The 143,755-nt window shown below is 35.9% G+C and overlaps 11 protein-coding genes across 24 annotated transcripts; 7 read left to right on the forward strand and 4 right to left on the reverse strand.

Annotated features, from left to right (window-relative positions):
* Window positions 1–1,419: 1,419 nt before the first annotated feature.
* srrt (serrate RNA effector molecule homolog (Arabidopsis)) lies at window positions 1,420–13,125 on the reverse strand. Of its 5 annotated transcripts, XM_048186859.1 has the most exons (21): window positions 12,968–13,057; window positions 12,267–12,306; window positions 11,956–12,110; window positions 11,511–11,654; window positions 11,099–11,245; window positions 10,826–11,014; window positions 8,631–8,800; window positions 7,816–8,006; window positions 7,624–7,734; window positions 7,295–7,475; window positions 7,050–7,213; window positions 6,896–6,957; window positions 6,687–6,765; window positions 6,411–6,602; window positions 5,546–5,716; window positions 5,067–5,220; window positions 4,692–4,885; window positions 4,415–4,571; window positions 2,274–2,369; window positions 1,847–1,949; window positions 1,420–1,715 (listed from the first exon to the last, which is right to left on the reverse strand). In XM_048186859.1, exons 3-21 carry the CDS (start codon window positions 12,072–12,074, stop codon window positions 1,640–1,642), a joined length of 2,700 nt encoding a protein of 899 aa, XP_048042816.1. In that variant the 5' UTR covers window positions 12,075–12,110; window positions 12,267–12,306; window positions 12,968–13,057; the 3' UTR covers window positions 1,420–1,639. The 5 variants fall into 5 exon arrangements, with proteins under 5 accessions (XP_048042816.1, XP_048042817.1, XP_048042813.1 ...); XM_048186860.1 differs by lacking the exon at window positions 12,267–12,306 and having other exon boundaries at window positions 11,511–11,639; window positions 12,968–13,125; XM_048186856.1 differs by lacking the exon at window positions 12,267–12,306 and having other exon boundaries at window positions 12,968–13,125.
* Window positions 13,126–14,322: 1,197 nt separating this feature from the next.
* prdx4 (peroxiredoxin 4) lies at window positions 14,323–18,859 on the forward strand. The gene is made up of 7 exons (XM_048186862.1): window positions 14,323–14,595; window positions 15,156–15,273; window positions 15,955–16,071; window positions 16,188–16,310; window positions 17,161–17,291; window positions 18,584–18,618; window positions 18,717–18,859. The coding sequence occupies exons 1-7, from the start codon at window positions 14,388–14,390 to the stop codon at window positions 18,765–18,767; spliced, it is 783 nt and encodes a 260-aa protein (XP_048042819.1). The 5' UTR covers window positions 14,323–14,387; the 3' UTR covers window positions 18,768–18,859.
* An 8,066-nt stretch (window positions 18,860–26,925) lies between these two features.
* sat1a.1 (spermidine/spermine N1-acetyltransferase 1a, duplicate 1) lies at window positions 26,926–32,906 on the forward strand. Its single transcript, XM_048186863.1, has 6 exons — window positions 26,926–27,177; window positions 27,413–27,464; window positions 27,903–27,986; window positions 31,789–31,890; window positions 31,982–32,022; window positions 32,371–32,906. Exons 1-6 carry the CDS (start codon window positions 27,112–27,114, stop codon window positions 32,539–32,541), a joined length of 516 nt encoding a protein of 171 aa, XP_048042820.1. The 5' UTR covers window positions 26,926–27,111; the 3' UTR covers window positions 32,542–32,906.
* A 9,909-nt stretch (window positions 32,907–42,815) lies between these two features.
* On the forward strand, window positions 42,816–44,400 carry sat1a.2 (spermidine/spermine N1-acetyltransferase 1a, duplicate 2). Of its 2 annotated transcripts, XM_048186875.1 has the most exons (6): window positions 42,818–43,063; window positions 43,190–43,241; window positions 43,355–43,438; window positions 43,635–43,736; window positions 43,818–43,858; window positions 43,967–44,400. In XM_048186875.1, exons 1-6 carry the CDS (start codon window positions 42,998–43,000, stop codon window positions 44,132–44,134), a joined length of 513 nt encoding a protein of 170 aa, XP_048042832.1. In that variant the 5' UTR covers window positions 42,818–42,997; the 3' UTR covers window positions 44,135–44,400. The 2 variants fall into 2 exon arrangements, with proteins under 2 accessions (XP_048042831.1, XP_048042832.1); XM_048186874.1 differs by having other exon boundaries at window positions 42,816–43,063; window positions 43,635–43,858.
* A 517-nt stretch (window positions 44,401–44,917) lies between these two features.
* Window positions 44,918–62,169, reverse strand: apooa (apolipoprotein O, a). The gene is given in 10 exon segments (XM_048186873.1): window positions 44,918–45,116; window positions 45,545–45,586; window positions 45,770–45,832; window positions 45,834–45,869; window positions 48,750–48,841; window positions 50,600–50,695; window positions 50,776–50,830; window positions 57,506–57,625; window positions 59,954–60,064; window positions 62,040–62,169. Coding segments are annotated over 9 exon segments (624 nt in total). The 5' UTR covers window positions 62,049–62,169; the 3' UTR covers window positions 44,918–45,116.
* On the forward strand, window positions 58,459–67,355 carry lg4hxorf58 (linkage group 4 CXorf58 homolog). Of its 4 annotated transcripts, none has more exons than XM_048186869.1 (7): window positions 58,459–58,514; window positions 64,257–64,351; window positions 64,745–64,850; window positions 65,870–65,992; window positions 66,081–66,292; window positions 66,433–66,523; window positions 67,076–67,355. In XM_048186869.1, the coding sequence occupies exons 1-7, from the start codon at window positions 58,500–58,502 to the stop codon at window positions 67,292–67,294; spliced, it is 861 nt and encodes a 286-aa protein (XP_048042826.1). In that variant the 5' UTR covers window positions 58,459–58,499; the 3' UTR covers window positions 67,295–67,355. The 4 variants fall into 4 exon arrangements, with proteins under 4 accessions (XP_048042826.1, XP_048042828.1, XP_048042825.1 ...); XM_048186868.1 differs by lacking the exon at window positions 58,459–58,514 and adding an exon at window positions 63,040–63,355; XM_048186870.1 differs by lacking the exon at window positions 58,459–58,514 and adding an exon at window positions 63,390–63,443.
* A 982-nt stretch (window positions 67,356–68,337) lies between these two features.
* Window positions 68,338–84,721, forward strand: LOC125266323 (zinc finger Y-chromosomal protein 1). Of its 4 annotated transcripts, none has more exons than XM_048186864.1 (8): window positions 68,338–68,753; window positions 69,764–69,860; window positions 71,480–71,824; window positions 72,451–72,600; window positions 76,816–76,935; window positions 78,541–78,675; window positions 80,795–80,932; window positions 82,003–84,721. In XM_048186864.1, the coding sequence occupies exons 2-8, from the start codon at window positions 69,794–69,796 to the stop codon at window positions 83,307–83,309; spliced, it is 2,262 nt and encodes a 753-aa protein (XP_048042821.1). In that variant the 5' UTR covers window positions 68,338–68,753; window positions 69,764–69,793; the 3' UTR covers window positions 83,310–84,721. The 4 variants fall into 4 exon arrangements, with proteins under 4 accessions (XP_048042821.1, XP_048042822.1, XP_048042823.1 ...); XM_048186865.1 differs by lacking the exon at window positions 68,338–68,753 and adding an exon at window positions 68,791–68,952; XM_048186866.1 differs by lacking the exon at window positions 68,338–68,753 and adding an exon at window positions 68,996–69,175.
* Window positions 84,722–90,501: 5,780 nt separating this feature from the next.
* zgc:153704 (Lipocalin-like) lies at window positions 90,502–95,791 on the reverse strand. 2 transcript variants are annotated; one of them, XM_048186877.1, is made up of 6 exons: window positions 95,626–95,790; window positions 95,366–95,505; window positions 95,189–95,268; window positions 95,000–95,113; window positions 90,785–90,886; window positions 90,502–90,705 (listed from the first exon to the last, which is right to left on the reverse strand). In XM_048186877.1, exons 1-6 carry the CDS (start codon window positions 95,719–95,721, stop codon window positions 90,692–90,694), a joined length of 546 nt encoding a protein of 181 aa, XP_048042834.1. In that variant the 5' UTR covers window positions 95,722–95,790; the 3' UTR covers window positions 90,502–90,691. The 2 variants fall into 2 exon arrangements, with proteins under 2 accessions (XP_048042834.1, XP_048042833.1); XM_048186876.1 differs by lacking the exon at window positions 90,502–90,705 and having other exon boundaries at window positions 90,765–90,886; window positions 95,626–95,791.
* Window positions 95,792–103,319: 7,528 nt separating this feature from the next.
* Window positions 103,320–106,409, reverse strand: cst14b.1 (cystatin 14b, tandem duplicate 1). Its single transcript, XM_048186880.1, has 3 exons — window positions 106,250–106,409; window positions 103,889–103,990; window positions 103,320–103,783 (listed from the first exon to the last, which is right to left on the reverse strand). Exons 1-3 carry the CDS (start codon window positions 106,319–106,321, stop codon window positions 103,658–103,660), a joined length of 300 nt encoding a protein of 99 aa, XP_048042837.1. The 5' UTR covers window positions 106,322–106,409; the 3' UTR covers window positions 103,320–103,657.
* Window positions 106,410–107,120: 711 nt separating this feature from the next.
* On the forward strand, window positions 107,121–127,831 carry LOC125266329 (thiosulfate:glutathione sulfurtransferase). Of its 2 annotated transcripts, none has more exons than XM_048186879.1 (4): window positions 107,121–107,450; window positions 124,392–124,514; window positions 124,599–124,761; window positions 127,578–127,831. In XM_048186879.1, the coding sequence occupies exons 1-4, from the start codon at window positions 107,297–107,299 to the stop codon at window positions 127,630–127,632; spliced, it is 495 nt and encodes a 164-aa protein (XP_048042836.1). In that variant the 5' UTR covers window positions 107,121–107,296; the 3' UTR covers window positions 127,633–127,831. The 2 variants fall into 2 exon arrangements, with proteins under 2 accessions (XP_048042836.1, XP_048042835.1); XM_048186878.1 differs by lacking the exons at window positions 124,392–124,514; window positions 124,599–124,761; window positions 127,578–127,831 and adding exons at window positions 114,876–114,998; window positions 115,083–115,245; window positions 118,025–118,278 and having other exon boundaries at window positions 107,123–107,450.
* A 6,893-nt stretch (window positions 127,832–134,724) lies between these two features.
* Window positions 134,725–136,293, forward strand: LOC125266052 (cystatin-B-like). Its single transcript, XM_048186533.1, has 3 exons — window positions 134,725–135,337; window positions 135,599–135,700; window positions 136,035–136,293. Exons 1-3 carry the CDS (start codon window positions 135,260–135,262, stop codon window positions 136,167–136,169), a joined length of 315 nt encoding a protein of 104 aa, XP_048042490.1. The 5' UTR covers window positions 134,725–135,259; the 3' UTR covers window positions 136,170–136,293.
* The last annotated feature ends 7,462 nt before the right edge of the window (window positions 136,294–143,755 follow it).

A 143,755-nucleotide genomic window follows, 5' to 3' on the forward strand; every position in this document is an offset into this window, starting at 1 on the left:
TCTTTCTACATGTGTCTTTTCTGAAGGCGTTAAAAAGAATTTCCCTTTTACCTTTTAAAACAGCACTTCTAGTGAAAGTCTGTATTTAGCTGAGTGAACAAAATACTGCATTTGTGCTGAGCTTGGACTTACAAACGTAAAAATATACTGAACCAGGGAAGCGAAAATAATTTACATGTAAAACTGGATCTGAAACTGTTTTAAGGATAACTGAATATGGAGTTACGGGGCAAATGAGGCAAAATGTAGAATGAACAGAACCACCCTTCAATAAGATGCTATTAGGAGTATAAAGTTTGAGTCTGCCATGAATAATCTTGCGTTCAATACTAAACAGAGCTCTTTTTAAACACTGATGAGTGGCTATCAACTTAATGCATCTAATATTTGGAGCTGTATGATTTCTTTCAAAGTTCAAGGAATATTGTAAGAAGTTAAAAGGATTAGTTCACTTTAAAATGAAAATTACCCCAAGCTTTACTCACCCACAAGCCAGGCGTATATGAATTTCTACTTTTTGATGAACATAGAGTAATATTAAAAAAATATCCTGATGCATCCAAGCTCCACACAGGGGTTAATAAAGGCCTTCTGAAGCGAAGCGTTTGTACAAGTAAAATATCTCGCTTCCGCCAGACCGCCTTCGGTATTCAACTTAGAAGAAAGCGTAATGCCTCTTGCAGTTCAAAATGCTTGCGCCATGTCCTAAACCTATTCAACTTATGAAAAAGCTTTTTTTGTGGAGTGTGTTTATGATGGATGAACTTTCATGAGCTTCATACTCATTGGTCCTGTTCACTGCCATTATAAAGCTTGGATGCGTCAGGATATTAATATATCTCTGTTCATCAGAAAGAATAAAGTCATATACACCTAGGATGGCTTGAGGGTGAGTAAAGCTTGGGCTAATTTTCATTTTAAATTGAACTAATCCTTTAACTCAGCATTTGTGGGATGACAGTCAATTACTACAGAAAAGTATTTTACCTCATTCCTAGAGTTAGAAGAATTGGAAGTGCATAGGGCGATGACAATCATTCAAATGCACTCTAAAGTACAGCCAAAGACTTGTTATATGTGTTCTCAGGACCTTTGTTATATTATCCAGTCATTCAACTTCGATGTCACAACCATGAAACACTGGAAAAACGTTTATAACACGCGTAATACAAATGTGTGAACCAGAATGGAACTGTTCACATGGTGCAAACTCCACTCAGAAAAGGAGACATTAAAGATCAAGTAATAAACTTGCTTTTTAAATTCACAAAAATACAAGCTTCACATTTTTTCCAGCAATGTTTACAAATTGAATAGTTAATGCCATTAAATTATTTCCTTTTTTTAAAAAAAATCAAATTATACATGATTAAAATCAATTTTAATTTAATTTAAAAGACCAATACTGTACACAAAGAATCCAAATCAAAATTTTATTGGAAGAAAAAAAGGCCACAAGCACAAGCTCAATCTATAACACTGAGAACGTAAAGGACATGCGTTCACTTCAGGTGGAGCGCTACTGAAAATACATGAGTGAACAGAAAGACAGTAATGGGCAGCTTCTGGAATGAAGGACAAGAAAATGCTGAGACAACTGTAAAAAAAGGATTAAAATGGAGAGAATAAAACTGGAGCTCTAAAAGAAGTCCACATCATCTGGTGCGTCTAAATCACGATATTCAATGATATTGCGAGGATCTCCGCGCATCATTCTGGAAAAGACCGATTAAAAGGATATTTTATTAGAGCTTATCTATTAACACCCTAAAAGAGCTTATAATACATCATCACTCGTGTGTCCTGACTGCATTCAGATAAAAAACTGAAATACAAATCACCTCACCGATTGTTTCTAGGTTTTCCAGGGTAACCGCCTTGTCCGCGGAAGTTGTCGTAGTTGCCCCTGCCACCTCCACCATACTGGTTAGGTGGGTAAGGAGGTCCACCTGTTAAAGGTTGAGAAACACCTTAATATGGCATAATTTAACATTGATAAAGGTGACAGGGCTGGGCAAAATTTTGATTTACAAATGCACTGCAATGATGGTCTGTCAGTGCACAGATTCAGTTAATTAACACTGCAAAATTCATGTAAATTCTGTACAGAATTGAGTGAGTATAAATGCTTTCGCTTTTAAAAAGGAACCACTAGATCTACCATAATTGTTGCACCAGAGTTTAAAAACTGAAATGCATTAAAATTGATTTGGAATTGCATCACGAATCCCAGATGATGATCATTCGCACTCTAGCTATACTTCAACACACACCTCCATAACCCATAACTGGAGGTCTGGGCTGGCCAAAACCCATGAGACCTTGAGGAGCCTGAGGTGGGAATGGGAGACCTCCAGGTGAAAGCACTCCTAAAGAGAGAAAGAAAAATAGAAACGTTCATTTCATATCTCTGATTAGTGTTGTCACGGTTCCAAAATTCCAGTAGTCGGTACCGATACCATGAAAATTTTACGGTTCTCGGTACCAATTTCGGTACCACAGTAAAATCTATTGAAACTATTTCACTATTTTATATAGCCTATTTTAAAAACATTAAATATGATTTGGAGTGTGTGTGTTTGTGTGTGTATATATAGGCTACCTCAATGAAATAAATTTTGAAATATAAAAAAAATAAATAAATAATTAAATGCTCAAACATCCATTGTGTACTGTTGAAAAAAACAGCATATGCTGGTAAGGTAGGTTTTGAAGCTGTATGCTGGTCAAATGCTGGTCCTAAACTGGTCCTGCTGGTCCATACTAGTCCTAAGCTGGTCCTGGACCAGCATAAACCAGCTCAAACCAGCATACCAGCTTCAAAACCTACTTTACCAGCATATGCTCGTTTTTTCAACAGGGGTAACAGACGTGCGTGTTTATTTTAGCTATTCCGTCAGTGAAACAACACACTACAGCCTGTAAAACTATGAAATAAATATCGGTAAATAATTGTAACCTAAATAAAGTTAAATATTATTTCAAAAAGCATTCGTTTTTTATTTCCACACAAAGACGCGTCATATATAGCCAAAGTCCCGTTATTACTTTGATATAGCCGCTTTGCGCTTTGAGAGGGATGTGGGACACGAGCAGTAAAGAGACCATTTCTCTTTAATAATATCTTCGTTATCTCCTGATGTTACAAACAACTGACACTTGTTGTAAAATGTCTGAAGAGCGTGTTTTATCCTCCGCAGGGGCAAGACATTCAGGCTGTTTGATTTAGCGCTGCCAGAGAAAACGAAAGTAAAAATCACTGGTGTGTGAAACGCGCTTTACAAATAAAGTATATATATATACAAATAAAGACGTGCAAGCAAAAAGGTTTCTGTCCTACGGTGTTTTTCTACTTTACCACAGTAAAGAATGCGAATAGCCTATAATAGGCCTAAATGCGAACGAAAGAATCGTTATAATCCCCTGCGTGAGTGAAGATTTGGGAAAAGAAACAGATTCCATGTTCAGTGGAATAACTAATGGAATAGCTATTGTTAAATTCTCTGCTAATCAGGTGACCAGATCGCGATTCGGAAAACAGAATACGAAGCTTAAATGTATGGACTCACGCACCTCTCTTATTCTGCATTAACCAAAATGTTTCCATGGCTGCGATGTCACATTTAATTGCTAATAGGGCTGCACGATATATCGCATGAGATTGTCACACGCATTTCGTCAGTAAAGCCGGTTCCCTGATTACCGCTAAATCGCCATCACCTGCTTTCAAATAGAGCGCCATTTAATAGACAGAGCCGTAGATCACTGAAAAACCACGCAATATCGGGTTCATATCGCAGATGAATCGACTTCGATAATGAACCCGATATTGCGTGGTTTTTCAGTGATCTACGGCTCTGTCTATTAAATGCCGCTCTCTTTGAAAGCAGGTGATGGCAATTTAGCGGTAATCAGGGAACCGGCTTTACTGACGAAATGCGCGTGACAATCTCATGCGATATATCGCCCAGCCCTAATTGCTAACCTATTATTTCTTCTGTAAACAAAGCTTTGTGCTTCACTCGTGTCATATTAGAATATTACAAGTAAATACTGGCACAGCCCTATCAGTGGGTACCGAATATACCCGGATTCTCGGTACTACCGGTACTACAGAAATGCTGGTATCGTCACATTTTCAAAATTTCAGTACCGACTTGGTACCGAAGTACCGGTACTTTTGACAACACTATCTCTGATAACACAATTTCTTTCAATACCGAATCAACATGATTGACAGATGAACTGAAAACAATTGGTGTAGAAACAATTTTCAAATTGCTTATAAAATTACAAAGAAACGCCAGGTAACACTTTAAAATTTTGAAACAGAAAAACTGAAATAGTATTTTTTTTCTTGTGAAACCTACTTGAATAATCTTTATTTAATACTTTTTTTTACAGCTTGCTTTACCTTGTCCTGGACCTGGAGGGGGTGGTGGTTTCATCTCTGGGATGGAGGGTCTTTTTGCATCCATCAGAAAGTTGTTGAAAAAGACCACCTCTTTCTTTACTTCCTCAATCTTGTCACCGTGTTTGTTTAGGATGTGCTTCCTCACAAACTCTGGGCCCTAGAGAGATTAATTGATCGTTTTATTGATTTTGTATAAAACAAAACATCCTCCTTAAAGCTTAAGGCTACCAGATGAACTAGTACATGAACAAAGGAGCATGTTTTTAAAATCACCCACCTTAAACTTTTTGCCACTTAGAGGGCAAAGCCACTTGTCTTTGCCCAGTTCCTGTGTGTTGGCCAACACAAACTTTTCAACTTCCTGTTCTGGATCTTTGCGGCCCATCTTCGCTGCCTCATCTTCAGACAGGCTTTCCTTCACACTGAACAAGTGTCCCAGCTTCTCTTCAAATGTCTTTTGCCAGTCAGACACTACAAGGTGGTCAAACAAATAAAAGAAAACTGGTCAAACAGAATCAGTGATTCTCAGTTACATTTCTTTGCAATTTGTTGCATCTAGTCGTGTCCTAAACCTTTGGCTATTGGTTGAGTCAGAGACAGTACTTTAATGCTAGATAAATTACACACTTCAAGAAGTACTGTCATTTCTTACCTTCTCTGTGAGTGATGCGGTTGGGGGGAATGGGCCCTCGCACATGGATAATGCCACAGCGGTTTGGCATCTCATCCTCACTCGGGTACTCACAGGTGTTGTAATAATCAATCGAGTGTACGATACGCAGATAGAAGAGGAGACGATCCAACACCTGGGAGAAAACCAAAACATATTACACTCCTGAGGAAATACAAACTTTATTTGTTAGTGGACCGAAAAAGCAACAAACTGAGATAAGACCTGAAAGTCTGATTTAAAATTCATCTCATCCAAAATAATAAAATATTTAAAACATATATATTGGAACAAGTGGCCTAAGATGAATCATTATAAATTAAACCTATTTTATGGGTTACAGTTTTTTGCATAATTACATCCATGAAAATTTAGCACAAGAATTCCCCTTATGACAATAATGAGAATGATTATAAAAATGAAATAAATCTGTGCTGGACATGTTAAAGTCTCTTTCAGACCTTGACAAGTTTTTCATCTCTCTCCACAGTAATCTCGGTGGGATTTCCCTCTTTGGATCCATCCTCGGATTCGGCTCCTCCTGCACTTCCTAGAAGCTCTTCCTCCTCTGCACTCACTTCCTCTATGAGGTAATCAGTGATGTTTTTCAAAATGGGGTTCTGAGCAGGGATCTTCAGAAAAAGAGAAAAAAAATAATTACAGAAAAAAAATCTCAGTCAAGATGATGCACCAAAATGACTTTACCAAAACCAATTTTTTTTTTATTTAGCTGAAAACCCAAACCAAACTAAGTTTAATCAAATCAATCAATTATTTAATATGTATACAAACATTTAAACTACACATGAAGCAGTTTGTATTTAAATTCTGATAATATAACAACTCCAATACTTATTTAGTTGACAAACAGACTACGGACAGTTAATTCCTGAGGTGAATGTAACATTACTTGACATTGTTTACTAGCTATTTTATTGACATCTTTCTGCTGGTGACACACTGATTGAATTATTACATGAGACCTGATACATTTCAGTAAGTTGTTTTGTTTATTTAAACATAACTTCTGATGTTCATTCATGTTTATTTTGAGATTTAACTAGTTAACAGGAAGAGATGATCTGTCATGCCACAATATTGACAATCCAGCTAGTGTCCTAACAGCTGACATGTTTACCTATTGCACCTTATCCACATTGTGTGCATGAAATAGACACTGACAGTCAAAACGCATCAGAGAATTGCTATACAAATATCACTGTTTCAGCCCTCCAAAACCAAAAATTGACAATGACAAATTTTGGTGCATCACTAGTCAAGGCTATTTAGAATTATATCAGTCTGAGGTTGTGCAGGTGAGAATACCTCTAGAGCGGCTGTCTCTTCTCTGGGTTTGTGGCTCCAGAGCCTCTCCCTGTCATCCAGTGCATGGATCAGTTTAGCAGCCATCTTGATGTCATTACGGAGAACCTGCTTATGCTGAGTGATTCCGTTCACATTACGCACACGACGCGCCAAATCTCGATTGACTCCGGGAGCCAACTCACAGTCCCGCAGCTGGTCAAAGAGGAACAGGAGGAGAGAATGAGCGAGACGTTTGATATGCATGATGGTTCTTCGGCCGATGATTCTAGAACTCACCCGGATGTTCTGCAGGTTCCAGCAGATCTCTTTGATGTTCACACTTCTGTCGAAGGTCACCCAGCAACGCCTGAAAAACCTGAGTCACACACAGATGAGTCAATTCACACATCAATTCATATGGATTTGTTTTACGATCTCTTTATGAACTTCTTGAAGCATCAGTGTCAGTTGCGTAGCTGTCAACGGAGGAACAGAATTCAACTTACCTACGCTCTGGCTGTGGTTCTGACAAACAAACGCGCATAAATCCTGGATAACGTCGACACAGCTGCCAAAAAAGTGCCAAGTCTTTTAGTCATCAGCATTCAACAACAATGACAATAACAGGAAAATTCAGCAGTGTTTGGTGTGAAAACTCACAGCGACGATCTCCGCTTTAGATATGGTTGGAGCGATGCTCCTCATGAAGAGAGAGCAGGTCCTGTGAAGAGGTCGAGGTCGTGGAGGCTGATCATCCTTCGGCTTCTTCTCCTTTTCTTTCTCCCTTTCCTTCTGTTCATCCGTCCGCTCCTTTACATCAGCGGCTTTAAAAGACCAGAAACATGGTTGTCACAACCATGGGACTTTGACACTGACGATTCACTGTAAGAAGCCTTGACACTGACCTTCCCCCTCCTCTTCTTCCTCTTCCTCCTTATCCTCTCCCTCGTCAGGTTCTCTCTCTTTCTCGGAGGGTTTCTCAGAGCAGTGAGAGTTCGAGTCAGAGTCAGAATCGGATTCGCTCTCAGATGCACTGGCTTCATCTTCACTGTCTCCACTGTGCTTCCTCTTCCTCTTCTTACTCAGCTAGTGAAAAACAATTTTCCACAGGAGTTTACATAATTAATGGGAAGCACTGGAATGGCAATATACTGAACTGCATTGAATGCAAGTACAGTCCAGCCCAACAGATGGCGCATAAACTACCCAAAGCGGCAGAACTTGGCCAACTAACCTTCTTGGGTTCTGGGATTGGTTCGGCAGGTGCTTCTTTCTCAGTCTTCTCTCCTTCACTCGCTCCTGCAGAAGCAGCTGCATCCTTCTCTGTCCCCTCATCACCCTCTCCCTATTGACATGCAAAAATTAGGCATCATCGTTCTTCCAAATACTGCATGACCCTTTGCTCCATTAGGAAACATTCACTCACCATCTTATCTTTTTCAACAGAAGGTTTGCGCTCAACATCCACAGGCCTGGGCTCATCCCGTTTGGGAGGTTCAGAACCAGGTCCACCAGATGAGAGTCTCTCACGCTCCCTCTCCCGCTCCTCCTCTTCCTCATTGGGCAGTTCTAAGATGCGCAGGTCATTTTCCCCTCCTCCTTCCATCTTTATCACGGCTAACAAAAACAAAGGAAAAGCATGCATTGAGGAAATGTACATTAAAGGCCCTGATATAGGATGTGGCGAAGAGACATTGTGATTGGGTATGGGAGTGGAATTACTGACCACACATTTGACAAAACATTTACAAAAAGTTTGAAATACGTGAACAGCAGTTTACCGATAGTGAACATCCTGACGCCACTCACACTGCTGAGATCGATGTTTAGATGAATATGCAAATATGTTAATGAGATAATTTGGTTTACGTGCAACCAAGTCAAATAATGTTTAGTGAAGTTTTAAGTATCAACTGAAAAGAGCACAGATCTCGGGTAATTAAAATGAAGATTGTTTTTAAAAAAACTAGAAATAGATATTGTCAACCCAGATAGTGTTCAGAAAGCTGACATTTATCTGTTGTAGCTTTTACACATTGTGCACACAAAATACTGACATTTAAATCGTGCCACTGGAGAAACACTAATCAAATGTCACCGTTCCATTCAAAACGGTCCAATGAATTGAATTTTTTTGCATCACCAAATGGACAGTTTGGAATGACCTGAAGGTGAGTAAATGACAATTTTCATTTTTTTAAGATTAAAATGAGCATGCAAATGAAAAGCACTTCTCCATACCTGCATCTAAAATCTTGGTGATTTGTGGAGCACGCTCTATGTCCAAAGAGACAGGGTCAAACCAGTTATTGTCCATGAGATACATGTAGACATTCAACCGGTTCTGTAGAGCACTGTGGGATTCTGCTTTGCGCCTCCCAGCCTCATCCGGGTGGTACTTTGAACGGAACCTGACAAGCGGACAGAGGAGAAAGAGGGGAAAAAAAGGGGTGTTTGGGGAAGAAAACTTGTGCGTTAGCAACTATTTCCCAGTCATGCAAGCTCTAACCTCAAAAATTAGTAGTCCTAACCTGCCTTCTAAATATATCTGTAAGTGCTTTGATAAATCTAATGTCAGCCAACAATTCTTAAACTAAACAATTATATCTAACAACCTTATTATCCCACATAGTTGTCCCACTTTCTGTCATATGAGCTCTGTTCCAAAACTACTGAGCTGCCTACACAGGCAACAAAAGCATGCTCCCAAGACTGTTCCAAAAGTTAAGCAGCATAATTTTGTTGCCTTGTAAGATTTGTTCTTTTGACTAGATTCAAAGTCAGCATTGCATGTTTCCTTCCAAGATGAGAAGAGGACAATAAAAATATTATAAATACACATAAATATTCAGCAACATGTCATTGCCAAACTGTAGAGAATTTCAAATCATTCCACTAATGAAGTTTTGTACCAGTTAAGATGCTTAAGGTAGAAGGTAGCTGCCTCAGGCAGTAGACAGCTCACTAGGTTTTTGAATAGAGCATGACACCAATTTGTTGGCTACAGTTAAGTGCACTTGTCAGTCTTAAAACAGAATATAAAAAATAACTTGTGTGTTTAAGTGTGTGTAATACAGTAACACTCACCACCAAAGAAGAAAAAGTAAAAAATTAAAAACAATAGAAACTGAAGCATTATCAAGAAATCAAAGTCAAACAGTTGGGTGAAACATTTTCCATTGTGTGCACTAAATTTACCTGATGTACTCCCCGCATTACAACACATTTACACTGAGAGCGGTCTTCTCAGAGGAGTGTGTACATTTGGGGGGGGGGTTTGATTGATCCAAATATCAAAAACGAAAAAGAAAAGGGAAGAAAGGCATCACACACTACAGAAAAGAAAAAAAAAAATCTTTCCGTGAACGCGGCGGCGGGTTTGGATTGTGAGTGTTCGGCTGTCTAGCTAAGAGCCCTGGTACTTGGATTCTAATGGCAGCTGCATTGTGCGCAGTGCAAACCCTGACTAGCTAACAGCGACTCCTGCGATGGGTCCAAGAGCTTTTCTCATCTTCCAATGCCTTGTGGTGATGGAGGGAAGAAGGATTTGTGTTAATTTGTAAACCAAAAAACAATGCAAAAACCTGAAATGAAATGAATGTTTAAAACATCTGCATCAAGTCAATGACGAGACCAATTCAGTTGCTGTAAAGACAAACTGATGTCATTATAGACATTATCATTCGAACTTATGACAAATGATGAAAATGTTCAAATTTCTATGTAAACAAACAAGCCTCAAAACACTGTGGTAATTTATTAACTATGCATGATGCACCAAAATTTTAGCAACCGAATATATTTGGTCAAAAAATGTCCAAAACAGTAATGTTTAATTAGCACTCCTCTGATGGTGCGTTTCAACCCGAGTCAGTGTCTATTTTCACTGTATCCGCATCAGTTCAAAGCGCATATGAACTGATCATCTCGTCCTCTATACTACAAGTTATAGCAGGAAATAAACATGATCAAATGGTGTTGGGGGGAAAAAAGGCAGTATCATCTCTCAAATTACAGTAGTCAACGTTTGAAGTGGATTAAAAAAGTTCTTAGGACAACTTTGATGAAAGGTTTTGATCCACTTCAAACGTTGACTACTGTATTTTTGCTTTCATTTTTTAGCTAAAAAAAAAATTCAGTTTCGGTAAAAAAATAAATCTTTTCGGTGCATCACTTGTATATTTGACTACAAAGTCGCACTGATTAGTACAAAAAGACAAAACTCTATGGCCTTTTAACAATTAATCCATTCTAACTAGAGGCCAAATGTAGTTATAAACAGAATAGTCAAATCTTCAGAGGTGCAGGATGCAGAAATTAGCCTCTTCTTTGTTGAGATGCAGGACTTGTTTCGCCACTCTCTTGCGATCGCTAGCTTTATGCACAAACATCACCTAAACAAAACACTAGAGCAAAAACAGCAACTGTTGTCGTACCACTCTTCATCTTTATGGGCCAGGAAGAAGTCCTGCATCTGCTGACGCCTAAAATCGATCTTGTACTCATTGTAGCGTTTGACCGACTCCGTCTCATCCACAGAATCATCCAGAGACAGCAGGAACTCCTTAAAGGTCTTCATCACAGGAGGGGGAGGACCAAGATCCATATCGTGGATGTTTCCCAGCCTGGATGAAGACCAGAGATGAAGAAAGGTTTAACACGGAGGTTAAATGATAGACTTTAGAGATGCTTATTTCCTTCCTGCTCACCTGGCCTGAATGGGGATGCCATGATGGGGCTGCATGAGGTGCATATCAGGGTGACCCCACGGCTGAGGAGGGGCATAGCTGGGTCCTCCACCGCCTCCATAACCCAGATCATAGCCACCATGGTATGGGTCGCCTCCATGGTCATCCCTGAGAATACACATGAGAGAGAGGAAGAGCGATTCTAAGACAGGGGTGTCAAACATACGGCCCGCAGGCCGAATACAGCCCACAAAGGTGTCCAATCTGGATGATTTGAACATTATAAAACAGAGCGGCATGGTCCACCAGCCATACATCCAGTTTTTAGTTTTATTTTGGTCAATCTCTGTTCTGGACTTGCAAACAAACTGTGCACTGCAGCACTGTATGACAGGGCTAAACAAAGTTATTCTTTTTCTATGCAAGTTCTTACCAGTCTCTCCTCATGCGCTTCTGCTGGGGGCTCATGTCATGACGTGGAGGGGAAAATCTCTCTCGTCTGCCCCTCTCGTAGTCCCGGTACTCTCCTCGGCTGCGCCGCTCACGGCCCCTGTCCCACTCTCTAGCCGAGGGCCGCCAGTAAACGACAACGACAAGAAATATATATAAAAATCTGCAAGCCTTTTGACTATAAATAGACAACATACCCCACCTGAATTATAAATACCACTTGCCAAAGCATGTAACAAATCACGATCAGTTGTGCATACAGTAACACTTTACAATCAATTGGTTGGAAAAATAAGAATGTGTTAATTCTGAGTTTTGTTTACGGTAGAAGCTGTAAAGTGTGGTGTTGCATGGTTTCAACAAATTAATATTATAGTTTTATATACTGTTGACCGTTCTCTTGCGCAGATTAATTCCCTCTTCCTCACCTGTCATTCCAGTCATCTCTGCGGCGGTCCTCTCTCTCCCGTGAACGATCATAGTCGCTCCTCTCTCTGCGGAATTTGTCTCTGCGTCTGCGGTCGTACTCATCATCGCTGTCGGCCATGGCGTTTAAATAAGGACGAGTGTCAGAAAAGGTTTGCTGTGATACACAACAGAGTGGAAATGAATAATTATTATTGACAGATTTTATCTACACCAGACTTTACAATGCACAAATGCATCAAAATTCCAATCCCACATTTCTCTTAAAGGGATAGTTCATCCAAAAATGAAAATTTTATCATCATTTACTCACCTTAATGTTGTTCAAAACCTGTATGAATTTCTTTCATCTGCTGAACAGAAAAGATGATATTTTGAAGAATGTCAGAAACCAAGGGTCCATTGACTTCTATAGTATTTTATTGCCATAATATGCAAGATAATGGGGTCCATGAACTGTTTGGTTAAACATATTCTTCAAAATATCTTCTGTGTTCAGCAGAAGAAACAAACTAATGACAGAATTTCCATTTTTGGGTATCCCTTTAAAACAATGACTCGACACTTCCTATTTTTGTTAATAGTTTGTTTGCAGACACAGAGAGGACTGTATGAAATTAATAATACAACCATGAATACACATAAATCACATCAGTAACACAGACTATGAACACAATAGGCAGCGCCATGCGCGCGCGACGAAATCGTATAACGTTAACGTTATCCCAATAAACCAACCATCAACTTAACCAGGAAAACCAACGTAGTGTAAATTATCGACCATTTTAGATACCCAAAGAACAAGTAACGCGATTATTCATAGAATAATCACAGATTAAGAACAAATGGCGCGTATTCATACCGGCTCCGTCGAGTTACGTAAGGGAAAAGTCGCTAACCGCAACAAAGAGGGACACGTTCAGACAAATTTGGATAAATATAACTTATGACTTTCAGTAAATGTTAAAAATGAATGGTAAAACACACAATAATGGTTTTATGTCCAATACTAACCAATAACTTGGTTTAAAAGGCTTTACTGAGGCAAGCTCCCGCCAGCACACGACCGTCCTAAACTACAGCAGCGGAAGTGACGATCATATACTGAACTACAGCGCCACTGTGTGACTGGATGACCGAAATACTGCTGAACTATGGAATTGGAAATGTGTGGGGGGTTTTTTCTTTTAAAGAAAAATACAATTATACGGAGCCTCTTACATGACATGCAAGAAAAAATTAAATAGTGCTTAAGTTTTAGTAAATTGAGGGAACAAATAGTAAATTGTGCGCAGGTTTTAGCCTACTACTAAAACTGTTTCGTTCCCTCGATTTACTAAAATGTACGCACTATTTACTATTTCGTTCCCTCGATTTACTAAAACGTGTACACTATTTAATATAGTGCGAAACAGTAAATAGTGAACGAAAAAAGTAAATAGTGCGCAAGTTTTAGTAAATTGAGGGAACAAATAGTAAATAGTGCACACGTTTTAGTAAACGAGGGAACAAAATAGTAAATAGTGCGCACGTTTTAGTAAATTCAGGGAACGAAATAGTAAATTGTGCGCAGGTTTTAGCCTACTATTTTTTTCCCTTGATTTACTAAAATGTGCGCACTATTTACTGTTTCGTTCCCTCGATTTACTAAAACGTGCGCACTGTTTACAATAGTGTGAAACAGTAAATACTAGTGAACAACATTGTAAATAGTGTGCATGTTTTCGAGGGAACGAAATAGTAAATTGTGCGCACGTTGTAGCCTACTATTTTTTTTCCTGTGTGTCATGTCTGGGGCTCTGTACAATTAAACTAACCATTAACGTGAATATATTTTTTAGCTATTCTAAAATATTAACTTTTAAAACTAGTAATTTTATAAGGATTTTCAAACAGATAATTTGTTTAGACCGATAAACTTGCCTATAAATTGTGACGCACTATTGTAAAATCGGGGGTCGAGACAAGATGGCGGCCAAGACAGACGTTGAAACGGTTTTTGCTTCTATCTTCTTTGAAACGACTTGTCATGGTTTAAATCTTTAAAAAAAAAAAAAAAAAACTTGAAACCACCGTGTAAATCAAAAAAAAAAAAAAAAAATTGAGACATTCTCAAATGTCCTGATCATTTTTCAGTTTGACTAATTTTAATATTTTTATTTTTTAAAAAAGGTATTATTTATTGATAAATTATAATAAATAAAATAATTATTCAGTTGTGCATAATGGAAGAAAATAAATAATGGTCGGTAATGGCGCGCTGGAGCGGAAACTTCAGATCTCTACATCATACACATCGACGTGAGACCAGCTCAATCCAGTGCAGCTGTAGTCGATCCGTGTATCTCACAGATCGGTGACGTCTCCGTGCGCGGCGCCCGAAAGAGGAATAATAATCAACCGAAGAGAGACGTGCTTCCTGCAAGACTCAGCAATGGATGTCAGTCGCTGCATTAAAACGCCCAGAGAATGGCTCGGCGTGCTGTGCACACTACTTTTACTCTCCGAATCGGTTGTGTGTGACAATGCAAACGGGAGGAAGGAGCAGGAGTGTTATAATTACGCCGGTGGACACGTTTATCCCGGAGAGGCTTTCCGCGCCCCCGTCACTGATCATTCCTTACACCTGAGCAAAGCCAAAAGTGTGTTAATCTCAATTATGCACATGAAAATCACATGCATGCTCAATGTATGCGTTTAAATTAAAAAATTGGGCTTAAGTATTTTTTTGTAAAATCTATTAATTGTAAAGCAAAATTATTGTGCATTAATCTCTAACAGCTGTCAACATATTAGCCTGTTAGCATTTATATTATTTGGAAAATACATGGAGTGATTTCAAATGAACGTCTGTTTAATTGCTATAAAACTTATTTTGAGAGAATGAGAGTTGCATAAATTGTTCCAGCAGGATATTTTGTCAGAATTTGATGCATTGTCAGTATAATAAATTCACATCAGCGTTTGAGTTATTAATATTTGCTATTTGTTTGTGCAAATCGAGTCTTTCTAACTCAGTTTGTGTTTTTCGGTCGCAGCTTTTAAGGACACGTCATGGTTTAAGACTTGGATCCAAGACAATTTTTTTCCAGCTTACATTAAGAAGGCTATTGAATCTCTTAAAGGGACAGTGCTTCACATACATGCTGATAGATCTGCTTTAATAATGTGCTAAACATTTTGTGATTCTTTCTGTTTTTAGTCTCAAAGCCAGCGCCACACTGGGAAGGAACAGCTGTGATCAATGGAGAGTTCAAGGAGCTGAAACTGTCAGATTACAAAGGAAAATACCTGGTTTTCTTCTTCTACCCTCTGGACTTGTGAGCATACTTTGACTACATAATGTACACTACCTGTCAAAAGCTGCAAAACATTAAGATTTTTTAATGCATTTACAATAATTCTCTTCTGCTCACCAAGGCTCTAAAATACAGGAAAATGTGAAATATTATTACAATGTTTTCTATGTGAATACATAGTAAAGTGCAATTTATTCCTGTGATCAAAGCTGAATTTTCAGCATCATTACTCCAGTCTTCAGTGTCACATGATCCTTCAGAAATCATTCTAATATGGTGATTTGATGCTCAAGATTTGCTGCTTAATATTTTTGTGGAAACTGAGATACTTTTTTTTTTATTCTTTGACGAACAGAAAGTTAAAAAGAACAATATGTAATATTTTTTTGCAATATTATAAATGCATACATGTTTATTGTCACTTTTGGTCAATTTAATGCATTCTTGGTGAATAAAATTATTGATTTTATTTTATTTTTTAAATCCCAAACTTTTGAATGGTTTTCACAAAACCGTTTTCCAGCTGTTTTCAACATTGATAATAATCAGAAATGTTTCTTGAGCAGCAAATCATCATATTAGAATGATTTCTGAAGGATCATGTGACACTGAAGACTGGAGTAATGATGCTGAAAATCCAGCTTTGTCACAAACGATTTCTCTTGAATCCAATTACACAGCCTCCGTTGTCTTGATCCACAGCACGTTTGTGTGTCCCACTGAGATCATCGCCTTCAGTGATCGTGTGCACGAGTTCCAGGACATCAACGCAGAGGTGGTCGCTTGCTCCGTGGACTCTCAGTTTACTCATCTGGCCTGGTTAGACCACACACACTCTCTGGAGTGTTTTTGTAGTGTATGATATGTTATATAAGTGAGGACTAGGAATTGACTCATTGCCGTTTTTTTTGTTTTGTTTTTTGTTTTTTCATCAGGATCAATACACCCAGGAGACAAGGAGGTCTCGGACCAATGAAAATCCCTCTTCTTTCTGACCTCACTCACCAGATATCCAAAGACTATGGTGTCTTTCTTGAGGATCAGGGACACACACTCAGGTACTGAAACCAGGCCTTGTGTGACTATTTCAATTTTTTTTTATCATTTGATTATTTTTATGACTGGTCACTTATAAATGCCCTTTAGAACATCTACAATTCGGATGTTTTTGTAACCAGATTTTTGATTATTTTCATTTTTGGGCCTCATTGACCATATTGGGCCTTATTATTGTAAATGGAGTTTTACTAAATGTTTTTTCATCATCTATTTATGAGGTGTAACACTCATGTCATGTTTTGGTTTGATGCACAATACTAATGTCATAATGCCTTAAACAATGCCAAAATAGTTCAAATGTTTTACATCAGGGCTGAACTTGATTAGGATTGATTAGACTTTTTTTTTTCTCCCACATGCACAGAAATATTCACAATTCTGCTTAGCTAATAATACTGAATTATGTTAGACACTTATGCTTGCACTCTGCCACTGACTGCATACATTTAAAAGATTGTATTAAATTATGAATTTTATTTTAAATGTATTATTAATTATTATTTAATTATAATATAATTATTATTAATTATAACATGAAAGAACAATGCAACCTTCTGGTTTTACGGTATTTGATGTGTCACAGTGCTATTACTATATTTAATGCTAAATTAAATCTGTCTTTATTGTATACAATACATACAGTAGCGCTACCCATGATACATATTGTTGCATTTTTGTATTGCCATATATTGTGACATACTATTTATTGTTATACCCCTAATAAAAAACAAATAGAAAATCATAGACTTTAATTGCAGAACCTTGATTTTAAAGCTTTTTAAAGATTTTAAATCAGTGTCATGCCTGTTGAGTTGCATGGAAATGTTTTTATTCTCTGTTGTCTTTCAGAGGTCTCTTCATCATCGATGATAAAGGTGTTCTTCGGCAGATCACCATGAATGACCTGCCAGTGGGTCGCTCTGTTGACGAGACCCTCCGACTGGTGCAGGCCTTCCAGTACACTGACAAACATGGAGAAGGTACGGCATTTATTCTTGCATTGCCTTCTTTATAAATTCCTATTTTTATCTGACATGCTTTTTTTTTTAATAATCTTAAAATGTTGTTTACTAGAGCTGCCAAAGTTAACGCATTGATTGTTTAATCTATTTCAATCCTTAAAACATTTGAATGCAAACACATGTTTGGGATTAATTGTTTGAACAATTGGTCCTTCAAAATGGTAGACAATGGGTTTTCCTATTGCTTTACATTCAGGACCGAGTTATTGTTAACTAAAACTATAAAAAAAAATGTTTTCCATAGTTGAAATACAGCTGAAATGTTATAAAATACAAATATTAAATTAAATGACAAACATAATCTTAAAAATTTACATTTAATTAGAAATGTTGCCTTGGCAACTAAATTAGTTTAAAAAGAGTGAAAACAAAAATAAATTAAAGCTATATAGAAATATTTTTTTTTAAAAACTAATAAAAATGACTAAAGATAAAATTTAAAATCGAGACTGGAAAATACAAATAATAGCGAATTCAAAAAATGTAATAAATACTATAACAATATATAAGTAATACTAAAATGACACTCGTTCATGAGCGTGATCAGACGAAGTGAATTATTATTATTATTATTATTATTATATTATTAAATAACTATCTATACATTTATTTCTAGTGACTGTGCTATGAAAGACAATGTCCAAAATGTGAAATTCAGCTAAGAAATGGTTGATTGATAGGTTTGATTTAGAATTAAAGTAAACTAACCAAAGAAGTATTTTTTTATTATTAAAAAAAAAAAAAATTACATGATTAAATAAAGTGTTTAAATAAAGAATATTCTTTAAATCTGTGGCATATCAGTATTCTTGTCAGTAGATTTATATTATTTTCCATAAAGAAATTTTATATAATAATATACATTATCAGCCAAAATGTTGAAATGAAAATCCACCGCTATGTTCCTCATGCCAGAGTCCAGTATCTCTTAATCATATTTTATTAAATTAATATGGTTTAAGTTCTCTACACAAATAATATTACTCTGCAAACACTTTTTTAATAGTCAACCGTGAATTCATTTGAGAGTTTTTATCTAAAGCAAATTTTAAATTGCTCTCTTAAAGTTTTTTTTAAACTTGTTACTCGCCATGAAAATAGCCAAGGAAACTGGCATGGCGTTAAACGCCAACCAACCAGAATGTTGTAATATAAATGTCTTATATCATACTTGAATAAGAAGTATATGAGCATGCGCTGACATAAATGTAAGTGTTTTGGTGTTACTGACTCTGTGTCTGTCATGTCAGTGTGTCCAGCTGGATGGAAGCCTGGCAGTGATACGGTAAGATTTGATCTCAGATTTCAGTGTGTTTGTGTGAGCTCATATATGTGTTTCTTTGTAAATATATACAGTATCTCTCCCTCTCTCTTTCCTCACAGATTATCCCAGACCCCGCAGGCAAACTGAAGTACTTTGATAAACTCAAATAACACAACACTTGCAGTTTCACTAGAGGAGTTTGTTCTGGTTTCTGACCAATTACTGTTCCCAAAGCACAGAATAAAAGGAGAGTTTTGATAAACATGTAGTCTGTTTTGTCTCTGTGATACGTGTCTGATTTGTTTGAACGCCAGAACAGGTTTCCCATGAAATGACTGAAATCTTGGCAATAAACAATAGAAAATTCTATTGAGAGTTTTACTGCATGGGTAGTACTTCACAATAAGGTCTCATTTGTTGACATTTGTTAATGGATTAACTAACATAAAACTTTGTTAATGTTAGTTGTTCACAGTACATTAATGTTAACAGATGAAGCTTTGGATTAACATGAACTAAGATTAAAAAATGCTGTAGAAGTATTGTTAGTTAATGTTAACTAATTAAATCTTATAGTAAAGTGTTACTGAGTTTTGTGAAATAAATAGAAATTATGCCATGCTATGGAAATTAATTTGTCAAAGGTGTGGGAACCCTGAAAGAAACAAGCATGTATGGATCAGATCTGTCTGACACTAGAGGGGGATGTGGATTCAGTTTTTATAGCACACAACTCTCAATCCTGTCATCAAATTAAAGTAAATCAACTGTGTGATGCTTTGCAGCTGCTGTAATTGTAGTACATTCCAACTGAGTTAAGACTGAAGTATAAGATTAAAGGACTCTGAATAGGAAACATTTGGGAAGGGGTCATGAAGTGATTTTAATGCTTCTTGAGAGTCACTTATAATGTTAATAAAGCAAATGCTGAAAAACAATTATTTTCAACCTTTATCCTGAGCCTCTGTCTGAAATTACCCATTTTTTAAGGCCTGTGCCTTTAAAGCTTGTCAGTAAAATGTTATTGAATAGGAAACAGTACTCACTGTTGCATGAGTAAAATAATATCCAATAAAAAAAAAAAAAATTCATTTACAGACAAAGCATCATGAAATCATTTATTATGGTTTGTGATGCAGCTGCTGTCAGATCCAATACAGTTGACTGCTTCATCTGTCAATAGAAGTTTCTTAGTGAACTGTCTGTTACATCATGCCCCATTTACAAAACAAAATGCTGTGAACAAACATATAATCCTGAACACATCTGTATTTTGTATCAGCGTAGAAAGCGTCAGTCATTATAATGACTTCAGAAACCGAACGCACATCTGTATACTGTATCGGCGTAGACGGCGTCAGTCATTATAATGACTTCAGAAACCGAACGCACATCTGTATACTGTATCAGCGTAGAAAGCGTCAGTCATTATAATGGCTTCAGAAACTGAACACATCTGTATACTGTATCGGCGTAGACAGCGTCAGTCATTATAATGGCTTCAGAAACTGAACGCACATCTGTATACTGTATCAGCGTAGACAGCGTCAGTGATTATAATGACTTCAGAAACTGAACGCACATCTGTATACTGTATCAGCGTAGACAGCATCAGTGATTATAATGACTTCAGAAACCGAACGCACATCTGTATACTGTATCAGCGTAGACAGCATCAGTGATTATAATGACTTCAGAAACCGAACGCACATCTGTATACTGTATCAGCGTAGACAGCATCAGTGATTATAATGACTTCAGAAACCGAACGCACATCTGTATACTGTATCAGCGTAGACGGCGTCAGTCATTATAATGACTTCAGAAACTGAACGCACATCTGTATACTGTATCAGCGTAGACGGCGTCAGTCATTATAATGACTTCAGAAACCGAACGCACATCTGTATACTGTATCAGCGTAGACGGCGTCAGTCATTATAATGACTTCAGAAACCGAACACACATCTGTATACTGTATCAGCGTAGACAGCATCAGTGATTATAATGACTTCAGAAACCGAACGCACATCTGTATACTGTATCGGCGTAGACAGCATCAGTGATTATAATGACTTCAGAAACCGAACGCACATCTGTATACTGTATCGGCGTAGACGGCGTCAGTGATTATAATGACTTCAGAAACCGAACGCACATCTGTATACTGTATCGGCGTAGACAGCATCAGTGATTATAATGACTTCAGAAACCGAACGCACATCTGTATACTGTATCAGCGTAGACGGCGTCAGTGATTATAATGACTTCAGAAACCGAACGCACATCTGTATACCGTATCGGCGTAGACGGCGTCAGTCATTATAATGACTTCAGAAACCGAACGCACATCTGTATACTGTATCAGCGTAGACAGCATCAGTGATTATAATGACTTCAGAAACCGAACGCACATCTGTATACTGTATCAGCGTAGACGGCGTCAGTCATTATAATGACTTCAGAAACCGAACGCACATCTGTATACTGTATCAGCGTAGACGGCGTCAGTGATTATAATGACTTCAGAAACCGAACGCACATCTGTATACCGTATCGGCGTAGACGGCGTCAGTCATTATAATGACTTCAGAAACCGAACGCACATCTGTATACCGTATCAGCGTAGACAGCATCAGTGATTATAATGACTTCAGAAACCGAACGCACATCTGTATACTGTATCAGCGTAGACGGCGTCAGTCATTATAATGACTTCAGAAACCGAACGCACATCTGTATACTGTATCAGCGTAGACGGCGTCAGTCATTATAATGACTTCAGAAACCGAACGCACATCTGTATACTGTATCAGCGTAGACGGCGTCAGTGATTATAATGACTTCAGAAACTGAACGCACATCTGTATACTGTATCAGCGTAGACGGCGTCAGTCATTATAATGACTTCAGAAACTGAACGCACATCTGTATACTGTATCAGCGTAGACAGCATCAGTGATTATAATGACTTCAGAAACCGAACGCACATCTGTATACTGTATCGGCGTAGACAGCATCAGTGATTATAATGACTTCAGAAACCGAACGCACATCTGTATACTGTATCGGCGTAGACAGCATCAGTGATTATAATGGGTTCAGAAACTGAACACATCTGTATACTGTATCGGCGTAGACAGCATCAGTGATTATAATGACTTCAGAAACCGAACGCACATCTGTATACTGTATCAGCGTAGACGGCGTCAGTGATTATAATGACTTCAGAAACCGAACGCACATCTGTATACTGTATCAGCGTAGACAGCGTCAGTGATTATAATGGGTTCAGAAACTGAACGCACATCTGTATACTGTATCGGCGTAGACAGCATCAGTCATTATAATGACTTTAGAAACTGAACGCACATCTGTATACTGTATCGGCGTAGACGGCATCAGTCATTATAATGACTTCAGAAACCGAACGCACATCTGTATACTGTATCGGCGTAGACGGCGTCAGTCATTATAATGACTTTAGAAACTGAACGCACATCTGTATACTGTATCGGCGTAGACAGCATCAGTCATTATAATGACTTCAGAAACCGAACGCACATCTGTATACTGTATCGGCGTAGACAGCATCAGTCATTATAATGACTTCAGAAACTGAACGCACATCTGTATACTGTATCGGCGTAGACAGCGTCAGTCATTATAATGACTTCAGAAACTGAACACATCTGTATACTGTATCGGCGTAGACAGCGTCAGTGATTATAATGGGTTCAGAAACTGAACGCACATCTGTATACTGTATCAGCGTAGACGGCGTCAGTCATTATAATGACTTCAGAAACTGAACGCACATCTGTATACTGTATCGGCGTAGACGGCGTCAGTGATTATAATGGGTTCAGAAACTGAACACATCTGTATACTGTATCGGCGTAGACGGCGTCAGTGATTATAATGACTTCAGAAACCGAACGCACATCTGTATACTGTATCGGCGTAGACAGCATCAGTCATTATAATGACTTCAGAAACCGAACGCACATCTGTATACTGTATCGGCGTAGACAGCATCAGTCATTATAATGACTTCAGAAACCGAACGCACATCTGTGTACTGTATCGGCGTAGACAGCATCAGTCATTATAATGACTTCAGAAACTGAACACATCTGTATACTGTATCGGCGTAGACAGCATCAGTGATTATAATGACTTCAGAAACTGAACGCACATCTGTATACTGTATCGGCGTAGACGGCGTCAGTGATTATAATGGGTTCAGAAACTGAACACATCTGTATACTGTATCGGCGTAGACAGCGTCAGTCATTATAATGACTTCAGAAACTGAACGCACATCTGTATACTGTATCAGCGTAGACGGCGTCAGTGATTATAATGGGTTCAGAAACTGAACACATCTGTATACTGTATCGGCGTAGACAGCGTCAGTCATTATAATGACTTCAGAAACTGAACGCACATCTGTATACTGTATCAGCGTAGACGGCGTCAGTGATTATAATGGGTTCAGAAACTGAACACATCTGTATACTGTATCGGCGTAGACGGCGTCAGTCATTATAATGACTTCAGAAACTGAACGCACATCTGTATACTGTATCGGCGTAGACGGCGTCAGTGATTATAATGACTTCAGAAACTGAACGCACATCTGTATACTGTATCGGCGTAGACGGCGTCAGTCATTATAATGACTTCAGAAACTGAACGCACATCTGTATACTGTATCAGCGTAGACGGCGTCAGTCATTATAATGACTTCAGAAACTGAACGCACATCTGTATACTGTATCGGCGTAGACGGCGTCAGTCATTATAATGACTTCAGAAACTGAACGCACATCTGTATACTGTATCGGCGTAGACGGCGTCAGTCATTATAATGACTTCAGAAACTGAACGCACATCTGTATACTGTATCGGCGTAGACGGCGTCAGTCATTATAATGACTTCAGAAACTGAACGCACATCTGTATACTGTATCGGCGTAGACGGCGTCAGTCATTATAATGACTTCAGAAACTGAACGCACATCTGTATACTGTATCGGCGTAGACGGCGTCAGTCATTATAATGACTTCAGAAACTGAACGCACATCTGTATACTGTATCGGCGTAGACGGCGTCAGTCATTATAATGACTTCAGAAACTGAACGCACATCTGTATACTGTATCGGCGTAGACGGCGTCAGTGATTATAATGACTTCAGAAACTGAACGCACATCTGTATACTGTATCGGCGTAGACGGCGTCAGTGATTATAATGACTTCAGAAACTGAACGCACATCTGTATACTGTATCGGCGTAGACGGCGTCAGTCATTATAATGACTTCAGAAACTGAACGCACATCTGTATACTGTATCGGCGTAGACGGCGTCAGTCATTATAATGACTTCAGAAACTGAACGCACATCTGTATACTGTATCGGCGTAGACGGCGTCAGTGATTATAATGACTTCAGAAACTGAACGCACATCTGTATACTGTATCGGCGTAGACGGCGTCAGTGATTATAATGACTTCAGAAACTGAACGCACATCTGTATACTGTATCGGCGTAGACGGCGTCAGTCATTATAATGACTTCAGAAACTGAACGCACATCTGTATACTGTATCGGCGTAGACGGCGTCAGTCATTATAATGGCTTCAGAAACTGAACGCACATCTGTATACTGTATCGGCGTAGACGGCGTCAGTCATTATAATGGCTTCAGAAACTGAACGCACATCTGTATACTGTATCGGCGTAGACGGCGTCAGTCAATATAATGGCTTCAGAAACCGAACGCACATCTGTATACCGTATCGGCGTAGACGGCGTCAGTCATTATAATGACTTCAGAAACCGAACGCACATCTGTATACTGTATCAGCGTAGACAGCGTCAGTGATTATAATGACTTCAGAAACCGAACGCACATCTGTATACTGTATCAGCGTAGACAGCGTCAGTGATTATAATGACTTCAGAAACTGAACGCACATCTGTATACTGTATCAGCGTAGACAGCATAGACACCATAGGCCAGTGGGCGTGGCCTATGGTGCAAAGATGTATAACTATTGGTCTATGTATAATGATGTCTTGCTCTGGAGGCACTCATTTGCATATGAATTTACCCATGTGACGTCAAAGATCCCGCAATATCAAAACAAGCAGTTATGGAGCTTGATTAAATAAATGCTTTATTTATAATTTATAATGCTTTAATCTCTTAATTGCAGGATGTTTTAATGGTAAAAATACCTCTTATATGTCAAAAGATCAAGGAAATTTGATTTCTCATGTCATGACTCCTTTAATGAAAGGCCTATATCACTGGAAACATGTGCAGCTGCCATAATAGTGTCACATTGTTAAAGACTAGATAAGGCTGTTAGTTGACCCCGTCCCAGACAGATGTTAAGGCCAAAGTGCAAACATATGAACTGCCAGACAATAAACTTATGTTAAATCGTTACGTAGATTAAAGCTGCAATTTCAGTATTATGAACTCATAACTGCACTGAACTTATGCTTTAGACTTAGATGATCATTTTAAGTATGTACATTGTGATGAATATATTTTTTTGTGATATTTGGGTTTCCATGGTCAGAAAATCTGCAATTGTCAGGAAATTGCAAAGCCTAACAAATAAAATCTGAAAAGTCATGGCTATTTTTATAATCAGTCAAGTAGAAATTGTATTTTATACCTAATTTAATTGTATATTTAAAATGATAACGTGTTAAACTTACTCCAGTAAGCACAAATGACTATAAACAGAAATGCACTGGTTATGAGGTGCAGGAACCCTCTAATACTTATAATGTAAGGAAAAAAACTATAGCTAATGTGTTTAAATGTCATTTCATACCCGCTTTCATTCATGGACGAGAACTGCTGTACCACTGCAGTTGAGAATTGATGTAAACAAACTGCTGAATTTGTATCCCAATAGTTTGCATATATCTTTTGTTTGTGCAGCACTGCTGAAAATGTATATGCATGATTATACTCCATTATGAATCTCACAAATGGACCAGTTTCTTTGTAATACAAAGGCTGGAGAAATGCTCCCCAGAGACCTGATTTTACTTTAGTACTTTAGACTGTTTTGGTATATGCAGCACAGGTCAATCACATGTTTGGGTCAAAGGTGTGGTGCGAAAACTCTGGAAAGTTTTCCACGAAAAATACTGCCAGTGTCATGTGTCAAGAACAATGGAAAAGTCAGCATATGAAGTTACTCAGTGCAGGAAATTCTGCTGTAATATTAGCCATTTTAATACATTAATATGTCATCCAGTTGCATGTGCAAACATTTTTACGTCATTTGCACTCGTTTATTTTAAGATCTTTTCACTCAAAGCATATATAAGAAAAATATTTGCAGAAACATTCCAGATTATCAACATGAACTGTGACTTCACTGAAGATGATGTTACTAATAAAAACATATCGGAGAAATATCCTGAGGCTGTTCGTTTAGACTTTGTCCTGCATTTTTGTCGTAACAGTTTCCTTCAAACCAACTGTTAGTCAGGTTGTGTTGACAACACACAAGAGCACGTCATGGCAAAACAGTCCACAAACTTCCTCAAGCACACTGACCCTGAATTTTTAACGGTTTGCATGGATAAAATCATGTGCAAATCTGAAATAGTATTTTTTTTTATATGATTTTATATGGGTTTTGCAGATTTCCCTCAACCATCATTCATATTCATGATGTATTTTCGGTTATAAATTCACCTATTTTGTTTTGTGAATTTTGGAAAAATGTTTAAAAAAAAAAAAAAAGAAAAAGAAATACAAGTATGTATTGATTTTCTAGGCTTTGAATTTAATATTACTTTTATTGACTAATATTTGACTTTTTCTGATCCACTTGCTGATTAGTAAAAGTGTCTTGTTCATTGTTTATTGCTGAATTTTGAGTAAATATTATGTAAAATAAGTGTTAAGTTTAGTGCACATTTTATTTTTCTGTCATTAATGTGTATTATTTTGTATATTTCAGCATTATACTGGCCAATCTGCTCTCTTGATATGCCTTAATTCATTTTTACATATAATTTCAATATTGCCTATCTGCAATATAGAAATAATATAATTTATACACTTTATTAGGTAAATCAGGATTGTTATGCATTACATGACCTTTACATGATCTGCAGTGAATGTGCATGAACCGGACATCATCTTTCCAGAATGCTAAACATTAACCCACATTGCTTTAAGTGAACAAACAAGCCACTTTTATCAGGAAGGACCAGATTATATTACACTGGGAGGGGCTTGAAGGTTTCTGCCCCTTTCTGAGCATCAATAAAAGGAGGAAACGTCCCGGCTTTGAGCACAGCTGATGCTTCACCAGAACAGCCACTGGATGCCTTTCCAAACAGGAGAGATCAGATCTCTGACCTGTAGCTGAGGGTAACCCTCTGAGAAGCGGATGAAGAAACAAATCTTACTACTTTTCACATACAGAGGACTAGTGAGCAAAGGAAAAAAGAGTAAAAGAAGAAAATGGCCAATTTTATATTACGGAAAGCCGAGCCCAAGGACGTGTCTGACATACTGCGACTCATAAAGGTGATGAATTCAGTTTGAAACCTGACTGATGCTGTGTAACTATTAAATACTGATGGTAAAGATGTGTTTGTGATGATGAGATCTGAAGAGTTGCAGTAGTGCTGTCAAATCGATTAATCACATCTAACATAATAATGATATGATAAATGTGATTAATTGCAATTAATTGTGATTTCATAGCACTACTAGTTAGTAATCCTAACTTTTTAACCTGAATATGTATCTTTCATATTAGGAACTGGCAAAATTTGAGGAAATGGAAGATCAAGTTATTCTCACTGAAAAAGGTAAGTACATTTAAAAGTACACTAGACGTCAGACGTTTGGAATAATAATAGTTTTTTTTTTATGTTTTTTGAAAGAAGTGTCTTCTGTTCACCAAGGCTGCATTTATTTGATGAAAACAGTAAAAAAAATGTGAAATATTACAATTAATGATTTCTGAAGGATCATGTGACACTGAAGACTGGAGTAATGATGCTAAAAATCCAGCTTTGACCACAGGAATAAATTACATTATACACTATATTGAATTAGAAAACAGTTATTTTAAGTTGTAATAATATTTCAAATTTTACTGTATTTTGATCAAATAAATGCAGCAGAAAAGACTTTCAAAAACAATAAAAAAAATCATAATTATTCCAAGCTTTTGACTGCCAGTGTAAATGCAGTAACTTTCACAATTTGTAGCAATTTGTTTCACAACACTTTTGCTCCTGTAGATCTCCTGGAGGACGGTTTCGGAGATCATCCGTTCTATCACTGTATAGTGGCTGAAGTGCCTAAACATCACCAGAGTGCTGACGGTAAGACTGAACCTGCACAAACTCTTCACTTCAATGCACAATATGTTTTTTCTCCCCCAATTCAGGTTGAAGTGAGCACAACTGAAGTGTGTTACACTCCCACAGACGCTTGGGTTACCAAAAGTGTTTCTGTGCAAAATGATGCAAAACAGTGTTTGGTAACACTTTGCATTGCAGTGCCCGTGTTACGCATACTATAAACATGAAGTACATGCAGTTCGTTAGTATAAGTTCACCCAAAAATGAGATTTTAGGAACATTATAATTATGCACACTCCAAAAAATGATTTTCGTACTCAGTTTTTATCTTGTTTTCCAGTAATATCTAAACATTACTTAAGATATTAAGTCTTTATTTTAATGAAATTAAGAGAGCTTATGCTTAAAGCAAGAAAAAATATCTGCCAATATTGTCAAAAAAAATCTATTTAATTCAAAGGGAAAACAAGATTATTTTTCTGACCCAATTGGCACATATTTGTTCTTGTTTTGAACATAAAGTGATCAATTTTTCAGAAAACAAGACTTAAAATCTTAAGTTTTTGCTTCTCAAGTGAATGTATCTTGATTTAAGAATGTTTAGATATTTGAACTGGATTTAAAAATACTGAGGAAGAACATTTTTGGGTCAAATTTGGGACTGCTTCCACCAATTGACTTCAAATAACTTGGATTATATTACATGTATAGTTTTGGTTTGTTGTGTTGAAAAGAGTTGCATGGAAAATTTGGTTTAGAATGACATGAGGGTGAGTAAATAATGCCAGAGTTTCTTGTTTGGGTGAACTGTTTACTGAACTAACACTGTCACATGAACACTGGAATGTAAAGTGTCTTTTTTGTGCATCTGAACATTCATCACAGAGAATTTCAGTTGTTTGACCTTTGCCAAGAACGCTTATCCAACCCCCCTCTGTAATTTATTGTCTTCAGGCTACAGTCTCTTGCTTCGCCATGTACATTGCCCGTGGCGTGTACATGGATGGGCGGGGAGGTAACTGAAAGATCGGTTACATTAGTGTAACATATACAATAAACCAGAGGTAAGGCCCACAACACCTGGGGCGTCACCAGCCTTACACCACACAACAATATGCCCAAAACTAACAACTTCCTTACAGATGGATCATATGGATTTGTTACCATACTCACAACTAGGGATGGGAATTGCAAGGAATGAACGATTCCATCAATGAATCTTTTAGTAATTTTGAGGAAGAACAAATGTGCAAATGTTTGGGAAAGATTCTAATTGCATTCTAATTGCCATGGCAACGGCAGTGTTTATTTTGTAACCACATTCCATCTACATCTGTGGAGGAATGAACGTCATTAAAAGTCTTTCTAGTGTGTTTTGATTCCCAATCCTACTCTGCTGCACTGCAAAAAATGTTTTTCTTAATCATTATTTTTGTCTTGTTTTCCAGTATAAATATCTGAACATCCTTAAATTAAGATGCGTTTACTTGAGAAGCAAAATGACTTTTGATATTGAGTCTTGTTTTCTGAGAAATTGATAAAAATGAAGCAAGTTTATGCTTAAAAATAAACCAATGGGGTCAGAAAAATTGTCTAGTTTACCCTTTGAATTAAGTTTGGCAGATAGTTTTGTTTTAACTCATTTAACCGCCAGCACAAAAATAATAATAATAAAAAAAGTTCCCAGCCAGTGCCAGCATTTTTGATAATTTTCACAAAAGTTTCATGGCCCCTAGAATATTTTGTTGTATGAATATCTGAACATACAATATATCAAAAGAAAGAACAGAGCCTCTGCTTTCAAACAAAAAGTAGCTTCATGCATTGTTTTGCATCAACACTTGAATATGTGTAAGTTTCATTTAATGTTTAATGATCGCGTTATTTTACATGCGCATAAGCAATGCTTCTATCACTTGTTTCTGCTTCTTCTCCTGTGTTTTGATTCGGAGATTCTGTACTCTTTCAGAGGATACGTAATAGTGCCCCCTACCATATAACAGTGAAAACATGGATTGCCGGAAAATTCTGTTAATGGCAGGGAAAGACTTAAGAACAAACTCACTTAACCCTTATGCGGTCTTCACATAAGGGACTACACTCGTGGTCTTCGGGGTCTCTGATTTTTTTTTGTACTGATTTTTTTTCAGTACAAAAATGCTAAACTTAGTAAAAAGTAATTTTTATTGTTATAATTGTGATTTCATAACATTTAGATATGAATCCAACTGAAAAAAAACTTGTGCAAAGACGTCTTTCAGTCATTCAAATAGCACATAGCAAATAGTGGAGCTCTGCAGCCATCTACTGGTAAAAGTGATATTTTTTTTTACTTTTAAAACAGCATTTTTCAAAAGATGGGCAAAAATCTTACACTAAACCATGTCACATTATCCATGTTATCCACATGAATGAAAGTTAGAAATCTGGGCCTTTTATAAAGTGAATTTTACTTAAAAAAATCCTGTAATGTTCATGCATAAAATGCCTATTTCAAAAAATATTTTTTAATTTATTTATATAAATTTAAAAGAAATCACAAATCCTCCAAATACTGCACAAATGTTGAGAAAAAACATTAATATACAGAGTAAAATTACATTGGTTTTTATAAAATATATTATATTGTTACAAAATTATATTTTGTTGCCCGGGGTCTCCAGAGACCCCGAAGACCACGAACGTAACTTTTTTTTTTACACTAACATAAAAAAAAGATATCACTCCAATTTTTTTTTTTTTATTTGTAGATCTTAAAAGTGTTAACCACCGTACAAAGTCTCATGCCAACAAAGAGACAAAGAGAAAGTTTTTTTTTTATTTGAGCAAACATCATTTGCGGGTCAAAAAGACCCCGAAGACCGCACAAGGGTTAATTTTGATACATTTTTTTCAGAAATCAAGTCATAACATTTTGCTTCTCAAATAAATCTGTCTTGTTTTAGAGGTACGTTTGCACAACAACAATGTAGTAAAAACGTAAAAGTTTTTCTTTGCTTTTTCGTTTAAGACGACAACGTTGTCAAAACGATCCCCATTCACATGGATCCGCGAAAATGACTAAAATCGCTGTATTCTGCTGCCAGGCCAGTAGATGGCGATGTCAATTTGTAAAGAAACCAATAGACTGAACACGTAACACACATGTGGATGACGTCACTGTTTTCACAAATTCACGTTTTTGTAGTTTACTCAGAGACGATAACGGTATCGTTTTCAAAAACTTGCACTTTGAATGCCATTTTCAAAAGTTTGCATTTTCAGGCCCTCAAAACTCTGTTGTCCTGTAAATGAACACCCAAAACACATAAAACATTTTACTTTTTAGTTGAAAATGTTGTGTAAATGACCCCTAAGAATGTTTATATATATATATGTGTGTGTGTGTGTGTGTGTGTGTGTGTGTGTGTTATATAAAACTTAGTCTTGTCAACATTTTGTGTTCATTGAGATATTGTTTAAAATGTTACTTTTCAAAAGGGGTGTACTCATTTACCCTGAACACTATATATATGTACTGGAAAACAAAAAATACTAAGTAAAGAAAAATATTTTTTGCAGCGTGGTATAAATGTTTAAATCAACACAAATAAACGTGAAAAGAAAACGTGAAATGACAGATTAATCTAAAATATGACACCTGGAATGACATGACTGTGGTGTATGCGAGGGTTGTGATGCCAATAATTCCACCCAAAATTAATTTCAGCAAAGAAAATTGCAATTAGTCTCCATGTAAACTCTGTCTTATCTGTGATTTTGAAGTTGCTACAAAATGTATTCTCTTGCTGCAAACAATAGAGTGATTGAACCTTTTTTCCAGGTCATGTGATCATTGGCTTTGCCATGTATTATTTCACCTATGACCCCTGGATTGGGAAGCTGCTCTACCTGGAGGACTTCTACGTCATGAAGGAGTATCGGGGTATGAATGTGACCTTATGCATTTGTGAATCATCAAATTGTCAGATTTATGAGACCGTCATGTAACACACTTTTCCTTCTGCTCAAATTAGGTTTTGGAATTGGGTCTGAAATCCTGAAGAAACTGAGTCAGGTAATTTCCTTTATAACAGCTAAAGATCAGTAGCTTCTATTTCTATGAGCTTTTCCTGTTTGTATATATATATATATACACACAAACTTTTATGTTAGAACTTTTATGTTTCGATTTGACAGCACTAATATTAACTAATACATTTTGATTTAATTCCAAACAAAAACATTACATTCAGTATTCTTTTCCTGTAAAAGTGTAGCCTACTTCTTTTCACAAGAGTACCAAAGCTCAAAGTATACATTTCTAGTTAACAATTAGTCCCAGGTTAATGATCTGACATTATACAACCCCTCCAATCTTCATGGCAGTATATCTTGTTCCCAATCATTTACTGGCTCTCTGCAGACGGCGGTCAGGACTCGGTGCAGCAGTATGCACTTCATCGTGGCGGAGTGGAACAAACCCTCCATTGAGTTCTACAAGCGGCGCGGAGCTTCAGATCTCTCGCTGGAGGAAGGGTGGAGGCTCTTCAAGATCGACAAGCAGAACCTCCTCAAGATGACTGACGAGGAGTGAACCGGATGGCAGGAGGAAACATGTAGTGTTGTGTTTAGTCTATGATTGACCCTCTGGTGGACAGATCGTTCAGGGTGTGACGTTACTTTCAAAACCTTTGATTCTTACCCATATTTCTATATAGCTGTCCTCTTTATATGTCATTGTGTTTTTTTTAATAACAACAAGTATTAAATAATAAATGTATGCAAATTAGTGTATATATAAAGTAGAATGCATCATTTGCATGTTTAAACATTACATTTTGGAAAACTTGTAGTACAAAACAATTACTGTGATTAATCAATGATATCTATTTGTTAAAGTTTTTACCCTGTTCACCCGAGTGAATAGGTGTCTTAATAAAATCACTATTAAATATATTACTCAGTTTTGTTCCTGTCTGTTTTATTAGAGATGTTTGCTCATACTTACGATTTGAACAAACATCTAACAGTAAGCATTAAAGTCACAATGAATCAAAGTTGACATTTGTTATAGAATATTGTCGTATTTATTAAAAATGATCTGTGCACATCACTTTTCTTTTTAATTCATGTGCCTCATAATCTTTAATCAAAATCCCTCTTGCAGTGACTTCTCTTCTCTGATGATCCACCAATAGCAAACCACAACCATCCAATCAATTCCCACAGACAAAATCAAGCCCCGCCCTACATTTGTTCTTTTTCGAGAAGCTGTTTCACACAGATATATGTCACAATAGGACTAGTATCGCAACTTCCGTTTCATGCAGATTTTTTGTTTTGTTTTGTCATTTAGTTATTTATTGAGACAAACACATCAATACAAAACACCACATCCAGTCCCTCACCTAATTAATTGGTTATTGGTTGGTTAATTGGTACAGTTTACAATATATTACAACAGAACAATATGTAATAATACAGACATTAGCCAAAACAAAGTAAGCTTTAAAGGGATAGTTCACCCAAAAATGAAAATTTGATGTTTATCTGCTTACCCTCAGCGCATCCAAGATGTAGGTGTCTTTGTTTCTTCAGTAGAACACAAATGATGATTTTTAACTGCAACCGCTGCCGTCTGTCAGTGGTATAATGCAAGTCAGCGGGAACTTGGACTATAAGAGTAAATAAAACACAACAGACAAATCCAAATTAAACCCTGCGGCTCGTGACGGCACATTGATGTCTTAAGACACGAAACGATCGGTTTGTGTGAGAAACCGAACAGTATTTATATCATTTTTTACCTCTAATACACCACTATGTCCAACGGCATTCATCACTCGATTCGTTTGGTCTGATCGCGCTCTGACAGCGGCAGTGATGTCTCGTGCATATACTTCAATGAGAGCGAGACATCACTGCCGCTGTCAGAGCGCGATCAGACCAAACGAATCGAGTGATGAATGCAGTTGGACATAGTGGTGTATTAGAGGTCAAAAATGATATAAATACTGTTCGGTTTCTCACACAAACCGATCGTTTCGTGTCTTAAGACATCAATGTGCCGTCACGAGCCGCAGGGTTTAATTTGGATTTGTCTGTTGTGTTTTATTTACTCTTATAGTCCAAGTTCCCGCTGACTTGCATTATACCACTGACAGACGGCAGCGGTTGCAGTTAAAAATCATCATTTGTGTTCTACTGAAGAAACAAAGACACCTACATCTTGGATGCGCTGAGGGGTAAGCAGATAAACATCAAATTTTCATTTTTGGGTGAACTATCCCTTTAAGCCCAAAGTACAGTTCACTTTTTATGTCTACGCAAGAGTCTGCGTACAGTGTGCGTGATGTGAATTTTCTCATCAGAAGAGTACTTACGTACTGTACATATGCGCTCCACTGGATTTTTGTAACCGAAGGTCGCACATGCGCTTTTAATTGTTTTTTTGCAGTAATTAGTTTATCCACAAGGTGGCAACTGTGCCCAGGGGTGTTGATTCACATGGTAGTCAAAGTAATACTGCATAAACAGAACAGACCGGATAACATGCAAGCTACAGCGACAATGGAGGTCTACATAGATGAGAGATTGTGCAAAGAGGTTAAAAAATACCCTCAACTCTAGCATGAAAGAATACAAAGATGTTTACATGGGTTGTAACTTGTGGCGAGAGATTGCTCAAAACTGTGCATGCCTCGAATGCTTGTGTATGCATACGAGTCGAATGAAGTATACTTTGCAAGGCTGTGTTTTCAACTGTGCAGCTTAAAGGGTTAGTTCACCCAAAAATGAAATTTCTGTCATTAATTCTTCACCCTCATGTCGTTCCACACCTGTAAGACCTTCGCTCATATTCACAACACAAATTAAGATATTTTTGTTTAAATCAGAGATGTTTTTTTATCCTCCATTGAAAGCAACAAAATTACCACATTCAGGATCCAGACAAGTAGTAAAAACTTCATTAAAATAGTCAATGTGACTGCAGTGGTTCAACCTTAATGTTATGAAGTGACGAGAATAGTGTTTGTGTGCAAAAACAAAACAAAAATAACGACTTAATTTAACAAATTCGTCTCTCCCCGTCTCTGCTAGGCTATTTTTGCTGCAGTCCGAACAGTGGTTCAGTATTGGCCAAAGCTGGTCACGTGAACAGGAGCCGTCCAATAATGAGCCGGCATTTGGACATAAACACGGAAATACAGCACTGCACCAAATGCGTAACAGACTGACAGGGAAGAGGAAAAGTTTTTGAATAAAGTCATTATTTTTTTGTTTTTGCACACAAAAAGTATTCTTGTCACTTCATAACATTAAGGTTGAACCACTGTAGTCACGTTGACTATTTTAACAATGTTTTCAATGGAGGATAAAAAAACCTCTTGGATTTCATTAAAATATCTTAATTTGTGTTCCGAAGATGAATGGTCTTACGGGTGTGGAACGACATGAGGGTGAGTTATTAAAGCTGCTGTAGGTAACTTTTGTAAAAAAATATTTTTTTCATATTTGTTAAACCTGACATTATGTCCTGACAGTAGAATATGAGACAGATAATCTGTGAAAAAATCAAGCTCCTCTGGCTCCTCCCAGTGGTCCTATTGCCATTTGCAGAAATACACCGCTCCCGGTAAGAAACAACCAATCAGAGCCAGGAGGAGTGTCTTAGCAGTGTCAATCAATCAAGCTCGCGTGCGCGCTGATCACACCCCTCTCATGCACAGCGCCAGCGCATACAAGCTTCAAGATTACCGGTGTGCCGCAGCTTTGCTTATGGCGAAATAAAACGATGTTATATGCAAAGGACCACCCTGAAATCTACAAGAAACCATGCCATACATAATTTGTCCGTCCTGTTTTGAAATTATCTTAGTTGTGTAGTTCTTAAAAAATTAAACAAATCAAGCAGGGATAGCTCCCTCCACCTCGGAAAAGCCGCTCCGATATTTACCCTCGTTTTATTTCGGGCTCTATCTAATTCTTTCTTTTTGGCTTTTTTATCATCGTCAACTGTCTTTTTCCGTTTACCCGTCTTTATTTTATGAGCATATGCCACTCGAGGAATTGGCAGTTTGGATTGTTTTTCCGCCATAAGCAAAGCTGCGGCACACCGGTAATCTTGAAGCCTGTATGAGCTGGCGCTGTACATGGGAGGGGTGAGATCAGCGCGCACGCGAGCTTGATTGATTGACACTGCTAAGACACTCCTCCTGGCTCTGATTGGTTGTTTCTTACCGGGAGCGGTGTATTTCTGCAAATGGCAATAGGACCACTGGGAGGAGCCAGAGGAGCTTGATTTTTTCACAGATTATCTGTCTCATATTCTACTGTCAGGACATAATGACAGGTTTAACAAATATTTAAAAAAAAATTTTTTTTTACAAAAGTTACCTACAGCAGCTTTAATGACAGAAAATTCATTTTTCGGTGAACCAACCCTTTAAATTGACCCTTCGCCAGGAGTTTGATTGACAGGTGATCTAACCAATCATAACGCCAAATCCGCCGTTGTGTCCGACAAAGCAGTCAGGGGAGTTAGTAGAGTAATGTTGGTGGACTTGAACTTGAAAAATGTTGTGTACTGATGCGGTTGAAACAACATTCCTTCTGATGTTCATTCATATTTTTTTAATGCTATAAATTAACTAGTAGGAAGAGATGATCAGTTTACAAGCCGCTTGAACTGAGGCGCTACAGCGATCTGGCACAACACAAAATGGATTTTTTTTTTAAATTTCTAAAAAAAAATTAAATTTGAGACTACATTTGAAAAAAAAAGAAAAAAAAGGGGGATATATGAAAATCAAGTCATGCACGTAGTAAATAATATGTCTGCTACTAACATGTCAATAATGCTCAATCAAAATACGGCTCACACGTGTGAGAAAACTCGACAAAAAACTGACTCCAAACAAGCCGACTAGCAGAGAAGGACAGGTATTAACAGACGTGGAAGCTGGGAGTGAGTCAAAAACAGACTCCCAGAGGAGAGCTGAAGCAGAAAATGTGAGGAAAAGTAGCTGGTTATAGATCAGTGGTTCCCAATCCTGGTCCTGGAGGCATCCCAATTTTGCATGTCTCCTTTCTCTAACACACCCAATGTGCAGTGTTGGGGTGCCTCCAGGACCAGGATAGGGAACCACTGTTCTAGATGACTCGGAATGTCAGGGAACATGCAAGCTAATTTAATTTTAGAACAGTTTAGGGTGTATGTTGTCCTCAGGTGTTTGTCCTCATGCGTCTTGTTGGGGAATGTTGTGCTGCTCCTTTACCACTGAATAGCAAAGCCCTACAGCGCCTAACGTCTTGGCAGCAGCTTATACACAGACGAGCGTCTCTCAGTCCAGCTGTATTACAGTCTGTTGTTTGCTGGAGTGTATTCCTCTGTAAGACATTTCTTAGAAATTCCTGGGAACAGAGCCAAACTGAATGATAATTACAGAATTATTTGTAAAGGCCTGTCCGTTGCTGCAGTATATGCTGCTGCAGGCAGGTGGAATGTGACACTGTGATTGTTCAGGGGTTTTTTAAACTGTAATTAAAGGATTAGTTCTCTTCAGAATTCAAATGTCCTGATAATTTACTCACCCCCATGTCATCCAAGATGTTTATGTCTTTCTTTCTCAAGTTGTAAAAAAAAAAAAATGAACGTTTTTGAGGAAAACATTCCAGGATTTTTCTCCATATAGTGGACTTCACTGGGGTTCAACGGGTTGAAGGTCCAAATGTCAGTTTCAGTGCAGCTTCAAAGAGCTCTACATGATCCCAGACGAGGAATAAGAGTCTTATCTAGAGAAACCATCGCTCATTTTCTAAAAAAAAAATAAAATTAATATACTTTTTAACCACAAACGCTCGTCTTGCACTGCTCTGCATCTCCATCTCATCTTCTTCTCCATCTTCAAAATCGTCCAACATCGTTGCTTAACGTTTTTTTGTAAAGGGCGTTTGATAGTCTTTGCAAGTTTGCTTTGTAAACACTTGCTCTGAACTTCCACCTACATCACGTGTGACCTTTCCAACATGATTAAGTAATGTGTGGAGCATCACAGAGCAGTGCAAGATGAGCATTTGTGGTTAAAAAGTATATAATTTTTATTCTATTTTAGAAAACGAACAATGGTTTCTCTAGATAAGACTCTTATTCCTCGTCTGGGATCATGTAGAGCTCTTTGAAGCTGCACTGAAACTGACATTTGGACCTTCAACCCGTTGAACCCCAGTGAAGTCCACTATATGGAGAAAAATCCTGGAATGTTTTCCTCAAAAACCTTCATTTCTTTTTGACTGAAGAAAGAAAGACATGAACATCTTGGATGACGTGGGTGAGTAAATTATCATGAAATTTGCATTCTGAAGTGAACTAATCCTTTAAACTTAGAGATGGTTAATCTTGGAAACTCATCAATATGTGATGCAGGTTGTTTCTTTCTTGAGTGTTTCAGTTTTGTTGGTCTAAAGGAAATATATAGCTGTGAAAAACAACAATGCCTTCCTGCCCTGTGACGTCTGAGACATCCTTACATACAGTTTTCAATAGGTCCACTGTAAAAAATGACCGTGATTTTAACAGTAAAAGACTGTAAAAATGCTGCGGTGAAAAACTGTTGATTGGTTTACAGAAAGTTTCCGTACTATATACGGTGAATAACTGTAATAGATCTAACGGTACATTTAATGTAATTTTACGGTAAAATACCGTTAAATTCACAGTTTTTGGAAGTGAAAAATAACAATTCATTGTAAAATTTACAGTGAAAAACCGTATATTGACATTCCCACAATTCCCTGCGTGACACTTCACATTTGATATATTTTCGTTGAAATAACTCTGTTTCTTCTTAGTTTTTTTTCATTTTTTTCTAATCAGTTATGTACATTAGGGTTTTATGTTACATCTAATGTTGTTAAATTAATGTTTATTGCATTTTTAAAATTTCATGCATGTTACCATGATGGTGTTTAGTGTGTGTGTGAATGACACTGTGTGCACCTTCTATATATTAGTATTGTGCTTCTCAGCTTGTGGAAAAGCTGCTTGTGATGAACTTTGATTCATCATGTGACTCTTATCACCACTGTGTTTGGTGACTGTCAGTGTATTATAAAGGTACAAAACAGATATTAGTACTTCATTAGGTTAGTAAATTAACATTATATCAGTTAATGAAATACGTTATTTTACCGTAAATTTAACAGATTTAAAATGTAAAATTCACATGTAACTCCGTAAGTATGTTTACGGTTTGATGTCATTTTTACAGTATTGTTCTGGTAACCACAGCTGCCGGTATTTTTCCGTAGAAACAACAGGATTTTTTTTACAGTGTCTGTTGCCTTATTTTACAAATATTAAGAAAAATACATGAATGCCTTTGTTGGGTCAAGTGTCCTGGAAATGACTCGGTCTCCATGTCGTCAGAGGAAACTTCTATAAGTCTCCCAATAGAGAATTCCAGCTGAGAGCGGATGTGAATGAGTCAGTGCTGATTGTATCCCATTCAGAAATACAGTCCGGCTCATGGACTGAAACTGTAACCGGAAAAATACTTGTGCTTGTGCTTAGATATGGGCTGCGTCCGAAAACTGGAAAATGCTGCCTTCTGAGGACACATTTCAAGGTAGTAAGGCATCAAGGCACGTCCGAATCCAATGTTAGCTTCACTTCCTGTCTCATGAGATACCTTCCTCAGATCGATTTTTGAAGGAAGCATGGATGTATCCTTAGCTGCCTTTGATATCCCACAATCCAGTGCTTTCCATTCTGTGACGGTTGAGCTAGAAAAATAAAGATGGCGTCCGAAAGTTGCGTTTGCTGCTCAGTTTGTGTATAAATGTACGATTTTGGCCAACATATTTCAATTTTGATATAATTTCTATCGAGAAATTACTACTGTAATAATTAAATATTTGTTTAGTTCTCACCAAAGCTCGCGCTATATTGCTGTAGATCATTAAACTGTTACGCTGCCTCAGAAGTCTGTCTGAAATCAGTTTCGTGAGGTGCCTTCTCGCACAAACGCTGCTGTACAAGTCATTCTCTTATAAGACAGCGAGGCAGCAAGACAGCTACCTAGGTTTTCGGACGCAGCCTAGGGCTATTGTAGACATCCAGAGATAGTGGGGCTAAAAGAAAGTTTGCAACTGTGTGTTTTATTTACACACCAGTTTTATTCAGAAGCCCAAACTGAGCAAAAAATTTGGTGCGGATATTTATATGGCCAAAAAGGAAGATGAAATTCTGATGCTTGTAATGTAAATCAGTAAGATCTTTATAACAGTATAGCAGATACTTACATAAAATTACTATAAATGTCAGCCATCACTCTATATCTGCCAATAATATGTATGAATAAGATGATATTTAAATGTTTACAGTTTTATGGCCAAAGCTCTGTACACTGGGTTAAAGATGGACAAAACCAGCGTTAAATATTTGACCCAACCTGCTGGGTAGTTTTATTTAACTCAACTATTAATTCAAAATGACTGTATTGCTCACTTAAAATGAACCCAAAATAGGTTGGAAATTAACATTTATTAATAAGTTTAATGAATAATACTTAAACAATAAACATTAATTAAATTGCTTATTAATAAATGTTCACCTTTTGATTGTTATTGTTGACTCTAGTAATTGTGTGTCTGATTTTTAATTTCCAGCCTATTTTGGGTTCATTTTAAGCCAGTCATAGTAATTTTTAAACAATAGTTGGGTTAAATAAAACTGGCCAGCACGTTGGTCAAACATTTAACCCAACCGCTGGGTTTGTCCATTTTTAACCCAACTTGGGTTATTCCTCGTCTGGTATCGTTTAAAGCCCTTTGAAGCTGCACTGAAACTGACATTTGGACCTTCAACCGTCTGGAGTCCATTGAAGTCCACTATATGGAGAAAAATCCTGGAATGTTTTCATCAAAAACCTTCATTTCTTTTCGACTGACGAAAGAAAGACATGAACATCTTGGATGACATGGGGGTGAGTAAATTATCAGGAAAAATTTATTTGAAAGTGAACTAATCTTTTAAGGTTATTCAACCTTTGAAATACCTATCATTGCACACAGAGCTTGATGCATGCTAATGCATGCCTCTGTATATCAATATCTGTGACATCAATCTCCATTATCAAAAACAATGTATATCCATGGTTACTCATCCAAAGAAGTATGCACACTCAGTTTGACCTAATGAGACACACTGACAAAAATAGTATCCCTAAATCTGCAGACAAAGCATCATCACAAATGATAATTATGGAAATATTTTAATATATCCTGTTTTCACTCAGCAGTGCATTAACCTTTGAAGTCTACAGTTTCTTCCTGCTCTATAGGTGTGAAGTGTTTGATCTCACGTCTGCAGAGTTTCCGTGCTTGTTTCTGCAGATGATGTAAACACGTGTACTGTAAATATGTGAGTAAATGAGAGCAGAGTTTTCATTTTTGAGTGAACTTTTCATTTAATTGTTTGAATGTTTGAGCTCAAGTAGTTGCTAATCGCAGTTGAGTTAGGCAACATGCTTTTGTGCAAACTGCGAAATATGCTGGTCCTGTCTTGGCTTGATATAATGACACACTACAGTATGAGGACTAGAAAATAAAGCAAAGGACACTGTATTCTGCAGTCAAATAACATTTTTATTTGTATTTGAAAATAATTTTCAGTGTTTAGGTCCCTCATGGTGGTACAATGATAGTATCTGATGATGCTTTTGTACTTTGATATATGCTGTGGGTTCCCAGGTGAAAAAAATACTATAGTAAATACTATAGTGTTTTTGAACCATACTATAGTAAATTGTAGTATACTGTATATATTATAGTATTTCCAACACTTTGTAATGAATGCTACAGCTACAACATACTGTAGTATTAACTATAGTGAACTGATAAACTGCATAAATACTGTAGTATACTTTAGATTTTACTACAGTAAACTGTAGTGTATATTGTAGTATAATATAGTTTAATATACCCTAAAGTTGTAGAAAACTTTTTTGTTTATACTATACTATACTATACTATACTATATTGTTTATACTTAAACTTTGTAATTTGTTTATACTATACTATTACTATATTGTTTATACTTAAACTTTGTAATGTTTATACTATACTATACAATACAATACTTTGTAATTTGTTTATACTATACTATACTATATTGTTTATACTTAAACTTTGTAATTTGTTTATACTATACTATACTATACTATATTATTCTTAAACTTTGTAATTTGTTTATACTATACTATACTATACTATACTATACTATACTATACTGTTTATACTTAAACTTTGTAATTTGTTTATACTATAGCTGTTATATTATCACAGCAACTATATAATTACCACAATAAATTAATTCAAGTACTTTACTATAGTATGGTTCAAAAACACTAGAGTATTTACTATAAATTACTATAGTATTTTTTCAACTGGGTTTAAATGAACATTTAAAACAAAAGGTTATGATAAAATTAAGAAATATATGAATATTTAGTGTTAAATCATTCTACGATCATTAGATATTCATGCCAGTTTTTTTGTTATAGCTATGGACCATGAAATTATATTATAATTAAAAAATAATAGTTCTAATTTAATATTAATTCATTATTCTAATAATTTTGTGTTCTCTAAAGTGCTGAAAAAGAAGAGTAAACTACAACCAAGTGTAAAATATTTATAATAGGACAGAATCAGTGTCTCAGACTTCAGTGGTTGGCAACTTTACACAATATCCGAAACTACTGCATCTTTGATCTGGTTCGTACTGGTTATCGCGCTGTACTACTGATGCGACTCAACCCAGTACTTCCTGCCGCTGACGTCAGCGCCCAGCATATAAATAGCGCTCGAGCTCAGCGTTCAGACAAAGCGCTTCCGGCGACGACTTCATGTAATTCTTCACTGACAGGGTGAGAAACCCAGACTTTCAGCTGAGGGTAGCCCCCTTGGAACCGAATGAAGAAACAAATCTTACTACATTTCACATACCGAGGACTAGTAAGAAAAGGGAAAAAGAGTAAAAGAAGAAAATGGACAAGTTTATATTACGGAAAGCCGAGCCCAAGGACGTATCGGACATACTGCGACTCATAAAGGTAAAAACGGAGCTACGGCGCATGCGTATAACGTTACGCATCATTATTATTATTTTTTATTTTTTTATATAAATATATAGAAAATGTTTGTTTGTGGAATAATTCACGCTATTTAATTAATTTTAGGAACTTGCGAAATTTGAGGAAATGGAGGAACAGGTCGTCCTGACCGAGAAAGGTACACAATTGTTATATTCGGTCTCCAAAATCGAGCGTTTTCGTTTCAGTTTATGATATATGGATGTTTTTTTTGAACGTATGATGATTATTTATGCCTGTTTATTTTTTTAGAGTTGCTCGAGGACGGTTTCGGAGATCATCCGTTTTATCACTGCGTCGTCGCTGAAGTACCGAAAGATAAACAGTCTCTCGAAGGCAAGTTAACGACAACATCAGTGTTTTATTACAAAAAATAACTGAGCTACTCCTGTTTTCATTGTGGATACAATATTGTTGGAATTTTTTTTTACAATTTATCTTTCTGCGTCATGCGTAAGAAATGACGTCAGAGCCGCTGAATCAGCGTCCTGTTAGTTTCTCTTCTCTTTAATCCTCAAGTTTTCCACTTCAGGTTATACAGTGGTTGGCTTTGCCATGTACTACTTCACTTATGACCCCTGGATTGGGAAGCTGCTTTATCTGGAAGACTTCTATGTGATGAAGGAATTCAGAGGTATGAATAATAGATGCTTAAACTGCTGTAAACAAAGAATTGCTTTGAATTGGTCATATAATGTATCTTTCTGCTATTCAGGTTATGGGATGGGCTCTGAAATCCTGAAGATGCTGAGTGAGGTATACATAATGCATTATATTTTCTGCATAAATATTGCATGCATATTTTCTTGTCAATATGGGTTTAAGTCATTTTAAACTGATTTATTCTAATCTTTTTGCCTGTAGACGGCAGTGAAGACTCGATGCAGCGGCATGCACTTCATCGTGGCCGAGTGGAACACGTCCTCCATCGAGTTCTACAAGCGGCGCGGAGCTTCAGATCTCTCCCACGAGGAGGGATGGCGTCTGTACGAGATTGACAAGTGCAACCTACTCAAGATGTCATCCAAGTAGACGCCAGTGCAGGAGGGAAAAGTTAAAGGAGCATTTCGACAGCAATAGAGTAGATCAGTGTTTCCCAACCCTGGAGGCACACCAGCATGACACATGCTCCTAATCAAACGCACCTGATTCAACTTGTCAGCTTGTTTGTAGAGACGCCTAGACCAGAAGTAGAAATGTGTGCTGTTGGTGTGCCTCCAGGAACGGAGTTGGGGAAAACCATAGTTGATACACCTGCAATGTATCGTTTTAAAATAAAGCTTATACTTTAAGAATGAGACTGTGTGATTGATCACTGATTGGTCAGGATGTAAAAAACACTAGCAACTCTTATGTTTTGGTTTATTGCTGCAGAGTTTTCTCTGTGACATATTATTTTCAAAATATAAAATCATATCTTGATGAGTAAGTTTTCATCTAACAGACTGATTAAAAAGTTGTGTTCGACTTGAAGTGACGCTGCGCAGACCAGTTGGTGTATGACATCAAAGAACCGTGACTTGCGGCTCCATATGCTTTGAAATCGCTCTTGTGCTACTTTGTCATAACACACATCAAGTCGAACAGACCGAATGACATCCTTTAGAAAATGTTTTAATCATGTGATGCTGTTTGGAAACAAGCAAGACCTCTAAATCAAGACACAACCAGTTCAGAGGTTGTTTTAACGCTTCCAGTTGCAGTTTTGTTTGTGTAGAAAGAGGAAGTTCAGACTCAAACAGTACATGCTAACCTCAATGTTTCCTCTTTACCTTCTATTCTAAGTCAAAAAACACACCATCTCATCACACTGTGTGTGTATATATATAATTTATTAGTGAATTTTTAACACAATCCCAGTAGTTTTTCAAGTTAAAAACTTTCCAGACAGACCACTAACTCCTTCCTGATTGAAAAGAGGAAGTGGCTAGTGCAAAAGCAGGTCATAAAAGTGAGCGAATGATGGAGATCCCACATCAGCCGTATCACAATAACCTGAGACGTGATGATGTACCTATAAACAAACAACACAGCAAGGGAAAGACATGCTGATTTCTGAGAAAGTGAAGATTTGGTAGTACTGTGAAAAACAGCACAGCTGAAACAAAACACGCCTGAAAGTCATTGCATTAGTTATCAAAATATTACACCAAGCAGCATAAAACAGTTAAAAATAAGGTATTGTGTTTACTTGTGATTGGATGAAAATGTTCGTTATTGTGATTTTCGACACCTGTGTAAACTGACTTCATACATTCACCAAAACAACAGCTCAGAAGAGTGGGTTTTAGAGTGGGACGCTCACTGAATAAGGTAATCTGGCAATTTTACCATGTTTTATGTGTAAAAAATGATCAGTGCAATATGGAAAAGGGCTTTATATGACTTCATAAATGTTGTTTATTCATTTTGTGCACCTGTGTCGTGTTTATTATTTTGTACCTAAGCTTTGGTCTCCCCGCTAGAACTCGTTTCCGCTTGATCCTATTAAAAACACAAAGTGAAGTTAAAGCTCAGTGTGTTTCCAAACACAACATCTGCTGTATCTGTAGCTCAAACAGCATGGTGCTAGAAACACAAAGGTCATGGGTTTGATTCCCAGGGAATGCATGAGCTAATGTAAAAACGTATACCGTATTATAAATGTGTAAGAAGAGACAAACTCACCTTCTGCTGACTCTTCTTTGAGGCTGGTTTGTCTTTGATGAGCTTCTCCACAGTAACATAAGCCTTGAAGTGCCAAGTCGTATATGGAGTCTCCTGTTTTCTGTGTTGTGGAAAGATGCAAAAGGTCACTTCAGTGTAATGAGTCATTCACACATACAGGGATTTATATTATATATATATATATCATATATATATATAATATTGTGTGTGTTTCAACTGCTTAATGCCCTAATGTTATTGGAGGGCTACACAACCAATCTTAGCTTGGAAATTGAAAATTGGAAATCTGGTCTTAAATGTGATGCATTACCTGTAAAAAATAAAATTGTATTTTAAATTTCACAACAAATGTGTTTTCTTGCTGCTTAAAATTCAATGCATTTCAGCATGATTTTCAATGTACAGCGCTCAGCGTAAATGAGTACACCGCCTTTGAAAAGTAACGTTTTAAACAATATCTCAATGAACACAAAAACAATTTCCAAAATGGTGACAAGACTAAGTTTTATATAACATCTGTTTAACTTATAACATGAAAGTAAGGTTAATAATATAACTTAGATTACACATTTTTCAGTTTTACTCAAATTAGGGTGATGCAAAAATGAGTACACCCCACTGAAAGTCTCTGGAGTGATGAGACCAAGATAAATGTTTTTGGAACTGATGGCTTTAAAACTGTATGGCGTCTCAAAGGTGAGGAATACAAAGAAAAATGCTTGGTGCCTACAGTGAAACATGGTGGTGTCAGTGTCCTTATGTGGGGCTGCATGAGTGTCGGGGAGCTGCATTTCACTGATGGCATCATGAATTCACAGATGTACTGCTCTATACTGAAAGAGAAGATGCTACCATCACTCCATGCCTTTGGTCATCATGCACTTTTCCAACATGACAATGATCCTAAACACACATCTAAGGCCACTGTTGGATTTCTGAAGAAGAACAGGGTGAAAGTGATTCAGTGGCTCCTGATCTGAACCCAATCAAACACCTATGGAGAAGAGACAAGTTGAGCATCTCTCTCCATCCAGCATCCAGTCTCTAAAAGAGCTCATTCTTGAGGAATGGAAAAAGATAAATGTTGCAAAATGTTCAGCAATTTGTTCATTCCAATGCCTAGAAGACTTGGTACTGTCATTAAAAATCATGGAGGCCGTACAAAGCACTAGATGTAGTAGTTTTTGTTGTGGGGTGTACTCATTTTTGCATCACCCTAATTTGAGTAAAACTGAAAAATGTGTAATCTAAGTTATATTATTAACCTTACTTTCATGTTATAAGTTAAACAGATGTTATATTAAACTTAAGTCTTATCAACATTTTGGAAATTATGTTCATTGAGATATTGTTTAAAATATGTATGGGGTGTACTCATTTACACTGAGCACTATGAATTAAATTCATTCAGAATGCCAAAAATACATGACAAGGTTATATATATAATATAATATAATTATATATCCCCATTTTGCTGCCACAAAAGCCCTGACCCGTCAAGGCATGGACTCCACTAGACCCCTGAAGGTGTGCTGTGGTATCTGACACCAAAATGTTAGCAGCAGATCCTTTAAGTCCTGTAAGTTGCGAGGTGGAGCCTCCATGGATCGGACTTGTTTGTTCAGCACATCCCACAGATGCTCGATTGGATTGAGATCTGGGGAATCTGGAGGCCAAGTCAAACACCTCAAACTTGTCGTTGTGCTCCTCAAACCATTCCTGAACCATTTTTGCTTTGTGGCAGGAGCATTATCCTGCTGAAAGAGGCCACAGCCACCAGGGAATACCGTTTCCATGAAAGGGTGTACATGGTCTGCAACAATGCTTAGGTAGGTGGTACATGTCAAAGTAACATCCACATGGATGGCAGGACCCAAGGTTTTCCAGCACAGCATTGCCCAAAGCATTACACTGCCTCCGCCCATGACCCCGGTTCACCTCTGTTCCTTCCTTGGAGCACTTTTGATAGATACTGACCACTGCAGACCGGGAACACCCCACAAGAGCTGCAGTTTTGGAGATGCTCTGACCCAGTCGTCTAGCCATCACAATTCGGTCCACAAGATAATGTAAGTACACAAGTCAACAAAATATATAACACTGTTCTAGTGGTTCTTGGATATTTTAATCCAAAAATCTTACATTTTGTGCCTTTAAGAATGTTTAGATATTTGTACTGGAATACAAGACAAAATTGCTAAGATTTTTTTTGTGTAGTGAATAAAAAATCTCGAATTTATAAGTTGTAAGCTACTTTTGATTGGCCGTCAATGAAGAAAGTGCAATGCATTTTGGGGCCAGATGGTATAGTAGTGTAGCAAACTGATCTATGCAATAATCGAAATAACCTTGACCCCATGATGTGACCTGAGGGGGCATCAGGGTCAAATCAGACCAAGCAATCAAACCAAGTGTGAAAACAGCCTGGTGTCTGCCTATTTTGGGCTGTTTTACGTTTTTACCCAGTGACCCCTGCTGGCTGTTCAGGACATATCACTCAGCATATCTGACAGGACGAGGACATGCAGCTTTGAAACTGCCCTTTAGAGAGATTCTAATCTAAAACCGCTCGCTTGTGTCATGATGTGTGTTGACAGGGTTTCAGCAGGACGCGTGTGACGGCGAGAGATAGCGAGAGAGGTTCAGACCACTTTCCACTGCAAAGACCATATTAGTTACTATCAAAACAGACAAACGGCTGATAACGCAGTGTTGATGCACATCTCAGCGTGAGGCTCAGTTTGTGTCCTTGGGAGTTTTTAGGAATGTGTTTCATCTGCTGTTTTTAAACTGGGCTGATGTGGTGGAAAGTTACAGATCGTCACCTCGCCTCGCCCTTTTCCTCCTCCTCTCGCTTTGTGGCGCGTCTCATCAGCGCTGTTGCACATGAACGCTCAAAAACACTGTCCCAGACGATAACCTCTCACAACCCTACAGCCAATAAAAATCAAAGGCACACAGGAACTCGAGACACACCTACCTTTGCGACGGTCACTGCCTCTTGAGGATAATACATGGACGCTCCCACAGCCATTAGACCAGTAGGGTAGATCAGTCTCTTCAGCCTGGAGCCTAAAGTACAAAATAAACTTAAAACTTACACTACTGTTCAACAGTTTGAGGTCAGTCAGATTTTATTCATTTATTTTGAAAGAATTTAATAGGACACATTAAAGGATTAGTTCACTTTCAAATAAAAATTAGCCCAAGCTTTACTCGCCCTCAAGCCATCCTAGGTGTATATGACTTTCTTCTTTCTGGGGGTTAATAAAGGCCTTCTGAAGCAAAGTGATGCGATTTGTGTAATAAAAATATCCAGATTAAACAAGTTATGAAGTAAAAAGGATGGCTTCCTCCAGACTGCCTTTCGTATTCAACTTATGAGGAAAATGTAAACTGGTGTCGCGTCAGTTGAGCTTTTTCCGTAAGTTGAATAGGGAAGGCAGTTTTTGAACTGCAAGAGTTTTACACTTTCTTCATAAGTTGAATATGGAAGGAAGTCTGGTGGAAGCTGGATATTTTACTTTATAACTTGTTAAATCTGGATTTTTTTTTTTTTTTTTTACAAAAACCCATCGCTTCGCTTCAGAAGGCCTTTATTAAACCCCTGGAGCGGTGTGGAATATGTTTATGATGGATGGATGTGGATGGAGGCACTCATTTATCCTGTTCACTGCCATAATAAAGCTCGGATTTGTCAGGATATTTATTAATATATCTCTGATTGAGTTCATCAGAAAGAAGAAAGTCAAATACACCTAGGATGGCTTGAGGGTGAGTAAAGCTTGCGCTAATTTTCATTTGAAAGTGAACTAATCCTTTAAATTTGTAGAATAAAGTTCTTTCAAAATTTATCAAAGAATTCTGAAAAGCAAAATGCACCATTTTCCACAAAAGTGTTTTCAAAATTAATAATCATAAATGTTTCTAGAGGAGCAAATCAGCCTATCAGAATGATTTCTGAAGGATCATGTGACACTGAAGACTGGAGTAATGATGCTGAAAATTCAGCTTTGATCACAGGAATAAATTACATTTTAAAATGCATTCAAATAAAAAAACGTATATTAAGTTGTAATAATATTTCACAATTTTTACTGTATTTTTGATCAAATAAACACAGCCTTGGTGAGCAGAGGAGACTTCTTCGGACTTCAAAAACATTAAAAATCTTACCGACCCCAAATTTATGAATGGTTTTGGATTTAAAATATCAGTGGATGCAAGACCACAAATAAAGTTTTAGGTCAGTTCATATTTTTGTCCCTTTAAAGATGCAATGTGTAAATTTTGGGAGGATATATTGACAGAAATGCAATATAATATACATAACTATGTTTTCAGTGGTGTATAAAGACCTTACATAATGAAGCGTTATGTTACATTACCTTAGAATGAGCCATTTCTATCTTCCATTTACATGTTAAGTCGCCATTTTGCGGCAGCATATTTCTACAGCAGACCTAAATGGACAAAAACTCTACAGAGTGCGTTTCGTCACTATGTTGTTCTTCTTCATTGGTGTTTTTAGAAGCAGCTTGCATCGTCACTACGTTTGAATACACACGTAGTAGTAGTAAGTAGTAGTAGTAGGTCGTCGTGTTTATTAGAAACAGAAACCGTTCTTTGTTGAAAGTAGGAAGAAACCTCATAGCTTGACTGGTTACTCTCTGCTGTCTCAGACAACCACATCTTTGTCCTGTGTCGGCCACCGTAGCTTCTCTATGTGCTTTGAAAGGGAGGGGTGAGCAGTGGGCTGAGATGTGTTAAAATTTACACACTGCACCTTTAATGAATTGTAGGTTCATGAGCTCTGAAATATATCACTACCTCTTCCTAGGAAAAGGCCTAGGATCCCAGCGAAGCCGATGATTCCAGCTCTGGGGTAAAACTCAGGCGGAGGGTTCTTCAAGTAGGCATAACTGTCTGGATTACAGTGCAAAAGATTCACTTCACTGATGTAAGTTTATTGAAAAAGTAATGTTCGAGTAGGTGTGTTCGCTTACTCTGCCCAAACTGTACAGTGCTGTCAACCTTGGGTTTCACCGTTCCATAGACACCCTGAGATCAGATGCAAAAACAGAATGTTACTATTTACACTGTTACTTTCAGAAGCGAGGAATGAGTATCACTAGTTTTTTTTACTTTATAAGAATCACTTGATTTAGTGTCATACAGGTCTGCAATGACATGACAGAATTCTCATTTTTGCCTAAACTATTTCTTTGAACCTTCGTAAACTTCTGCAGAGTCCAAAGGTTTATTAGTGTACTTCATAAAGTCTAGGTTATATTTTAAAATTTGCTAAATGCACCTCCTAGACAAATCTTTATCAGTAACCATAAACCCATAATGCATGGGCAATTATGAGAGTCTATATCTTAGGGCACATATAGCAGACTATCTGATTTCTAAGAGATAAGAGAATATATCTGATAGATTAAATCTGAATATGCAAAAGTGAAGTGCTTGAGCAAACTAAAGACAACTATTAAATAAATACAAATTCAAGATTAAACAAAATGGGGGGAAAAAATGTGACAGAAGGTTTTGGAGATGCAATGATGTGGAAGTTTCAAATTTCAATATTTTATTCAGATTACAACATAGATGACATATCAAATGTTTAAACTGAGAAAATGTATCATTTTAAGGGAAAAATAAGTTGATTTTAAATTTCGTGGCATCAACATCCCCTCTTCTTTTTATAACAGTCTGCAAACGTCTGGGGACTGAGGAGACAAGTTGCTCAAGTTTAGGAATAGGAATGTTGTCCCATTCTTGTGTAATACAGGCTTCTAGTTGCTCAACTGTCTTAGGTCTTCTTTGTCGCATCTTCCTCTTTATGATGCGCCAAATGTTTTCTATGGGTGAAAGATCTGGACTGCAGGCTGGCCATTTCAGTACCCGGATCCTTCTTCTACGCAGCCATGATGTTGTAATTGATGCAGTATGTGGTCTGGCATTGTCATGTTGGAAAATGCAAGGTCTTCCTTGAAAGAGACGACGTCTGGATGGGAGCATATTATGTTGTTCTAGAACTTGGATATACCTTTCAGCATTGATGGTGCCTTTCCAGATGTGTAAGCTGCCCATGCCACACGCACTCATGCAACCCCATACCATCAGAGATGCAGGCTTCTGAACTGAGTGCTGATAACAACTTGGGTTGTCCTTGTCCTCTTTAGTCTGGATGGCATGGCGTCCCAGTTTTCCAAAAAGAACTTCAAATTTTGATTCGTCTGACCACAGAACAGTTTTCCACTTTGCCACAGATTCTCTGAATCTTTGGATGATATTATGCACTGTAGATTATGATAACTTCAAACTCTTTGCAATTTTTCTCTGAGAAACTCCTTTCTGATATAGCTCCGCTATTTTTCGCCGCAGCATTGGGGGAATTGGTGATCCTCTGCCCATCTTGACTTCTGAGAGACACTGCCACTCTGAGAGGCTCTTTTTATACCCAATCATGTTGCCAATTGACCTAATAAGTTGGTCCTCCAGCTGTTCCTTATATGTACATTTACCTTTTCCAGCCTCTTATTGCCTACTGTCCCAACTTTTTTGGAATGTGTAGCTCTCATGAAATCCAAAATGAGCCAATATTTGGCATGACATTTCAAAATGTCTCACTTTCAACATTTGATATGTTATCTATATTCTATTGTGAATAAAATATAAGTTTATGAGATTTGTAAATTATTGCATTCCTTTTTTATTCACAATTTATACAGTGTCCCAACTTTTTTGGAATCGGGTTTGTGTACATATATTTAACACTTTAATTAATTTAAATAAAGCTGAAATAAAATAAAATACAAATTTTAGATTATAAATTTAAAATTATAATATGAAATTAGAAATGTTGCCTTGGCAACTAAATGAAATATTTTAATACTTCAATTTAATTTGACTAAAAATAAAAATAAAATAAAAATAAATGAAAGCTAAATAGAAATAATTAAACTAAAAACAAAGACAAAAGCACATAAAATTACTAAAATGAAAACAAAAATATTAATTCAATATATTAATAAATACTATAATACTGTATGTCATACTAACACATAATAACACTGAATTGTGTGATTGTTTATTAAATATTGTCGAATTGCATTGTTTTAAGCTAATAACATGACTGTTATTAAATCAAGTTGTAGTGTGTGATTCATGTGGCTTTACCAAATGGGATTGCAAAAATAATGACTGTTTTCAAACAGGTCCCGCCGTATGCAACTGGTCAGACAAAAAGAGAGTCCTGCCCCAAACTCACACCATTGAGTGAGGCAGAGGGTAACATGCTGACATATGAAATTCTGCAGAATTTCGCTTATTTTAAGGCGTTCTGCTTTCAGATGTGGGTCAGTGTGTCCTTTCCTCCTCATGTGGTTTATGCCTAATAAAACTCTGTGGAAGAGTGAGGGCAGAGTGACAGGGCAAGACTGGCAATGTGTCAAACACTTTATCAGCTGCTGTAAAGTTTGTCTGACTGATTTCATTATGACATTGCATGAGACTATTTTTCCACTTTGTTCCATCAGACGTCTTTCTGGACAGATCCATGCTAAAAGCAGAAGCTCTCAAGAGAACTTTAAGAATGTCCTGCACAGCTGATAGCAGTGTTTCCCATCAGAGGCCTGTTGCACGAAGATGGCTGAACAAACTCTGAGTTTCAAAGCAGGTTTAGAGTTGACAAAACGATACAAACCCAATCTGGTTTAAATGTTTACAACGCTCGCTAGAAACATTCTCTGTCAACACACTCCCTGCGTCCCAATGAGCGTACTATACACCCTAAATAGTATGTGAGATTAGAATAAGTGTGTCCCAAAGCATAGTATGTTTAAAAGAGTATGCAAAAACTCTAAATGTGGATCCGTTCACACTCTAACAACTAAATATTGCCCACAACTCATTGCGCTTTGGAGAGAATTCAGTTCAGAACTACAAAAAACAAATAAAAACTACAAACATAGCGGATGTTCACGACCGACTGTTAAGTAGAGAGGTTTAGAATGACTAATAATTAACATTTAACATGATAAAAATATGTATTTAATGTAATCTGTGTAATGTTATATTTCATCTGCAACAACCATGTGGACTTTTATAAAGATCAATTTGGCCATTAAATTTGAAATGCATCATTATGCAAAATGTGAGGAGAGTCTCTGCATGAAAGACCCACGACTGAAAGATCAATGTGCCGCTTAATTTCTCCAATAAGGTAGGAAATAAAATCCTCCACATTTTATTTCATTTAAACTGTGACAAGATGATTGACAGGCCAGTTTACGGTGATATGAAGCGATTGTTAAAGACACAATTTTATGACATGATAGTATGTCCCAAAGCTTAATCTTCTGCAACACACTCAAAAGTATGTACTTTTTCTTCACAAAAAGAGTACATACTTTTGAGTGTGTTGCAGAAGATTAAGCTTTGGGACATACTATCATGTCACAAAAACATATGCATGTACTCTTTCACAAATAATAGTTCATACTTTTAGGGTGTGATATAAGTACATGAATTGTCACACAGCAAGTGTTTGATCCAGCATTTGTGATTAACCCTAAAGCATGTGAAATCTGCAGCGAACAGCCAAACACATTTTTTTTAATCTCCGTATCCGCTTACATATATTTATATATAATCTATTTTTAATCTCTATAATAAAAATGTATAATTCAGATTTTGATCTCCATATCCATTTACATATATTATATATATCTTCCAAGGGTTTTTTTCCCTCCTAGGACTTTTTTCCCAGTGTTAGCACGCTGGGTTTTTCTCCTAGGGTTTTTTTTCCACCCCTGGGAGTCAGCCGACATTGGCTTAATGTAGCACCATCTTGTATATGTTACATATTACCACGCTTGCTTGTACAGCTTATTTATAACCACTTCTCTTTTTTCTGTGCTTCTAACATGTAAAGCTGCTTTGAAACAATTACCAATTGTAAAAAGCGCTATATAAATAAATTTGACTTGACTTGACATTGAACATGCCAGTTTGATTGACTTCTCGCTAGAGCGTTGATGCAATTCACTTCTCTGTTGAAGATTAAGAGATTGTTATTAAAAATATCATAAATTTAAGGACATTTACAAGGCAGGAATAAACTGCTGCTGCAGTGAGAGTTTGAGAAGGCAGCTGAAAGAAAATCATACTATGACTGTGTCCATGCATGAGTTTCAACTGAATTTAAACAATAATTTATATAGGTTCATAAAGAACTCAAAATCAGTTCAAAAGCTTTATATATTTAACTTGTATTTATATACATTTATATTAATTTAAACGCAAAGTATAATATTAATTGTCAATTCATATAATAATTATGATTATATTATATGAATTATAAATAATTTTAATGAATATAATATAAATATATTAATTAGCAGTGAAAGATGGGCAATTTTGTCTCTAAATTTTTTTCACTCTAAAATGCTTTAAATTGGAGATACAGAAAGATACAGGGGGAGTGTCTTTATTGCATCAGGTGTATATATATTTGCTCACAGCTGATTGGTCCAGTTTTAGTTTGCGATCTTTAACCCAGAATAAAACCTGCTCTGGATCAGGTTAGCTGTGTAGTGTAAGTTAGCGTAGTGGTGATAAACACGGCTAAAAACCAGTTCACCTTCTTAAACCGGCTTCATGCAACAGGCCTCAGGGAACAGAGTCAACAGACATCAGTGTTACTGTTAATTAAAACTAAAATGATTAAAAAAACATTTTTGTAAATAAAATAAAATAAAATATAAATAGTACATTAATTTAAACTTAAAAAAACAAAATTAAAAATGTTGCATTGGCAGCAAAAGCTAAAGTACTAAAATTAAATCTAAAACTGAAAAAAAAAAAAACTAAATGGCAATATTCAAAAAAGCAAAAATTAAATTATTCATCATAAAATGAACTGCGATTTAACATGGCATAATTTAGGCTGAAAAGTAAAATTTGAAGATTTTGTAAATGCATGATTTGCAATTATCCCGAGCAGCCCTGACTGGAACGAGACTTTATCTGAACGAGTGCAAAAGCGAGAGTGTTTAAAGCCAGTCATTAATAATGCAATAATCTTTGGATCTTTCTTTCACTTATAATGACAGATGTAAGGTATCTGGGCCACACAAGCAAACACAATGACTATATGTTCGGAAATGAAGCATACTAGCTTACTGCACACTGTTCACTGAATACTGCCAACTATTAAAACACTTATGCTGCATTCTTGTCGAATAACCTCATCACAATCCTCAAGTTATTTAGTATGCAGTAAGCTACTCCGAACATAAGCAGATCTGCGAACAGCGTGCGTGATGACGTGTGCAAGTGCTCATGGGTACCTGGACTGTCTGTTTGGCCGAACTGGCCGTTTGCTGGACGCGGATCAGACCACCAGCAGCCAGGACCAGACGGCAAAATCACAACCGCAATGAAGAGGAACCAAATCATCAACATGAATTACAAATGATTATAAATCACAATGCAAAGAGTCACAGATTAGAGGAAAGAGCTGCATTCCATAACTTATCTCTAAACATTGTTGATTAGCATAGAAAATAATCTGAACTTTCCATTTCAGTTCATAAATACAAACAAACATCATGTTTACAGTTATGCACTTACTGTAATAGAAGAAAAGCTTATACTGTAAACCTTTTTCTCCTTGTAAACAGTTCATTTCTTGTACTCTGGTATGTACCAGATGAGAGTAATGGATGTATTGTAAGTGCATTACTGTACACATGACTTTCGCTTGTTTTTACAAACTGAAAGACTATTTATTGTTGTTCTCTGTGGTGATGGACAGCAGGTCACAGATGCTGAACATGGAGCTCAACCTTTGATCCTTTAAGGTTTGTTTTGTGTAAAACCACATTCAAAACACTGTGACCAGCTCTGTGAGTTTTGAATGACGCTTAAAGAGAAATGTACAAGAAAATAATATTTTTTTCTGTGCCTAATAAACTAAAAGCTTTCAAATGCACAAAAATCTTATAGAATGCAGCTCTAATTCAGAGTAAAAATAAACAAAACAAAACAAAAGTGAATTTTGAGTGTTTAGGAAAATCAAATCAGTCTAAACAGAATTATTATTACTCATTTAATTAGTTTTTAGATATTTATAGATTTATATATTTTTTTCTACTAATATTATAATACAGTATAATACAGTATGAGTGTTATAAATTATTTTAGTTCAGTTAAACATGTTTTTCATCTCATTTCATACCAAAATCAAAAGCAGGAATAGAAAAATACAACATCCAGTTTTAATAAATAAATAATATAAAACATATATATATATTTGATTTTGTGAGATATCCTGGCTGATTGGTGGTTTCCAGCTGTTATTAGTGATTTAATTATTCTAGTGAGTGTCGTACATGACTGTAGAGATCGTCTGGTGTTGTAGATCATAATTAGGAACTTATTCTGTCATGAAATGAAGAGATGGAGAGATAGAAAAGCCATGCAGAGCAGATAAGCAGATTATGCTGCAACTACTGAACGCTCATGCCGCTGATTAATGAGTTTAATGCATAAAATAGTGCAATCTGTCATAATAATACTTTTTTTTTGGCTAGTACACAAGCTGAATACTCTCTGCTGTTGTAGAACTAGGACAGAGACTGTGTGAGTGAGCATCCTGAACCAGCCGAGCTTGTTTACAGTTAATCTGTGTAAGACATAAAGTGAGTGTGTTAAACTAGTCTGTACCTGGCACCAGGTGGTATAAGGCTCTGCTAGTTTTCTCAGTGTGGAAACGCCTTCTTCCACCGAACCTTTCTCAGGCTCCACATACTGGATCTTCTGCTGCGGTGTCGTGTAGAGAGACAGCTACAAAAGCAATGTTGTTATAGTGTCAATGACCATCATTTCCTTAAAGGATTAGTCCACTTTTAAATACACTTTTCCTGATAAATTTACTCACCCCCATGTCATCCAAGATGTTCATGTCTTTCTTTCGTCAGTCGAAAATAAATAAAGGTTTTTGAGGAAAACATTCCAGGATTTTTCTCCTTACAGTGGATTTCAATGGCTACCAACAGATTGAAGGTCAAAATTACAATTTCAGTGAAGCTTCAAGGGCTTTAAACGATACCAGATGAGTAATAAGGGTCTTATCTAGCGAATCGATCGGTCATTTTCGAAAAAAAATACAACCGTTTATGCTTTATAAACAAAATATCGCCTTGAACGTACTTTCCGCTTCCGCATTCTTCATAACGCTTACGCTGAATGTTCTACGCATACGCCTTCCCTATTCTACTTACTGTGTGTTCACACCGCCGGCGGCGAGAGCGTCAAAGTGACGCTAGTCATTCATTTTCAATGAGAGCCGGCGGCGAGCTCCGGCGAGAGCGGCGCGGCGCGTCTTGGACGGTGAGAGCGTCGAGGAGAGTTGAAATCAGGTTAACTTTATGGTAATGAGCTATGACGCGGTTCGGCGGCAACCAATTGGAATGTAGAGGTCCTCGCTTGAGAGGCTTCCGATTGGTTGACGCGACTTGTCATTTACTTTGACCCTCCCGTCGGCGGCGGTTTGAACGAACAGTACAGCGTTGTTGGCAGGGCGGCCAAGGCGACTGTTGACGCTCTCGCCGGCGGCGGTGTGAACGCACGGTTACGGAACGAACGCGGCGCCAGTTTCGTTTTTTTCCGTAACTTGAATAGGGAAGGCGTAGGACATTCAGCGTAAGCGTTATGAAGAATGCGGAAGCGGAAAGTACGTTCAAGGCGATATTTTGTTTATAAAGCATAAACGGTTGTATTTTTTTCGAAAATGACCGATCGATTCGCTAGATAAGACCCTTATTACTCATCTGGTATCGTTTAAAGCCCTTGAAGCTTCACTGAAATTGTAATTTTGACCTTCAATCTGTTGGTAGCCATTGAAATCCACTGTAAGGAGAATAATCCTGGAATGTTTTCCTCAAAAACCTTCATTTCTTTTCGACTGACGAAAGAAAGACATGAACATCTTGGATGACATGGGGGTGAGTAAATTTATCAGGAAAAGTGTATTTAAAAGTGGACTAATCCTTTAACATTAAACTCTGGATTGTAATGCTGATCATTCAGGTTCTCGTGAACACCTGAGTCAAATTTTACCCCAAAGTCAAAGGAAAAACCATGAAATTATATTTTGCATGAAGAACTCTGGAATCAAACAGCGCGAGTTTATCAGCGACTGAGTTCTGGACTCGCACCGAAACTCCCGTTTTATTCAATGAATCTCTTACATCATGTTTGCGCTGTTAGTTATGATGAAAGCATTCGTTAGTGTGCAGAATTTGAGTTGCAATGACGAGATCACTGCTTTCATGAGCTCAACAACATGTCTGTGATCGGCTACAATGTTCATCACTGCAACCTTTCATGCCACGATCTAAATATAATGCCATAGATCTAAATGTAATGCTATAATCAACACTCTCGATTAGTTAACCTTGAGAGCTGTAATGGTAAAAACATGCTAAAAGTTTTCGAGAGAGTAATACTTAACTATTTCATATGCAAATATGTTAGCCAATCACAGCAGTGGGCGTTTACACTGAAGTCTCACAGCAGACACGCCCCTTAAAACAGAGGGTTCAAATCAGAGGGGTAGGAAAAATGCCTTTTATTTCTAAATTTGGACAATTTTTGATGTAAAAAGCATACTAACATTATAAGTGCACCACATGAAACATTATAAAACAATAAAACAACACAGTTCACGACCCCTTTAAGATTTTGATTTTAATGTATAACTCTTGTTTGCATCTCAACATTTTACTCTTGAGTTTAAGGTTTGTAATACAGATTAGAAAGACAGATCATTCAGGTACTGTTGGGTCAAATTTCACCCTAAAGTCAAAGGGAAAAATATGAAATTATATTTTGCATGAAGAAAACTAAACCTACTTCATAAGACTATTAATATTTGTTTGTATTTTGGCATTATTTTCATGGTAATTAAGCACATTTTCACCCCTCATTACTGTAATAGAGTAAAAAATGCTGCAGTACCATAATTTTTAAGGGCGGTACAACAAATACTATGATGTTCAATTATTTTTATCTTAATTGACACAAAAACAAAATTTCTGGCTTCCTTTTCTTCATGTAAACACATTTTTTAAGTTGATTTTAGGGTTAAAATGTGACCCTGTGAAGTCGTACCTCATCTACACTCAGAGTTGTTTTGGGTTTGTCATCGGCGGCAGCGGAAGCGGCCAGAACAGAGGCTGAGATCAATCCCAGAGTGCCAGTGACTCCTGCAACCCCTCCAACCTATCAGAACAAAACAGAGTGCATGAATGAACCGGTCGCAGGGAAGTTCCTGTTCCACAAACCCCCATGTTTGGTCACTTCACAACGGTTTCTTTATCTACAGACAGTCCGGTTTGTTCTCTCTGTCAACACATGCAGAATGTTTCTTGTTTAAGCAGGAATAACATACAGTAATCACACAGACATATCTTTACTCAAACTGCCCACATACAGTTGTTTTGAGGACATTCAAGGTTCCTCAAAACTGTGAGGGATTGAATGAGTAACAGTAACACTGTATCAGAAAGTGGAGGTCATTGTTGAGGACAAGTGTTGAAGACTGTCTCTTGATTTTCACTTGAATGATATTCACTTCTATTTCCCCTTTGCAAACACATGATGCATATGAGAAATTAATGTCATTGCAATTGATACATGTTGAACATTTCAGTCATGTAACAATTAGTGTTTGTTACATGTTCAGGCACTAATTCAAAAGATGTTAATTGAAAAAAATTAGAATGTTAATTGAAAAAAAATACGAATGTTGTTTTAGTTAGTTGCCAGTGCAACATTAAGTTAAAGTTGAAGTACTAAAACTAATAAAACTAACACTGAAATAAATATAAAGCAAAATAGAAACATTTAAAGCAAAACAAAAACTATAAAATGACAAAAGCACATAACACAATTATTAAAATGAAAAATATAAAAAAAACTAATTCAAAATAAAAATACCATTATAGTATAGAAATAATACTAAAATAACACTATGTGTAATAAAATTGTTTAATGTCATTGTTTTTCACATTATTAGTATTCCAATCAGCATGTATATTTGAGTATATGTTTTGTAATTTTGAGTATATTTTTATAATAATATTAAAAAGTTAAAGTTAAATTAAGATATAATTTTTTAGGTTCATAATATAAAAGGGAAAATGATCCTAACCTATTTTTTTAATCAATTTTTTTTAAATAGCTCTCATTTACTGATTCATCAAATAATCCTGAAAAAAAGTTGTAATAATCATGATAATAATAAATGTTTCTTGAGCAGCAAATCATCATATTAGAATGATTTCTGAAGGATCATGTGACACTGAAGACTGGAGTAATGATGCTGAAAATTCAGCTTTGATCACAGGAATAAATTATATTTTAAAATATATTCAAATTGAAAACAGTTATTTTAAACCGTAAAAATATTTCACATTTTTTACTGTTTTTGCTGTATTTTGGATCAAATAAATGAAGCCTTGGTGAGCAGAAGAGACTTCTTTTTAAAAACATTAAAAAATCTTTTTTTATATATATATATATATATATATATATATATATATATATATATATATATATATATATATATATATATATATATATATATGAGTTAAATCGGCATCAAAACGAAACTTTCAAAGCTTTCAGTTTCTTCTCAGGGTTTAACGGTGTTTTGTTGCCATCTAGTGTTCATTGTTAGAAAGGCACTTGAGCTTACGTGCCGCAGCTCACTGTTATCAGACGGTCTGATACATTTAGATAAAATCGGCGAACTGCTATAAAATATAAGGTTTGTAAAGCGCTATAACCTTTAATTTCATCTTATATTTTCAGCATAAACAGTGACACAGTCAATAAAGCCAAAAGAGTTTAACTTTTACTACTGGTATTAAAATCTAACACTAAGAAAACTAAGAGTTTTTAATGCAATAAACCCAGTTTACAGAATCACAGCATCCTAAAATAGTAGATATAATAATATCTTTATTTAAACAAGTAAAAGAGTTCATTTTATTTTGCTGTGTCCTTGTATTTCCTGTCCTCACATGCCTCCTTAAAGCTCAAAAACAAATTATCTTTATAATAAATTTAACTGAACTGAAATCATTGTACATGTGTGTTTAAGAGCGCGCGATTATACGCGTTATGAGAGTATTAGCAGGATCGCAGTCAAGAACACGAACTGAACGCTACAGCTGAAGTTTTTAATTCTCACCTTGTACATGTTCCCGTCTTCTTCTCCCCCATTGAGCGGCCGCGAGCAGACGTGCACGCGCAGAGCGCCATCTAGAGTTCCTAACGCTCACTACATTCCCCAGCTTCACAAAAATAGATATTCTTGACATGCTGTTCAAAAGTACTAAGGTATAATGCATAAAACATTACAATTTATTTCTAATAATAATTTTTCAATAGAATAGTAATGGATATAATTGTTTTTTTATTCATTTAGCATATGTATTTATTTATTTTTTTATGCAATCTGTGTGTTTTCAATTATTCTGTTCTATTTAGAGTCAAGTTAAGGAGAAATAATGTATTTTAAAGTGCTTATTAAATTAATACTTATCAATCTTAAATCAGATTTAAAGGGTTAGCTCACCCAAAAATGAAAATAATGTCATTTAGCTTAACCGGAGCGTTATGAATCTTTTGTGTCGATTCAGTGATTCAGATCGCATGTCAAACCGCGAATCTGCTGAAATCACGTGACTTTAGCGCTCCGCTGATTTGACACAAAAGATTCATAATGCTCCGAAGCTTCCTGAAGCAGTGTTTTGAAATCGGCCATCACTATATAAGTCGTTATTTAGTTTTTTTGGCGCACCAAAAATATTCTCGTCGAGAGTTAATAATATTTATATTAAGCCACTGTACTCACATGAACTGATTTAAATACGTTTTAGTACATTAATGGATCTTGAGAGAGGAAATGTCATTGCTGGCTATGAAGGCCTCACTGAGCCATCGGATTTCATCAAAAATATCTTAATTTGTGTTCCGAAGATTAACGAAGGACTTACGGGTGTGGAACGACATGAGGTTTGAGTAATAAATGACATTATTTTCATTTTTGGGTGAACTAACCCTTTAATTTTAGTCTTTCGCAGCGTCTTCCCGCCATCTAGTGTTCATGAAGCGTATTGCAGTAAATTAATACCCATAAATGATTTATTACGCCTATGTTTATTATAATTTGTAAGAAGGAAATTTGTCATCCTGGAGATTTAGATTTGATCATCCTCTCTTGGCTGAAACTCTATAACTGGTTTCCTAGCAACCACTGCTGGTCTGACAACAAACACCAAAGCCAGTTTTTCAGCACTACTGTATGTCAATCAGTGGCATTTGATACTTTCTAAACTTTAGAAATGCCTAATAATGTCTGAGAACATCGCTTCTAATATTCAGAATGATACTTTCTTGTTGATGGAGAATTATGAGAAGTGTGCCAGAAGAATTCAGTCATACTGGAGATCGTTTAGGGACAGACGGCTCTTCAGACTCATGACGAATACTCTACGCTCCGCGGTAAGTTCCTAATGTAGCCCCGCCCCTTTTCAGCGCCGCGCGCGCTCGTTCTGTTCTGTCTTCCGGTTTGTATTTCTACAGCATGAAGGTAAGATCTGACGGATTTATGAATGAACGGCTCGTTTTTAAATCTTCCCAGTCTACTGACATTTGTGACATCCGCTTCAATGCTCATTATAACCTTCGTTAAAGGATTAGTTCACTTTTAAATAAAATTTTCCTGATAATTGACTCACCCTTATGTCATACAAGATGTTCATGTCCTTCTTTCTTCAGTCGAAAAGAAATGAAGGTTTTTGATGAAAACGTTCCAGGATTATTGTCCTTATAGTGGACTTCAATGGCCTCCAAACGGTTGAAGGTCAAAATTACAGTTTCACAAAAATTGAGGGCCACAAGGAGAATTTTCTAAAAAAAAAAAAAAAAAAAAAAAAAAAGGATAGGACAATATTTGGCCGAGATACTGTATGACTGTTTGAAAATCTGGAATGTGATGGTGCAAAAAAATCTAAATAAATAATCTGAAGTTTTCCAAATGAAGTCCTTAGCAATGCATATCCACTCACAAAAATACATTTTTGATATATTTACGGTAGGCAATTTACAAAATATCTTCATGGAACATGATCTTTATTTAATATCCTAACAATTTTTGGCATAAAAGAAAAAACGATCATTTTGACCCTTATATTGTTCTCTATTGCTACAAATATACCCATGCGACTTGTTTTGTGGTCCAGGGTCACATATATTGGTAAAATGTACTCCAATACATACTCTTTCCACCAGTTACTCAGGCCCCAAATTCATCTGTTTTACTGTAAATCAATATATTTATTAGATTGCATTCCTTTCTGCACTTTTATTATAATAAACTTTATCAAGTGTGTGTACATCACAGGAGCAGTTTCCGGCTTTGACAGTTCTGCATCATCTCAGTCCCAGAGAAGCAGAACTCCTGAAAGACCCCAGTCTAAAGTGCAAGATCCGATTCAGGTAGGTGTATTTCATATAAACACTTTTCAAGCAGCATTATGGGGCAGCATATATTAAATAATAATAATAATAATAATTCTGTTGCCCAGAATGCATCACAGATACATTTAAGTACAATTAAATCAATCTTTGCATCAGATTGCCAGTCCATCGCTTGTCAGAATCATAACTGCAACCTGTTTGTTTCCTGCAGGATAGGAAAAATGTAACATGATTTCTTTATTTTTAATAAAGCAGAGAGACTGTTGTCACAGAAGTGGAAATGTTCAATTAGTTTTCTGTAGATTTAAATATTTCTGACTTAAAAATAAACCTATCCTTAGAAATATTTCCTGGAATAAAATGTGTGACAACCTGCCCCGGTCTCTTTTATATAATAACATTTCTGTTCAGGTTTGCAGGTCCTCGATTTCCACCTTCTGTTGTGTTCAAGATTTTCCACACTGGAGGAGGACGACACTATCTGTCTGGCCAAAAAGCCTTTGCTCCCTCCAACCAGGTGATACTTGTCCAGTCTATCCATTTTAGTAAAGATACTGTTATAGTTTTTATTCATATTTTGAATTCGTTTTTATTGTTTTCCATTTTCCATTTTAATTTTTGCTAAAGTTTTAGTCATTTTATTGTGTTTTTGTTATTTTTTTGTAGCTTTTGTTTTTAAATATATCTATATATTTAATAAAATAAGAAATCTTATAGTCTTGGATCAGTTCAGTTTATTTTCATACATCTTATTTTTTGTGTAAACATAAAACTATTTTCTATGGAAGTTAATTCCTCCAAAAATCATGCTCAGGTAAGTCATAATTATGACATAAAATGTTGAAATTATGAGATAGTAAGTCATAATTATGAGATAAAAAGTCGAAATTATGACATCGTAGACAATCATAATTATGACATAAAAAGTGAGATTAAAATGTCAAAATTATGATTTAAAAAGTCAATGATGACAAAAAGTTGAAATTATGAGACAATCAGAATTGAGATAAATTAAAATTATGACAAAATGTAATAATTATGAGATTTAAAAGTCTTAAAAAAATAAAATTGTCGAAATTATGACTTAAAAAGCCATAATTAAGACAAAAAGTCAAAATTGACGAAGTCAAAATTATGAGATAAAATTATGACAGAAGAATTATGAGATTAAAAGTTCAATTTTTTATCTTAAAGTTATGGCTTTTTAACTTATAATTTTGGCTTTTTATCTAAATTATGACTTTTTAGGTCACAATTTTGACTTATCTCATAACTACGACTTTTTATCTCATAATTTTGACTACCTCATAATTAGGACTTTTAAGTCAAACTTTTTATCCCATAATTTTGAATTTTTATCTCATAATTATGACCTTATATGCCATAATTTTGTCATTTTTATACCATAGTTATGACTTACCAGAGCATGATTTTTTATTTATGTGGCAGAAATGGGTTTCCATATTTTTACTACGAGAGCAAAAGGAAAAAATACATGCATTTTTATTATTGCATTATGTGTGTTTACATCAACAGGCCACAGCAGACACCTGCAGAATGATGGGAAATAGAGCATTTATGGATCTCATTTCAGTGAACGAGATTCACAAAGCCGCTGTTGAACCACAAGACGTGATTTGCATGAGAGACTATATGCAGGTAGAGAATAAACACCCTTCAAACTATTTCACAACTCGATTTCTGTGAAGTGATCATGCATTTGTGTTCATCCTTTTCTCCCACTCAGTACTCCAGCCACATGGATGAGCTTCCAGCACGTCTAGGTGGCAGAGAAAACGGATGGAGGTTCCTGTCTCTGAAGGTGCTGTCCCGCGACATTGTGCTCAGAGGAGGCGTAAAGCCTGGAATGAGAGGTTTTAGTGTAGGCAAACTGAATCCGGTCCTGCCGTTAAGACATCTTGCCCGCTCTGATTTTGCCGGACAGCAGCTCTCACACAGGTATTCAGTTTCATCTTGCATTAGTCTCTAACAATTGTCTCACTCTCAGATCCCAAACAAACCAAATGTCATAGTTAAAGAACAATATTTCTCAACTCAGTACGTTTTTAACTCTTTTAACATTATTCTGATGTGTCCAGAGGTTTTCTGACCTCCACACGACGCTCTGCCCACGCTCAAAACACTTCAGCTCACAAGAGACGCCTCTACGGCCTGCCTGAGACTGAAAGAGTATGTTACATTTTAAGATATCATTTTTGCATCTGTATAAACATATAAAGTTTACCATCACTTTTAATGCCAGTCAACTCTACATTGAAATAATAGGTGTAGAAACAATTTTCACCCAGAAATTGCTTGTAAATTACATGTAAACCATGATTTAATTTCAAAAGAGAGGAAGATGGTAATGTAGAATTAGTCTTTGAAGACATGTAGAGCTGGGTGTCATCAGAATAACAATGAAAGTTTATACCGCATTTGTCCTGAAGGCAATAGATAAATAATAAACAGAAGAGGGCCCAAAACCGAGCCCTGAGGCATGCCACTAGTAATTCAAGATTTAAAATTTTTAATTTTAAAGAACTGAGTCTGACCTGATCAATACGATCTAAACCAATCAAGAGGAATACCAGCGATTCCAATGGAAATCAACCTCTCCAATAAAATACTATGTGAAATGGTGTCAGAAGCTGTAATAGTGGATTTAATATCAATATTTAACATCTAATGTTTTTAATAAATTTTCTGTGCGACCAAACCAGAGTTGCTCTCCATTTCCAGGTGTTAAATGAACATATGGACAGCATTAATAACCATGACGTGAAGAAACAGAACGGGACAACTGAGAAATGGGGCATCAAGATAGTTCTCCCATTCGTTGAAACTGAAGAATATGACGACAACTCATCTGAGTCTGAATGGGAGGAAGAGGCAGAGAAACTGTGCGACTGGTCTAAACAACTGGATATAGATGCAGTCGACACACCTGAGCTCATTTAGATAGAGAAACAATGTTTTACACTAGTAGATACCTTGATTAAAGGATGCATTTCAAGTATAACTTCAAACTAGTAGTGCATCATTCTGAGAATTTTAATCGACAATTAAAATATTAACTGTGCAACTGGTCAAAAACAACTGAATATTGATGCTCTCGAAACACAAGCTCATGTAGATAGAGAAACAATGTTTTATACAAGTAGAGGCCCTGATTTAAAGTATATACTACAAACTGTTAGTGCATAATTCTGATTTAATTGGCAATTAAAATATTAATTGTGCAACTGGTCAAAAACAACTGAATATAGATGCTGTCGAAACACCTGAGCTCATGTAGATGGAGAAACAATGTTTTACACTAGTAGATGCCTTGATTTAAGGTTGCATTTCAAGTATAACTTCAAACTAGTAGTGCATTATTCTGAGAATTTTAATTGACAATTAAAAACAACTGAATATAGATGTTTTATACTAGTACAGGCCCTGATTTAAATATATACTACAAACATTTAGTGCATTCTGAGAATTTTAATAGGCATTTAAAATGTAAATTTGTATCAGTACTTTGCATTTGTAGTTCTGGGTTAATGGCTTCATTTGACTATGATAAACAACATATGGTGACATTTTTGCTTGAATCCACCTTTCATACTTCATGCATTTGCACTCAAAAGACATTCATCCAAGAAACAGATGGAGGTGACACACTACACATGTACAGTAACCTCATTTTTGTAATTCTCATGAAATACACCACATGCAACAACTTGGCTTGAAAGTGCATGATCAGAAAATAACTAATTATATTAAAACTACTAGTCCTATGTATATAAAATAATACCTTTTTTTTTTTTTTAAATATGGGTTAAAAAATGGGTTAAAACTAAAATATATATTTTGATTAGTGATTAGAGAAAGGGATGATGAAACACCAGGGATATTTTACAATGAATTGCCTGTTTTTTTCAGTTGTGCTATTGTGATAAATATGATTTGATCTAATATATTAAGACGTGAATTGTGCATGAAAGCACAGTGCATGGAATGACCCAACCGCTGTGCACTTTTAAGGGCCAAAACAATGAAAACATACAACTTTAATATGCTTCCTTCGGTCAGTGAAGCTTAAACAGTGAGTAAGAAGATGCTTATGCACTTGGCAGGATAAATTGGCGCGACAGCTCGCTGTTAGCTTCGCTTTCGGTGGGTAAATGGGTGTCATCGGCCTTCCGCATTTTCCTGCGGCTCTGCGCAGTGACGTGTCGCGCTGACGGCGGGTCGCGCTGTGGCGAAGCTGCGGGCTGCAGCGCGTCTGTCTTTGGAGCTCCGCCCTCCCTGCGCACTCCGCGGCCCGCCCAGCGCCCGCTAACTCCCGATCCAGCCCTGCCCGAGTCTGGGGGAATCCGACGGCCTGCCTGCCCGGGGAAAATCTGGAGGCCGCCCCGCGCGTTGATCTATGGTAAGCGCGCCTGTACAGATGATTCGGACCGCGCGGGTTTTATCCCGCAAGCTCGTTGCACGCGCACGTCGGGTTTATGTACTGTTATTGCACGTTTTCTTGCATTATGCTGCGCGTTGCGGCTGGAGACGCGAGGCCTCGGATTGGCCGCCGGGCCCCGGGCCTTACGCAGGCCGCACTCAGGCCTTATTCACTGGGGGTGGGTTATTGTTTATAAATGCCCCTGCATGCACGCACAGGCGCGCAACACTAAACGCCCCTTTGTTTTAAAGCAGCGAGCGCGTGCTCGCATATATGCATGCATGGGAATTAAACGCGTGGTGTATTATGGCTCAAAATGGCGCGCGCAGTCAGGTTTTGTTTTCAGTGGAAGGGGGGAAATTATGGTCACAACAAGGCGCCATGTTTATGTCCGGTTTCAGGTGCTGAAATACGAGGAAACCTTCATTGCTTTTATCAGCGCGCGGGGGGTGGAACGCTTCGGCGCGCGCTGCTACACAAATACTTTACAAATGCATGAAGCTTCAAGTGTTTCCTCTCGTGCATAAAGCTTTCAATGCATTTTGCGTTGTATTTAAAATGTATTGCATTATTTTATATAACAAACCTAATGCACAACCATTTATTGGTGCTCATGTGTATGTTGTATTCATCTTGTCGCAGTCATTTGCAATTTTAATGGTCATTCATGTCCGTCAATTATCTGCTCATATTTATTAGTGTCATATTCGTAAGTCTGTCTGTCTTTCTGCCTCCTTATTTATCTGTCTATCTGCTTGCATGCATGCATGTCTGTCTGTGTTCACATGGCTACATCTGTTTCAAACCTATTGTATGTTTACAAAATGACAACCAGTTCTTGAAGCCTGTCACATTGTTATGATCCCCCATTCAGAAAGCAAATTGGCTTCATTCTGTGTTTACTTTTTTATGATTAAGTAATTTTGTTATAAATGATAGTAAATGATCTCTATGAGAGATGTTAGATCAATTGTGTGTTGTTTTGTTAGTTGTGCCGTGGCCAATGAAGAATAAAGACGATGGATGAGGAGGTGACAAGGCTTGCTCTCCGTTCCCAAGAGCCAAAGATTATCCTGCATGGTTCAGGTAATAAACAAACCATGACGTCTGTCCTTTCTAAGGTTATTATAGCTTAATGCTAATGTTGTGTCATTCTCATCTAGAGATCATTTGATGATTGGACAAATATTATTTTTGAGCACAGAAGAGAAAGAATGTAATGTTTAAATTTGTATGAAAACATTTTGTAAACTTTTAGAAGTACACAAGCATATTGATTATATATGTGACATGAATATGATGGCATAAGTCATCATTTAATAATAAAAATATTTGTCACATAATTAAATAAAAATGGTATAATTATAGTTAAAGATATAAAACTATAAATATGCATTTGTTTGTAATGTTTATTAAATATATTTTTTATTATGATTATTAAAATTAAAAATATATTAAATGCCACAACTCGCTACAGAAATATTTTTTAAATATTATTAAATATAATTATTATTAAATAATTGTATACAATTAAACAAAAAAAATAATTATGATAAAATATGTAATTGTAAATATGCATTTATATGTATTAAATATTTATGTAATTATAAATAATAATTATTATTCAAGCTAAAAATATACATTAAATGCCATAATGCATATTAAAAAAAAATTTATTAAAGTATTATCAAATACAAATATATAATTTTATAATTGTATAAAAAAAATCTAATTTCGTATAAAGTATTATTATAATAAAATTATTTCACATAATTAAATAAAAATAATATAATTATAGTTAAATTTATATTTATAGTTGTATATATTTATTTGTAATTTTTATGAAATATATATTTAATTGATTAATTATTAAAATGAAAAATGTATTAAATGCCACAACTCGCAACAGAAATAGTTTTTAAATATTAAATTAATATTGTTTTTATAGTTTTTATACTATATCATCATAATTTTAATTATAATTAAACATTTTTATAAAATTCAATTAAATATATATATATATATATATATATATCATTATTATTAATTATAATAATAATTTTATTAATTATTATTATTTAATATAATATTATTAATTATAATTATATATATATTTTTATTTTTTTATCATAATTATATAATTTATAATTTAATTGAATTATAAAATATATATAATTTGTAAATATGCATTTATATGTATTAAATATTTATGAAATTATGAATAATAATTATTCAAACTAAAAATATATATTAAATGGCACAATGCTCATAAAATTTATTAAATTATAATCATAATAAATATAATATATATAATATATATAAATATACACTTGGATGTATTCAATATATATGTATTTAATAAGTTTAATTAAAACAATATATTAAACGCCACAACGCAAAATAAACATTTATTAAAATACTATCAAAAATATTTTTATAATTATATACATTTATATGTATTATGTGTGTTTTTTATATATATATAATTTATTATTACAATAATATATGCTGTTTTTTTATTACTGTGTCAAAAATATTTATATTTATTTATTTATCATTTGTTTATTTTTTGGGAAGTCTAGTAACTAGTGGTTAACCATTTCAGTTGGTCATTATGAATTGTGGACTAGTGATCAAACTTATTTGAATATGTCAGCAGTAGTTTTGGCAGGCACTAAGTGTGTGTGTGTGTGTTTGTGTTGTAGATGAGGGAGGTGCTGGAGAGGAGGAGTATGTGGTGGAGCTGCAGGAGACGGTGCTGGTGTCTGAAGTGGAGGGGGAGGGGGCGTCTGTGCAGGGCTTCTCCTCCGATGAGCTCGTGATCCAGGATGCAGTGGAGGACGTGGTTGCCGAGTACGTACACTGCGATGACGACGAGGGCGTTGCCGTGGAAACCTGTGTGATGTCACTGGAGGGTGAGGAGGAAGAGGAGGATGGCGTTGCCATGGCAGAGATGACAGAAGATGTTTTGGTGGCGGAGGGGAGGGAGCAGGACGGCCTGGACCCAGAACACGACTCGGACAGCTGCGGAGACTACCTGATGATCTCATGTAATTCACTTCATTCATTCTGTTGGTTAATTAGGTCATTCGTTCACTCACTTATTTGCCAGTTTATATGTCGTTATTCACTTATTCAATCAGTTGTTTGTTCATTCATTTATTCATTTATTTGTTTCGGACTTAATTTATTCTATTGGTTAACTAGTTCATTCGCTCATTTGGTCGTTCACTCATTTAGTTGCTACTTTATATGTCGTTATTCATTTATTCAGTCAGTTGTTTGTTTGTTCGTTCATTCATTCATTTATTTGTTCATTTGTTTCTGTATAATTAATTTATTCTGTTGGTTAACTAGTTCATTCGCTCATTTGTTCGTTCACTCACTTAGTTGCCAGTTTATATGATACGATCTTTTTTTTGTTTGTTTGTTCATTTATTCATTTGTTTCTGTCTAATTCATTTATTCATGTTTAACTAGTTCATTTGCTTAGCTGAAGTTTTTTTTTTTTTTTTTTATCTATTCAGTCAGTTGTTTGCTCATTCATTTATTTGTTCATTTGTTCCTGTCTGATGTGTTTGGACAAACTTGACTTGATTTGTTTTGTCTCATTTGCCTCATTTCACCATAAAGATAATGATCCGTTCATAATTTTGGTCTTTCTTCCTCCCTGTAGTGGACGATGCAGGTAAGATGGTGTCGGGAGATGGAGAGGAGGTGACTGTAGAGGGGGCAATAGATGATCAGGAGGTGGAGAAAGATGAGGACGGACAGGAAGTCATTAAAGTTTACATCTTTAAAGCTGACTCGGGAGAGGACGACCTTGGTGAGTGTCTACAAGAGATTGAGCCAGTGTTATTTTTGTATTATTTGAATGCCATTATAGTATTGGATAATAATTTAAAATAGCATTTATTTTTATGTTTTCTTTTCTTTTTATTTTTTTTGTTTTTTTCCATTTTTATTTTTAAAACTGTATTAAGAAGTAATTTTATGTGCTTTTGTCATTTTTATTAGTTTTTGTTCTTTTATGTTTCCATTTTATATATTTCCAATTTATGTACTTCATTGTCAAGTCAAGTCACCTTTATTTATATAGTGCTTTATACAGTACAGATTGTTTCAAAGCAGAAAACAGTTCATTTCGGCTGTACAGCAGCTCTAAAAAGAAAATAGTGTCATTGTTAAGCTGAAGTCAGTTCAGTGTTGATTCAGTTCCGTTGAAAAGATCATAGTTATTAAATTAGTTCATTTAATCAAAAAGCAGTTCTAGAGAAAAACAGTGATGCCGTCATCTAGCTCAGTTCAGTTCTCATCCAATAGTGTCAATGCAGTCAAATTGGTAATATTATTGAATATTAAGTGTCCCTAAACTAAGCAAGCCAAAGGCGACAGTGGCAAGGAACCCAAACTCGATCAGGTGACAGAATGGAGAAAAAAACACCAGGCTCAGTCGGATCAGTTCTCCTCTGGTCAATGAACAAACACGGTGTGATTATGATTCAGGCTGCATCACAAGTCAGATATCAGATTGTGGATCGGTAGCATTCAAATATGTCATCCAGTTCCTTTTGCTTGAAGATTGGATTCATCACGCCAGTATGGAGACGAAGGTGGTGATAGGGCTGTGCAGAGGACTTGTCTGGTTCTTGTGGTCTTTGCTGAGGATCTGTACCGATGGCTGTCGTGTCGACGAGGCCTTCACAGGGGATTGTCTAGTTGACAGGAGCTCTGCTGACATTCAGGGCTGCGTTGTGGTCGTGTCTAGGTGCAGGTCCACCATCTGATCTGGATATGGACTGGATACGGCTGACTACGGTAACCTCGGGATAAACAGAGAGACTAATATTAGCGTAGATGCCATTCTTCTTACAATGTAACAAGTACGTCGAGTGTTATGGGAAGTGTTCCCAGTTCCGGTTGACCTAATTTACGCAGCCTAACAATCCTTTAACAGATATGAATATTAGAAATGTGATAATGTGTTATGTGTATGCCAGGTTAAAGAGATGTGCTTTTAGTCTAGATTTAAACTGACAGAGTGTGTCTGCTTCCCGAACAATGCTAGGAAGATTGTTTGAGAGTTTACCAATCAGTGCTTTGTAAGTAATTAACAAGATTTTTGTAGTGTTTAATAGGGCACCAATGCAGTGTTGACTGAACTGGGCTAATATGGTCCTGGTTCTAGTAAGAACTCTAGCTGCTGCGTTTTGGACCAGCTGGAGTTTGTTTATTAAGCGTGCAGGGCAACCACCCAGTAGAGCGTTACAGTAATCTAGCCTTAAGGTCATGAACGCATGAACTAACTGTTCTGCATTTGTCTTTGAGAGCATATGTCATAATTTATATATATTTTAAGATGTAAAAATGCGGTTTTATAAATGGTTGAGATGTGGATTTCAAATGAAAGATTGGTATCTTGACAAAGACTTAACAGAGCAGCTGTCAAGTGTCAAAAGACAGTATTCTAGCTTATTACATGCAGAGATTTTTAGTTCAGTAAATTCCTTATAAAACCTCTGTTTTTTTCAGAATTACGTAGTAGGAAATTACTAGTCATCCATTTTTTTATATCAGCTATGCATTCTGTTAATTTTGTGAATTGGTAAGTTTCATTAGGGTGCAAAGAAATATTGAGCTGAGTATCATCAGCGTAACAGTGAAAACTAACGGCATGCTTCCTAATGATGTCTCCCAAGGGTAGCGTGTACAGAGTGAAAAGCAACGGTCCTAGTACTGAGCCTTGTGGTACTCCATGCTGAACTCATGATCGATTTACTGCTACAAATTGATACCGTCAGACAAGTATGATTTGAACCATGTCAATGCAATTCCACTCATGCCAGCGTAATTTTCGAGAATGTTGTGTCGATAGTATCAAATGCAGATCCAGATCCAGTAACACTAACAGAAAGATACAACCACGATCGGATGATAGGAGCAAATCATTAGTAACTCTAATGAGAGCAGTCTCAGTACTATGATTCGGTCTAAATCGTGACTGGAAAACCTCGCAGAGATCAGTCTGTAATTAACTTGTTCTCTCGGATAGCATACAGTACAGTCCAAAAGTTTGGAACCACTAAGATTTTTAATGTTTTTAAAAGAAGTTTCGTCTGCTCACCAAGGCTACATTTATTTAATTAAAAATACAGTAAAAACAGTAATATTGTGAAATATTATTACAATTTAAAATAACTGTGTACTATTTAAATATATTTGACAAAGTAATTTATTCCTGTGATGCAAAGCTGAATTTTCAGCATCGTTACTCCAGTCTTCAGTGTCACATGATCCTTCAGAAATCATTCTAATATGCTGATTTGCTGCTCAATAAACATTGATGATTATTTTCAATGTTGAAAACAGTTGTGTACTTTTTTTTTTCAGGATTCCTTGATGAATAGAAAGTTCAAAAGAACAGCATTTATCTGAAATACAAAGCTTCTGTAGCATTACACACTACCGTTCAAAAGTTTGGGGTCAGTAAGAATTTTTATTTTTATTTTTTTGAAAAGAAATTAAAGAAATGAATACTTTTATTCAGCAAGGATGCATTAAATCAATCAAAAGTGGCAGTAAAGACATTTATAATGTTACAAAAGATTAGATTTCAGATAAACACTGTTCTTTTGAACTTTCTATTCATCAAATAATCCTGAAAAAAAATATTGTACACAAATATTTTGTACAATTGTACACATTAAATGTTTCTTGAGCAGCAGATCAGCATATTAGAATGATTTCTGAAGGATCATGTGACACTGAAGACTGGAGTAATGATGCTGAAAATTCAGCTTTGCCATCACAGGAATAAATTACTTTGTGAAATATATTCAAATAGAAAACAGTTATTTTAAATTGTAATAATATTTCACAATATTACTGTTTTTTACTGTATTTTTAATTAAATAAATGTAGCCTTGGTGAGCAGACGAAACTTCTTTTAAAAACATTAAAAATCTTAGTGGTTCCAAACTTTTGGACTGTACTGTATATTTCAGTAGCTTAGTTGGTATAAGGTCTAACATGATTTTGATGATTTAACAAGTTTAGACAATTCTGTCTCTCCTATAGCAAAGAATGAATGGAATTGTTCCTCAGGGAGTTTATAGCACAATTTCTGATGTGATTCACTAGTCGACGGTTGCATGGTTATAACTTTCTCTCTAATAGTATCAATCTTGTAAGTAAATAAATTCATAAAGTCATTACTGCTGTGCTGTTTGGAAAATCTGAAGTTGAAGCTATATTTCTCATTAATTTAGCCACTGTATCAAATAAATACCTAGGGTAAGGTTGTGTTTGTTTTCTTCTAAGAGAGTGGAAAAGCAAGCAGATCTAGCAGTTTTTAAGGCCTTTCTGTATGCAGTAACACTGTCCTTCCACAAAATGCGAAATACCTCTAGTTTTGTTTTCTTCCAGCTGTGCTCTATTTTCTGGGCTGCTCTCTACTACTAGCATATATAAACCTTAATAAAACAATTTAATAATCATTTTAAGAAGGAATTTATGATATTACGCTGTACCCACATTGGGCCAGCGGTTTAGAAAATGGATAGATGGATGCGGCAGACTGGCGAGACGTGGGAATTCATTCGGTGCGCAACTCTCAGTGCATTATGGGTATTCTCTAGCCATTAAATGTACATCAGTCGTGTTTTATGTGCATTATGAGATTGAATAAGTACATTTGATAACGTCCACTATGGTTTCGGATACCACTACAAATGGCTGTCCCCTCAAATCGTGCCCTATTTAAGGTTTCTGACAGCCCTAGTGATGCAAATTTTAGTGGATAATATACGTCTGATACATAAAAAATCTGAAATAATTTTGGAGGGCTGAAAACACTGAATGAAACAGTGATGTTAAAGCAGCATACAGAGTTCAATTACCCAAATTTTATTTTCGGTTTTCGGCTTAATGAAAACATCATGGTGCATCTCTAAAAAAAAAAAAAAAGCCCTTATTTTTGTTCTGTGTGTCATTTTAATTACACCAGATAGGTGACTGATAGTCTGACGCTTTGTGTATGTAGGAGAGACAGTGGACCTCGGTGAGAATGAGGCAGTCGCTCTGGCTGAGCCTGTGGTTCGACCGCTGAGAGAGAAGATGGTCTACATGTCTGTGGGAGACGGTCATCACACACAGACTGATGGTGAGTGACTCTGTCTGTTTCATAATGTGAAGCTGTTTTTACCAGTGTTGTTTTCATTAAAGGTGCAATATGTAAGAATTTTGCAGTAAAAAATCCAAAAACCACTAGGCCAGTGTTATATATTTTGTTCACTTGAGTACTTAAAATATCCCAAATGTTTCCAACTATTTATAAATCGTGAGAAAATTGCAATTTTAACCAAGGCTCCGGGACGTGTGAGGAGTCGCCTGTCAGTTGCATCATACCCGCATTACCCTCGGTTTCCAGTTTTATTTTGTAGAAACCATGGAAACACCAAAGACTCTTTAATATTTACATGTTTTAATAGGCAAGGGAACAACTGTTTTGATATATTTATAGACAGAAAACTAATTATTGTTATATAGCTCAACACGTTTATTCTCATTGTTTAAATCTAATTTTCTTGATTTTTTTTTTTTTTTTTTTTGCAAGTATCATGTTTTACCATGCCTCAGAGAAAAACACTATTTTGTGAAGTAGCTAACATAGCATAATCAGATGCAGCTTTATTTTTTAGTAACAGTAATACAGCATTTTCTCCATCATACAATATGTTTTAAAATTAATTGCTTGCCATTTATCAACACAAGCCATCCAATGTTTAATATGATATTTTAAAATCGATCTATCTTACTGCAGTGTGTAACAGTGTCTCACAGCAGCCGCCGAACAAATGCACAGAGTAACGTTATAACATCATTTTCAACACACTCAAATGTATCTAATATGATAAACAGAGCTGTGTTACCTCATACTCATGACCAGAAAAGCAGAAGCAGCGCCGGTGACTGTGTCATAATAAAAGTTCTGCTGCTCGTGAGGCGTGTGTTGATCAATCGCTCCAGCTCCTCGTTCAGCTCCACAACACTCGCTCCTGCTCTGCTTCATACTACAGTAACGTTAATAATCTCATCCATGAACATGATTTCTGCCCGAGTCCAATCCCTATTCTTTTGCATCGTCCGTTGAGGTGAAACTTGGCATCATCAAGCTATGCCTTTGTTTTGAATAGGCTTCTAGCGACCTCTAGCGGACAGAATTATTACATACTGCACCTTTAACTAACACTAAAATATATATATTTTTTTAATTAATTGAAATCTAGGCATAATGTATAATGTGATATAAAGTTATTCACACTGTGATTTAAGGTTTTAGTCATGACGCCCATCTCCCTACTTTACATGTTTGCTTGATTTTTGGCTGTAAAAGCTCAAATAGCCACTTAGTTTCTGCTCAAAGCGCTTTGTTCTTTCTGTGCTGCAAATTTCAAATTATGTAACTTTCTGGGAACATGTCGAACCAGCGCCATAACCGTGGTAGACATTGAGGGGGATGCGTTTTTGAAAAATTGGTTATTATTGACCCAAACGTGCTCCTGTTTGATTTACTAAGCTACAAAATGCAATGACACATTTTCAAAGATGAAACTCTGTGATTTGAAGGATGGCATGAAACATACTACTTATGTGGATGATGTCATCGCCAACATCATTATTTAATTTTAAACACTGCTATTGAATATTTAGTGTTTTTGTTTGGTTCTGTCTGTCTGAGCATTGGTTTCTTGTGTCTTGTGTGCAGGAGGGTCTAAGCTCTCTGATGAGGTGTACATGGAGGTGGTGGTTGGAGGCGAGGAGCCGGTGCCTCATGACAGGCCGTATGATGGCACCGCCCTGAGCAAGGACTTCATGCCTGTTGCGTGGGCAGCTGCATACGGTCAGAACACTCGAATCGCTTCCTCATTTTACTGACATTACAAACCAAGATCATGTAGTATAACGGGAACTTAAACTAGTGTCTATTGACTACAAACAACACAATACATGCACACAGGAATTACGAAATGTAGGGCTGGGTATTGACTCAAATTTCCTGATTTGTTTCGTTCTCAATTCGATATAGATTCATTTGGATATATATCAGATACAGATCTCAACCAATGCTGTAAACTATACAGGGAACCCCGTCAGTTGGTATATCTTGATCTAGAAACTGCATTGTGGAAACATACACTTGCTGTGCTCTCTTGTCATCTTTGATAGTGGTTGACTGATATAAAGTTGTGATCTTGCATTCATCAGGATGTTTCTTCTATTGTTCAGGTGATATGTGCTAAATCTGAGATGAAATGTTCACTTTTTCATAAAAGCATGAAATTTGGTACACTTACATAGTTTGGGGCGCTGAACATTTTCAGAAATGGAGCCATCAAAAAAACGCCTCGTGATCACCATGGTGACTGTTTTACTTTCTGCCATAACCAAATTATGTATTTTGTATCATATCTTCTGAATCAAACATGATAACACAGAAAAGGTGACGTGAGAAGGAAATCACAGTATCTGAGAACCTAAGCTAGACTTTATAATATCATGTCTGTTGCATGTGTTGTGTAGAGTTTCAAAAGCTTAATCCTTTTGTTCAATAATCCTGACAATACAGTGACTCTAAAGAGTAGAATATTCAATATGACCTTAGCAACGTAGCTTAAGAAGAATACCAGACACAAAGATTTACTTCAAAAAATCTATTTCAGAAACACGTTTGTTTGATTGTTTTGTTGTTGAACCTATTCTTCAGTCTTCTTCACAGTCTCCTCCACATTGACACAGAGCTGTGCACTTTAAGGAAGCTTTTTTACATTTGCAGTGTCGACCGGCAGCCTTTCTTGCAGCCACAGCTTAAGAGTTCAAGGATGGTCTGGCTTGGCTGTGGAAGAGTTGACCACAATGATCTCCAAATGCTTGGGTTCAACCAACCCCAGTCCCAGTTGGGGGGATTTGTCCTCTGTTGTCATGTCATCTGCCTTCCAGGTATCCACTGCTGTCTTCTTGGCCCTGGTTGCAAATGTAGATACTGTCACAGCCAGTGAAGGCATGACAACAGAGGCCTTCAATGCCCTGTCCAGAGGAGGTGATTTCCATTATGAACCACTTCACAATTCTCCTCTATGATTGCACCAGCAGCCAACTCAACATCGATCAAGCTCATCTTGCTTTGTTCACAAAGAAAGGAAGAGGAATGGAACAAATCTACTGGTGCAGCACCTCAAAAGATCAGTGTACCAAGGAGGACACTGTTGGGGACAAGCACTTGAGGTGGCACCAAATATGCCATCTCAGTCTGGGGTTGGATGGACACAAGCGATTGTAGTCTTCCACAGGCAAGCTAGTCCACCCGAAGGTGTGGCTGCAATACAAAAAAGCCTGCTTGAAGTGCACAGCTCTGTGTCAATGTAGAGGAGACTGTGATGGAGACATTAGCTGCGTTTCCAATGTCGGGCCAAAGGCGAGGGCATGCTAGTGTGTGCCAGGGCCAATCGCGTTTCCACTGTCACTTCCAGGGCTTGATCGGGCCTCATCGGGGTTTCCTCTGGGCCAACGGCCAGGGTTTTTTGGCCTGCCAAATACCTTGGTCCAAAGCGGACCAACTGGGGGTTGAGGAGTGGACATGAACAGAGGCTTCCTGAGTTTACCTTAGTCAGGAGAAAGTCAACACTGCTGCTTATTTCCCATGTTATTATATCAGCCTACCAGCTTCAACATTTAGTTGCTAAGAGCTCACTTTCAGACACCAGTGAGTGTTTTAAATAACTTCCTTGTGATCCGATGGGGATTCTGATCATCGTATGAGGCAGAAATATACTTATATGTGATGCTAAAGTTAAACATTGCGATAATAGATATACACGTTTATGGAAAATAGCAGAAACTGCTTGAGGAACGTAGACAACTCATAGGATTATAATCATGTATTTATTTGATTTAATGTTTTGTCAGTCTCTTCCCTAATCATAAATCATTTTTGAATACGCTCATGTGTCTGTCATGAGCAGGTTCGGATGAGGGCTGCGAGAACCGTAACGGTGCTGCGAGCGCGTTACTGCACATTGACGAGTCGGATGCACTGGACAAACTCAACCGGCAGCACGGCAAGAACAAGAGACGAGCTGAACCCCGACAGGTCCAAACAGGTATTAACACACTCACCTGCTACTAACTGGTTAATCGATCTTAGATTCTAATTTTTTTAAAATTATGTATTAGTTAATGTTGAATCGGAACCGGAAAATGAAAATGTCTTACGATTTCCAACCCTTGTGGCTGATCATTAGTGCTGATTTATTGATAGAGAATAAGATATACACAAATTGCTGAAATAAAATAATTTAATTCATTTATATATAAAAAAAAACACAAAAAAAACACACACACGTGATAACATACACCCGTAGGTTTATGATATTAGCTCAATACCTGAAATGTCTTGCAGTGTGATGCACTCAAATACTTTAAAAAAAAACATTTTTTTCAAGAGTTTTTATTTTTTCTTACACATTCAGGTTTGTTGAGGTTATTTAGTAACAGATTACATGGGATGTTTATACTTTTATCTGTTGCACTTTGGGCCCAATTAAAATGATCTTGTGAAATCAAACTGATGGTGAAAAACTAAAATAAATGTGACCATTCACAGCAGAACTGTTTTACGTTTTTACATAAGCAGAATTATATGTTTTGCCTCTGTAAAAGTATACATTTTTACCTTGATCTTGAAAGTATATTTGTAACTAATAGACAAAAATATTGATTCAAATGTTTCTGATGGAAATTAATAATTAGTGTTAAGTAAATATCATTTTATTTCAGTAATTCTTGTCTAATTTGCCATCATTGAATTGTTATAACTATTTTTTTATGTTTTCAGTTTTAATTTTCTTGTATGATTTTTATTATTTTTTTTCTTTATAAAATATAACTATGTATTTCTAATTAATTTTTTATTTTATCAGTTTTATTTATCAGTTTTAGTTTATTTACAGTTTCTAGTTAGTAATTTTAGTTCTTCAACTTAAATGTATTTTAGTTAGGTGCCAGGGTAACATTTCAAATTTTTGTTACATTTTTTTTTATTTTTATTTCAATTAATATAAATGCTTTAAATAGTTTTACTTCTGTCTGCATTATATCGGCTATTGGCTACAAAACTGATTTTCCTTCATCCTCTCACTGTCCGTTTCTTTCATCTCTCATTTCTCACCAGCGATCATCATCGGTCCATATGGACAGCCTCTGACCGTCTACCCCTGCATGCTGTGCGGTAAGAAATTCAAATCCCGCGGCTTCCTGAAGCGACACACTCGCAACCACCACCAGGACGTGTTGAGTCGCAAAAAGTACCAGTGCACGGACTGCGACTTCACCACCAACAAAAAAGCCAGCCTGCACAACCACATGGAGGTCCACGCGCTCAGCAACAAAGCGCCGTTCGAATGCGAGACCTGCGGTAAAGAGTTCCACCAGCAAGCGGCGCTGTTCTCGCACCGTCTCCAGCACCACCACCGCGAACAGAAAGCGCCCACGGCCATTGCGTCGCCGCTTCCTCCTGCCGCCGCGACCAAGACGCACAAATGCAAGTTTTGCGATTACGAGACTGCCGAGCAAGGGCTGCTCAATCGCCACCTGCTGGCTGTGCACAGTAAGAGCTTCCCGCACATCTGCGTGGAATGCGGCAAAGGTTTCCGCCATCCGTCGGAGCTAAAGAAACACATGCGCACACACACTGGCGAGAAGCCGTACTCGTGCTTGTACTGCGATTACAAATCGGCCGACTCGTCCAACCTGAAGACGCACGTGAAAACGAAGCACAGCCGCGAGCTGCCGTTCCGCTGCGAGCGCTGCGGCCAGACCTTCGCCGAGGAGGACGAGCTGACGCAGCACGCTGCGACACACGAGGACGCTCGCGGACACCAGTGCAGCCACTGCGAGCATCGCAGCTCCAACTCCAGTGACCTGAAACGGCACGTCATTTCCGTGCACACTAAAGACTACCCGCACAAGTGCGCCATCTGCGGGAAAGGCTTCCACCGGCCATCCGAGCTTAAGAAACACTCTGCGTCGCACAAAGCCAAGAAACTGCACCAGTGCCGCCACTGCAACTTCAAGATTGCCGACCCATTCGTACTCAGTCGCCACATCTTGTCCGTTCACACGAAGGAACAGCAGCAACCGCCGCAACAACCGACTCCGCCCACTTCGGAGTCGCCGCCGCCACAAGCCCCACCCACAGAAAAGAGCGCCCCCAAGAGGACTATAGGGGCGGCGCAATTAGCAGCGCCCACTGTAAAGAAAGCCGGCGGCGCCAAGGGTCCGCGGGAAAGGCGGGTGTATCAGTGTCAATATTGCGACTACAGCACGGGAGACGCGTCTGGCTTCAAAAGACACGTTATTTCCATCCATACTAAAGACTATCCTCACCGCTGTCAGTACTGCTCGAAGGGCTTCCGGAGGCCTTCGGAGAAAAACCAGCACATTATGAGACACCATAAAGACATGGTGCCGGCAGAATGAGCACCGCCTCTTCCTCCGCTCACTTCCATAAAGACACTAAACAACCATTGATTCGAAATCCCTCATGTTAGGAACCTCTTACAAAGACCTCTCATGCATAGCAGTGCGTGTGTGTTGTGTCTGTATGCGAGAGCGTGCATATGAACTTGCTTTATGCTTAATGATCACATGGTCTGCAGTCTTAAAGGAACAGTTCACCCTAAAAATTTAAGGGGTCATCATTTACTCGCCCTCATGTTGTTTAATACCTGCATGACTTTCTTTCTACCAAGGAAGGTAAATGGTATTTTAGAGAGAATATCCTGGTTCATCTTTTTTGTATTATAAATGTATTATTATTATATTGTTTTAGTATTTCATAAAATACATTATTAGGGGTCAAGCCCCGAAGGGGTGAAATTTGGCACACAGATAGAGGACAGTCTGAAATGTGACCATAGCAAATTTGTAGTCTCTTCCTCAAACCCTCTAGCACCACCAACAGTTCAAACTTTTCTGCCATTTTGAATTTTCCTGAAAAACCTACTTTTTCCAAACTCCTCCTAGAGCGTTTGTCCAATTTGCACGTAATTTGGTATGTAGCACCCATTCACAATCCAGGCAAAATGCTATTAAAAGATTTTTGATCGGCCAATTCATCCTCCTATAGTGTGCCATTATGTCATTACAGGCATGACTTGGGGGTACATGCACAGTATCGTCACAGTGCCACCTGCTGGTGCTAAGATAGGAAAAATGGCTGTTTTGCTTATAACTTTTGAATGCCTTGTCCTAAAATCATGAGGCATGCCGAGTTGAACGTTATCCAATTTTCTTTGGTCTACCATTTTGGGCGAGGCCATGTTCTGTGAGGACCTGTAAAGTTTTAGGTCAGCACCCCCTAGTGTTCAAGAGATATAATAAAATTTATGAAAATGCATGAAAAATTCAACATATTGTCATTTAACTTGCATCATTAGATCTGTTGGCTTATGTCGATACCTGCGATACCACATTTGCCATATTCTACCATACTTACCGTCGGACATATTGAATTTTATTCAAAACCTGCGTCGTCAAATTTTTCTGCGAGCACATCAAAATGATATGCGGCAGTATCTTTGCAAAAGTTTTGTGTAATGACACGAAACTTGGCACATGTCATCACAGGCATGACTTGAGGGTGCATACAGTTTCGTCATAGCGCCACCTACTGCTCATAAGTTATAAACCATGTTATTATAAGTGCTTGAACTGAAGTAATTTAAACAGCTTTATCCTAACCTCATGATCACAGATGTCCACAAATATATCCTTTTCTGCCCTTATTTGGCTTGACCCTGTAATTGCTGCTTGCAGCTATATTTATAATTGTCATTAAAATAATGTATTATATAAATATTAAACATTTCTTATCATAAATGCTCTGAAAACAGTAGTCCACATGACTTGTGCACTATATTCCAGATCTTCTCAAGTCATGATATATTTTTGTGAGGACAACCCCATATTTAGGTGTTATACACTGAAATTTTCCCCTCCACTGTAGGACATAAAAGCTCATACAACATGAGGGTGAGTAAATCATGACATTTTTGTTTTGGGTGGACTATTCCTTTAATTTTTAGATGTTTTATGTTTGATTTTGTACCTTAACAGATGAAACTAATATGTACATCCAGCCTCTGGAATCAGGTGCATATTCCTGAAGCATTTTTGAGTGTTGCATTCACTCATAACTAAAATCCTCTGAGTGCATAAACTCTCTGAAATGCTTTTTGAATATAGGACCATGCGATGGATATCTCACTCAGTCTTGCACTTTACTAGCATGTCCGTCTGCTTTATAGCTGTTTTAAAACGTGGACGTGGTCAGACGACACCAGGAAATGTTTTTAATGATCAGAAAAATGGTGGAAAGGTACCATAGGCACTAAAAACACAGTCTTATTTTGCAATGTTATTATGATCAGGACAGAGTAATGGGGAATGTCTGGTCTCTCAACTTCTGATCTGCTGAAGACTCGTACAACAACATCTGTAATGACTAATATGTTTAAAAGGAATAGTTCACCCTGAAAGTGAAAAAGTCATTTACTCACATGCATGTCATTTTCTAAGCTGTTGTTTTCATTATAATGACCAAGGGTAAGCTCATAAAAATACCAAAAAACACCGTAAAAGTAGTTAATATGACTCAAAGTTTTCTGAGGCCATACAACAAGTCAGTATTTGCTAAAAATCAAGGCTTTCATGTGAATTAAAGAGAGGGTTCACCCAAAAACCTGTGTGAATTTCTTTCTTCTGTTGAACATAAAGATATTTTGAAGAATATGGGTAACACTTGCTGGTCCTCATTGACTTCCATAGTATAGAAAAAAAATTACAATCGAAGTCAACGGGGACCAGAAACTGTTTGGTTACCGACATTCTTCAAAATATCATCTTTTGTGATGAAGAAAGAAATTCATACAGATATGAAAATCTTGAGGGTGAGTAAATGATGACACTTTTTTTTTTTTTTTTGTGACCTATCCCTTTAACTTTTGCTGTTTCTTAGAAATCAGAAGACTTGAAAAATATAACTCAAGTCATATATACTACTTTTATGGTGTTTTTTTTTTTTTTTTTGTCCTTTTTGGAGCTTTTCAGTATTGTATGAAAAACAGACTTTTGGACATTTTACTAAAAATCTTTTGTGTAAGAGAAAAGGTTTGAAAATACATGAATGTGAGAAACTGATGACAGAATTTTTCTTCGGGTGAACTATTCTAGGGATGCACGATGTATCAGCAACAATATCGGTATCGGCCGTTGTTGTGTTAATTTTAATTTTTAATGTTATAGTTATCGGCCAGATAAGAAAATTTGGCCGTTATATTAAAGCCGATAAATAATGGATTATTTTCTTCAGCTGACACACTTGCGCACTGTCCACCATGGTGGTTTTGAATTGCTTGAAATTTGATTGAAATCACTTCAAAAAGGAAAATACAATTAAGTGCAACATTTGCAGTGCAAGTCTGTCATATAAGCTACATAAAATTTTAATGAGAACATTATAATTGTGTGCTTGAGACGTGGCTTTTAATGATGAAACTTTTGCTTTTGTAATCAAGCTCTCAAAAATAATATAAAAATTTTTAATTTAGATTTATCAGCCAATATATATGGGTTATCGGCTTTCAAATATAAAGACTTAGCTGTTATCGGTATCGGCCAAAATTTTCATATCTGTGCATCTCTAAACTATTCCATTAATCCAGAACTAGTTGTCTTCTGCTGCTTTTCTTTTTAATTTAGGTTTAACTTGCTGCAGCAAGTCCATCCACCTCCTGAACAAAGTTGTTTTAAACTCCGTTCTCTACCTTCGCTTTCCTATCATTGTAGGTCATTTTGAGCGTGCGCTGAACTCACGTCAGGACATTCGTAGAATTAGTTCTATGACACTGCAGCAATGCATTTTGGGTATGTGAGACCAGATACTCCCTGTAGTCTCTTTCATTTTAAGAAAGCTTGAATTATTGGTAACAGAGGACAGATTTTAATCATGCAAAATTAAATGTTTTCTGATGTTGTAAGTTGATTTAAATGCATTTCACTTGGATGTATGGGACCACAGAACTTACTAAACGTGTTGACTAAATGAGTAATTGTCATGTCAGGGTCATATTTAACCCAAAAATCAAGAGAGATAAACAATAATATAATGTAGTATGTTTTTTTTTTTTGTTGTTCGATCGATTTTTATGCCAATTTAAATGCAAATCATTGTATTGCAGTGTGTGTGTATGTGGATATCATTGAAAAATGATTTGGAATTAAATAATAATTAATAATAGCACCTGTTCATGTTGAAATTGTTTTCATTACTGTAATATAAAGAATAAAATTAAAAAAAATTACTGCAATACAAGCATTGGTATTTAAATTTTCACTGTTATATAAAAGAAATAAAAAATATAGATAAATAATTGTCAGTGTCACAATTCAAAACTTAATGGTCCAAATAGATTCAAAATATAATTTATTATTTTTATCTCTTGTTTTTGGGGTGAAATTTGACCTGACAATTTTGTTGTATATTTTTTTTTTTTTTTTTTTTTTTTTTTTTGAGAGATTCAGCCACATGAACTCTAAACATACACTATATTAGATTCAGTTTGCCAATCATGTCTTGCAAAAGCATTTTTATGACCATATCAGACCAAGCGTATCTCTCATCAGTGTACACAGGGTGCAGTATGAGTTTTATTTAAAAAGCCTAACTACAAAAATATGATCATATCTCTGTGTGTATGTGTGTATGATTGTGTATTAGCAGAGTTTTCTGGTTCATTCTCAAAGCAATGCATCTGATATGTTTGCCGTTGCCAATAACCTCTCACCTTTAACCCTTGAGTGACCGTTATGGTGACCATCTCGTCTTGGCGACTTCATAGTGATGGTACTGTTTGGCTCTGTTCATGTACGGTCAATGCAAATACACACTGTATAGCCTCCTAATACCCACTAATTGTCTTAATAGCTGACGTCAGACCTCACTCAAGCTGGCATCCTTTACTGTGCAAGTTACCAAACTAAAAACTGGAATCGACAAGGCTAATCATGTTGGAAATGCGCCGTTTTGTGTTCGTATGTAACGTTAATTGAATCAATTTGGGTCAAAATTCCACTAACCTGTGATGGATGATGTCATATCCAGCTTTGCATGTGATTGGCTAGAGGTTTCCAAAGGAACTTGACCTCAAAGCACTGAAACAGCCTCTGTTTGTGTCCGAACAGCACCATTAGCAATGAGAGCCACACGTCCGTCTCACTCAAACGATGCCATTGGTCGGGAAGGGAATCGGTCGCCTCGTTCGCTGACCGAAGCACTTCCTCTTATCGTTCCCGGGCCTCTTCCTCTCCCTGTGATCATTTTTATACTGCAGATATTTATTTGGTCACCGTTTAAACTTTGTTGTATAGTTAAATGTAAGTAGGAATCTATGGGACTATAACTTATTGTTTTGTACACAGATCTGTAAAGAGAGAGTGTAGATGTAAACACTTTGGAAAGAGGAGTTCAGAACTTTGTGTTGTCATGGATGTATCTTCACATTTGTTTAAAAATGATAAAAAAGGAAATAAAAGGCAAAGTATTTTCCTGCATTCTCTGTTCATTACGGAAATGTGGTTGTCTAAGTTTTTTGAGGTCTTTTTGTAAATGCTTGGGATAGGATACAGGGAGTGTTCCCTGTACATTTATTTATTCATGTGGCAGAAGTTATTGTAGTATCATTAAGATACTATTAAAGTTTTTGTTAATATATGTGTGTGTGTGTGTGTATATATATATATATATATATATATATATATATATATATATATATATATATATATATATACATACATACATACACACACACACACACACACACACACACACACACACACACACACACACACACACACACACACACACACACACACACACACACACACACACACACACATATATATATATATATATATATATATATATATATATATATATATATATATATATATATACAGTACAGTCCAAAAGTTTGGAGCCACTAAGATTTTTAATGTTTTTAAAAGAAGTTTCGTCTGCTCACCAAGGCTAAATTTATTTAATTAAAAATACAGTAAAAACCAGTAATATTGTGAAATATTATTACAATTTAAAATAACTGTTTTCTATTTGAATATATTTGACAAAGTAATTTATTCCTGTGAAGCAAAGCTGAGTTTTCAGCATCGTTACTCCAGTCTTCAGTGTCACATGATCCTTCAGAAATCATTCTAATATGCTGATTTGCTGCTTAATAAACATTTATGATTATTTTCAATGTTGAAAACAGTTGTGTACTTTTTTTCAGGATTCCTTGATGAATAGAAAGTTCAAAAGAACAGCATTTATCTGAAATACAAAGCTTCTGTAGCATTATACACTACCGTTCAAAAGTTTGGGGTCAGTAAGAATTTTTATTTTTATTTTTTTGAAAAGAAATTAAAGAAATGAATACTTTTATTCAGCAAGGATGCATTAAATCAATCAAAAGTGGCAGTAAAGACATTTATAATGTTACAAAAATTAGATTTCAGATAAACACTGTTCTTTTGAACTTTCTATTCATCAAATAATCCTGAAAAAAAATATTGTACACAAATATTTTGTACAATTGCACACATTAAATGTTTCTTGAGCAGCAGATCAGCATATTAGAATGATTTCTGAAGGATCATGTGACACTGAAGACTGGAGTAATGATGCTGAAAATTCAGCTTTGATCACAGGAATAAATTACTTTGTCAAATATATTCAAATAGAAAACAGTTATTTTAAATTGTAATAATATTTCACAATATTACTGTTTTTACTGTATTTTTAATTAAATAAATGTAGCCTTGGTGAGCAGACGAAACTTCTTTTAAAAACATTAAAAAATCTTAGTGGTTCCAAACCTTTGGACTCTACTGTATATATGTGTTAGGTTTTTTTATTTTAAAGTTTTGTTTTATTTTTCTTTCAGTTTATTTTAGTACATCAAAAACTAAATGGAAAAAAAGAGAAATGTAGCTAGATTTTTATTTCAAGTTTTTTATGGTTTTACTTAATTATAATAACCCTGGTTATTATAACATGATGAAACCCATTTTATGAATAATGTTAAAAAAATTATATGAATATATGAAGCTCTTTTTTTTTTTTTTTATGCAGACATGTATGAGTTGGAGCAGATAGTAAAGGAAAAGCAGTCAAAATGTATCCAGTTCTTATTATTACCCCCATACAAATAGCCTTTTTGCACAGACCTTTTGTCTTTTGGGGTTGTATTGTCCCTTTGCATTGACCCTCATTCACAAAGCAGTCTGGAGTGAAATGATTCACACAGACATTTGCGGGGCCTGTGCAGTGACGTCACTTTTCCCAGAATCTGCAAACGACTTGTTCTGGGACACTGCTTATGATTTATGGGAATTAATTATTGGATTTTTATCATTATAGGGTGGTTGTGTACACACACTGCCGACACATTTATGTTCAAACACCATGTAAAAGTGAATTTTGCATAATAGGTCCCCTTTAAAGATTCTTTATGGAACCATAAATGCCAAAAAATAATACATTTTTAAGAGTGTATGTTAGTCTTATGATCTACTACAGTATAAATACCAAAAAAATTACAACACAAATGCCACATAACAGAGATTCACAAAAAATTTTATTGGTCCAAACTCATGAAGAAATGATAGGAAGTGAAGAAAAGAACTTTAAGAGGGTAAAAAGGACTGATACTGAGAGCGTAACACTAGAGGGCACTTTAAAGGTTTCACTACAGTCATAAGTAAGTCAGGATTCAGGGGCCAGAGAGGATCTTCACATCAGCTCATCAAGGGCACTCGTCTAGAGAGAAAAGATGTTCAGGTCAGGTCTGAAGAGGTTTTTAATCAGCTACTTGCTTTCTATACACACGCCGTTTTACCATTTTTAGGCAGGATGGCGATGTTCTCCGGCAGAACGCCTTGCTCCAGAGAAAATGCAGTGAACTTGTCCAAGACATCCTGGCTCAGGTCGGGTGATCGGCCTGCAAAAAAACAGTACAAGCACATTGAAACAATTCCTACTAAAACCAGAATCAATGCAAACTTTGGTAAATAATATCATTATTTGAGTTTATGCCTTTTACAGTACAGATTACACGTTTAGATTTTAGATTAGAAATGCATTCACAATCCATTTACTTCCCTAACATGATGTTTCAGAGAGGAATAAGATGTTCAACAAGAACACTTTACATTATGTTTTCATTGATAACTAATTAACTAATTCATTGATTAACATTAGTTAACAGTTCATTCATCTTAGTTTATGTTAATTTCAATATTTACTAATACATTAGTAAAATCATGTTATACTTGAGCTATCATGAACAAAGAACAGTAGTATTTTTATTAACTAATGTTAACAAAGATAAGAAATAGGCCTGTAACAAATGTAGGGCTCATTGTTAGTTAATGCATTAACATTAACTAATGGGATCATTTTAAAGTGTTACCAGAAAGTAAACAAATTATTGCATTTCTACTAAATTAATAAAAGAATAACACGACTAGTTCACAGTTAGACCGGAACGAGGAAACAAAAAGAGTCGGTTGGGATTTCACGTTTACTGCAAGTGTGTTGCTCAAGGCACAATGGTTCAGGAACTACTTTTTGCTTTTGCAGACTAGGCTACTGTAAATCATCACATGAGTTACAACAACGTGCATCTCATAATTTGTTCAAACAGAATTATACCAGTAGCCTATCAGAAGGGCTTTTCACACTTGAAATAGCTAACCTGGTCATTGTAACCCCGTTATCTTGCTTCACGTTTCACACTGCTACTTTACCCAGTGCTAACAATTAATCGTGGGTATTCATACGCCAGCGTTTCACATTGTACGTTCTTAAACCCTGGGTTAACGTCATATTTGCATATTTGCGTGGTCAGTGTAATTTGATTGGACCTGCACTGGCAATATGCACGTTCTCATATTATACTTTGTCAACTGTACTATAACTACTATCAAGTTTTTTTTTTTCTTGAATGGACTTTTCAGACTATAAAGGTAAGAATAAAATGGTTTGTTCTTCACTCCAATTGATGCGTTTTCCGTCACTGTTTGACATTTTTCCCCTCCGACTGTGATGACGTGTTTTAACAGTCATCAATATTGTAAATCCTGCAAAGTTTTTTATACTTTCATTTTTTTTTAAATGTATGTACATTTATAACATTACAGTTTATATTACCATTGCATAAAAAAAAAAAAAAAAAAATATATATATATATATATATATATATATTTTTTTTTTTTTTTTTGGTGTAATTTTATGCAATTTTATGCATGTCATTGTAACTCATGTGATGATTTACAGTAGCCTAGTCTGCAAAAGCAAAAAGTAGTTCCTGAACCATTGTGCCTTGAGCAACACACTTGCAGTAAACGTGAAATCCCAACTGACTCTTTTTGTTTCCATTGCAAAAAAATAAATAAAATAATATATATATATATATATATATATATATATATATATATATATATATATATATATATATATATATATATAGCTGCAGGCAGCGATGACGGGCCTAAGCCTAATTGGCTTCAGGGCAACTGTGCATGGCGGGCAATAGGCATTTAAAAAAGGTAAACATAAAATGACTGTCAAAAATCCACTTGCAATTTAGTATGCTCAATGTCTTGACTTCATGCTGACTGAGTTTGGTAGTGATCGGATTAATCGCCTAGGAGGAGTATATCAAATTCCAGAGCATGCATTTTCCAAACAACTCATAATAGCTGACTTCCTGTTGAGCTGGCATACAACTAAAAGCATGAAAGTTGTTCGGCCCGATGAGGTCTATATGTGCACCGAGTTACATACTAATACATGCAAACGTGTTTGATATACAGACCAAGTTTTCGGAGCCCATTCAAGGGGGCACCATAAAGCCTGTGCCACGCCCCGATACCAGCCTCTGTGGCGTCCTAATGGCCACAGATTGCAATGTGTGTGCCAATTTTCAAGAGTTTTTGAGCACGTTAAGGCCCCCAAAAAGCCCTGGATGGTTGAAAATAAAAAACTCTCCTTAGAAAAACAATAGCCTTAGTGGCTTGGGCCCTAACTAGTTAACGCTGCTGTGAGGGTGTTTTTAATAGGCTATGGAAGTGATGGTAGAAAATTTTCTTTCTCTCTTCTGACTGCCATTATCAATCGCTCTCTATTTTCCCCCTCTTTCTGAAAGTTATGAAAACACTATTTCGGAGTTTTTCTTTTGCTATTTGTGCAAATGGAAACACAAAAAATATATTTAACAAAGTCTCTCATTCACCGCTATCAAAGTTTACCCAACTATGAGGACGAAAATGTGAAAAGGGTCCACTCGCCTGAGAAACAAGAGCGCAAAATTTTGTCTGAACTTCCGTTTTTGCGGTAGCTCTCTATATCTATTAATTACTTATTATGAAGTGGATTTACTTATTGTTAACGAAAGTTATCATGAGCATTGTAATGTTTGAAGCGGATGACATAACAAATGTCAGTAGACCGGGAATATTTAAAAACGAGCTGTTCATTCAAATCCGTAAGATCTATAACCCGGGGATAAGTGCAGTGTGAAAAGGCAACATTCTAAAACGCTTAACGTGAAAAAGGCTTAACGTGCCTTAATGTACTAAGACAGCGATTTTAACTGACCGAACTTTGAACTGATTTTTTGCACATAGTATACTTTATTAGTAAGATATTTAGTGAGTTTGGTCTGTTAAAATCGCTGTCTTAGTACTAGACTTGTGCCGATATTCAGTAATGCGTTATATCGCGATAATGAATATGCACGATATTGTTATCGTGGGTATTTCAAAATACCGTAAATAGTAATGTATTACTAATTATTAAAATTTTTATAATGCATTTAAGAATACTTTCCCCATCAACCGTATAAAATGCACAACACCGCTATATTCTGCGTCAAAAGAACACGCGCTCAGATGTAAACAAGCCCAACATTTACGAGAAGCACATGATGGAACGAGTGAAGGAGACGCGCTGAATGAAAGCGCACGTTCACTCTCTGACAGCAGAGGGCGCTGATGGAACAGCAGAGTGCAACGGTTACCCCGGAAACCCCATAAACAAAGCAACTGCGCTGGTGAAGCAAAGACTATTAAAGGGACTTTGAGTGAAGTTTTTAAAATGTCTCAAACATATATTTTAATCTGGACTACAACATGCCCTAATGATTAGAAATATTCTGATTATTTGTTATTGTTCAGCAAAACTGAGACATACGGCTTCATTAATTAACATGTTAATTCATTATTACCAAACTGACAGTGAAAAATACTTATAAAGCGTTCATTATTCTTAGTTAATGTAATTTCTTAGTTACGGTTTAATATCATTACTAAAATCAAAAGAACTTATTTAATGGGCCTGAAATGATCAGTTGTATTTCTTAACTAACATTAACAAAAAATAATACTTTCTGTAACAAATGTAGCTATTGCTCAATCTTAGTCAATGTGTTAAATACTGAGACCTTATTGTAAAGTGTAACCTGTTCTTTATAGCCTAATTCTTTTGCATCTTAATCTGTTTGAAAATTTTACTTTATATATTTTTTGTGTATTGTATTATTGTATTTAAACATTTAGAGTTTTTTTTTTTTGTGTTATTACAAAAAGAGTTCTTAAATCTGTTATACTATGACAACACTTTTTTTGCAACTTATTTCCATACCGTATATTGTGATATACCGTGATAAAAGCTTCAGCAATTAATCGCAACATGAAAAATTGATACTGTCACATGCCTATACTTAGTACATTAAGCCACGTTAAGCCTTTTCTTATAACGGATTTCAGGAAAAGGCTTAACGTGTTACTAAACGCGTTAAGATCATATTCTGGGCTCATCTGATTTTTTGCACATAGTATACTTTACTAGTATGATATTTAGAAAGTTTGGTCTGTTAAAATCACTGTCTTAGCATTTTTCACGTTAAGCGTTTTAGAATGTCCCTGTGAAAAGCCCCATTTCCATGCAAAACAAAGCTGAACCAGACCAGGTGCAAACACCAAGTGACCCAGTCTGTATTCACAGCCTGCTACCAATTCAAGTTCATTTTAAGGTGTGTTGATGCTGTTACCATAAAGTTTGTCGAGCACTGTAGTGAAGCCGTCCTTTGTCTTGACCGTGTGGATCAAAGCATATTCATCATACTTCACATCAACAATACACATGTCATTGTCAGTCTCCCAGCCTGTGGAAAAAAACATAATTTCACATTTAAACCACTATACTGTATTTCATGCCTTGGTGATCAAATCTTCCTTACGTTCACTGCGGAAGCTGAATTTTCCAGGAACATCAGACTTTTGAGCGAGATGGGTCATCCTCCAGCATGTGCCATCAGGACTGGAAAGACAGAGGACAAATGGGTAAAATCTTTGCATTATGTAACATGTGAAAGTTTCATTCATAGTTTCTTATTTTTAGTGATCAGTTGATATACTTGAGACTGGAATATGCCATCTCCAGATCTCCTTCATCTCTCGGTGTCAGCATGGCGACTCCCATCTTCATGTTCGCCTTACGGGCGACAAACCATTCTGCGTTGGTGGCAAATCCAATCAGATACCATTTCCCAGCCACCTATATGAAGGACACACACATCAACATGTAACATTTTCTAAAGGATATTCTTGTCTCTAAATATGGTACGTGTCCCTGCATCATTACAAATCTGTGGGACAAATCATCTTGCAGTCTTACCCCCTTGACGTCGAAGTCGGGCTGTGGTGTGACCTCAGAACTAACGGCAAGGGCACAGAGCAAAACTCCCAGCAATCCCAGCACGGTGGTTGGCATGGCTACTGCAGAGCTCAGTCCGGAGTATGTGGGAATCTGGGCCTCGAGGGGTGAATTCTGAGCGGAGTCCCACGACACGCTCTTATATAGCACAGCCCCCTCTTACATAAACACACGCCCCTTACACACACACACAGACTCCAGAACGCACTTCAACATATAGTACTTAACACACATGTCTAAGTGAGCACATACCCTTTTATATCAAGTTCACTGTTATTATTATTTGTCTCCAAAGATCATATATGTAAACCCACATACACAAAGCTTCCCGGATACTCGGCACACACATATAAATCTCAATGTCATCCATTCAGTTCTCATTTTTCATTACAGACACACACACAAATAATGTTGGGTTTAGGGCCCCCTCTCTTTTAACAGCTTTGTTATACAACAGTTGGCACAGAGGTTTGCAAGGGGGTGTGCTACTTTCTTTCTTAACCAGAGGCTACACACACACACACACACACTCACACGTCCCCTAAAACTCCAGCATGTTAAGACAGGCTCAGGTGATCTGGGTTAGAGGAGATTCATTTGATTCTGTAGACAAATATATGTAGATATATAATAAAAAAATTATTATTTGTCTCCAAAAGTGGGTTCTAAAAGTTAGAGATTACTAAATTTGCTTTTTGCAAAAAAAATTGCAGGTTCTCCAGCATAATTTGCGACGTGAAAAAGCATCTTGAGCTTCAGTAGAAGAATGTCTGACCTTCTGTGCAGAGAGTCACATGATCAGTGACACTCAGTTCCATGAATTACATTTAATCACCTAGAAATAGTGCAATATATTTATTCTTAATTTATATGTCCTAACTTTACTTTGTGCTACATTATTTAAAATACTAAACGTTTCGGTGAAACATTTTTATACATATTCTTTTACATTTTATACATTCTAATTTTTTTTCCAGGATTCTTTGATGAATAGAACGTTCAAAAGAACAGTGTTTATTTGAAATAATAATCTTCTGTAACATTATGAATGTCTTTACTGTCACTTTTGATCACTTTAATCAATAAACAACATTATCTCACTACCAATTTGTACGTATTTTATGAGGTGGCTAATTCATACGATTTGTCAGTGACGGGTAGGTTTAGGGGTGGGGTTAGGGTACGTTATTCGTATGAATTCATACTCACAAAATACGTACAATTTAGCAAAAATCATACTAATTCGTATGAACGAGGTCGTACGAATTAGCCACCTCATAAAATACGTACGATTTGCCGTGAGATTGGGTTGGAATAAAAGTATCAGAAAAAAAAAAGGGAAAAAAGTGATCCCAAACCTTTAAACAGTAGCCTTTAAATGTGTTCCATGTGTGGGTCAAAGTTGGAAAAGAGCCACCAATAATTAGAAAAAAAATATCACAGCAAAACACACAAACAGGGTGATAAAACACAAAGAGCTGCTGTATCGCTCTCTCTCTCTTGCTCTGGGCCGTTCTGGAACCTGAAACAGAGAACAATGTCAGCATTTTACAGTGAAAACCCCTCAGTCACTCACACTATCACACTATCAGCTGCAAAAGCATTCGGACAGTTGTTTTTGCTCTCCAGTTTTAGATTTGTGCAGTAATTATGAAGTTAATAGCATTAATTATACCAATAATTTAAAGCTCACAATGATTGCACTATGAAAATCACAGCAGGACACTCTATAGATTTACCCCATGTAAAGAAACCTAAGGAATTTGCTCTTTACAGCTGTTTCTTATTATAGACGTGAGATACGCCTATACATTTAGCCTATAAGAGACGTAAACGCCTTCAGTACACACAAGCAGAACATTTTCTAAGAAACTGCAGGAAAAAAAAAAAAACAGTCTGCTTGTCTTAGATATACTGACACATTTACCTTGAAATGCAGATAAACCAGAGCAGATATGAATATTATTTTGCAGGTGTTAATCTAAGATGATTACCTGATTCCCAAATACCTGAACGCTTTCAACAGATACAGAAAACAACTCTATATTTGATCTATGATAAGATTTATGCTGGATATATCGTAACACTTTCCAATAAGGCTCCATATCAGTTAATTGCATTATGAAGTAATTTATTTTAACTTGTTAATCTTATTTAATGTTAATTTCAACATTTACTAATACATTATTAAATTTAAAAGTTGTATCAGTAACACTTTATGTATAATGCATTATAAAGTTATTCATAATGTAAGTTATAATGCTTTATTTCTTTTCATAAATAATTGTAACCAAAGTTAAAATGCATTATAATATTTGCAGTTACATCTGAAATTGGTTGTTTGTCATATGTTTTAATGCATTATACTTTCTAAAGGTGTATCAATTAATTGATAAGTATAATAATGTACTATAACTGTGGTTACAATTATTCATCAGAAAATATAATGCATTACAAAGGCATAATTAATTATGCATGATATATAAAAGCTTTAAGTAAAGTGTTAATGTTGTATCTGTTTATAAATACTGTTAAATACTGTAACAAATGTTTTGCTCATTGTTAGTTCATGCATTAACTATCATTACCCAAAGGAACCTTATTGTAAGTTGTTACCCAATTATCTCTTAATTAAGGGCAACATATTGGTGCAATACTCTGTAAAAAATAGTAATAAAATAATAAAAAAATAAATTAATAAATGTATACAAATATTTAAAAAATTATAAATATATGCAAATTTCACCAAAATAGTAATAAAACAACTAAAATAAAATAATAAAATAAAGTAAAATTAAAATGCTATTCTGTAACCGACACTATCAACAGTGCCATGTTGTTGTAGATTTCACAATTTAAATTTCACATAGATGAGGTTCTGTTGTTAAAATCAATAAAAACTAATCTGAAAACGCTCATTTCCATCCCGTCTTTAGAATCATCCTGTTGCAGGAAAGGTCAGATGTTAGTGTTTGTATAGACTGGCTCCTGAATGCCTGCATATATATCACAGTCCAGACACACAATGAATGCCAGAGCGCTCACTTCCCACAACCTCAGGACTGACACTGGCACCACATATCATCTAAAGAGAAAGAACAACATACCCGATTTGTCCACTAACTTGTTTCAAAAATACTATGGAAGTGAACTAATTAATTATGAGTCAACAATCACTCATAATTAATGCATGATGTTAAATTGTTTCAAGTGTGATTAATCATGATTTTCTTTTAGACACATGACAGCTCCCATGATCATGTTCCTTTTTGTTTTACGCCTAATTTGCATTTCATGGTTTCAAGCTGCGTGCCAGTTGTTTGCCATCTAGTATTTTCTCTCACAATTTGTGCAGCTATAACACAACTATCTTAATGCAAAGATTTTAAAAACATTCATTATCTAAGACTTTCAAGAAATCATATTTTCTTATCTTAGGCTCAAATTACCAGCAGAGACATTTGAGCTAAACTCTACAGGGGATGTAGTATGTAAGCAATAAGGTACGAGAAGCTGTGCAGTATCGTGAATAAGTCACGACACGAAGCGGAGTAACCCCTTTAGCTGTGACTTATTCACGATACAGCACTAGCCTCGAGTACCTTATTGCTTTTATAAAACGATTACCACACAATACAAATATTAAAGCCAAAAATATGTATCAATGCAACTTTCATGAAGTAAAATCGCTAAAAGCCTTCCTTCCGCTGGAAAAAAATAGTCCCTGACTGTGTGCCATTAGATACGGTGGCCCAGTAGTGCACAACACAACGAAATTAAAAAAGCAAACATAAGTTCACAACACAACGAAATCGAGCCACAACACAACGGAAATGCTCCCGACCACTAGGGGGCTCTCAGAGCTCGGTATTGTTAGTATTCCTTGCCAATGTTTTATAGAGTCGGCAGTGATATGAATACCACGATTAGCTTCAACAGTATATAACCACTGTATATCGACATGAAATATTAATTCAAAATCACTTGAGTGCACAATAGCTTCATATTTATACCTGTGAATGATTTGACGCGCTACCATGGCGAATGATGAAGGGAACGTCTGACAATTCCACCAAGTGGTTAAAACTTATAATTTGTATTCATTAAAATTACTTTTAACATTTAAAAACAGACATTTTCAAATTACAAAGCTCGTCAGTCTTACCAACAGGAAGTAACAACCTTTGGAATTTGAACATGTCTGTTTTTAAATGTTAAAAGTAATTTTAATGAATACAAATTATACGTTTTAACCACTTGGTGGAATTTTCAGACGTTCCCTTCATCATTCGCCGTGGTAGCACGTCAAATCATTCACAAGTATAAATATGAAGCTATTGTGCACTCAAGTGATTCTGAATTAATATTTCATGTCGATATACAACGTTTACATACTTAAAACTAATCATGGGATTGATATCTTTGTAAGACTGTCGACTTTATAGAACATAATACTAATATTAACGAGCTCTAAGAGCCCCCTAGTGGTCGGGAGCATTTCCGTTGTGTTGTGGCTTTATTCCGTTGTGTTGTGGCTCGATTTCGTTGTGTTGTGAACTTATGTTTGCTTTTTTCATTTCGTTGTGTTGTGCACTACTGGGCCACCGTAATTAGATAGCGGCAAAGATTGTCTTTATGAGTGTGTCAGTCAGTAGCGAAGACTTTTATATTGAAAAGACTGACTTGTTGTGAACACAGAACAAGACACAACTGACGAATGCTTTGACTAGCGCTGCATGTCAGTCACGGGAAAACGCCTTAAATGTTAAAAGGACAAGATAATGCATCGGACATTTAAACTGATTTTTTATTATGAACCTAGGACTGACCTGAAGGATAATGCTAAATCTTGAATAAACTCACTCACTCGATGTCTTTCTCACAATACTCTTCTACATAATACAGTAAGCTTCAATGAACAATATCAACTGAGAACTAACAGTTTATGTTGCTAAGAGTGTTGTGTAGTGATACAGAATCAAGTATCAGAATCAAGTTTTATAAAAAACAATTAAATCCTTTTGGCTTTATTAAAATGATAACAGAAACTGTAAAAACATGTTTTCACTGATTTAGATGTGGTGCAACGTGTGACTAAGTGAGGTGAGGTAATACTTCACATGTGATTAATCATGCTTTTTTAGACATATGGCAGCTCCCATGACAATGTTCCCGTTGCTTTTGTGCTTCATGACCATTTTATGGTTTATATAGCTGAATGCAAACTTTTTCAATGAATAGCAAAGAATTTGAATGTGATTAGTATTTGAGAGCAATATTTTAGTTGATATTTCAGGAAGACACACACAACTATGTTTGTTTGCTTTAAAGACTATGAAATGTAACTAAGTCTGATTTTATACTTTCTCCAAATCGTGAAACACTTTGATCAAAAATTAAGAGCTTTTTATACAGTTTGCATATAACGCATCAGTGAATTTGACTGAGGATGAAAAACAGGATCTGAGAAAAAGAGGCATATGACTTACTCAAAACCTCCTCTGTCTGAAATAGAATCCTTTGTCTCATCTTTGGCTGCTATTTAAGTAGAAATATGTCACAAGGATTTAGTTTGTCATGTGTATATTGGTAATTTACAGTACCAAACATTTGAACACATTGTAGATTACTCTTTCTTTATTATGACTATTTTTCCCCACATATTAAAATAATGTAAGTCTCACAAACTATGAAATAACAAAAATGTAGTGAACAAACAAAAATTAAGTCAAAACTGTCTTATATTTATTAATTCAATCTCTTATAATTATATAGTATTTTAGTTAGTGTTTTTAGTTGCTAAGTAGTTTTAGAAGAATTTTTAAGGAAAACTCCTGTTAGTTTTGTTACATTACATGAGTGAATAATGCTTTGTGGAAAATGTTGAATTTTCAGTATTCCTGTCTGTAATAAAGAAAAATAAAGAGGATATCATATGTTCCATGTTTTGGGGTTCTGGTTGGGCTGAAGGTGTTTTTTTCTCAGCCCATTCAAACTAAAAGGCTTATGGTTCATTTGGGTGTGTAGTCTTTTTGTTGAGTCTACTATAGCCTTTTACAAAGTCTTGATGTTGTTTTGGGGCTCTACTAGAACAGGTTTTCATGCTTGAATATTCAAAAAACATTATTTTCCTCATATTCTACATTGTTGCAGCTCCTCTCTTCCCAGTCTGTCAGTAACACTCTATTTAGTTCCTGTCTCTATGATTTTTGATGCTGTTCACTTTATTTAAACAATTTATTTTGATTCAACTAGTTGCATTGACATATTAAAATCATGTTTAAACTACAAATGTATATTGTGTTCATATAAAATATACTGGATTTGATTAGATGCATAACGGGTGCTACGATTAAATCATGTTCATTCAACAATTTATTTTTTGAGTGTATGAAGCCCCTCCTTCTGAAAAGCACAATGTGCTCTGATTGGTTGACTGAATCAATGTGTTGTGATTGGTTAAGAGATTCAAGCGTGATTTTCAAAATCTAAAGAAACTTACATAAACTGCAAATACAACTGTCCAGATTTAGATGTTATGATAATACAGTAACTATATTTTGTTCAAATTTATATCTTATCTTAAATCAAACAGGTATTATATATAAAATACAACCTATAATATAGCCTAACCTGAATTTATAATAATTTTTTCTTCATCTAACATTTAAATTTTTGTTGATGTAACCATGTTATCAGGTTAGTGTATTAATATATTTCTGAGTTTAGCAATAATAATACCAGTTAATGTAATTATACTGTATTCTGGTGATGTTATTATTACTGGTGGTATATTCTTTTGGAGGGTGTAAATAAACAAAGACTTGCCATTTGAAATATGAAATTTATTTCCCTTTATTTTAGAAGTAGCATCAAGCAACAAGAGACTCTAAATTAATTGCCCCTTGGGGATAAATAAAGCTCTAAACTAAAACTAACCACTAAAAATAAACTGCACAAAAATACTATTTTCAATTTTTATATGAGATATATACTTTCCAAAACACGTTTTGCTCTAAAACTGAGAGAAAAATCAAAGCCATAAATCTAAACAAGCTGTGTTTCAAATTTTGAGCTTGATATCTTAAAATATGAGCATTTAGTAAGATTTTGTTTGGGTACAGTACCAAAGATTTCTCATTCATTTCCAATGGAATTTTAATTTTTTTGACCACGAGGAGTACAAGTGTGACTATTTTTTTCAGGACCATTTAACTTTTTCGAATCATGTCCAGGATTTTATTTTGTGTTCACAAAGCAAGTGCCAAAACCTTTACCAATAAATAAATAAATAAAATTTTAGGTCAAAAATGACTGAAGAAGAGCACCAGATGCTTAATAAAATATAATGAAATTAAATAAATGAAATATTAAGGTAACTTAACTAAATTTTGTGATTTCTCTCTCTGTACAAATTTATCTTATCTTAAATCAAACAGGTATTATATATAAAATACAACCTATAATATAGCCTAACCTGAATTTATAATAATTTTTTCTTCATCTAACATTTAAATATTTTGTTGATGTAACTGTGTTATCAGATTTCTGAGTTTAGCAATAATAACCACAGTTAGTTAATGTAATTATACTGTATGCTGGTGATGTTATTATTAATGGTACATTCTTTTGGAGGGTGTAAATGAAACAAAGACTTGCCATTTGAAATATGAAATTTATTTCCCTTTATTTTAGAAGTAGCATCTTCTTTTATAAAACAGATTTGGAGTGATGATTCATTTTCATGTGCAATTGTTTCACCACAATACAAAAGTGAACAAAGACCATATAAAACTCATCTACATACAGTAGGCACAGTATTTGGTTCATCTTAATGGTGTACAATTGAATAAAAGTTGTGCAACAGCATGAGTTGAGTACATCACATACTTTAACCTGTTCTATATACAGTATGGAACTGTAGTCTGTGTGCATGTATTTAAGAGAGGGAATGAGACACTGATAGAGAAGATGCACTGCTCGGTCAGTGTGTTTAAAAGCATACAATAGGATCCTGTTGACATTTTGAGATCTGAATCCCGTGCAGCTGTAGTTTTTCTCCAGTGTGAGGGAGTGGCTTGTGAACCCTCAGATGAACGAAATCACCCCCTACATCCACCTGAAGAGGACGATACGACACGTTTTGCTACACTTTCAGCAGGTATCAATAACACAATATGCAGGTTGTAACATGGCAAGCTCATATGCTGCTCTTCAAGTTTACCTTGATAAAATAGTTGGTCCCGGCCACAACCTGTGTGATGTAAGATCTGGCAGTGAAAACGACAAACTTCCTTCCAGCCTTCTCTTCTGCACAATGCTTGATCTGAAGCAAAACATGCAGATTTCATGTTTAATACAAATGTGGTTCATCTAAATCAGGTTCAAAAATGTGCTTATGTTTATTTTTTTTCTCTTTTGATACAGACATACTCTTGATATTCACTGTTACATTAATATATTGTTATGCTACATTTATTAAAATAATAATAAAATAAATATAATAGTAAATAACCAACTGAAAAAGCCTCTTTCACACAGAAATGTGATTTACTTAGTTTGATGAATTACTGTGACACACCCGTCTCAAATCTGGACCTTCTGTACTTGTGAGGATTAGTGATTCATTCAGATGATCAATCAGCATTTATTGTGCTTTGGTGAGAATATAGAGATTCTCATGAATCTAAACTATGACATATAGTAAGTAATACATTAATTTTTGTTAACTTTGCACTATTGTCACTTCATTTTTATAAAAATATAATTTATTTTTTGATCCAGACATGCTCTTGACATGCTTGTGATATTCACTCTTACATTATTATATATACTTATGCTACATTTATTTTAAAAAAAGTAGTAAACACAACTGAGAAATCTTCTTACAGACAGAGTATATGATGAATTACTGTGACACACCCATCTCAAATCAGGACTTTCTGTACTTTCTGTGAGGATTAGTGATACATTTAGGTGCTGAATCAACATTTATTGTGCTTTGGTGGGAATATAGAGATTCTCATTCATCTAGACTGTGACAAAAAAACCTTTGCACTATTGTCACTGGATATCAAAATCAAGAGTTAAATTATTGGATTTTTGAAGACTATAAAATTAGAGCATTCTGGGAAGTAATACATTCTTCCATAATACATCACACAATGTAAGTAAATTAAAAATTTCAAAAACCGCCATGCAAATGAATGTACTACATTTTAGTTCAATACATATATTTTTTAAATTTAATATTTTTTATTTTTAGGTGATCTTATGACACTAAATTATATTTTTGCAGTAGTTATAATCCATTTATTCACTTTTTGAGCATACACCTGAAAATGACATTTCCAACATAAACTGTCATAAATCTTGAATGCTTTGAAGCACAGACTTCAGTTCGGCCTCTTTTTAAAGATAACACTTGGCATATTATTGCTGAAGTGAAAAAAGTATAATTTTTTTTACAAATTTTATGTTTATTTTGTGTAATGTATCACATGTACAGAGTGGTATTCTCAGGTCATTTTACAATTCCTTTGTTGAAAGTATTTTGTCTTTTTCTTTTATCTGTTGGTTTTCATTACGGTTTGCAAGGTATTGTTAATGTGTTCAAAAATCATGGGAGCTCCTTTAGGAAGTCTTACATATTACTACGAACAGCAAGTATTAAGGATGGCACGCAAAATGATAGGAGATAGCACACAATCTGTTGCATTTGGACTTTGAGTTGATGCCCTTGGGGTGACGTTTAAGGACAATTAGATGTTCTACAAATCGTTATACATTTACTTTTGTGTCTGAAGCACAAGTATGTAATAAATTTGGCTGATTTTTATTTATTTATAATGTATTTTGTGTATTTTTAATGTATATGTGTTATATATGTGAAGCAACATGAGAATCTAAATTAATTGTCCCTTGGGGATAAATAAAGCTCTAAACTAAAACTAAAAACTAAAAATAAACTGCACAAAAATACTATTTTCAATTTTTATATGAGATATATACTTTCCAAAACACGTTTTGCTCTAAAACTGAGAGAAAAATCAAAGCCATAAATCTAAACAAGTTGTTTCAAATTTTGAGCTTGATATCTTAAAATATGAGCATTTAGTAAGATTTTGTTTGGGTACAGTACCAAAGATTTCTCATTCATTTCCAATGGAATTTTAATTTTTTTGACCATGAGGAGTACAAGTGTGACTATTTTTTTCAGGACCATTTAACTTTTTCGAATCATGTCCAGGATTTTATTTTGTGTTCACAAAGCAAGTGCCAAAACCTTTACCAATAAATAAATAAATAAAATTTTAGGTCAAAAATGACTGAAGAAGAGCACCAGATGCTTAATAAAATATAATGAAATTAAATAAATGAAATATTAAGGTAACTTCTCTCTCTCCCTGTACTTTTGATATAATTTTATTTATTTATTTTTATTGACATATAGCATAATAATGTACACTTCTTAATACTAATAAATATCTAATAATAATAACTAAAAAAAAAATACACATCACGTGCATCCCCATATCAGCTGACTTGCAGCATCAAAACAAAAGCCAGAGCTCCAGTGTCTCACCTCATCACAGATCATCTGCACCTCTGCAGTAGCTTGCTTCACCTCGGATGGTCCTCCAACCTTTGTCGCCATTGCAATAATGTGCCGCTGATCAGTGTCGAGATGTAAAAACAAACACAAGTGTTTTTAGACAGCTCAGAGAAGTGACACTGCTACAGTATTTATGCTGTCTAGACTAGATCATATGACTATGAGCCATCGCCAGAATGTACCATGTGCTCAGAAGAGGCGGGGGGAGGGCTAAAAAAACTATTTTATAAAATGAGGATAAAACAGTAATATGATATATACATAAATCAAATATAAAGTTAATATGGCTCGTTTTTTAATGTTAAATAGATTTATGGATCATAACATCGGATATCTCATGGTCCTTACCTATTTCCTTTTTAGTTTAATCCGAGCACAAAAACGAGGCGGAGGCGGGACTTAGTAGCCCGGGCGTTTGCTCTGATTGGTCAAGTCCAATGGTGTAAAAAAACAACTATTACATTTGTAATGAGACACTGTAAATTTAAGTTTAACAGCTATTAAAATTACTTAGCGCCAATATTAGAGAGCAAAATATTGTCAAAATCATTGTAGAAGTAGAAAAAGAAACGACGAGTCACGTGGTAAGTGTTGCTCTTCTCAGCGCTTTTCAGAATGGACCAACCACAGTCGATTGTGATTACTACATAAGGATTTGCTATTTAATTACTTTCAAAGTAATGATTGGAAACAAGTTTCATGTTTACATCAGATATTGCTCATTTGAACTAATAGGTTTAAACGATTATAGTGAAACATCTCCAGTAAATCATAAAACGCCCACATATATAAAAGCATCAACAGAGCAAACGGCTTTTGAGCCACTGAGCGCCACCTGGAGGAGTTTTCCCCATGCGTCATGTTTCCCACTATCAGTGGCCGTTCAGATCCGTAATCGCCTCAGTCATATGACGATACATAGTCAATCCAATTCGCTGCTTTAGATCTGTCATAGCTGCGCTTTTTAGACTTCATTCAATCTATACATAAAAGTATCTTCTCTTAGACAAGATAGACATGAATACACTAATGCGCGTGAGTTCAGGTGTGCGCGCTCTAGTTGCGCTCCTGCTTCTGTCTGTCTCGGCACACAGTACAGAACAATGTGATAACGGAGCTGAAAACTGCGATAAATGGACTAAAACATCTAACAATCAACCTCTAAACACAGGTAAAGTAGTTATTTCTGTATTTGAGTATAATTGTCTGAGAATGTTTTAATCATTTGTTTTACAATTAATTCACTAATCAAAACAAAATCATTTTGTGATTACATCACGCACTGTAAGCATGCAAGTTTGCACGTAGGGTCAGTGACTCAACATGGGTCAATAAATCTTTAATGTTGCATCATGTGATGAACAGTCTCTGCTATAACATGTCCGATCTGCCACAAATAAGAAAAAAGTCATGCTTTGGTTAATCATAATTATGACATAAAAAGTAGAAACTATGACAAAAAGTTATAATAATTGACTTTCCAATTACTTTTTATCCCATAATTGTGACTTGATGACATCATTTCCAAAAACCACTAGGCCAATGTTATATATTTTGTTCACTTGAGTACTTAGAATATCCCAAATGTTTGCAACTATTTGTAAATCGTGAGAAAATTGCAATTTTAACCAAGGCTCCGGGACGTGTGAGGAATCGCCTGTCAATTGCATCATACCCGCGTTACATTCGGTTTCCATTTTATTTTGTAGAAACCATGGAAACACCAAGACGCTTTAATATATTACACATTTTAATAGACAAGGGAACAACTGTTTTGATATATTTATAGACAGAAAACGAATTATTGTTATATAGCTCAACACGTTTAATCTTATTGTTTAAATAAATTTTCTTGATTTTTTTGCGAGTACCATGCCTCAGAGAAAAACACTATTTTGTGAAGTAGCTAACATAGCATAATCAGATGCAGCTTTATTTTTATTAACAGTAATACATAATTTTCTCCATCATACAATACATTTTAAAATTAATTGCATGTCATTTATCAACACAAGCCATCCAGCATTTAATATGATATTGTAAAATCGATCTATCTTACTGCAGTGTGTAACAGTGTCTCACAGCAGCCGCCGAGCGAACGCACAGAGTAATGTTATAACATCATTTTCAACACACTCAAATGTATCTAATATGATATACAGAGCTGCGTTACCTCATACTCATGACCGGAAAAGCAGAAGCATCGCCGGCGACTGTGTCATAATAAAAGTCCCGCTGTGAGGTGTGTGTTGCACAATCGCTCCAGTGGCTAATTCGTGAACGAGTTCTTCCCGACTCCAATTCCTATTCTTTTGCACCATCTGTTGAGATGGAGACCACATGTTCCAAGATTCCACTCTAAAACTTGGCATCATCAAACTACGCCTTTGTTTTGAATAGGCTTCTAGCGACCTCTAGCGGACAGAATTATTACATATTGTACCTTTAAGTGGCAGAAATGGGCTTCCATAGTTATCTGTATATGCAATTATTAAATCATTCAGCATTATTATCCAGAATTCCAGATAGCTGCGTTACCAGGTTTTTGGCGGTTTGGAATTCATATGTTTCTTTAGGAGGGTCCTGAACTTTAAAGTTCATGCACTTTTCTATGGAAGAAATAATTAATGATGGGCCATTGAATTAAGCCCATACTTCGTTTTTTTACACGTCTGCTAGTGTATGCGCACAGTTGAACACAGCCTTGGAAAGTATACTTTATTCGACTCCTATGCGTACACAGGCGTTCGACGCATGTGCAGTTTTGAACAATCTCTCGCCACGAGTTACAACCCATGTAAACATCTTTGTATTCTTTAATGCTAGAGTTGTACAAATGAGGGTACTTTCTAACCTCTTCGCACATTGTCGCTGTAGCTTGCATGTGTTGTGGCCTGTTCTGTTTATGCAGTTTTTCTTTGACTACCTTGTGAATTGACGCCCCTGGACAAGGTTGCCACCTTGTGGATAAACTAATTGCTGCTGCTGCTGCAAAAAACAATTTAATGCGCATGTGCGACCTGAGTGTACAAGTATGCACGGTTACAAAAATTCGGTGGCGCATTACTCTTCTGTTGAGGAAATTCGCGTAACGTGCACTGTATGCTGACCCTCACGTACATGTAAAAAGTGAACTATACTTTAGGCTTTAGTGGTGTGTAACCACTCGCATTGTGGCTGCATTACCACCTCGGGTGTGCATTATTTTCATATAAAACATTTATTGATTATAGCTTGTGGGCTGAATGAGGAAATGAATCCACACAGATTATCAGAGCAGTAATGTGATCAGTAATTCTCTCTGTGAGACGTAATTTCACAAATAGCGACAAGTGATTCTCTCTCTTTCAAAATGGCTTCACATAATCACATTGCGTCTATACAAGCAAGCAGCGCGCTGCGATACAGGACCATCACTCGTGTTTCGGGTCAGAACTGTCCCTTGCCCAATCGGGCCAGAGTTGCTTCGTTACTAAAGTTTATCATTTGCACAACTTGCCATTTAAATCCATACAGAACTCGCGCACTCTGTGAGAGACGGTATTCCCAGATCGCACACTTACATAAAGTCGCCTGTCAAACTGCTCATGGCTTATAAACACACAAAATTATGTAAAAATGTGAGTGTCCTCGTAAACACAGTATGTTGAATCATGTGAACCACTATATTGGATCTGCGCTTCACTCTCAAAGTAACAGAAACCTAATAAACATGCTGTCTGTCATTGATGTTAATCAAACAAGAAATAGGAGGAAAAAAAAATTAGTACTGTGTGTCATAGAATAAAACGTGAAAGTGTCATGAGCTTATGTTCACCACAGACCTTGCAATATATGCAAGGAGTAACATGGCAATTAAAAAAATGCATTTAATGCATTTAATTAAATGTTTAATTATCATGAAAATAATGTGTAAAAAATAATACAATCCTAAAATGTTCTTAAAGATTAGTCCACTTTCAAATAAAAATATGATAATTTACTCACCCCTAGTGTTGTCAAAAGTACCGGTACTTCGGTACCAAGTCGGTACTGAAATTTTGAAAATGTGACGATACCAGCATTTCTGTAGTACCGGTAGTACCGAGAATCCGGGTATATTCGGTACCCACTGATAGGGCTGTCGGCAGTATTTACGTGAATATGACACGAGTGAAGCACAAAGCTTTGTTTACAGAAGAAATAATAGGTTAGCAATTAAATGTGACATCGCAGCCATGGAAACATTTTGGTTAATGCCGAATGAGAGAGGTGCGTGAGTCCATACATTTAAGCTTCGTATTCTGTTTTCCGAATCGTGATCTGGTCACCTGATTGTCAGAGAATTTAACAATATCCCATTAGTTATTCCACTGAACATCTGTTTCTTTTCCCAAATCTTCACTCACGCAGGGGATTATAAACGTTTCTTTCGTTCGCATTTAGGCCTATTAGGCTATTCGCATTCTAGAAAAAACATCGTAGGACAGAAATCTTTTTGCTTGCACGTCAATTTCTCTTTAACGCAGTTTGTGCTCGTTATTAGACTTTATAAGGCGCGTCAAGTTTATTTGTATATATCGCGTTTCACACAGCCGGTGATTTTTACTTTCGTTTTCTCTGGCAGCGCTAAATCCAACATAGCCTGAATGTCTTGCCCCTGCGGAGGATAAAACTCGCTCTTCAGACCTTTTACAACAAGTGTCAGTTGTTTGTAACATCAGGAGATAACGAAAGTATTATTAAAGAGAAATGGTCTCTTTCCTGCTCGTGTCCCACATCCCTCTCAAAGCGCAAAGCAGTCTATATCAAAGTAATAACGGGACTTTGGCTATGACGCGTCTTTTTGTGGAAATAAATAACGAATGTTTTTTGAAATAATATTTAACTTTCTTATTTTTTTAGGTTACCATTATTTACCGATATTTATTTCATAGTTTTACAGGCTGTAGTGTGTTGTTTCACTGACGGAATAGCTAAAATAAACACGCACGTCTGTTACCCCTGTTGAAAAAACGAGCATATGCTGGTAAGGTAGGTTTTGAAGCTGGTATGCTGGTTTGAGCTGGTTTATGCTGGTCAGGACCAGCCAGGACCAGCAGTTTAGGACCAGCATTTGACCAGCATACAGCTTCAAAACCTACCTTACCAGCATATGCTGTTTTTTTCAACAGTACACAATGGATGTTTGAGCATTTTTTTTTTTCTTTTTCAAAAGTTATTTAATTGAGGTAGCCTATATATACACACAAACATACACACTCCAAATCATATTTAATGTTTTTTTAAAATAGGCTATATAAAATAGTAAAATAGTTCCAATATATTTTGCTGTGGTACCGAAATTGGTACCGAGAACCGTAAAAGTTTCATGGTATCGGTACCGACTACTGGAATTTTGGTACCGTGACAACACTACTCACCCCTATGTCATCGAAAAGAAATTCTATTCTCCTTATAGTGGATTTCAGTTGGCCCCAAACGGTTAAACTTACGGAACGAACATGGTGCCAGTTCTGTTTTTTCCGTAAGTTGAATAGGGAAGGTGTAGGACATACAGCGTAAGCTTTTTGAAAAATACGGAAAGCGGAAGCACTTGCAAGGTGATCGTTTGTGTTTATAAAGCATATACATTTGTATTTTTTTTTTTCCGAAAATGAGCGATCGTTTTTCTAGATAAGACCCTTATTCCTCGTCTGGTATCGTTAAAAGCTCTTTGAAGCTGCACTGAAACTAATTTTGACCTTCAACCGTTTGGAGTCCATTGAAGTCCACTATAAGGAGAATAATCCTGGAATGTTTTCATCAAAAACCTTCATTTCTTTTCGACTGAAGAAAGAAAGACATGAACATCTTGGATGACATGGGGGTGAGTAAATTGTCTGGAAATTTTGATCCAGACGTTTCTTGACAGGTTTGTGATTTTCATAATAATTATCCTATTAATATGCTACATTTATGTTTTAGGTGAAACCAAATGAGTAGGAAAAACCAACCTAACAAGTCTGTTTCCCACAGGGAGTATATTTGTTTAGTTTGATGAATTACTGTGACACATGGGAAGATTTTGGATTGAAGTTGCTGAATCAGCATTTATTGTGGGTGGGAATCTAGATTCCCATGAGTCTACACACTTATCAGGGTCAGAGCGAGGTCACAATAAGGAATTTAAGAATTGGCTGTTTGAAGACTGGGGAGAGTCACAAAATATTAATTTAAATATAATAAAAATATATAAAGTAAATTTTAAGATTACAATTTTTATAGGTGGCCCAACCCTGTTATTGGCATTTTCATATATACATATCCTTTCTCTTTAATGGTTTCCCTGTAAAATATCTGAATTTTCTTTTTTTCCCTAGGACATTAAGGACATATTTACACCCACTATGGCCTGCATCACAACCATCATCACTAGAATCAAGTTTAGGAATAACCTAAATAAAGTGTTTAGATGCAACATGCAACATACACTGCTGTTCAAAAGTTTTGTGGTCAGCAAGATACTTTGTTCTACTACTTTTATTCAGCAAGAAAGCATTAAATTGATCTAAAGTTAAAAAGACATTTATAATGTTTAAAGAGTCATGAAACCCTAAACCAAATTTTCTGAGATTTTAACAGAGTTATGTGTGTTGAACAGCATAGAAGTCAGTGTTGCCATCCGTTAGCTTTGAATGTAGGAGAAAACTAGTTAATTTGAAAACTTTTTGCACTATTTTTCAAACTTCCGGGTTTAAATTCATCTTGTGTCAATGTCACAGAATGTGACGTTTTCTCGTACTATTGTACGGTGATGACTGATCAGTGTCTCATAATTATTCATGAGACTGCATGTCCTTATCCTATGAGAAGACGCGTTGCTTAATTCATGACAGCATTCGTTGATTTCCTCTGACAGGCACTTCAAACAGTGAGATCGCATACATTAAGTGAGAGATGCATTAATGGATCAAAAAAGATTTGATCCATTAAGAGTTTCTGTGTCACACAAGTTCTTTTCAATATCTCCGTCTTCGACACAAACGTGATTCATCCACACTGTGAGTGTAACCAGTCTTTACGGCTCTTTAAACGATGCAAAATAAGTCGCAAAATTTATCAAAGATGCATTAGCGTGTTGTTCATATATGTATTCAATGCAGAGAACAAAATGCGAATGTCTGTGTGTTTATTTGTGCATTAAATTATAGCAAAAACCATATTATGTTGGATGTAATGGTAATTTGCAGCGTGCATTTGTGGGAAGCTTTGATGCTTTTAATGAGAGCAAAATAAAACTGTCTGAATCAGAAGCCATTGCTGTGTTGTCAGTCTCCCTCATCTCCCTCTGCAGATTAAAGGGCTAGTTCACCCAAAAATGACATTTCTGTCATTAATTACTCACCCTAATGTCGTTCCACACCCGTAATACCTTTGTTCATCTTAGAAACACAAATTAAGGTATTTTTGATGAAATCCGAAGGCTCAGTGAGGCCTCCATTGCTAGCAAGATAAATAACACTTTCAATGCCCAGAAAGCTACTAAAAACATATTTAAAACAGTTCATGTGACTGCAGTGGTTCAACCTTAATATTATGAAGAGACAAGAATAGTTTTTGTGCACCAAAAAAAAAAAAAAACAAAATAACCACTTTATTCAACAATATCTTCATGAAGCTTCAAAGCTTTTACGAATCTATTGTTTTGAATCAGTGGTTCGGAGTGTGTATCAAACTGCCAAAGTCATGCCCCCCAGTGGTGAACCATTAAAATTTCGAAACACTTATGACGTAAAGAAGCCTCGTTTACTGAAATCACGTGACTTTGGCAGTTTGATACGCGCTCCGAACCACTGATTTCGAAACAAAAGATTCATAAAGCCTTATGAAGCAGTGTTTTGAAATCGCCCATCACTAGATATTGTTTTTTTGGCGCACAAAAAGTATTCTTGTCACTTCATAACATTACATTTGAATCACTGTAGTCACATGAACTGCTTTAAATATGTTTTAAATACAATTCTGGGCATCTGAAAGTGTTAATTATCTTGCTGTCAATGCAGGCCTCACTGAGCCATCAGATTTTATTAAAAATATCTTCATTTGTGTTCTAAAGATGAAAGAAAGTCTTACGGGTGTGGAAACGACATGAGGGTGAGTAATTAATGACAGAATTTTCATTTTTGGGTGAACTAATCCTTTGACCGTGCCCACTTCTGTAGCATTTTTTTCAAAAGTGTGGTGAGAACCGACTGCTGCAGAAACAGGGTGTTTTGTAACTCTTTAAAAGATTTGCATTTCAAATAAATGCTGTTCTTTTGAACTTTGTATGAAAATTGTATCACAGTTTCCACAAAAATATGAAGCAGCACAACTGTTTTCAACATTGATAATAATAAGAAATGTTTCTTAAGCAAATCAGCATATCAGAATGATTTCTGAAGGATCATGTGACACTGAAGACTGGAGTAATAATGCTGGTTTATGGAATAAATTACATTTTAAAATATATTCAAATAGAAAATAAATTGCAATAATATTTCATAATATTACTGTTTTTACTGTATTTTTCATAAAATAAATGCAAGTTTGGTGAACAGAAGAAACTTATGTCTGCTCCCCCGTTGTGTTTCAGATATCGTTGTGACGTACGAGCAGCTGAAGGACATGATGTCTGCTGGAAGCGTCCAGCTCTTCGATGTACGTGAACCGGATGAGCTGGAAGCAGGATTTATTCCAGGAGCCACCAACATTCCATGTACGTCAGCACTGCACACAGTTCAGTTCAGCTCTGCACAAACACACACAGACTTTATAAGTGACGGTACTTTTGTTGATGTAGTGGGAGACGTGGAGCAGGCCCTCAGACTGAGCCCGGATCAGTTCAGAGAGCGTTACGGCGTCACAAAGCCTCACAGAGACGACCCTGACTTTGTGCTGTACTGCCAGAGAGGGATACGCAGCCTCACTGCACTGGAGACCGCAAGAGCTCTGGGATACACAAGGTACGGACACACACCTTTTTAACTTTTATTGAATCTTTTGAATTTTTAGAAAAAAAAAAAAAAAAAGTTTGCAAATATGCTTTTTGTCGAGTAACATATTTGATACATCAGACTTTTATGGCTCAGTGTTGAGCCACATCTAGGGAAAAGAGTGCAACATGAAAGCTTTCATAGATGGTGAAATTGCAAAACAATATTGAGTTTATTGCCTTAAATTGGGATCTAAGTTCAGGAGCTGACAGAGCCAAATGCTCTTATCCCTCTTTCCTAAATCTAATCAAAAAGAAAATACAGTACACTAACCTAACTGCCTTAGTGATGGGAGAAACAAAGCTTTTCGAAACTTTGAATCAATTGAACCAATTGATTCACATAATGATTCACTGTTTTGAAGCGCTCGAAACGCCACACGTTGGTGACCTCTGCTGGTCAGAACAGTGTAAATGCAGCAAAAACTCAGCTCAAACATGCAATAACAACAAAAAACACCTTTTTAGGCTACAAAACAATTGCAAATGTTTTATTGAAGGTGTAATCTATTCAGTAATCATCATGTACCAATACATATGAAGTGTCTTTAAAATATGTTATTTTTTTACTTGTAGGGCTTGTTTTATGGAGAGTTTGGTTAATCAAACCAAGAGACCTTTATATGCAACTCTTCCTTTTTATTATACAAATGTGCCATTAAATGTATACAATTTTATGAAAATAATTTGAGACCATACAGAGTTCACAGAGATCAATCGCCCTCTAGCGGCAAACCATTGAAATTTCAAAACAGTATGATGTAAGAAGCCTAGATCACTGGAATCACAGTTTTTGATACATGTTCACTGATTCAACACAGGTTTCGAAGCTTCACAAAGCATGCTTTGAAAGCATAAACTCCTAGCTGAAAACAGAGATCAAAAAGTTCACAATAAACCAAAATGGAATCTGACTCCTTAATTTCCCAATCCTCAATATTGACAATATATTTACAAAACTACTTACAAAGTTAAGTGAACAATAATTAATGACATAATTTTCATTTTGGGGTGAACTAACCCTTTAACTCAAACAAACTCTGCACTCCAATCCAATTCTCTCTGCTCAAAAAACAGGATGTCTCTACAGGAAATGATGATGTGCTTTTTAAAGTAGTGTGCACCAATCAGGACATAGCATCAATCAGCCTGCAGGAGCCAAATCAGATGACGTTCCTGGACAGACACAGACACTCCCAAAACAACAGAGATATAACAAAACACATAAGCTTAGGGTTGTAACACTCTGATATAGTGAGAATATGGATCTCACACTCAAGGAGGAAAAAACACCTCAGTTTTACAATTGATGCAATTTTGTGCAGATGCTGATATTTATATGGCCAAAAAGTAAAATGAGATTCTGATGCTTGTAATGTAAATCAATGAGATATTTATAACAGTATAGCAGATACTTACATAAAATGATATAAATATCAGTCGTCACTCTATATCTGCCAATAATGTGTCTAAATAAGATGATATGTAAATGCTTATAGTTTTAAGATCAAAGCTCTGTAGTTTTAAAACATATAATGCAATGCAATACACTGATGATTGAAATTAACAAATAAACGCTCCTCAAATGCCTAATGATCATATTTGATACTCAGATTTGAACATGATTTTTTTCTTTAAAATGATGTATGGATAATCAAGTAAACCTAAACTGCTTCAGTCCAGTAAGTGTTCACCTTGAAATATTACTGACAATATCAAAGTTATTCATACGGAAGAGGATTAGGGCCAAGCAATAATAAAAATATAAAACCATCTCGAGATTAAAGTTGTTAAATTTCGAGAAAAAAGTCTAAATAAAATGTTGAGAATAAAGTCATTAAGATTATGAGAACAAATTCGTAATTTAAATTTTTTTTATCATAATTTAATGACTTTATTGTCAACATTTTATCTCGACTTTTTTCTCGAAATGTAACAACATTTTTCTCATAATTTAACAAATTTGTTCTCGTAATTTAATGACTTTTTTCTCGTAATTTAATGAGTTTATTCTCAACATTTTATCTCGACCTTTTTCTCGAAATTTAACAACTTTAATCTCGAGATGGTTTTATTTTTTTATTATTGCTTGGCCCTAATCCTCTTCCATATATTCATATGTTTGATTTATAAAAACAAAATATAAAAAGTCTATCAGTCAGACGACAGAAGGCATGATGTAGCGGATTTTGTTTGTGCAACAGGTTTTTCAGCAAAGTTTTGATCATGTTGATCATTTAAGCCTTAGAAATGTGCATATCAAATATGATATTATGATCAATTTAAGAGAATTTCCCTCTATGAATTTTTATATTGCATGAAAAAACAGTCATATAACTGATACCACTCATGATAAAAATCCCAAAGAGAAAAAGCAAAGGAAAAATAAATGCTGACATGTCGATGCATGTTTTTGCATGTAGAAATGTTTGTATGAATATAATGCATTTAAACAATTATGATTTATGTTTGCTTTTCTTCATTTAATCATCAGGGAATTTAAATAAATGTCAGACCTGGAAATGAATAAAATCATTGTATTATCTATATAGTCAATTATGCTTTGCTCTAAATTGTTTAACTGGCTAGAAAAAGCTCTATAAATATTGCTATTAAATGATTTTTTTATGATTTAAATTATCATATGGTAATCACAAAAACCTAGATAAGTCATGATAATTTGTTTGATTCATCCTCACTCACTCACAAACAACAAAAGTCAGACATCAGTGTGTCTGTTTGTCTCTCAGGGCCCGTCATTATGCTGGAGGATTCAACGAGTGGCTTAAGCAGGAGGATCTGTGAGCAGAAAGAGTCGAGCATCAAACAGAGGAATGAAGCTTATTTCCGCTCTGTGAAGGACCTAGAAGAATATGACTGAATTTATATGGCATTTGACTGTTAAAATGACAGCACAGACCAAAAATGTAGTATTTATAAAATCCCACAGATGTGTCTATATATTTTGCAAAGATTCAATAAATATTGCATCATTTATGATAAAGTTTGTTTGTTTTTATGCCATATGATTGTCACCATCGACCCAGCCACACATAAGATGTTTTATCGCACATGAATGTTTTCCCAACTAACTGAAACTGACAATCAGACTCTGAATTCATGCATCATTATTTAAATTATAGTATTTAAAATAAATGTGCAAGACAATATGTTTTAAATGTTGTGAGAATTAGTGACAAGCTGGAGTTTTCATATCAGCTATCCACACACCCGATCATCAACAAAACACCTTAAATATTTCAGCACTTTTTCAAGAAAACCCAAAGCTTTTGAGACAATAAATGTCCCACATGATCTGATCATCACCTTCTTAAGAGTGCCAATAGGTTTGACCGATTTCAAAACACTGCTTCAGGAAGCATCGGAGCATTGTGAATCTGTGTGTCGAATCTGCAGTTCGGAGCACCAAAGTCACATGATTTCAGCAGTTTGGCGGTTTGACCCGCGATCCGATTCATGATTCGATACACTGATTAATTTATGCTCCGAATCTTCCTGAAGCAGTGTTTTGAAATCAGTCATCACTAAATAAGTCGTTATTTTGTTTTTTTGCCGCACCAAAAGTATTCTCGTCGCTTTATAATATTAATATTGAGCCACTGTACTCACATGAACTGATTTAAATATGTTTTTAGTACCTTTATGGATCTTGACAGAGGAAGTGACATTGCTCCCTATGGAGGCATCAGATTTCAACTAAAATATCTTAATTTGTGTTCCAAAGATTAACGAAGGTCTTACGGGTGTGAAACGGCATGATGGTGAGAAATAAATGACAGAATTTTCATTTTTGGGTGAACTAACCCTTTAACACTATAGCTGATTAAACTCTGGGGATTTTGCTGTGTTCTGCAGTGCCAAATTTTAGTGTAAACAATACAATGCATGGTAGTTTGGAGGCATTGTAATATAAATATTACACTTACATTATAAGGATTTTTAATTTAAGTCTAACTTATGAATTAAACATTAAAATCTCTCCTATTACATCATACTTGATCCTTTAATGCTTCCTGACGTTTCTAAACTCTTATCAATATTACTGAACTCTGTTTAGGGTGTGTCAGGCATTTCTAATTGACCACCCATTTAAAATGTGTCCAAAATCCTAGAAATCAAAAAAAAAAGAAAAAAAATGATAAAAGGTTATTAAGTTATATACAGTAGCTGATGTGTTTTAGCATGACTGGAGCTCCACAACTATCAGTTTTGTAATGAATGTAGTTACAAACATAGGTTCGGGAGGAGCCTAAACATTCAGTCATGTCAATCATCATTACGAGTGTAAAAAGTGCAGCAGTCACTGCATCATCCCAGCGACAATTCTTCCAGCATTTCATCCCACTCTGTCCTTTGTACCATGTCCCAACCTGACGAGTGTTCCTCAGAATCACTTATCAGCATGATTGTGTCAATGACATTACTAAATGGGCCCAGGATACTTTCAGAAACCACTGTGTGTAAACACAATCCGCTGTGCCATCTGCAGATGCCAACTAAAGCTCTATCATGCAAAAAGGCAGCCATATGTGAACATGGTCCATCGTGTCCTGTCAGCCAAGGCTCATTGTTTCAAAGTGGAAAAGTGTTCAATGGTCAGATGAGTCCAAATTTGACATTCTTGTTGGAAATCACAAATGCTGTGTCCTCAGGGCTAAAGAGGAGGGAGACCTTCCAACATGTTATCAGCGTTCAGTTCACAAGCCAGCATATCTGATGGTTTGGGGGTGCATAAGTGCATACGGAATGGGCAGCTTGCATGTTTTGGAAGGCACTATGAATGCTTAAAGGTATAGAAAGCTTTTAGTGTAACATATGCTCCCCTCCAGAAGGCCTTGTGTATTTCAGCAGGACAATGCAAAACCACATACTGCAACTATTACAACAGCATGGCTTTGTCATAGAAGAGTACAGGTGCTGAATTGGCCTGCCTGCAGTCCAGATCTTTCACCTACAGCAGCAGTTCCCAACTTTTTTTATGCCATCAGGATCACTGAGGACTCCTAGTGGGTCGTGGCCCACAGGTTAAAAACCACTGACATATTATATTTGAAAATGAGAACTATTGCAGTTCCATCCAAAGATTTATTTATTTTATTATTATTATTTTAGCTAAAAAAAACTGTAACATCAAAATGTTCACAGATATAGCTGATAGAAATGCCAATTTTCAATCTTATTTTTTTACTTTATTTATTTTTGCAAATGTCAACACAATCTTTTTCTGTTTAAATTTAGCGTATAAATTCTATGTAGATACTTCAAATGTCTCAGATTTTTTTTTTGTCCAGAAAAAGGGCTTTAACACAAATAAATGTGGTGTCACATGACAGAATTAGTCCTTATTTTTGTAATTTTGTCTGTTGTTTAAAATCTAATAAAAGTTAATCAGAAAAATAATAAAACTACAGCCGTTTTTGAATATCGCTTGATGCTCAAGTATTGATCTAAATAGTCTTTATTACAAAGACTACACAAAAAAAAAAAAAACATGACACTTGATAATAAAAAATAATTTTATGTATACAATTTATTAATATATAACAAAGTTTTGTTTCAACATGGATGAGGATAATATAGCACCTTAAAATATCTGCAGCTCGTCAAAAATAAAATTGGGGTGTCTGTCAAACAAAGGAAGGCTGTTGGAGTTTCCAATGCTGACAAAGAAACGTTATAAATATTATTATGAATAAAACCGCATTAATATTTTCAGCTCTATTCGTTTGCACATTGTCTTAAGGACGAGCCCACAATAGGGGAAATATCATGAATGTTCATGTAGCTACATCCACTGGAAGAGTTTTTTACTGGAACTGAATATTACACAAGACCCCCAACGTGAAACTCCATCTATTCATTCAGCCCTTTGATGTAATGGAATTCCAATAATGACTCATGTCATGCATTTTGGGAGCATAAATAGTGGATCAGAATCAATCTGTGGGACAGACTGATACAGTTTATTTCATCCAGGCTTTGATCACCAGCACAATGTTTGGAGTGTGTGGTGTTGGAAGATGGACCCCAGAGATGCCTATCACTCCAGAGAAGGAGGACATCTGCCTTAAGGTAGGAGACAGAAAATCACTCATGTAAAGAAGTTTTTGTTAAAACAGTAAAATAATCTTGGTGCTGTAAAATGTGTTGGGGAAATTATTTGTTGTCATTTTTAAAAAACTCTTTTACTTTTCACTTAATGTCACAATACTTTTTACATAAGTTTTCTGATATCTGAATGATAGACGTGACTCTCTAGAGACTAATACATTCAGTCTTATTAAAATAATAATAATATAGTTGAATATAAAATGTGCATTTGTTTATTCAGATGAAGTCAGACATAGAGAAGAAGGCTGGAGCCACTTTTGAGACTTACATTCCTTTAAGCTTTAGGAGTCTGATTGGGTCCAGAGCAAATCTGGTGAAGGTAATTGAGTGTTTTGTTTTGTTTTGTTTTTTATTTTTATGTATCTTTGATCTTTTTCCGTCCTCTCCGAAAAGTGAAATGCATCAAGTCACTGTACAAAGTTTCTCTGCATTTGTAGCCTAAAAGAGAAAACTTTTCTTAACTCTGTAGAGCTGCTGGACACACAAATCTAGTCAGCAACGGTCACTGTAGCAGAACTCACAGAAATGTGCTTGCTGTCATGAAAAACTGAATGCGTTTAGTTCGCTATCAGTGTGAACAGAGTATAATATATATATAGAGATCACTTATAAATCTGTGTGGATTTCTCTCTCTCTCTCTCTCTCTCTCTCTCAGGTTTACGTTGGTGTGGATCAGTGCGTTCATGCGATAATAGCTCTCCCCCCCTTTGGTAGAGGGGAATTGATTGTAACTGTAGTCCAGCACCCTAAATCCGCCAGTGACCCTCTGATCTTATTTGATAATTAACCACATAAAGAAAACAGTCTGTATTCTCTAATAACAGACACACACAATGATCTGCCATACTGTATAGAGGAACTATTGAAAACTGTTTCATTCCTCAATATTAAACTCAATCTTCAAACCCTCAGAGCCTGTGTCAGTGTGTTTATGTGAACAACACCAAATTCACTTCACTTTACTAAAATAGTTTTATGCTCAAATAATAAAGACAAAAAAAAAAAAAAACTCATTCCAAATGTTTAAAAACAATAATAATGTAAAATAACATTCATTTTTCTAATTTTAAGATTTAATTGACTGTCTGTATGTCTTTTATAAAGGCACAAAATATGTGAATAAAGACTAGTGGAGACTAGTGATTCCCAAACAAGTGTGGAAAGAACTAGTTAATTTGAAACCTTTTTGCACTATTTTCAAACTTCTGGGTTTAAATTCGTCTTGTGTCAATGTCACAGAATGTGACGTTTTCTCGTACTATAGTACGGTGATGACTCATCAGTGTCTCATAATTATTCATGAGACTGCGTGTCCTTATCCTATGAGAAGACGCGTTGCTTAATTCATGACAGCATTTGTTGATTTCCTCTGACAGGCACTTCAAACAGTGAGAACACATACAATAAGCGAGAGATGCATTAATGGATCAAAAAAGAGTGTTTGCTTTTGCTTTGTAAGAGTTTCTGTGTCGCACAAGTTCTTTTATATATATCTGTCTTTGACACAAACACGATTCATCCACACTGTGAGTGTAACCGATCAAAAGTTATCAAAGATGCATTAGCGTGTTGTTCGTATTCGATGCAGAGAACAAAATGCGAATGGCTGTGCATTTATTTGTGCATTAAATTATAGCAAAAACCATGTGTATATTGTGTTGCATGTAATGGTAATTTGCAGCGTGCATTTGTGGGAAGCTTGGATGCTTTTAATGAGAGCAAAATAAAACTGTCTGAATCAGAAGATGTTGTCAGTCTCCCCTCATCCCCCTCCACTCTGCAGATTAAAGGGTTAGTTCACCCAAAAATGACATTTCTGTCATTAATTACTCACCCTAATGTAAGACCTTTGTTCATCTTAGAAACACAAATTAAGATATTTTTGATTAAATCTGATGGCTCAGTGAGGCCTGCATTGACAACAAGATAATTAACACTCTCAATGCCCAGAAAGCTACTAAAAACATTTTTAAAACAGTTCATGTGAGTACAGTGGTTCAACCTTAATGTTATAAAGCAACGAGAATACATTTTGTGCACCAAACCTTCGAAGCTTCGAAGCTTTACGAACCTTTTGTTTCGAATCAGTGGTTCGGAGCGTGTTGAAACCATTGAAATTTCGAAACACTTATGACGTAACGAAGCCTTGTTTACTGAAATCACGTGACTTTGGCAGTTTGATACACGCTCTGAACCACTAATTTGAAATAAAAGATTCGTAAAGCTTCACGAAGCAGTGTTTTGAAATCGCCCATCACTAGATATTGTTGAATAAAGTCGTTATTTAGTTTTTTTGGCACACAAAAAGTATTCTTGTCGCTTCATAACATTAAGGTTGACACATGAACAGTTTTAAATATGTTGTTAATACATTTCTGGGCATCTGAAAGTGTGAATTATCTTGCTGTCAATGGAGGCCTCACTGAGCCATCAGATTTTATTAAAAATATCTTCATTTGTGTTCTAAAGATGAAAGAAAGTCTTAAAGGTGTGGAACGACATGAGGGTGAGCAATTAATGACAGAATTTTCATTTTTGGGTGAACTAATCCTTTGACCACGCCCACTTCTGTAGCATTTTTCAAAAGTGTGGTGAGAACCGACTGCTGCTGAAACAGGGTGTTTCGTAACTCTTTAAAAGATTTGCATTTCAAATAAATGCTGTTCTTTTGAACTTTGTATGAAAATTGTATCACAGTTTCCACAAAAATATGAAGCAGCACAACTGTTTTCAACATTGATAATAATAAGAAATGTTTCTTAAGCAAATCAGCATATCAGAATGATTTCTGAAGGATCATGTGACACTGAAGACTGGAGTAATGATGCTGGTTTATGGAATAAATTACATTTTAAAATATATTCAAATAGAAAATAAATTGCAATAATATTTCATAATATTACTGTTTTTACTGTATTTTTCATAAAATAAATGCAAGTTTGGTGAACAGAAGAAACTTATGTCTGCTCCCCCGTTGTGTTTCAGATATCGTCGTGACGTACGAGCAGCTGAAGGACATGATGTCTGCTGGAAGCGTCCAGCTCTTCGATGTACGTGAACCGGATGAGCTGGAAGCAGGATTTATTCCAGGAGCCACCAACATTCCATGTACGTCAGCACTGCACACAGTTCAGTTCAGCTCTGCACAAACACACACAGGCTTTATGAGTGACGGTACTTTTGTTGATGTAGTGGGAGATGTGGAGCAGGCCCTCAGACTGAGCCCGGATCAGTTCAGAGAGCGTTACGGCGTCACAAAGCCTCACAGAGACGACCCTGACTTTGTGCTGTACTGCCAGAGAGGGATACGCAGCCTCACTGCACTGGAGACCGCAAGAGCTCTGGGATACACAAGGTACGGACACACACCTTTTTAACTTTTATTGAATCTTTTGAATTTTTAGACCAAAAAAAAAAAAAGTTTGCAAATATGCTTTTTGTCGAGTAACATATTTGATACATCAGGCTTTTATGGCTCAGTGTTGAGCCACATCTAGGGAAAAGAGTGCAACATGAAAGCTTTCATAGACGGTGAAATTGCAAAACAATATTGAGTTTATTGCCTTAAATTGGGATCTAAGTTCAGGAGCTGACAGAGCCAAATGCTGTTATCCCTCTTTCCTAAATCTAATCAAAAAGAAAATACAGTACACTAACCTAACTGCCTTAGTGATGGGAGAATCAAAGCTTTTCGAAACTTTAAATCAATTGAACCAATTGATTCACAAAATGATTCACTGTTTTGAAGCGCTCGAAACGCCACACGTTGGTGACCCCTGCTGGTCAGAACAGTGTAAATGCAGCGAAAACTCAGCTCAAACATGCAATAACAACAAAAAACACCTTTTTAGGCTACAAAACAATTGCAAATGTTTTATTGAAGGTGTAATCTATTCAGTAATCATCATACCAATACATATGAAGTGTCTTTAAAATATGTTATTTTTTTGACTTGTAGGGCTTGTTTTATGGAGAGTTTGGTTAATCAAACCAAGATACCTTTATATGCAACTCTTCCTTTTTATTATACAAATGTGCCATTAAATGTATACAATTTTATGAAAATAATTTGAGACCATACAGAGTTCACAGAGATCAATCGCCCTCTAGCGGCAAACCATTGAAATTTCAAAACAGTATGATGTAAGAAGCCTAGATCACTGGAATCACAGTTTTTGATACATGTTCACTGATTCAACACAGGTTTCGAAGCTTCACAAAGCATGCTTTGAAAGCATAAACTCCTAGCTGAAAACAGAGATCAAAAAGTTCACAATAAACCAAAATGGAATCTGACTCCTTAATTTCCCAATCCTCAATATTGACAATATATTTACAAAACTACTTACAAAGTTAAGTGAACAATAATTAATGACATAATTTTCATTTTGGGGTGAACTAACCCTTTAACTCAAACAAACTCTGCACTCCAATCCAATTCTCTCTGCTCAAAAAACAGGATGTCTCTACAGGAAATGATGATGTGCTTTTTAAAGTAGTGTGCACCAATCAGGACATAGCATCAATCAGCCTGCAGGAGCCAATCAGATGACGTTCCTGGACAGACACAGACACTCCCAAAACAACAGAGATATAACAAAACACATAAGCTTAGGGTTGTAACACTCTGATATAGTGAGAATATGGATCTCACACTCAAGGAGGAAAAAACACCTCAGTTTTACAATTGATGCAATTTTGTGCAGATGCTGATATTTATATGGCCAAAAAGTAAAATGAGATTCTGATGCTTGTAATGTAAATCAATGAGATATTTATAACAGTATAGCAGATACTTACATAAAATGATATAAATATCAGTCGTCACTCTATATCTGCCAATAATGTGTCTAAATAAGATGATATGTAAATGCTTATAGTTTTAAGATCAAAGCTCTGTAGTTTTAAAACATATAATGCAATGCAATACACTGATGATTGAAATTAACAAATAAACGCTCCTCAAATGCCTAATGATCATATTTGATACTCAGATTTGAACATGATTTTTTTCTTTAAAATGATGTATGGATAATCAAGTAAACCTAAACTGCTTCAGTCCAGTAAGTGTTCATCTTGAAATATTACTGACAATATCAAAGTTATTCATACGGAAGAGGATTAGGGCCAAGCAATAATAAAAATATAAAACCATCTCGAGATTAAAGTTGTTAAATTTCGAGAAAAAAGTCTAAATAAAATGTTGAGAATAAAGTCATTAAGATTATGAGAACAAATTCGTAATTTAAATTTTTTTTATCATAATTTAATGACTTTATTGTCAACATTTTATCTCGACTTTTTTCTCGAAATGTAACAACATTTTTCTCATAATTTAACAAATTTGTTCTCGTAATTTAATGACTTTTTTCTCGTAATTTAATGAGTTTATTCTCAACATTTTATCTCGACCTTTTTCTCGAAATTTAACAAGTTTTTTCTCGAAATTTAACAACTTTAATCTCGAGATGGTTTTATTTTTTTATTATTGCTTGGCCCTAATCCTCTTCCATATATTCATATGTTTGATTTATAAAAACAAAATATAAAAAGTCTATCAGTCAGACGACAGAAGGCATGATGTAGCGGATTTTGTTTGTGCAACAGGTTTTTCAGCAAAGTTTTGATCATGTTGATCATTTAAGCCTTAGAAATGTGCATATCAAATATGATATTATGATCAATTTAAGAGAATTTCCCTCTATGAATTTTTATATTGCATGAAAAAACAGTCATATAACTGATACCACTCATGATAAAAATCCCAAAGAGAAAAAGCAAAGGAAAAATAAATGCTGACATGTCGATGCATGTTTTTGCATGTAGAAATGTTTGTATGAATATAATGCATTTAAACAATTATGATTTATGTTTGCTTTTCTTCATTTAATCATTGAAAATCTGGCTTTCATCAGGGAATTTAAATAAATGTCAGACCTGGAAATGAATAAAATCATTGTATTATCTATATAGTCAATTATGCTTTGCTCTAAATTGTTTAACTGGCTAGAAAAAGCTCTATAAATATTGCTATTAAATGATTTTTTTATGATTTAAATTATCATATGGTAATCACAAAAACCTAGATAAGTCATGATAATTTGTTTGATTCATCCTCACTCACTCACAAACAACAAAAGTCAGACATCAGTGTGTCTGTTTGTCTCTCAGGGCCCGTCATTATGCTGGAGGATTCAACGAGTGGCTTAAGCAGGAGGATCTGTGAGCAGAAAGAGTCGAGCATCAAACAGAGGAATGAAGCTTATTTCCGCTCTGTGAAGGACCTAGAAGAATATGACTGAATTTATATGGCATTTGACTGTTAAAATGACAGCACAGACCAAAAATGTAGTATTTATAAAATCCCACAGATGTGTCTATATATTTTGCAAAGATTCAATAAATATTGCATCATTTATGATAAAGTTTGTTTGTTTTTATGCCATATGATTGTCACCATCGACCCAGCCACATATAAGATGTTTTATCGCACATGAATGTTTTCCCAACTAACTGAAACTGACAATCAGACTCTGAATTCATGCATCATTGTTTAAATTATTAAAGTATTTAAAATAAATGTGCAAGACAATATGTTTTAAATGTTGTGAGAATTAGTGACAAGCTGGAGTTTTCATATCAGCTATCCACATACCCGATCATCAACAAAACACCTTAAATATTTCAGCACTTTTTCAAGAAAACCCAAAGCTTTTGAGACAATAAATGTCCCACATGATCTGATCATCACCATCTTAAGAGTGCCAATAGGTTTGACTTGGAAAATGGATTTCAAACTGACAATTCGGAATAGTGAGAAATAATTGTGTTTTGTTATTTCAGCAATATTTTTTAGTAAAGTGAAGTAAATATGGTGTTGTTCACATCTTCACATAAACACACTGACACAGGCACTGAGGGTTTGAAGATTGAGTTTAATATTGAGGAATGAAACAGTTTTCTGAGTAGATGTTTATTAGTTTATTAGTTTAGATAGCAGAAAACATAAAAAGAACTGACTTCAAGTAAAAAGTAAAATGGAGTTCTCTTAAAAAATGACAACAATGACATTTCACAGCACCAAAATAGATAATTTTCTGTTTCTTACCTTTCTTACATTGGTGCAGTCATTGTGCTGGTGATCAAATAATCAGGCAGTGATTCCCAGATATATTCTGATTCAAAATCCACAAAGTTAAATTAACTCTGCTTAGAGTACATATGGCCCCTCTCTAAATAGTGTTAAAGTGACACTGAAGCAGAGTAAAAGTTAATGATATAATTAAGCGATTAATTAAGTGATGATTGAGCATTAGTGATGAACACCTGCTGTTAACAAGCAGAATCACTGAAGAAAAGAGAAACACAAGAACTACAACTGACATTAACTCTGCTTCAGTGTTACTTTTAGTTCTTGTGTTTCTCTTTTCTTGTGATCTTGACAGAGGAAGTGACATTGCTCCCTATGGAGCCATCAGATTTCAACTAAAATATCTTAATTTGTGTTCCAAAGATTAATGAAGGTCTTACGGGTGTGAAACGGCATGAGGGTGAGTAATAAATGACAGAATTTTCATTTTTGGGTGAACTAACCCTTTAACACTATAGCTGATTAAACTCTGGGGATTTTGCTGTGTTCTGCAGTGCCAAATTTTAGTGTAAACAATACAATGCATGGTAGATTGGAGGCATTGTAATATAAATATTACACTTACATTATAAGGATTTTTAATTTAAGTCTAACTTATGAATTAAACATTAAAATCTCTCCTATTACATCATGCTTGATCCTTTAATGCTTCCTGACGTTTCTAAACTCTTATCAATATTACTGAACTCTGTTTAGGGTGTGTCAGGCATTTCTAATTGACCACCCATTTAAACTGTGTCCAAAATCCTAGAAATCAAAGAAAAAAATATAAAAGGTTATTAAGTTATATACAGTAGCTGATGAGTTTTAGCATGACTGGAGCTCCACAACTATCAGTTTTGTAATGAATGTAGTAACAAACATAGGTTCGGGAGGAGCCTAAACATTCATCATTACGAGTGTAACAAGTGCAGCAGTCACTGCATCATCCCAGCGACAATTCTTCCAGCATTTCATCCCACTCTGTCCTTTGTACCATGTCCCAACCCGACGAGCTCTGGCAGCGCTTTACCTACAACGAAGAGTGTTCCGCAGAATCACTTATCAGCATGATTGTGTCAATGACATTACTAAATGGGCCCAGGATACTTCCAGAAACCACTGTGTGTAAACACAATCCGCCGTGCCATCTGCAGATGCCAACTAAAGCTCTATCATGCAAAAAGGCAGCCACATGTGAACATGGTCCATTGTGTCCTGTCGGCCAAGGCTCATTGTTTCAAACTGGAAAAGTGTTCAATGGTCAGATGAGTCCAAATTTGACATTCTTGTTGGAAATCACAGATGCCATGTCCTCAGGGCTAAAGAGGAGGGAGACCTTCCAGCGTGTTGTCAGCATTCAGTTCAAAAGCCAGCATCTCTGATGGTTTGGGGGTGCATAAGTGCATACGGAATGGGCAGCTTGCATGTTTTGGAAGGCACTATGAATGCTGAAAGGTATACAAAGGTTTTAGAGCAACATATGCTCCCCTCCAGAAGGCCTTGTGTATTTCAGCAGGACAATGCAAAACCACATATTGCAGCTATTACAACAGCATGGCTTTGTCGTAGAAGAGTCCGGGTGCTGAATGTCATGCGATTTTGGGAGCATAAATAGTGGATCAGAATCAATCTGTGAGACAGACTGATACAGTTTATTTCATCCAGGATTTGATCACCAGCACAATGACTGGAGTGTGTGGTGTTGGAAGATGGACCGCAGAGAAGCCTGTCACTCCAGAGATGGAGGACATCTGCCTTAAGGTAGGAGACAGAAAATCACTCATGTAAAAGAAGTTTTGTTAAAACAGTAAAATATTCTTGGTGCTGTAAAATGTTTTGGGGAAATTATTTGTTGTAATTTTTAAAAGAACTTTTTTACTTTTCACTTAATGTCACAATATTTTTTACTTTAGTTTTCTGATATCTGAATGATAGACGTGACTCTCTAGAGACTAATACATTCAATCTTATTAAAATAATAACAATATAGATGAACATAAAATGTGCATTTTGTTTATTCAGATGAAGTCAGACATAGAGGAGAAGGCTGGAGCTAATTTTGAGACTTACATTCCTTTAAGCTTTAGCAGTCTGATTGGGTCCACAGCAAATCTGGTGAAGGTAATTGAGTGTTTTGTTTTGTTTTTTATTTTTATGTATCTTTGACCTTTTTCCATCCTCTCTGAAAAGTGAAATGCATCAAGTCACTGTACAAAGTTTCTCTGCATTTGTAGCCTAAAAGAGAAAACTTTTCTTAACTCTGTAGAGCTGCTGGACACACAAATCTAGTCAGCAACGGTCACTGTAGCAGAACTCACAGAAATTTGCTTGCTGTCATGAAAAACTGAATGGGTTTAGTTTGTTATCAAATGTGAACAGAGTATTATATATGAAGAGATCACTTCTGTGTGGATTTCTCTCTCTCTCTCTCTCTCTCTCAGGTTTACGTTGGTGTGGATCAGTGCGTTCATGCGATAATAACTCATGCTCTCCCCTTAGGTAGAGGGGAATTGATTGTAACTGTAGTCCAGCACCCTAAAACCGCCAGTGACCCTCTCATCTCATTTGATAATTAACCACATAAAGAAAACAGTCTGTCTTCTCTAATAACAGACACACACAATGATCTGCCATACTGTATAGAGGAACTATTGAAAATAGTCATTCCTCAATATTAAACTCAATCTTCAAACCCTCAGTGCCTGTGTCAGTGTGTTTATGTGAACAACACCAAATTCACTTTACTTTACTAAAATAGTTTTATGCTCAAATAATATTTATGCTCAAAGACATAAAAAAAATCCTCATTCCAAATGTTTAAAAACAATAATAATGTAAAATAACATTCATTTTTCTAATTTCAAGATTTAATTGACTGTCTGTATGTCTTTTATAAAGGCACAAAATATGTGAATAAAGACTAGTGGAGACTAGTGATTCCCAAACAAGTGTGGAAAGAACTAGTTAATTTGAAACCTTTTTGCACTATTTTCAAACTTCTGGGTTTAAATTCGTCTTTGTGTGAACGTCACAGAATGTGACATTTTCTCGTACTATAGTACGGTGATGACTCATCATTTTACAATTGATGCAATTTTGTGCAGATGCTGATATTTATATGGCCAAAAAGTAAAATGAGATTCTGATGCTTGTAATGTAAATCAATGAGATCTTTATAACAGTATAGCATAAAATGATATAATTATCAGTTGTCACTCTATATCTGCCAATAATGTGTCTAAGTAAGATATGTAGTTTTATGATCCAAGTTCTGTAGTTTTAAAACATATAATGCAATACAATGATGATTGAAATTAACAAATAAACGCTCCTCAGATGCCTAATGATCATATTTGATACTCAAATTTGAACATGAATTTTTCTTAAAAAAATGATGTATGGATAATCAAGTAAACCTAAACTGCTTCAGTCCAGTAGCCTAAGTGTTCATCTTGAAATATTACTAACAATATCAAAGTTATTCATATGTTTGATTTATAAAAATAAAATATAAAAAGTCTATCAGTCAGACGACAGAAGGCATGATGTAGTAGATTTTGTGCAACAGGTTTTTCAGCAAAGTTTTGATCATGTTGATCATTTAAGCCTTAGAAATGTACATATCAAATATGATATTATGATTAATTTAAGAGAATTTCCCTCAATGAATTTTTAAATTGCATGAAAAAACAGTCACTGATACCACTCATGATAAAAATCCCAAAGAGAAAAAGCAAAGGAAAAATAAATGCTGACATGTGGATGCATTATATGACTGTTTTTGCATGTAGAAATGGTTGTATGATGTAATGTGGTTCGTAAATATGGGAAGAAGGAGGCGGGAACCGGCGAACATTCAACGTAACTTTAATCTCAAAATAAACAAACAAAACGAAAGTAATGCCGGCAGACCCTCGCGGACGTCTGCCGGCCACACAAACATAATAAAACATAAAATAAAGTCCAGGCCTGGTCCTCTCTCGTCCTTCACTGATGTCGCTCCTCCTTTTATGCCTCCGGAGCTCCTCCGTGAGAGACTCGAGGCCGGCGCGCCTCGCAGGTGATGCTCATTATCACTCGTGTCACCGGCCTCGCGCCGTTCCCTCACGGCTCTCGCCCGCCCTGCTCGTCACATATGAATATAATGCATTTGAACAATTATGATTTATGTTTGCTTTTCTTCATTTAATCATTGAAAATCTGGCTTTTATCAGGGAATTTAAATGTCAGGCCTGGAAATGAATAAAATCATTGTAATATATAGTCAATTATGCTTTGCTCTAAATTTTTTAACTGGCTAGAAAAAGCTCTATAAATATTGCTATTAAATGATTTTTTATGATTTAAATTATCATATGGTAATCACAAAAGCCTAGACAAGTCATAATAATTTGTTTGATTCATCCTCACTCACTCACAAACAACAAAAGTCAGACATCAGTGTGTCTGTTTGTCTCTCAGGGCCCGTCATTATGCTGGAGGATTCAACGAGTGGCTTAAGCAGGAGGATCTGTGAGCAGAAAGAGTCGAGCATCAAACAGAGGAATGAAGCTTATTTCCACTCTGTGAAGGACCTAGAAGAATATGACTGAATTTATATGGCATTTGACTGTTAAAATGACAACACAGACCAAAAATGTAGTATTTATAAAATCCCACAGATGTGTCTTTATATTTTGCAAAGATTCAACAAATATTGCATCATTTATGATAAAGTTTGTTTGTTTTTGTGCCATATGATTGTCACCATCGACCCAGCCACACATAAGATGTTTTATCGCACATGAATGTTTTCCCAACTAACTGAAACTGACAATCAGACTCTGAATTCATGCATCATTATTTAAATTATAGTATTTAAAATAAATGTGCAAGACAATATGTTTTAAATGTTGTGAGAATTAGTGACAAGCTGGAGTTTTCATATCAGCTATCCACACACCCGATCATCAACAAAACACCTTAAATATTTCAGCACTTTTTCAAGAAAACCCAAAGCTTTTGAGACAATAAATGTCCCACATGATCTGATCATCACCTTCTTAAGAGTGCCAATAGGTTTGACTTGGAAAATGGATTTCAAACTGACAATTCGGAATAGTGAGGAATAATTGTGTTTAGTTATTTCACCAATATTTTTTAGTAAAGTGAAGTAAATATGGTGTTGTTCACATCTTCACATAAAAACACTGACACAGGCACTGAGGGTTTGAAGATTGAGTTTAATATTGAGGAATGAAACAGTTTTCTGAGTGGATGTTTATTAGTTTATTAGTTTAGATAGCAGAAAACATTAAAAGAACTGACTTCAAGTAAAAAGTAAAATGGAGTTCTCTTAAAAAATGACAACAATGACACATTTCACAGCACCAAAATAGATCATTTTCTGTTTCTTACCTTTCTTACATTGGTGCAGTCATTGTGCTGGTGATCAAATAATCAGGCAGTGACTCCCAGATATATTCTGATTCAAAATCCCCAGAGTTTAATCAGCTCTGCTTAGAGTACATATGGCCCCTCTCTAAATAGTGTTAAAGTGACACTGAAGCAGAGTAAAAGTTAATGATATAATTAAGCGATTAATTAAGTGATGATTGAGCATTACTGATGAACACCTGCTGTTAACAAGCAGAATCACTGAAGAAAAGAGAAACAGAAGAACTACAACTGACATTAACTCTGTTTAACTTGTTTCTCTTTTCTTCAGTGATTCTGCTTGTTAACAGCAGGTGTTCATCAGTAATGCTCAATCATCACTTAATTAATCGCTTAATTATCTCAATGTTTACTCTGCTTCAGTGTCACTTTAAAGGGTTAGTTCACCCAAAAATGAAAATTCTGTCATTTATTTCTCACCCTCATGTCGTTTCACACCCGTAAGACCTTCGTTAATCTTCGGAACACAAATTAAGATATTTTAGTTGAAATCCGATGGCTCCGTGAGGCCTCCATAGGGAGCAATGTCACTTCCTCTGTCAAGATCCATAAAGGTACTAAAAACATATTTAAATCAGTTCATGTGAGTACAGTGGCTCAATATTAATATTATAAAGCGATGAGAATACTTTTGGTGCGGCAAAAAAACAAAATAACGCCTTATTTAGTGATGACCGATTTCAAAACACTGCTTCAGGAAGCATCGGAGCATTGTGAATCTGTGTGTCGAATCTGCAGTTCGGAGCGCCAAAGTCACGTGATTTCAGCAGTTTGGCGGTTTGACCCGCGATCCGATTCATGATTCGATACACTGATTCATTTATGCTCCGAATCTTCTAGATGGAAAAAGGCTGGTGAGAGCAAATTTCGCAATCTTTTTTTAGGCATATTCACTTTGTTGATAAATAAATGCAAAAATTGGATGAAAACGTTAAACTTCATTGTTTTGGAAATAATCCATTTTAGTTGCAATTTTAGGATTGTGCACTAATATTTTCAGCTCTATTTGTTTGCACATTGTCTTAAGGACGCACCCACAATAGGGGAAATATCATGAATGTTCATGTAGCTACATCCACTGGAAGAGTTTTTTACTGGAACTGAATATTACACAAGACCCCCAAAATGAAACTCCACCTATTCATTCAGCCCTTTGATGTAATGGAATTCCAATGACGACTCATGTCATGCATTTTGGGAGCATAAATAGTGGATCAGAATCAATCTCTGAGACAGACTGCCTGATAATACAGTTTATTTCATCCAGGATTTGATCACCAGCACAATGACTGGAGTGTGTGGTGTTGGAAGATGGACCACAGAGGAGGCTATTATTCCAGAGGAGGAGAAGATCTGCCATGAGGTAGGAGACTGAAAATCACTCATATAAAAGAAGTTTTTGTTAAAACAGTAAAATAATCTTGGTGCTGTAAAATGTGTTGGGGAAATTATTTGTTGTCATTTTTAAAAGAACTCTTTTACTTTTCACTTAATGTCACAATACTTTTTACATAAGTTTTCTGATATCTGAATGATTGACGTGACTCTCTAGAGACTAATACATTCACTCTTATTAAAATAATAATAATGTAGATGAATATAAAATGTGGATTTGTTTATTCAGGTGAAGTCAGGCATAGAGGAGAAGGCTGGAGCCACTTTTGAGACTTACATTCCTTTAAGCTTTAGGACTCAGATTGTGTCTGGAACAAACCATCTGGTCAAGGTAACTGAGTGTTTTGTTTTGTTTTTATTTTTATGGATCTTTGATCTTTTTCCGTCCTCTCCGAAAAGTGAAATGCATCAAGTCACTGTACAAAGTTTCTCTGCATTTGTAGCCTAAAAGAGAAAACTTTTCTTAACTCTGTAGAGCTGCTGGACACACAAATCTAGTCAGCAACGGTCACTGTAGCAGAACTCACAGAAATTTGCTTGCTGTCATGAAAAACTGAATGTGTTTAGTTTGTTATCAAATGTGAACAGGGTTTTATATGGAAGAGATCACTTATAAATCTGTGTGGATTTCTCTCTCTCTCTCTCTATCTCTCTCTCTCTCTCAGGTGTATGTTGGTGTGGGTGTGTGCGTTCATGCGATGATAACTCAAGTTTTCCCCGTTAATGAAGGGAAATTGACTGTGACTGGAGTCCAGCACCCTAAAGCCGCCTGTGAACCTCTGATCCCATTTGGTCACTAACCACATACAGAAAACAGTCTGTCTTCTCTAATAACAGACACACACAATGATCTGCCATACTGTACAGAGGAACTATTGAAAACTGTTTCATTCCTCAATATTAAACTCAATCTTCAAACCCTCAGAGCCTGTGTCAGTGTGTTTATGTGAACAACACCAAATTCACTTCACTTTACTAAAACAGTTTTATGCTGAAGTAATAAACATAAAGGCATAAAAAAATCCTCATTCCAAATGTTTAAAAACAAAAAAGTAAAATAATGTAAAATGACATTCATTTTTCTAATTTTAAGATTTAATTGACTGTCTGCATGTCTTTTATAAAGGGAAAACATATGTGAATGAAGACTAGTGGAGACTAGTGATTCCCAAACAGGTGTGGAAAGATTTTGATGCTGCTTTCTTAAAACTTAAAAAAAAAAAGAAAAGTGTATTTACTTGTGTGACTTTAATGATAATTCTACATGATATATAAAATGAGAACACAGGAAAATGAGGTTTGGTGTTGATAAAGGAAACTTGTGCCTTACTGATGGGGCTGTGGAGGCTGGGCATTTGGAGGCATTTGTGTTATGAAAGTAGATTATAATTTTGAGGAGCATTCATGTTCACTTCTCTCAGCACAGTGCAGTTTTACTTCAGCGATTCACTAAGATGTGATGTGCATATCAATACTTATAACTTAAAGGGATATCATTATTTGCTGAAAATATTTTACACATGGGGAAATCCAATTGTTTAGTCAATAATTCAAGAAGGTCCATATTTTAAAGCTCTTTCTAACTTGTACTCAGCCTTAAAAGTAACATATTTCTTGTAATTGTTTAACTATAGCATTTGTCACAATAAGGATGAAGTAAGACCATTGATGGCTCATTTTTTCTTTCTTTCTTTTTTTATCTGTAGCATTTGTTGTGAAAAATAGCAACATAGCTACAACATGTCACAATTGTAATATTAATCTTTAGTGAAAATCTATCCCCAGATTATCTATTATAAATTGTACAACTAGTCTAAATTTACCACAATAAATACAATATTAAATGTGGTCATTATGAGTTAAAAAGCTTGCAGGATGATGTTTTCAATTTAAGTGGCTTTAGATCATGTTAGACTTTCTCCGTAGCGTTTTACTACATTCTCAATAGAATTCAAATGGGTCGCACATTTTATCATCAGCGCCGCACAAAATGGCTCATGCAAATCTTAAAGGATTAGTTCACTTTCAAATTAAAATTTCCTGATAATTTACTCACCCCCATGTCATCCAAGATGTCCATGTCTTTCTTTCTTCAGTCAAAAAGAAATGAAGGTTTTTGATGAAAACATTCCAGGATTTTTCTCCATATAGTGGACTTCAATGGCCTCCAAACGGTTGAAGGTCAAAATTACAGTTTCAGTGCTGCTTCAAAGTTTGAACTAAATTGTCATATACAATATGCTAGTGCAACTATATAACAATTAGTTCAAACGTTGACCTGTGGAGGGCAGTAATACACTTAGCAGTGTCTACACTGCCGGAATTCTAATAAGAAGAAGAAGAAGCAGAAGAAGAGAGCTATAGTTCAAGATGTAATTTATGGTTAAAACGTATATAATTTTTTAACATTTTTAGAAAATGAGCGATAGTTTCTCTAGATAAGACCCCTATTCCTCGTCTGGGATTGTGTAAAACGCTTTGAATCTGCAATGAAACTGTAATTTTGACCTTCAACTGTTTGGAGGCCAATTGAAGTCCACTATATGGAGAAAAATCCTGGAATGTTTTCATCAAAAACCTTAATTTCTTTTCGACTGAAGAAATAAAGTTTTAATTTGAAAGTGAACTAATCCTTTAACACTGTTGGAGCGCGCTGGTGAACACGCTTACAGTGATTTGCGCACCCTTATGCAAATGAAATAATTGGGCTTCAGTCAAAGACAGTCATACTGCGCAGACAAGTGATCCATTCAGTTCATACAGCTTATAAAAGATCAGAATGCGTGATGTACAATTAATTAATGCTTCAATGTTTCGGTGTGGGGCGGGCACTCGGAGCACCGGTGTCCTCACAAACCTGGCTGCGTCAGAAAACTGGAAAATACTGCCTTCTGAGGACACATTTCAAGGTAGTAAGGCATCAAGGCACGTCCGAATCCAATGTTAGCTTCACTTCCTGTCTCATGAGATACCTTCCTCAGATCGATTTTTGAAGGAAGCATAGATGTATCCTTATCTGCCTTTGATATCCACAATCCTGTGCTTTCCATTCTGTGACAGTTGAGCTAGAAAAATAAAGATGGTGTCCAAAAGTTGTGTTTGCTGCTCAGTTTGTGTGTAAATGTACGATTTTGACCAACATATTTCAATTTTGATATCATTTCTATCGAGAAATTACTACTGTAATAATTAAATATTTGTTTAGTTCTCACCAAAGCTCGCGCTATTTTGCTGTAGATCATTAAACTGTATGTTCATTTGTGCACTCAATACTTGGTCGGCAGCACATATTACAGCATCAGTGAAGTGTGGCATGGAAGTGATCAGCCTGTGGCACTTCTGAGGCACTATTGAGCCTTCAGATCATCTGTATATTGTTGGATCAACTGTTTCTCATCTTTCTCTTGAAAATATCCCATAGATTCAGGTCAGGCATGTTGGCTGGCCAATAAAGCACAGTAATATCATGGTCAGCAAACCACTTGGAAGTGGTTTTTGCACTGTGGGGAGGTGCTAAAGTCCTGCTGGAAAAGGAAATCAGCATCTCCATGAAGCTTGTCAGCAGATGGAAGCATAAAGTGCTCCAAAATCTCCTGGAAGATGGCTGCATTGACTTTGCACTTGATAAAACACAATGGACCAACACCAGCAGACGTCATGGCCCCCAAATCATTACTAACTTCAGAAACTTCACACTAGACTTCAAGCAGCTTGGATTCTGTGCCTCTCCAGTCTTCCTTCAGACTCTGGGACCATGATTTGACCAACATGAAATGCAAAATTTACTTTTATCTGAAAAGAGGACTTTCGACCACTGTTCACTGTCCAGTTCTTTGTCTCCTTAGCCCAGGTAAGATGCTTCTGACGTTGTTTCTGTTTCAGAAGTGGCTTGGTAGTCCTTTTCCTGAAGATGTCCGAGTGTGGTGACTCTTGATGCGCTGACTCCGGCTTCATTCTACTCATTGTGAAGCTCTCCCAAGTGTTTTAATCGGCTTTACTTGACAGTATTCTCAAGCTTGCGGTCATCCCTGTTGCTTGTGCACCTTTGCCTACCCAATTTCTTCCTTCTAGTCAACTTTGCATTTAATATGCTTTGATACATCACTCTGTAAACAGCCACCCCATTCACTAATGACCTTCTGTCACTTACTATCTTTGTGGAGGGTGTCAATTATTGTCTCCTGGACCATTGCCAAGTCAGCAGTCTTCCCCATTAGCAGGGATGTGCACAGACATTTTGGGAGGCAGGGGCTCAAATGGAAAAAAGGGCACTTCTCATAATTATTTATTTAAAAAAATAAACCCTTAAATATATTAAGACAACTCTGAATTCCCTTCCAATAATCCAATTGTTTTATACTCCACAGATTTCTACAAAATAATTAGTTCACATATAGAGACCATGGTCTTTAGTATTCACTAGGTTTATCACAAGAGAAGTCAACAACAACTATTTTCAAGCTATATATTTAGAATAAATTACTGCACCTAGGAGAGGGACATAGTTTCACTAATAATTGTTTAAATCAATAAATCATTTTAATTTTTTTTTTTGGTGTTATTGGAATACTTCTTTCATGAAGTGGACAATTTTAAGATTGTGGTCCATTTTTGCTGCCATGTCTTTTACTCTAATGGAAAGAAAACTCAACCCTAACCCTACACATTTAGATGGTATTTGTTTTAAGCCTACTACCCTCCATCTGTTTGCATCTGTAGATTTATTCTAAATTAACCAAAACAAGCTAATCTGCATATTTAAACACATCAATAATTTGTTTTCCTGAACTGTTAAAGGTGCCCTAGAATTAAAATTAAAAATTGAATTTATCTTGGCATAGTTGAATAATAAGAGTTCAGTACATGGAAATGACATAAAGTGAGTCTCAAACTCCATTGTTTCCTCCTTCTTATATAAATCTCATTTGTTTAAAAGACCTCCGAAGGCGAATCTCAACATAACAGGCGAATCTCAACATAACACCAACTGTTACGTAACAGTCGGGGTGTACGCCCCCAATATTTGCATATGCCAGCCCATGTTCCCAACATTATGAAAGGCATTAGACAAGGGCAGGCATTAACGTCTGGAGCAGCACAGCCGAATCATCAGACTAGGTAAGCAAGCAAGAACAATAGCGAAAAATGGCAGATGGAGCAATAATAACTGACATGATCCATGATTACATGATATTTTTAGTGATATTTGTAAATTGTCTTTCTAAATGTTTCGTTAGCATGTTGCTAATGTACTGTTAAATGTGGTTAAAGTTACCATTGTTTCTTACTGTATTCACAGAGACAAGAGCCGTCGCTATTTTCTTTTTTAAACACTTGCAGTCTGTATAATTCATAAACACTCACTGCAGTCTGTATAATTCAGTCTGTATAATTCATAAACTTCATTCTTTATAAATCTCTCCAACAATGTAGCATTAGCCGTTAGACACGGATCACAGCCTCAAATTCATTCAGAATCAAATGTAAACATCCAAATAAATACAATACTCACATAATCCGACACATACATGCAGCATGCATGACGATCACTTTGTAAAGATCCATTTGAGGGTTATATTAGCTGTGTAAACTTTGTTTATGCACTGTTTAAGGCAAGCGCGAGCTCCGTGGGCGGAGAGCACGAGAATTAAAGGGGCCGCGCAGCATAAATCGGCTCATATTTAATGATGCCCCAAAATAGGCAGTTAAAAAAATGAATTAAAAAAAATCTATGGGGTATTTTGAGCTGAAACTTCACAGACACATTCAGGGGACACCTTAGACTTATGTTACATCTTGTTAAAAAAACGTTCAATGGCACCTTTAATGCTTAATGCATTATATATTATAACAAATGCCTGCAGAGGGCGTTTGATTTTTTTGAAAAAGCGTGCTGATTTTTGTTGTTAGACAGCACAGCACAATCAAATCCACGATCAAAGCCAACCATGATTAAAAATATATTATTAGTTAAATAATAATATTCGGCCACTTCTTTGTGATGAAATGCTACAGCCACTGTAATTTCTTCAACAAGAATATGTGGACATCAAACATGCAAAGACAGAGCGAGGGTTTAAACTTTTATTGATGTATTATCATGTGTAAGCATAGATTTAAGAATAGCATTATGTAGCTAATGCTGTATTATGATTTTTAAATAGATTTAATAAACCATGCATCCTTAGAAAACTGTCTAATAATGTGGTTCATGGATGTGCGTCCATGGAATGCTCCTCTTCTGGTATTGACAGCCCTACAGATCTCTTCACCATGGTTCAAAACGCAATGCATAGCACAGTAAAATAATTGAAATTATAATATAACATAAATTAGTATCAAATCAGGCAGATGTGTTGATGGTGGTCAAACTATTAATGCAGCATTATATGTATAAATAACCCTTAAATAGCCAAAACTTTCAGGTTTGTGAACATAGGCTAGCCTACCTGAAAGAAATCAACGGGATGCATCCATCATGAATGGCGCGTTGCGGAGTGAGGGCATCTGAACTCGAATTCAGTAAATATATTTGTTTGACAGGGAAGCTGTGCGCAAACAGGTTTTAAATGTCAAAATGGCATTAAACGTGCTTGATATGCATTTTGTTGTAGAAATTGATATTTTAAATCAGTAATGAGGTAAGAAGTGTTAAGGCAAGAAAGTAAAAATGAGCAGTTTTATTCAATGTGTTGACGTATTTAAATTGAAACAGGAAGACAGGGTGGAACATACTGAACAGCTTTGGACCTTTTTATGAAAATAGGCAATAGTGTTTTACACCACAGTTCATTTAGAGCTGTTGAATTTGTTAAAACTTTAATTTCCTTCTAATCTCTATTATTTATTCTGGTAATGCCATTTATATCATTTTAAAATACTGCATTCTGTGCTGAGTTTAAATGGGTCTGTTAGCTACAGTTTGTGTTCTGAGCGAGTCATGGTCGTTGGATATGATCAATGTGCTGTTGTTAATCTGGTCCAGAGTACTGCTCTTTATTGTGCTGTGGCAGTTTACATGACACTTATGCAGAAACGGTCTTGATTGGTGTAAATGGAAAGGATAAAATGTCTGAATCATTTTTTTTTTATTTTTCAATAGTGCACTTTGTGCGATTCACCATGTTGAAAGTAGTGAATGTGTGAACAAATGACTGATTGTAGCCTTAGGTACACAGTATGTTCATAGTGTTGGAGGGGCAGGACTTCAGATTGTAGACAGCATTTGATTGAACATGTGAAAATAAGTGTCTGAAAATGAAGGTAAATTATTTGTAATTTATTATGATTTTGTTGTTGTAAATTTTTGCTATGTCATAACTTATGACAGATTTATGGTAGACTTTAGTAAAAAAAAAAAAAAAAAAATACAGGGATTTATTGAAAGGTGTTGACCTCTTATTTTTTTAAATATATGAAATTAAAAAATTAGTTTTTTAAAATATTTGTTTTTTTCAACAAAATTAAATATATTTATACAATATATACAAAGCATTTTACTGTTAATTTGTAAATTATCAATACCTTTTTGAAGCAGCATAGTATATACTTTTGTTAATGTATTACATTTTAATTTTTTTTTTTTCTGTAACAGTTAATTCAATCGTATTGCTGATAGGTTGCATGCAGGAAATTCACGTGGAGGGTGTTTTTTCTCCACGTGTGTTTTGCGTGTTATCAGACTCACGTGTTTGCAAACAACCTATCAGCAGTAGGATTCAATTAACCATTAGAGGAGAAGGAGATAAGGAGAATGCAAGCGAAAGCGAAATTAGAAATCAAGGATGATAATACAATTTTTGGGTAAATTCATCATTTCAGTGAGTGCAAGGTGTCTTTGGTGAAAAGACTTAAACTTTTTAACGCAGTGCTACAGACCAATCGGGACGATTTCAAAAATATGGCAGTTTTCACGCCCGAGATGCATACAGCATTCATGCAGGCTGAGAAGAATCGAAGCCCCGTTAAAGTCAAAAACTTCACTAAACAGATTAGTAAGTAGAGTTGACATTACGCTGTTTTTAGTGTGTTTATATTTAAATAAACAGTAGTGAACGTGATGTGGAAGTAAAGCTTTCATTAAAATTGTTTTTAGGACAACTTAACGTTAGTTCTACTAATATTGAACTTTTTGGAAATATTAGGAATGTTTATGTATAGTAATTAAAGCATTTGTTTGTAGGTGCACAAGGTGAAGGTTTTTAAGTGTGTTGTATGGCGGGCCAGAAGGTCCAAAAATATGGCTACCGACTTGTCGTGGGAATTCACTATACAATTGCCAGCAGCCACTGAGTTTACCACTGATAGGCCGGCGGTGCATTTGTATACACACTCTCCTCACGTTTCTTTTCAAATACTGTGATGGTGCAATAACTAACTACATCTA

The sequence above is a fragment of the Megalobrama amblycephala genome, linkage group LG4, assembly GCF_018812025.1.
Source record: "Megalobrama amblycephala isolate DHTTF-2021 linkage group LG4, ASM1881202v1, whole genome shotgun sequence".
In the NCBI taxonomy this organism is placed as follows: Eukaryota; Metazoa; Chordata; class Actinopteri; order Cypriniformes; family Xenocyprididae; genus Megalobrama; species Megalobrama amblycephala.

Bases quoted from the DNA above. Each gene is read 5' to 3' on its own strand.
- srrt (XM_048186856.1), bottom strand. From the start codon at position 12,074: ATGGCCGACAGCGATGATGAGTACGACCGCAGACGCAGAGACAAATTC. The intron at 7,214-7,294 runs GTCAGTGTCAAG...GGTCTTTTAAAG, and splicing joins GGAAGAAGAGGAGGGGGAAG to CCGCTGATGTAAAGGAGCGG. The intron at 6,766-6,895 runs GTAAGTTGAATT...TGTGTGACTCAG, and splicing joins GAACCACAGCCAGAGCGTAG to GTTTTTCAGGCGTTGCTGGG.
- prdx4 (XM_048186862.1), top strand. From the start codon at position 14,388: ATGGATGTCAGTCGCTGCATTAAAACGCCCAGAGAATGGCTCGGCGTG. The intron at 14,596-15,155 runs GTGTGTTAATCT...TTCTGTTTTTAG, and splicing joins ACACCTGAGCAAAGCCAAAA to TCTCAAAGCCAGCGCCACAC. The intron at 15,274-15,954 runs GTGAGCATACTT...CTTGATCCACAG, and splicing joins TTCTTCTACCCTCTGGACTT to CACGTTTGTGTGTCCCACTG.
- sat1a.1 (XM_048186863.1), top strand. From the start codon at position 27,112: ATGGCCAATTTTATATTACGGAAAGCCGAGCCCAAGGACGTGTCTGAC. The intron at 27,465-27,902 runs GTAAGTACATTT...TTGCTCCTGTAG, and splicing joins AGTTATTCTCACTGAAAAAG to ATCTCCTGGAGGACGGTTTC. The intron at 27,987-31,788 runs GTAAGACTGAAC...CCTTTTTTCCAG, and splicing joins ACATCACCAGAGTGCTGACG to GTCATGTGATCATTGGCTTT.
- sat1a.2 (XM_048186874.1), top strand. From the start codon at position 42,998: ATGGACAAGTTTATATTACGGAAAGCCGAGCCCAAGGACGTATCGGAC. The intron at 43,064-43,189 runs GTAAAAACGGAG...AATTAATTTTAG, and splicing joins ACATACTGCGACTCATAAAG to GAACTTGCGAAATTTGAGGA. The intron at 43,859-43,966 runs GTATACATAATG...TTTTGCCTGTAG, and splicing joins TCCTGAAGATGCTGAGTGAG to ACGGCAGTGAAGACTCGATG.
- lg4hxorf58 (XM_048186868.1), top strand. From the start codon at position 63,206: ATGTCTGAGAACATCGCTTCTAATATTCAGAATGATACTTTCTTGTTG. The intron at 64,851-65,869 runs GTGATACTTGTC...TTACATCAACAG, and splicing joins CCTTTGCTCCCTCCAACCAG to GCCACAGCAGACACCTGCAG. The intron at 65,993-66,080 runs GTAGAGAATAAA...TCTCCCACTCAG, and splicing joins GCATGAGAGACTATATGCAG to TACTCCAGCCACATGGATGA.
- LOC125266323 (XM_048186864.1), top strand. From the start codon at position 69,794: ATGGATGAGGAGGTGACAAGGCTTGCTCTCCGTTCCCAAGAGCCAAAG. The intron at 71,825-72,450 runs GTAATTCACTTC...TCCTCCCTGTAG, and splicing joins AGACTACCTGATGATCTCAT to TGGACGATGCAGGTAAGATG. The intron at 72,601-76,815 runs GTGAGTGTCTAC...TTGTGTATGTAG, and splicing joins CTCGGGAGAGGACGACCTTG to GAGAGACAGTGGACCTCGGT.
- zgc:153704 (XM_048186876.1), bottom strand. From the start codon at position 95,721: ATGCCAACCACCGTGCTGGGATTGCTGGGAGTTTTGCTCTGTGCCCTT. The intron at 95,506-95,625 runs GTAAGACTGCAA...TCCTTCATATAG, and splicing joins CCGACTTCGACGTCAAGGGG to GTGGCTGGGAAATGGTATCT. The intron at 90,887-94,999 runs GTAACAGCATCA...GTTTTTTTGCAG, and splicing joins AGTGCTCGACAAACTTTATG to GCCGATCACCCGACCTGAGC.
- cst14b.1 (XM_048186880.1), bottom strand. From the start codon at position 106,321: ATGGCGACAAAGGTTGGAGGACCATCCGAGGTGAAGCAAGCTACTGCA. The intron at 103,991-106,249 runs GTGAGACACTGG...GTTTTGCTTCAG, and splicing joins TGCAGATGATCTGTGATGAG to ATCAAGCATTGTGCAGAAGA. The intron at 103,784-103,888 runs GTAAACTTGAAG...CGTCCTCTTCAG, and splicing joins GGACCAACTATTTTATCAAG to GTGGATGTAGGGGGTGATTT.
- LOC125266329 (XM_048186879.1), top strand. From the start codon at position 107,297: ATGAATACACTAATGCGCGTGAGTTCAGGTGTGCGCGCTCTAGTTGCG. The intron at 107,451-124,391 runs GTAAAGTAGTTA...GTTGTGTTTCAG, and splicing joins CAATCAACCTCTAAACACAG to ATATCGTCGTGACGTACGAG. The intron at 124,762-127,577 runs GTACGGACACAC...TTTGTCTCTCAG, and splicing joins AGAGCTCTGGGATACACAAG to GGCCCGTCATTATGCTGGAG.
- LOC125266052 (XM_048186533.1), top strand. From the start codon at position 135,260: ATGACTGGAGTGTGTGGTGTTGGAAGATGGACCACAGAGGAGGCTATT. The intron at 135,338-135,598 runs GTAGGAGACTGA...TTGTTTATTCAG, and splicing joins AGGAGAAGATCTGCCATGAG to GTGAAGTCAGGCATAGAGGA. The intron at 135,701-136,034 runs GTAACTGAGTGT...TCTCTCTCTCAG, and splicing joins GAACAAACCATCTGGTCAAG to GTGTATGTTGGTGTGGGTGT.